We start from the raw sequence: 122,919 nt of genomic DNA on the forward strand, positions 1-122,919 counted from the left end.
ACGGGTGGAGAAAAAGAAAGATTGTCAAAAGACTCAAAACTAATTGTTTTATATATATACACACACGAGGAAACTTCCAACGAAAAACTTAAATTCAGCAAACTAACAGTGTAATAAGATCTAATCATCAAACACGTTATGATAAAAGAATAAACTTGAAATAAAAAGTTAAAGAGCAAAATTAAACTATAAAAAATTCGAGAACTAAAGCAAAACTTAAATTAAAAGTTAAATGACATAAATACTATTATTTTTTTAAGAGAAGTATATTAAGTCGGAATGGAAAATTTTCTTGAGAGGTAAAGTTCACTTCAATTATGCTCATTATATCTAACTGCTGGTTAGATATGCCTTTAGTAAAATACAATTAAAAAAAAAAAACTACAGTCATCTCAAATTAGTTGACTAGATTTTTTTTACTGCAATTAGTGGACTAGATACTACGTACAGTACGCCAATATTTATTTCTCAAGGCAGCATGCGAGCATATGTGACAAATGCAATCTTAGGTCGAAAAAAATCCCATTCGAGGTATATTGCCGAATATATTCTTTGAATTAAACGTTGAAGAATTAATGAAGAATCAAACCGGTTTCAATCCATATTCATTGATTCGGGCAGATTAATTCCGTCGGTTGATACCCTGTTAGGCTGAAAGTAATATTCATGTGCCAAATTCATGTTATATATATATATATATGCTCGTATTTTGTAACAAAAAAAAAATGAATATATGCTCCTATTTGGCTATTTCAAAGGCATGCATGGATGAGAATCAATGAAAGGCTACAATACAAGCTCCTGGCTTTTTCTGTGCTACTTGGACACCTAATTTAATATAAAAGGACTGTAGGTACTAGAAGGTCATATAAATGCAACGTTAAGGTTGAGGAATGTAAGGGAATTTAACCATGGTGTGCGACTTTAACAGATACATATACATATAATCAGATTGGAGAAATTGTCATATACCCGCGAGCATAGGGGGAAAAGAGAACCGAAAGGTGGAAGCAGATACTTCAGGGCTGAATCCTTTTTATTTTAACTTATTTTTCTCCACGTTCCCTTTCCCACTAATGATAGACACTCACGGCTCTGTAAAGTGGTTAGTGGAGGTTTGGTCCAGAAGCAGAACAAAAGCTTACCAAAGCTAATCATGTAACTTGTCCCTTACATGATCCATCACCACTAATTATTTTTCGTCTCATAAGCTTTTTAATCATAATTCTACTACACAACTTGAAGCATATATAACTATGTATATATGACAATGAACACTTCTTCATCCACTTTGAGGCCGAGCAAGCTGGAAACCTACCTTGCAATGAGTAACTGATACAATATAAACAATACATAAATACAACAATTTTTATTTTAAAAATCAATATACAGGTATAATTAACAGTATATGAAGTTAAATATAATTATATTTACATATTTCTTAAATTTTATTTTATTTTTTTCTTAATATACTTTTTATAGATAGATAGGTTTTCCATTATTATCATGTTATTACTAGTTTTTTTTTTCGAAATTTATTGAAAAAGCATTATCTAAGCAAAAATAAATAGAACCGTTATAATTTGTGATAATAAATCTATCTCAATCTAAAGAAAAATGTATATATAGAATCATAGATAGTTAGAATATATAAAATATCCAACTTTTGATATAGAGACAGACGACACTCGTAGGTGTGAAATAAATATGTCACTAATTTTAAAATATTTGTCTTTTTCAGCAATTTTAAAAATATGTGTATCAGATATGATAAGTACACATTATATGCTTGAATATAGGTGTAGAGAGGTTATAATGAAATTATATGCGAGAGATTGAACACAAGAATACATTCAACTTGGTAAAAGTAAATCTTAAAAGAATAATTAGCAATCAAATTATAGTTAAAAGAATAATGAGAGCAAATAGAAACATGTTAGTGCTTGTAGAGAATATGTGAGTGATCAGATATGTACCACTTGAAAATCATAAATTAATAATTAAGGAAGAAAAAAAAATTCTAATTGTTATGATGACAAGATAATTAAGTGACATGACAAAAGGGAAAGATAACAGGCCAAATATAAAGCGCATGTTTAGAAAGTTTAAATTATTGAGAGAAAAAGAGATGAGCCTGTCTTCGAGTACCTTTCATTAATATATAAAATTGTAGGAGTGGAAATTGAGGTGTACCTCTTTACTTTGTCAAGATGTGATAAAGGGGCAGATGTTATTGTATGATGGTGCAAGCTAATATGAAAAGATGGAAAGGTCATGTAAGCCTGTGCTGCTGCATTCATCACAGTATACCTCAGAAAAGGAACATGGTATGCAAAGCAAGGCGATTCCCACTATTATTTTGCTCATTAGGATATTGCTATGATCCTAAAAGATCCTTCCAATTATATATGTGATTCTTAATATCTTAATCATTGCACGATGATCATCTATTCTTGTCAAAAGATTTCTGGTTTCTTACCATTTGTATACATGGGGTCCTCGTACTGTTGTACATGCAACAAATAATAATAAGTGGTTTTAATGGGGCAAGAAATCTAGCCAAGACTTAAATTACAATACAAACACACTTACGTCCACTAGGGAAAGAAAAACACAATTATGAATATCTACATAGCAGTGTTTTCGTGATAATGACTTCATGGTCAGAAAAATTGTAGGATGATAAGCGCCAAGTGCAAAATAAAGGCACAAATGTGGCCAGGAATTAACAATAATAGTTTGTAGCTTACCAAAGTCAATCGTGGGATGAAGTTTATCCAAATAAAATACCTGATTATTCAAACTAGTAGTAAAAATGATAATCCAGACATTAGTTTTTTAATCCAGTAACTAGTCAGTCTCAACTAGTGCCACTCGTTTTTTTTTTCCTGGGTTCCAAAGCCACTTGTTGTTTGAACAAAAGTATTATTTTAATTATATCCTACTTTTAAAGATGAAACTATTAGACTAATAATTACTAGCAATGTTTCTCAACAAACAAACTTAAAAAAAAAGACTTTGCAATAGTATTGCAACATTAATAAATTAGGATTTTTAATTTCAACATTAAAAAACAAATCATTTAAGTAAAATTTGAAAATTGTATATTATTTTTTATTTTAAATTAAAATATTAAATACATGCAAGCATGAAATGGGTTGGATAATAATATACCTGAACCTATACCATATATATATTTTTTATAAACAAACAACTCATGCATGCACAAATTATGTATACGTTACTAATAAGTCATTCATTTGAGTGACATTAAACTCGATTTTCTTAAACAAAATCTTGTAGGGGAATAAAACATGATTGAGAGAAAAAATATTTCATTAAAGATATCTAACTAAATTTTTTAATAAAAATTAATCATCAACAAAATTGGTAGATGTTTCACACATTATGAAGAAAAAAAATTGTGTCCATGACTCAATAGAATACTGAGAAATGTTTACATTATGTGAAATATGATATGCATAATTATATACAAGAAATATTAAACCGTAAGGATGGGTTTATTAGACAAAGTTATTAAGTGATAAAAATACAAAAGTTTAACATTCAACTGTGTAACATTTTATATATATATATATATATATATATATATATATATATATATATATATATATATATATATATAATATGTCAAATTATGAGTTATTGGAATAATGACGAAAATAATATATGGTCATTGTTCAAAAGATATAACATTTTCTTTCCTAAAATATATATAATAGTGAAAAATAACATTAAATCCAAGAATAATGGGCTAGCGTACGATGGGAGATGGGTTAAACATATCTGTACCAGCCTATTTCATGGACGCACTCCGGCACACAATAAAATCTAAACCTCTTGTAAATGTGTTGTGATTAGTGATAACTAAATAATTGAATTAGAAGCATTAAAGAAACTGTGAGTCAAATTGGAATTCCTTTCATTTAGATTTTGAATTAAATTTGAAAGATTTGGTGTTGAAGGAATTCAAGTTAAAATTTAATATGTATTTTTTTTAAATGATATTTGAAAAGTACGTTAATAAGAATTAGTTTATTATGATAAGATAAAATTATTTTTAAAATGTAAGTAGAGGTAAATTTTTAAAAATTTAGTGGGTGCCTTAAAATTTAATCGTGAGCTAAGAGAACACAATTTTTTATTAGAGGCAAGAGAATCCTATTAAGCTAAGGAAAAAAGAAATCTCTGCACGAAAGTTTATTTCACGTATGAAAGATAAAATTATATGGGAGATAATATATATATATATATATATATATATATATATATATATATATATATATCTTAAAAGCTCACAAAACACAAAAGAAACAATCTGCTATATATTATCAATAAATAATATAAGAGTCTCCATGTACTACAAAGTGCTTGATCTCCCTCTCCAAATCGTAAATACGAGTGACGATAATGATAATTAATTTCACACATGATCATATATATATATATATATATATATATATATATATATAAAATATGAGTTTAGCTAATGCATTGTGTGTGTGGGGTGGTGGGATTTAGGTAAATTATACAAGGTTTTAAGTTTAAAGTTTATTGTCATGATTGTACACACAAAATAATAATATAATTAATATGTGGTTGATTTGAATAATATCATCTTAAATAGAATTTCTTATTCAAGTCTTATAAATGAATTTTTTTATTAAAAATAATTAATCAATTTTTTAAATAAAAATTAATTATCAATAAAATTAATAGATATTCTACAACTATATTATGATGATAAAATAAAGTGATATGACCACAAACAAACTTTTAATATTGATTATTCATGTATGGTGGTATAGGTAAGTTTCATTTCTCAAAATAAAGAGATTTCTCACTTCATTTATAACTTTTAATTTTGATTATTTATGTATATTTTTTACACCTACTTTTTATATTGATTTAAATGATTTTTTCTTGTCTATTTTTATCATTTGTATAAAATTTTGCATGATTCTTTTTCCACTAGTTTGAGACGTTGAGTTACTTTTTTTGTTTAATTTTTTTCAGCCATTTGCATGTTTTTCTCACTTATTTGAAGGATTTTGTCTTATGTACTAATTTTTAAGTGACTAATTAACATTAATATTTGCTCAGTATTCATTTACAGACAAACTGCATCCGGAGGGTTAAGGTAATTCAAGTGACGACTAAAACTGATTCAAATTAACAGCCGCCACTCACGTGTGTGGTGCATGAATTTGTCGGTTTTTTTAGAATTAATCTAATACAGTAACATTCAATTAATGCAAATACTGTACACCCTTAGACATAATTCAATTAATTGTCATGTGAAAGGTTTCTGTTGGTCTTCCATTGAGAATATTGTCTTCAATTAATGTAAATACTGTCTTTCATGGAGATGCAGTAATTAGTTTATAGGGAAATAGAGACCTATTTATGAATATATAGTATTTATATCTATAATTAATAAGAAAAATAAGGCATATTAAAATAATAAGAGATACAAATTATGAAATTAATATTAGAATTTAGTATATTCTATAAATTTAATGCTAAATAAAAATGCTAATGACGTGTGATAAAAACATAAATATGCTTTTTACAACACATTAATCACATTGATCCTCTTAAATCGATGTGGGATAATAAGCGGTGACAATTTGATAATTATAAAATTAGCAAACAAAGACGGTGATGTACAAACCCGTCTTTGAATTGCGGAAACATGACTTTGACGACCTTGGTTTCGTGAATACCGTCGTCGTTGGCGCAACGTTATAGTCACATGTCTCGAACAACACTCTTGTAACCTCTGAAGACTGAGTTGTGTGTCCTAGCCTTTGTCACTCTATTCGCATCATCACTTAGTTCTCCCTTTCTCAGTCATCGTGACTTCGACTTAAAGTGATCTTACTTAACTCACAATGTAGAATATTCATTTCGACCGATCTAGAATAACAGTTTTTTAATAGTGGTATCAAATATGTTTGAAAACTCATTTTAGTAGTTATATTTTGGTTTGATTATTTTGTATATAGTTTAATTAAAATAGATTTCTCTGGTATATAAACTAATTGTAATAACTTAAACTTTATTTTAGAAGTTACTTCAATTAGCTTTTAATTTCTCTACTTTTTTTTTTATTTTAACTAATTTATTTGAAATTCCTTTTATTTTTGTTTTCGTTTATTATTGCATTATTTATATTCAATTTTAATTAAAATATTGGTAATTAAACAAAAATTAATAAAAAATTAAAATTATAGAGAAAAATAATTATTCTTTTTGTTTTAAAATAATATTATTAGAAAATTATTAACGTATTAAAAAAATTAATTTCAAAAAAAGTTTATTTAACTAAATTATATAGGACCGTCTATTACTTTTAAAAGTATTAGATTAAAGTTCTACTTAAGAAAGGGTTAGTCAAGTAAAACAAGACATTGTCTTACTTATGAAGGAGTTAATCAAGCAGAACAAGACATTGTCTAATATGTGAAGTCACAAGTTTGAATTCTTATTTATCTTTTTGGGATTATGTAACTGTACATAATTAAATTTCCATGTAACTAGTCTTTGAATTTAGAGTTTTTTCTTAATTATTTGAAACACCATCGATCTTCTTCCTAAAATTTTTACCATATCATTTTTTAAATTACTATCCTAATTTTTAAGATAATAAATTATTAAAAATAAATTCAAATATTAAAAGACACGCATAAAACATCAATTACATTATAAGTTAATCTTACCAAATATTTTTAATTCAGTCAACTAATTTAAAAAGTTTTCGGTTTTCAATTCTCACTGAAACAAAATTAATCACAAAAAACAACGATTTCCAATATTGAAAAGGCGACACTGATGGATACTTTAGCTATTTAGATTATTTTAAACCCACAAAGTAACTTTGTATACAAGAAATACGAGGATCAAAACTTTTCCAACTTTCATTCATTTGAGCATTTGGCATTCAGGAATTATAAGGGTTTTCTTGAAATTTTTATTTTACATATTTTAACAAATAAATTGTTATGGTGCGATCACTAGAACGTGAGGAGAGTGTTCGTAATCATAAATGAGAGAATTTTGGAAGAGAAATAGAAAGAGAGAGGGAGAAGGAGAGTTACGAAAAGAATCAAAGTTATCTTATTCTTTATATAGATATAGCATTTATAGTTCGTAATCACGAATAAAAGAGAGTTTTGAAAGAGAAATAGAGAGAGAAAGAGTGAGGAAGAGTTATAAAAAGAATCAAAGTTATCTTATTCTTTATATAGATACAATATTTATAGACCGCTATTGATCCTTGGAGGACGAAAATGTTAATTATGTCACGCATTACTTATTATTTATATTTCAGATCCTACATTGATGGCTTCATTTGCCCCAACTTATTTGCTTACATCGGTCCTAGCATGTCTAATGTCAGAATAATCCTTATAACAATAGTCTCCAAGTCGGTATTACTTGATAGAAGTAATTCTGATTTAAGAGTATAGAAACAAATACCTTTCCCCTAACATGAATAAACAAAAATATATATATTTTTTTACCTTCATAATAAAGCAAAACCAAACTCTAATAACAAACCTACAGGAATGAATACGACTGGCCTGCGATCCATTCAGATAACCGGCGAGACAGAGAAATCAATGTTGCAAGGTCAATCTTAAATTAATATAAATATAATACAGTGGACAAAAAAATGGTCAAAGGTTTCCTGTGGGTAGCGTTTGCCTGACCCGTACATCTCGGATAGGGATAGGATGATTGAAGTTGTTCTTATCATTAATCCATCGATTATCTTATTCACATGGATGTACCCCACACGACATCCTCATTTGTCTGTCGATGTATCTGTTTATATATCTCATTCTGTTGATCTGCATTTTTAATTCGGAGTCAATATATGTAATTTGCAGTTTAGGGGTATCATGTTTATTCGCTAGCTATGAAGGTATGACTACGCTAGAAAAGGAGATGAAAACACTAACAACCCTTATTTTAATTGGTTCTTGGCTTGCGATCATATGATGATGGATTGATGGTAATTGAATTCAAGACCTTCGTCCTAATCAAATCTCATCCTCTCACTACGTGATTTATACTAATTGGCTCGTAATGCTGAACAGTCTTAATTATAAAGATTTTGGAGTCATTCGGATTAAATTAATTCATGTGATTGTCTGGTAAATAACGAACAAAAAATATGTAGAGAGAGACAAGAACAATAATTTATTTGGTTATTCACCCAATTATAAAATTTGACTATCTTACATGTTTATGTGCTTACGAGGAAAGATACTTATCAGATCATGACTATTATAATTGGGCGGTCCAAAAACATTGCCAAATTTACTATAATTGATAAATATGGATACAAGGGAGGTTTTCTGTTTTGGATAGAGAGAGAGAATCCTCATACATCTAATGAGTGGTCTATCTATTTTGCAATTATAATTAAAAAGAGAATTATAAATATAATAAAAACATCACATTGTATTTAAATGGTAAAATTATATATAGTCTTTGGGTAATCAAGTTAAAATGAGATGTATAGTAATACATGAATTTTGTTTTATGCTTGAGATATTTTTAAATGTTAAAACATATTTTCAGTGTTCATTTTATTTATTTCAGTTTGGTCTCTTAAATATTAAAAAATAATTTCAATTTTTCAAAGTGTTTTTATTTGCTTAAATTGGTCTTTTTCTCATTTTTTTCACTAACGAACGATTATAATTTTAATTGACGTGACAAACTATATGAGGTTGTAACAAAAAAAACTTATATGAGATGGCATTTTTTAATTTGTCATGTGTCATTGAGTTAATCAAGTTAGCAGGATGGATTGATATGAAAAATTCAACTTAATACACTTTTAAGATATTATGTTGAATTTTTTAAACTTAAGAGATGACACTGAAGCAAAAACAAGATAAGAAACCAAAATCTATATTTTTAACCTATTTTAAAATAGAAATCGAGACATGATAAAAAGTTAAGAAAGGTAATTATACATAGTTCAGGTACTTTAAAGTTTAAATAGGAATCACTCAGTTATAATACTTTTTTTTAAAAAAAAAAATCGACAAATGTTAGTTAACTAAAAATGCTAATTGAATAAATTTAAATTTGTGATTTTTCTTTCCTTCATTTACTTTTCTCTGAGATTAATCTTATATTTTCTTCAATCAATCAATATATATATATATATATATATATATATATATATATATATATATATATATATATATATATATATATATATATATATATATATATATATATGCATGCAAGTGTAGTTTTCCTGGAGGTTTGTTTATTTTCGTCACATACTTAAGCACGGTACTTTAAATATGAGTTAATTCTACCCCTAAAGAATGTGGGAACAACCATAGTATTATATTTTGAAACAATTAAATGAAAACCACCGAGATTCTGCAGAATTCGGTTGACAAGTCAGTGATAAAAATTTGACTACTGGAGAGCATGGGTATATTATGCAGAAAGCTTCACATGATGATTGTGATTTGAGAAATGGTTAGTGGATTAAACTTGGATTTGAAGAGGGCACGCGAGTAAGAATCTGACAGAGGGAGGGAGTGGGGGGTCCACCATGAACTTGGTTAAAGAAAGGTTCGACAAAGAGCATCTTTAGATGCATGGGTTTTCTATTTACGCAGGGCACGAGACGAGAGAGATGTTACTTACTTACACTTGTGAGCTGTGAATTGTGAGAGCAGTTACCTCATCTCAGCTGTGAATTGTGGCGTTTTCCATTTGTACGTCTTTTTCTCCAACTTAATTAACACTCTGGATTATGCGGTCAACACCCTTACACCCTGTACATGTACACTTTCTTTCATCGCCTAGCTCCATTATATGTTATGCATGTTACCTTCAAATGCACACTTTCATTTCCTCGCTAACTATATAGTATAAGCTATACACTACTCATCTTAAAATCTATATATTAAGTATCCCCTAATTAAGTTGCAGCAGTCAGTTATATCCTAGGTACTGTGATAATTACGAAGAATTAACGTACGGGTTTATTTGGATTCACTGGTATATAAAAAAATCATCTAAACATATGGTCACACACAAGTACATCATATAAAAAAACCGCACGCAATCAGTATAATATATATTGGATTAGACTATAGTCTTTATCTAATGAACATTAAACTACTATAGTAAATATAAATATTGACAGTTTATATTAATAATATTTTTATTATATAAAAGTTATAATGAAAATATTATGTTAGTAAATGACTTTATGTTTTATACATACATATATATATATATATATATATATATATATATATATATATATATATATATATATATATCATGCGTATACATAATAATTTCTCAAGGTACGTATTAGTGAGCGATCTTTGGTTACTGTTATTTTATATTGTTGTTGCATGATAAAAAAAAAAAAGTGAAAGGAGGTAGTACTCTTGGTCCATCTTTTTCAAGTTCGAGAACAGCCCACCTTGTTGCAACTGCAATTATCTACATTATCTTTCTTTTCGTAAGACTCATCATTTCCTGGTAGTGGCAGTGCACCCAATGTTTGATGTCTTGTTAATCTCGATTTTCAAGTGATTAAATTAAAACGATCGAGATTGACTCCACTCTCCTTAAAGGGCTTTAAGCCGCCGATTGTCCCAAAGTGTGGTGCATGTGGGTCACTACCTCTATCTGCCCCTTCCCACGAAACAACCCATATACATGTACCTTCCTTCCCATTCTCAATCTCATCGCATTTCCAACAACATGCAACTCTTTCCCATAACCTAAATCTTTCTATTGTTACCTCTCGCTCTAGCACTAGCTCGCAGATATATATCCTACTAGATAAATAAATCAATTTCCCAACTACATCAATTCAATTATGTTAGAACCTGCTCCAATATAAGTTAAAGCGTTTATCTTTTTGCTTTATATATATATATATATATATATATTAAAAGTCTTGCTTCAATTCTTGCTCTCAATATTTTAATCCAAATCCCTCAATGCTTAATAATTAAGAATTCTTGTAAGCCTTTTTATGTTTAAATCACTGGACTAAACTAGAGATATATGTAAATTGAAAATCACACGAGTCATGACATGACATGATTAGTACTTTGGCAAATCAAAGGTAAAATTAAACTAGAGGGGAAGAAAGGATGGAGTCCACAGGAATAGACCCGAGAAAAGCGGGGGAAGATACACCCGCCATGGTTGGAGCAGGTGGACCTAGCTAGCTCAACCTTAAGGTTAGACTTGGTTAATTAAGATATTCTATATAAAGATGGAATTTGCAGACGACCCAAGTGGTGCATGTGGTGATTCATAGAAAATTGAAGCACAAACAAACACCCTCAGACTCTGTGTGTGCATGACACTAGTCCAGTTAAGTTTTAATTGTGCCAGCTATGGTTTCATTAATATAATCAATTTTGCCACATATGATGTGACCGTAATTCCCGTTTGTGATGTGGATATTCTCCGCAAAACGACATGAAAGCTACTCAGAAACATAATAAAATTTAATTACATGAATTTATAATTATTGTGTTTTCTTCATAACATTACAAAAATTAACATGAGAAAGATCTCAATCTTTTGATCTTTCAATTTCCATTAGTTTAATTAATAACTTTGTGTCTGTGAACAACATGATATCGAATTCAGACCTTTTTAAACGGTCCTGATTACTAGGACCTTATGTAGTTGACAGTTGATAAATGTCCGTTCGGATGCATTTTGTAGTTTTTTTTTTCAAGTGGCATTTTATAATTTTTATTATTTTAATAATGGGATAACACAATTAAATCATGTTTGAAAACTTTTAAACTGACTAATTTAGAAATAATCTATCCACAAAATTTAATTTCATTTGTATATAGTAAATGTTCAATAATAAAATAAGATATAAACTGGCCGGTCTCAACTTTGCACATGAAAGAATTCTTCTATTGGTTGATGTACTAACTAATTGAGCATGATTTATGGTTGTTAGTTTTGTGCATATGTATGTCTTCACCAGATATATCTTCTTTTTAGATACGATAGAGTTTGATGTTGATTAGAGATAGAAAAAGGGGCCTTAACAATTTAGTTTGATCTTACTTACCGATTGTGTTATTGATTTTGGGGTGAACACAATATATTCTGGCCAAAGAGTCAAACGATTAATTTTCGAGATATTGAACTTTATTTGAGTAGTTTAGCTTTTATAATAGATGTTTTTTTTTATATATATATACATCAAGTTTAGAGATTAAATTTCTTACTATATACTTTTTTTTTCATTTACATCAAGGTATTTTTTAACTTATCAGAGAATATTTTTTTAAAAAAATTATAGAGATCAAAATAAACTAATAAAAGTTATTATTATCTCCTATTACATCATCAATAATTTTATATAAAATATGATTTTTATCAAATCAACTATTAAATCATAATTATATATTATTCACCTTGATAGTTTATGTTAAATTTTGTTAAAATTAAATAATGATAAAAAATTATTCATATATTCAAATATATATTGCATACATTAATTTTAATATATATAAATGAGATATTACATATAGTTTTATATTAATAAAAAAAAATTGTAAATATGATTTATATACAATTGGAACTTTTGACTTCACGATAGATTTTGAGATAAAATTATACAGTTAATAGATGCATGGTGTAATTTCATCTTCCCCTGATTAATGTAAACTGATACAACTATCTATTGAACCTAGTCAGTTTTTGTAGTTAACGTAATTTTGCCAGCTTGAATAATTACTAAAAAAAATTATAAATTTTGAAGACTTTTTTTCATCAAAGTAGATACAATTATCTCTTACATAGAAGTAATATATATAATAGAATTATCTCTTTTAATTAAAAAATGATACAAACAATTTGAATTGAAATTTTATTTAAAGAAAATAAAGCAAGCATCACTAAATCAACTTTCCATTCTGTAAAATAAATAAATCAACTGCCCTTTTGTTGAAAAATTGAATATAAGTAGGAAAAATAAGCAATGGATATCTGAACATTATTCAGATAAGAGAGAACGAAAGAAAAGAGAAAAAATACCAAATATAATATATAATACGATAAGAAATATAAAGAGATAAAAAAGAATTTAAATATTTTTTGTCTTTAAATTAAAATTTAATTTTTTGATCCCTTAAATTTGCAATATATTTTTGTAGTATTTTATTTTGTGATAAAAAATATCATAAATTACCTAAAAAATAAATTAGGAGGGGTTAAAAAATATTTTACGAACTTGAGAGAGACTAAAAGATATCACTTTTAATTTAGGATTTAAAGAAGATAGACTCAGTTTTGATGGACTAAAAATATGTTTATCTTAAAATAATGTGATGAAAATAATAAATTAAATATATGATTATAATTAAGGGCTCTAATAAAAAAAATTAAAAATAAGTGTAGTGCAGAGGTGGGGACCATGCACCGCCCATAAGCTTGAAGTCTTACCGAAACCTTAGATCTATTTTCTCAATCTAACCCTAACTCATCACACAACATCATATTCTACTTTGTTTTTCCTCCCAGGAACTTCAATTTTTACACCCTCCAATTCACCTCCCATGCGAATTTCAATCTCATATCTTCTCTTCCTTCCTTTCATCACTAGCTGTTAGTACTCTGCTTGCAAAGTCTCACTGCAGCTCCAATTACACATATATAGTGTCTCATCTATTGGAATTCGGCAATTGAATATATATAATTCACTTTGTCTACTTGTTGTATATTGCAAAGGAAAGAGAGAGCGAATCAGGTTGAGATATTCATAGATAGAAATAGAGAAGAAGAAATGGATCCTATTACAGCACACGGTCATTCTCTTCCCCCTCCTTTCCACGCAGGAAGAGATCTCCACCTCCACCAGCAACAACACCAGTTCCACTCCTTACAAGAAGACGAGCAGAGCGGAAGCAGCGGAGGCCTAAACCTCGCACACAAAAGGGAACACGAAGAAAACAACAACAACAACAGCAGCGATGGCAAAGAAGGTGGAGGTGCTGGCTCCGGCGAAACCGAAATTTCAAGAAGACCTCGCGGAAGACCCGCCGGATCCAAGAACAAGCCCAAACCCCCCATCATCATCACGCGCGACAGCGCCAACGCCCTCAAAACCCACGTCATGGAAGTCGCCGACGGCTGCGACATCGTCGATAGCGTCTCCGCCTTCGCCCGCCGCCGCCAGAGAGGGGTTTGCATCATGAGCGGCACCGGAACGGTCACCAACGTCACCCTGAGGCAACCGGCTTCTTCCGGCGCCGTCGTCACTCTCCACGGAAGGTTCGAGATCTTGTCCCTCGCCGGGTCCTTCCTGCCCCCTCCTGCGCCGCCTGCAGCCTCCGGTTTGACCATATACCTCGCCGGAGGACAAGGCCAAGTCGTCGGAGGAAGCGTGGTTGGCGCACTAATCGCTTCGGGGCCCGTGGTTATCATGTCAGCTTCGTTTAGCAACGCTGCGTATGAGAGGCTTCCTTTGGAAGATGAAGACCCTTCGATGGCGCTTCAGGGAGGTGGTTCGATTGGGTCACCGGGAGGTGGCGGTGGAGGTGGCGGTGGCGTTGGTCAACAGCAGCCATCTCAGCAGCTTATGGGGGATTCCACTGCGCCTCTTTTCCATGGTTTGAATCCCAATCTTCTGAATTCGGTTCAGATGCCGTCCGAGACTTTCTGGGCAACGGGTCGCTCTCCATACTGATGTAAAAGTAACACTGTGACTGTGGATCATTTCATTGGTGTAAGTGAAATGCTATCTATATCTATCTATCAATCGCTGTTGCCTGGTTAATTTCCTTTTGTTTTTAGCTTTTTGGGGTGGCTCGGGTACGTACTACTACATAGCAAGGGATTCACCAAACTCTCGTGTTGCGAAAAGGCTAGCTTGTAGGGAATGAATAGTAGTGTTCCATGTTAAGTTGAACCAACCAACGTGCTGCCATTCAGCTATTCTATTCGCTTCTTTAATTAGGAGTATCGGTATTTCTTTCTTTGTCGTTTTGGTTTCATTATTAGGTGAGTCAGTTGGCATATGTTTACGTGTATTTCAGACTGTAATTAAATTCATGGATGAATCCTTGCCGAGTTTTATTCTATTCATGAGTCAATCAATGCAGTAGTACGAGGACGAATGCAAAGGAAAATGAGGAGGAAGATTTAAGAGAACCACGTAATGTGTGTGTATATATATATATATATATATTATCGATCGACCACCAAGTTCTGTTTCTCTAGTACTACTGCATGTTGTGTCTTCGATCGAACACTTAATGTAAGTCTTTGAAAACTCGCATTTGCAGGTTGGTATTCGTTGCATTCCTTGTTCTCGTTCTTTTTTGTTCGTTGCTATTCGTGGGCGTCATCTATCAGGTTTAGAAACCGAAGAACAGCGTTTTGGGTTGCTCATATTTCTGAATTGAAAGGTAACTACGTCTTTTTTGTTGTTTCAGTTTGAGGTTATGGTTTAGCGACCCTAACAGGTAGATGTATTAATACATATGCCCGCATTGTGTGATGGATATTTAGTGAATAGTAATAGTGGTTTCTTGACGAATTGCACTTGATAAAGAGCATATGTATATATGATCTTAGTTAGGCTATTCAAGTTCGAATTAAAATATAAAGTATTTTAATATATTAAAATTAAAAAAATATATTGTAATTGCTTTCATTGAATAAAAGTATTAGGGTTTAATGTAAGATATTAAGTGATAATTAACTTCCATATATTCTTACAACATCTCATTCAGATTCTAAGGAAATTTATTTTTATCGATTCTTTTATGATTTATCTCATGCATGATATAAGTTGACAAGATAAAAATAGAATTTTTATCCATATAATTTCTTTGTAGTTTTTACGTAATAAATTATTTTTATAAAAAAAATATTTCTTTAACAACTTCTTAGCTTATGCACCTATGAAAAAGAAAAGGGTCATAAGTTCTTTAGGGCATTAGTGGATATTGGTTAAAAAATTTAGAAAAATTATTTATTATTTAAATTATATATATAAGAACGTAAAAAAAATTATAAATAATATAATTTTTCTTATCTCAATAAAACTATTTTTATTTAAAAAATTTTAACCTACACGGTCAGGATACTTGCAAACATTTTGACTAAAGAGAAAAAAACATTACTTTAGTGATATATATATTTTTTTTGTTAGAGTACATCGTACTCGTACACAGTAGAAGTAGAACTAGAAGATAAACATGAAAGTTTGGCAACTGGTTCACACATGCAGTGTCTGATCAGAGCTCTTTTTCGAGGCATTCACCCACACTTTGATTAAAAAGGCAACGATAACCAAGACAACAAGGTTCCCGAACGTTATATATAGCCTGTCTCCTTCACGCCCTCTCTGACGTTCATGTTGAAACCCTCTCACCTCATCTCAAGGCTCAAGTTGAAGCCAAACCCCGTTAAGAATAAGATTCCATTCCATGCACCTAAACTCACTTCAACTCTGGCCCTAAAAAAGGCTGGCTTGTCTAATCTAAGCCAATTATTTGTCCTTGTTGCGCCTCTATTCTCTACCCACTGCTTCCAGATCTCTATCCAAACTATGCTGGAACCCTCTCTTTGTTCTGATCTAATTACTTTTTTTCTCTTTAAGGAAAGGAAAACATATCTTCTCTTTTGGTCCGGTTATCTTAATTGTTTAAAGAAAAATAATTTTTTTACACCCAATTCTAGTTTACTTACAACTTAAGAGAGAAAGAGTGAAGTATAAGTATGATATGTGATATAATTTGGTAGGAAAAGAAAAATAAAGAAAAAATAAAAATGTCAACTAAGTGTTTGAAATTTATGAGTGCCAAAAAATCAAAATTCTTATTTAAATTAGTTGCCGAGTGACTTATTATCTCTATTTGTGGAGAAATGGAATGAGAGAAAATAAAAATATATAAATAAAATATTAAGTTTCCGTCATTTGTTTAATTAAAACAAAAGAAGGAAGTAAGTTATTTTATAAGACCTACGACCAAATATTTTTCTAACTTGATATGTAAGGGAAATAATATCTTTATTTTTAATTGTTTTTGTTTTAATTTCTTAAAAATAATAAATAATTTTACATTAAGAAAAAAACAACAGATTAAAAAATATTTTTAATTATTATAATTTTTCATATTTTTAAAATTATTTATACTTATATAAGTGAAGAGAGATTTCTCCATTTTTTCCATTTTCTCCATTTATAATCATTAACATTGACTTTTCAAAAAAAAATTAATTATTATAATTTTTTAAATTATTTATACTTATGTAAGTGAAGAGAAATTTCTCCACTTTTTCCTTTTAAATTTTATTTATCTCAACAACATATCTTTTACGTATTTCTCTTATATTTTTATCTTTCTAACTACTTTCCTCCATCTCTATTTCACTCCTAATTCAAAAGGCATTAGAGAATTAATGGATAATATTAGTGTATATTTAAATGAATTGTAAGAGAAATTAATTTGTATATTCAACTACAAATAAAATTTTATTTGTAGTAATTAATTTTATACTTAAACTAATCAATTATTAGAAACAAAAAAAGGAAAATAAAAGTGAATTAAAAATGTATTATTATTTTTAATTATAAAATATAAAAATTTATTTATTATTAAAATTATCTCCTTTAATAAGATTATAATTTTCTTTATTAAAACCAAATTATCAAATAAATTTAAATCGTAGTAAGATCAATATTTTGTTTTCAGTTAAATGATAATCTTAAAAAATAATCTAAACCCTGATGTTACAGTAAATAGATTAATAGTAGCATTTAACAGTGCGTCAGTGCCCGGGTATCACAATTCATCTATAGGGATCTATTAATTATTGCATCCCTAATTACTAACTAGTTGTTGGTAACCACATTGAGGGGCCAATTAACTAGTTTTAATGGAGACAAAAAAGATATGAAAAGAAACTGCCTCTGACTTTGATTTTTTTATCATTCACTATTTTAAAACTTGTAATAAAATACGCAGCCCGCGAAATAAATAAATAATAACTACGTGAAATCTGGCTGACTTCCCGCACTAGATTGACCAAATGTATATCACGGGCCTTGCGTTTTCCCCCGTTCTTTTCAATACATAGGGATAGAGCCACAGAAGGATGCACATATGCCTAAATCCTGCGCATGAACTAACATGCATGATTTTAATGTAAAACTATTATGTAAAGACAAAATAATTAACAAGAATCAATTTTTGTAAACCATAAGCTATTATAACAAGTGATTAATTTGAAAACGATGTTTCCTTTTAAAAAGGGATGTATTTTGTTCTGATTGATTATTTTTTTCCCTCCATTGATCGTATTATAATTATACTAAACCTACCAGCTGTCAGATGAGACATATCTCAGCTCCTGTTAGTCTATCATACCATTTAATAGACTAACAATAAATTAATGCGCTCAGGTTGAGGATCATCAACGTCTGCCTTAAATCTATGCCCATTTGACAACAATAGTATTATTATGTACACATATTTTCCTTGTTATCTCAACATCCATTGGACCAAATTTGATTTTGGCAATGACCAATCAAATTCAGATGCAAACCCTTATGTAGTGTGAACAAATATCATGTTCAGACAACAATCTGATGAAGGCAGGCACGGTCCCAAGCCAGATATCATTATCCACTAACATGACAAATTATATTCATATTTCATGAGATTTAAAGAAATTATATTTGATATTCTTTTTACTTATGAGAAAAGAAATATTTGATATCCTTTTTTTTTAATTTTTATATTATTATGACCTCTCAATCTATATAACTACACAAGAAATCAGGCAGTCTATATTAATGAAAAGGGATATACGAGTTTACCACATTATATTGCTGTATAAATTAAGGAAAATTTTGTCAGATTATAGTAGAAGATAAGAGTATTAATGAAATTTTATTAAATCTCAAAAAGTATGAGGGTAATTTACCCATAATAGTATATTACCGTTTTTTAACTGAATAGTATATTACCTAAAAGACTACTTTTTTCATTATCTTTTGTTAGACCAAAATACGTTCGAGGCGCATATGCCTTTATTGTCATACCAACTCAAGTCATCCCAAATTATCAAAGGCATTAAATAGTATAATAATACATTGAATTTCGCAACTCGTTATGAAAAAATAAATGCTCACGGGGTCCACACTTTTTAACAAACAGAATTATGTTAAAACAATTCAAATAATATCACTAATCAACAAATCAACAATTGTCCCTATGAATGGCAACAAGCTATTGCATGGAAGAAATTCAAAACTTTCACTACCCTTACCTCTATTTATTTAATATACAAATCAATTTACATCCCAGTTGCTGGACACTAGCAAGCGGAAAGAAAGACACCACTTTGACTTGATTAAGTTATGGCCATTCATTGATGGATCAACCACATACAAGAACTCACTTACGCAGTTACGCTCGTTTAGAATTTCAGCTAGAACACTGAACAAAGCCTTCCTGCTTGAATACTTATAGAGTATACATATTGAAAAGTCTTGTTTGTCTTCGGATCTTTCAGCCCACTTTAGTTTACTCTACAGAATTCTTCAGTAATTTACCCGCAAACGCCTCATTTCAGCTTGGAAAGTGGGGCTGGAGACTAGTGTTCGATGTGCAAGAGTCTTTATGTCTTCTCTTGAACAATCTCGGGAGATACGAACTAGCTCCCACAATGCACCCCCACTAATCATGTCTCTTGCATTTATTTCTGGAATGCATCAATCAGAGGCTCTTACGGCCATACCCCAGTGAAAGTTTAGTTTCTAGTTCACAGGTAGAGTTTACTTAGTACTTACCATGTTGTGCCAAGTGACAGAGTGCAAGTTCAATATGACGCCTAACTGATGCAGCTTCGTTGTTTGCATTTTGAACAATCCATGGAAGGGCACCATCCTCAATAAGGAAAGACCTTCCACTCTTTGTCCCTATACAATGTGGCAAAACTTTAACTCCGGCAATATAGATACTCGATGGAGCATGATTTTGCAAGGCCAAAATATGCCAAGGTGCAACAATGAAAAGTGAAATGCGGAAGTAATGGACGAATGAGAGGGGATGAATCTGTATCATTTTAGTTGCAGCATGTATATTATAATTTGGACAAATTCCCTTATTTCTTGTAATGGGCCAGATTTGTGGCCCGTAATTCCAAAGTTAGAACAGTTTCCCTAACATGTATATATTGTGATCAGCCTTGTAAAATTTGGTCATCTGAGATAATATTGTTTTTTCATATTTCTAGTTGGTTCAGAACAACTAATGTGGGAAAATCTGCTTCGACATCTAAACCCAGCCTAAACAGCCTTCATTGCGGTTAAATGCAAAAGTCTCATTTCAATGAACCTATTAACGTTATCATAATGAAAATATGTGACTTAGCAAGCTGCTTACATAGGTTACCTTGACTAGATGCTCTTGACTCGCACTTCGCAAAATTTGCTATTCCACGAGCAACTTGTGCATGTACATCAGGATGTCTGCATCTGACCATTCCCAGCAGTGCCTTCATACCACCTTCGGACCTTAGTTTTGTTTGTAGTTTATCTACGTGCAGGGACACCAAACTTTTAGTGGCAGCAGGTTATTCTGTTTCAAGTAAATGGTGCCTAAACTAGAATTACTCCCAGCCTCCATAGATCAATATACTTAACTATATCCAGCACGGCCTAATGAGATCCTTCACAAAGCAACTGTATGACATTTTCAAAATAGGCAACCTACCATATATTTATTTTTCCTTTACTCTTCAACATGAAAGTTTTCAGAGCATTCACCAGGCATAACTAGGGGAAAAAATATTATAGAAGACAAGCGGCTGGATTTTAAAAAATATGGCTTATTCATGTAACATTCAAAGATTTAGTTTGACAGTGATTCTAATTATTGAAATATATTTGTTCAACAGAGGGCTCCATAAATTCATACTCCTTTCAAAAACAGGAATATCAACCAAGGAAAGTTTTACTAGAAGATACCAACAATGAAGTATGGTTGTATAATCTAAAGGTAGAATGAAGTAAATGATTCATTCTATATTTGGTCGTATTACTTGTTCAAAATAGAAAAGATGGAAACGTGCAGTGAAGCAGGTGGCTCAACAAATATGTTGTCCATGATTCTTATCCTACACCTCACCAGACCAGAAGGATCTTTCATAATTAATGAGTCTCTGAGATTGATTGCAATCTAAAAATAATTTAAAAATAGAATAAGATCAGCAGCTTACCATTGCCGCAAAGATTAGCAATGGCTCCTGCAACCATTCGAAGGGTTTGAGGATCTTCGGCATTGGCTGCAGTCAATGACAGCAAACTAATGCCCCCTTGGGCCATAATGAGTTCTTGGTTGGTTTCTGTTAAGACAGAATAAAGGTGCAGAGGTCGGGAAAAAGATAACTAAGTAATAAATATTTTTATTTCATAAAATTACTAGTTGAAAAGAAAAGGAAACACAAGTTTACCATTCATTGCCAAGTTTGCAATTGCACCTGCAGCAACTCTATGTATGGTCTCATCTTGTGAGCTCTTAAGCAGGTTAAGCAAGGATGTGAGCCCTCCGGCTTCCACAATTTTCCCTTGATTTGTTTCTGTAATAAGTTGGATAGATGTTAGGGCCAATGAGTCTTATAACTCCAAGTTCTGTAAATTAAACATAGTTGAGAAGGAGGTGCTTTCCTTCTTTGAATAAGTGCATTAATAAACCAAGCCGAATATATGATATGTATCAAAGGAGGAACAAGGAAAAAAAGATTTAATATGATTTTGTGCTGATATTTGTTTTTAACAAATATTCACGGATTCATTAACTCCAAATCAAATAATTTACAGGTCATTATTTTTCACTTTTTTTTCCATTCATTTGCATGATGAGGAATTTCAAAAAAAGCAGGTAAAACAACCTTCAGCAGCTAGATTTGCTACAACTTTCACAGCATGGATTCGCACATCAGCATCTTCTGCTTCAAGCAAAGACAAAATTTTCTGCAATCCCACTGTAAAAATATTTATTTTATCAGGAAGAAATAAGTCCAAAATAGACACAATAATCTATTAAGTATTAGCAAAGGAGGAATGCTAGTGACATTCTCTAACACTTTCTTTGATTGGCTTAAATTTATTAAAAATCACAAATTTTGGTGGGTCCCACTTCTAAATCAAAAGAGAAAATCATTCAATGAGAAGTGGGATTCACCAAAATTGGTGATTTCCAATAAATTTCAGTCAGTCAAAGAGAGTGTCAGAAAGAGTATCATTATCATTCCTCGTTAACAAAATATAAGTCGTGTCAACACAAATGATATATTCTAATTAAGTACTACCTTGCTCAAAGAGCTTGGCTATTGAGGGTTTCTCTCCATTTCCTGAAGCTTGCTGTTGATGCTTAACTTGAGAAGTGAGAGAATTAAGACCACCCATTTCTTTTTCAAACCCACCTCTGTCAAGTTGTTGTCTTGTCTACAGGATCAATTTCAGTTAGATCAGCCAAAACATAATTCCAGCACAGGATCATACATGAAAATTCACAAGAAGTGCACATAATGATAAAAAAAATGGCAAAGAACAACAACGTTGGTTTGCTTTCATTTACATGGTCTCAATACAATTTTATTTAAGCTGGTCAATTTTCCAATTCCGCCATCAAAGAAAGAAACGAAACCCGCTGGTGAAAAACGGGTGTGGGGGTGGTGGACGGGTAAACTATGCTAAAGTTTTTCACCTAGTTACATTCACATTCTGCAGTATCAACTTCTGCAATATCAATGTACATGTTACCAGTAGATAGCTATCATAAGGACACAAACAGTTCATTCATGGCCTCTTTATTGGTCCATAAACCATCGAATAGTCTTCCCACAGATGAAAATGGACATAAATCATGACTTATGACAGATAAGGAAACCAACATGTTAGCCCTCTAAAAATATAGCCCAAAGTCAAGCGCCTGAAGTTGCCATTACCTCCCATAATCCCAATGGCAAAAATATGATTTCCAAGCAAAAATAGACCTAAAAAAGGAGATAGACACTTGTTTGACATAGTCATATCTAGCCCAAGCTGAATTCAAGATATTAAATAGTACTGTAATTTAATAATTTCAGTTGCTGGATTTCAAAGAAAAACTTGTAAACTAATTTCTTCCTCTTAAAAATTGGCTTAATTTCTCATTTAGAAAGTAAAGAGGACAAAAATATTAGTCATTTTTTGTTACAAAAAAAAAATTAAAACTTTGGGAATGAGATCAGATATTTTTTTTGTGAATCAAAATGAATATGCATGGCAAATGAATGCATAATTGACAAACTAGTTAAATTCAAAAATTTCAAAAGTTCTCCACATTGAAAACCATGAGAAGGAAGAAAAATGATAATGCAAAAAGTGCTAATCTTTTTATGAAACATCTGCTAGATAAAAGCCAAGTAACTAAGGCATTTGTACACTTTTGATACAGCTTACCTCATCAGCTTCAAGACTTAACTGCAACAATTGACTTTGTAATATTGCTATTTCTCCTTCAAGTTTCTCTTTTTGGCGTTCCTTATCTTCCAACATGGTATGAAGTTTTAAGATCTCTGACTTTCTTGATGCCTATTACAATAAGCATTTCAGTGTAAAATTAATCCAGATACCAACAAGGAGAGAAGAGGACATGCAAATGAAAATTATAAACATTGGAGGCACGGAAACAAACCTCTGACTTTTTTAGTTCAGCCACTTGAATCTTCAGATTGTTTACTTCCCCTTCAGCAGCTTTTCTTAGATGAGTCTCTTTCCGAAGCATTTTTTTCAAATCAGCCAGTTCCTCAGCAGACACTCTGGGAATCTAGGAAAAGATAATTCCAGTGAACCACAATGCTCAATTGAAGAAAATCCCGAATAACTAAATGGGAAAACTTTACTATTTCATATGGAGATAATATCAGTTGTTTTCAAATTCACAAATTGCAGTTTAGTTAGGCTTCATTGGAATATTTTAAGTCCTTAAATCTATGAGGGAAAAAAATCCCCCAAGCATAACTCAAGTGACAAATTCATATCATAAACTCACTGGGAAAAAATCATTAAATTAACAAGTTAGGCTACAAAGGTCCTTATCCTGATTTAACTTTACATGATACTTTTTCCCCAAGTCTTATCTGTCCTCCTTCTATGTTTTCCAGAGAAATTGTCCTCTACTCAGCAGTTCTTAGTAATTTTTATCTATTGCAATAAGCTTGAGACAAATATAGTATAGTAAAAACCACTACCTCTCCACTCAATTTCATATGAGATTCCTCATTCTTTTGTTGATTCATCACAAACTGCTCTTCAAGCTTTTTAATTGACTCCATATAGTCTTTCTGATATTTTGATCTCTCCTTCTGAGAAAGGAAAATGAGTATCAGAACATTTTCCCCAGGAAATCATCAGCATCAAATCAATAACATATTTTGTCAATATGGGCAATATAATCTCAAAAGACCAAGTGCGTGTTTGGTTTGGTGTTGGGAAATTGACTTTTAGTCCAAAATTGATTTTGGATACATTTTCACATGTATTTGGTTTCACGTTGCAGAAGAATTCAGAATTGATTTTGAGTTGAAGCAACTTTGAGTAGCTTCTATGTCGGATCCAAAATTTTGTACTGAATTTTACTCCTAAGTTGATTTTATATATAACATCCAAACATAAACCACATCACTTCAAAATCAATTTTAACCAAAATCAATTCCATTCAAAATCAATTTTGCCAACATCCATCCAAACACACACTAATTAAATCAGATACTATGGATTCACTGTAGCAGAAACTATGTAATTGGATACTGTGTTAGAGAAAATCTTTCATACAAACCGCAATACAAGTAACATAGATATATAAAATTGATATGAAACCGACCTCCAATGAATCTACATAGTTTCTTTCAGCCTCAGATATCCGATGTTGTGCTTCAGTGGATAACCTTTCAATCTCATCCTCAAATGCCTTCTGCTGCCTTTCATGCTCCACAATGAGTTTATCTAATTCTATGTCTAACCTCCTAGATAAGCTTTTGTAATCAAATTCCTCCTTTAGCTTTACCATGTTTTCCACCTTCATAGCCTACAAGAGGCACAAATGTTCAGCATTTTCATAATGGTTACAAGGCACCCAGTCATTTATTATTCTATGCAATATTCTCACAAGTCATGAATATAAATTGCCTGGGAGGGCTTAAAATTTAATTGCAGAACAGGAGATCAAGCCAACCAACAAAAGGAAAATAGGGCATTTCAGCAGCTACAATAATCTTAAAAGTAGGGGGGAGAAACAAGAAAATACTACTGAATTCGGAACCTACCCTCTGTCCAAACATTATAGTACTGGCAGTCTCTCCCCTATGCCGTGGAGATGGCCCAATAGTGATTACTAGTGAAGTTCTCGCTGTACCTGTTAAAACTTTTAGATGTCAAGAAACATACACCACACAGATGTGATTCATAAAATTTAAAGATGATTGACAACTTTAACAAAATATGTATTTCGTAGTAATATCTCTAATCTAGAAAGGAATGATTTATCTATGAATTTTCTAACCCAAGATTTCCCTCTAATATCAAGACATTAAGCACAAACCCTTTTTAAAGCTTTATCTGCAAGTATATATACAAGCATTAACTCTGAGTCAGGAATTTATTCTTAAATGTCAGATTACTACACCCAAAGTGTCCCAAGCTTCACCATGTGTTCCCTATGTACAAATTGAATGTCTCCTGGAATAATTCTTTATTTATTGGGGCATCTTTTTATTCCTCCAGGCAGAAAAATGTGACTGATCCAGGTTACCAGAGTGTTTTGCCTGTCAGCATCCACTACATAGCATGCCATAATTGAGAATCTTACTGCTTTATATAAATGAACAAAGATAAAATATGAATTATTATACTCACTGAATCTTACCTCCAAATGAATCACGTAGCAATCTAGTAAGCTTTGAGTCACGAAATGGCACATGTGCACTATTCTCTGCAAGTGCGTTAATACACTTCCCCAATGCACTCAAGGACAGATTGATAGATTTGGCTTCCTCTAATGTATGTCCTTCACTTCCTATTAAGACACAAATAATGTAATGGTCTCATTAAGTAGCATAGATGTTGTACCAAGCAAAACAAGCCTGATCGCCTAACTAATAGGTTACTGGCAACTGGTGATTTTACCAGACTTAGTTCATAAGTATGCCATTCAAGTTTTACTTTGACAAGATTTCATATTTGCTTTCCAAATTCCAAGCATTCAACCCCGATAACCTTTTGTCATTTTTATAACAATAAAACAAGAAAATAGCAGAACCAGAACTGTATAGCTTTCCATCTTAGATAATCAATATTTACCTTGAGCATGGAAGTTTGAATTATATCAATCAGCAATTTGAAAGATTTCATGTTGCCTCAAAGCATTTGTATATCAAGATGTATAAAATGTAAAGGAAAAAGATGGAGAGAAATATGGATTGTTTCCTGAAAGTAAAGCCTCTGATGATTTAAAGCCACTAAAAACAGATGAATATGGAGAGATCACAAAATTCACTTTATTAAATCAATGTACTTACCTGACTTGTCAATTCGCTCTGAACCAGCAAGATCTACAACAACCAACTTGCCTTTCCGAACAAGAGGTGGCTTTATTGATTTAACCATGTGTGGATGATTGCCATTTTCACTTGAAAGAGCAGCATCTATTCCTTTCACGGATCTCTTTACATGCACCTATATCAAGGTTATATTCAATCCTCCAACAACATAAAAAATAGGAATATTGAACAGTGAACAATAACTCCTAAGACAGTAACATGAGCCCCATAAGCAAGATATGCAAATCGATTTACCATCAGAATAGCATGACTTCGAGAAGATTCTGTATTCAGTTTTGTATTTGCAGCAAAGCGGTGAGCCTCTCCTAATCTTAATAGTTCTACAAAACTCTGCTTGTCCCTAATGTCAACTAGGCTAGCTCCAGGTAATGAAACATCACCAGTTTTGGGATCTTCTACGATGGTTATGTTATCATTGGCAGGGTCAAGCAGATCTTGTATAGTCTCCATATAAAGCTGAACAATGAAATTAAGAAACATCATACATCATAGACATTGAAACTAAATTAGAAAGATATACCAAAATCTTTTTCATTGCAAAGTACCTGCAAATAAGAGACTGAGACTGAATCAGTTTCCAAAGAAACATCTGCAAGAATATCCTCCATGGCCCGCACCATTATTCCACGTGCAGCATTGTCTTCCTCTCCAAGTCGTCCAAGAGTATAAGTCTTACCAGTACCAGTCTGCCCATATGCCATAATTGTTCCATTGTAGCCATCCAGTACACTCTGCAGAAGGTCAAAGTCAGTCATCATGAAATAAAAGGAAGTTCCACAGTAAGAGCATAGTTTCCCAAATTCGCATTTGTTTTAATATGAATACTCTTCCAAATTTTCCGGTGATAAAATACATGCACCAAAATAGATGTAAAGCCTTAGGATTGATTCTTGAGGAAATCTATAATGATGAGCTCGAAAAAGTAGGGAAACCCAAGCAAGAAGTTATACGGTTAGCCCACATCACTAAAACTAGCTTTTAATTGCTGAACATGAAAGCATATTTGATCAATTTGATAAAAAAAAAAAAAAAACGCAATTAATTTTCTACCAGAGATCCTGGAACCACTTGCTCATGCACCCTCACACATCAATGGACCTGATTAACAAATAACTAGAGCTTGAACCCAAACCACTGGTGGATGAATACCCACCTCCACAACAGGCCTGGCCACAACTTCATAAACACGTTTTTGTGATGAAAATTCGGTGAGAACCTCATCAAATTCATAAGTATCAGCATCCCAATTGTTTTTCCGAAGTTTCAACCTCTTGAGCTGCAATAGAGCCAGACAAATGAGTGCGATTAACAATCCAACAACCGCATAAAGATACAGACAGCAGCCAGAAGATAGTTCTCAAACAAACAAGATGTTAAGTTACAGGATATATTTACCATACCTCTGGCTGCAGTTCAACACAGTCAGCAAAGTCAGCATCCGCCACTGATTCCTCTGCATTCCGTGGCCGCAATCTAACAGCCACTCTAACTCTTCCGGGAACTTCACCCAAACATAATAAGCACGTGGATGTTAGGACCAAACCAAAGTGAGACAACAACATTACTTTTAATTAAGCTTCAATAAACACCAATCGCGCGTCTGTTCATGCATTTATTTACGGATTTCTCTTACCAAATTAACGGATCCTGAAAGATTTTTTTTCCTCCAGAAGAAGAAAACAATTCATTCCTAACTAGGAACAATTATCGATCACCGAACAGAAAATGCATACAAATAATAAAAAAAAAAGGGAAAATAGGAAACGAAGATCTCAAAGAGAGAGAGAGAGAGAGAGAGAGAGAGAGAGAGAGAGAGAGGATGCAAAAGCTTCACCAGCAGCGTGTTCCTTGCCGTTGACGGAGCCGGTGCTATTACGGCGTTGTTGCGTAGGCTTTGACTTGACGTGAGGTTTGAGAGAGGTTCTGGCATTTCTGTAACTGTTAGCACCCTGAGAGGTGGCCATTGTTTTCAAGATAAGAGGGTTTGATCTATGTTATGATGTTGGTCATTATGCTGTTTGTTGCATTGCACTTGTTGAATCACATAAATTCTGCTTCCACCGTATTTTTGACTTGATATTTCCTCATACGTAGTTGCGTTTCGGGCATCAAAATTAGCAATTGCAACCTGAGACTGGGCCTAATAATGGACCATCTCGCGGGTCCCATTTCTATATTCTTCAGATGAATTGTCTAAGGTACCAACACGCCCTTCCTTATTTCAAATTAAAGGTCCTTAAGGATGGGCAAAATCGGAACCAAGTTTAATTTGCTTTTCTTTTTTCCACAGAAAAGGAGGTCTCACCTCGCACCCGCAATGAATCGTAGGCCGGCAGCATTCAATTTCTTTCAACTCCCCCAACCGCTCTATTCACTTTCTAATCACGGATTACTGCTATTTTTTATGTAAAAATTATTAATATTCTGCAACTGCTTCAGTTAAATAAACTCATGAAAACGATAATTACGAGTGATTAAGGTTAATATAAAAGAATAAAGGTCAAATGTAGCGCATGGAAGGTCTGGGTGTTTTTATTTATTGCATTTTATTTTTCGAAAGCATAGCTTTGTTACAAGTAAACTGTCTGTTGTGCCGTTTTTTGGATGTGTTTTTTTGTCCATTTCGCATGCTGATTTGCGAACACGTTTCAGACTCAGAGGAGCCATTACCACTTACCAATGTCATATACGTCCAAAATCCAACAACATTCAAGTTTCCTAAAATTTAATACTAGTGCTTGAGGGTTCAAATTCAACTAAGCTAATCATAAATTCAATGCTCGTTCAATTCAGGTACCGCATAATCCTTCAAACTGTTATGTACACATACTTTTTTTTTTCTTTCTAAAAGCAATTTACACCCTTTCTGCCTTTATCTCAAGTCACTATACATGTATTTTTACAAAAATACTACTGTACAAAAAACGTTTATTTTTTTACTAATTACTTAAAATTATTTATTCGAATGAAATTATTGATATCCATTGAAAAGTGATATCAAATTTACTGTTTGTAATACTTTTTATAAAGTAAGATGAAATCAATAATAGTTAGTAAAACATCACAATATGCGGCAAAAGAGGGACTGCAGACTATGCAAAAGTAAAACATAAAAATCTTTAAAGAATATATATTTGAAAATTTAGAATTAAATGTAAATTTATCAAATTATTTTTTAAGTGGTAACAACAAAACATGATAAAAAAAAAAAAAAACTATTGAGGAACAAATGCAAGGATTTGACAAATTCCTAAAGAATGCCATGGAGAGGCAAAGAGGGACTGCAGACTATGCAGTTGTCACAAAAAGGGGTAACAAGTGAATAAAGATGAATCGCTTTAAATCTATACATGTGTATATAGATATTCAAATTAAATAAACTATGGAGGGAAGAAGCATCGACCACCATTAACCTTTGAAATATAATATGCAACTTTTTGTCCTACACTTTTTTCGTTTTCCCCCCTTCTGATCGGTCCAACGCTGTGTTCTGCAGTTGTCATGATGTTTTTGATTACAAACTTATGAATTCATTCGATCAAGTGTGATTGTTGGAAACTTTGCGCCAAGAGCCTACAATAAAACTTAAATTAGGGGTTTCCAGTATTTTCAGCGAATAAAATAATTTTCTTAACAAACAATCGTGAACTTATTTATTAACGCTCCTTCCAAAAGGAAGTGGGAAATTTCAGAATTATATCCACCTTTCAAATATATATTTAATAGAGCATTAAGATTTTTCTTTTAAAAAAAAAGATTATACAACATTAATCGTTTAAATTAATTTATTCATTAATCTTTTAAAATAATTTGTAAATTAAAAGATTCATATGTCTAAATCATGATTTGATAATTAAAAATGCCATTACGTTTCATCTTTATGAAAACTAAAATAGCACAAACAAAATTATTTAATAACTATTTTGTACAGTATATTTAAAGAATTAATTGGATATCAAAATGTTTTAAAGGATCAATGTAATAAGATATGATATTTGAAAGATTATTTTAGTGATTTTTTTTAAAAGCGATATAATGACACATTAATTTTGAGTGACCACTTAAATAAAAAATCTTTACTTTTAAGTAATAAATATATAAACTCTAAAATTTGAAAAGTTATTATAAGCTTTTAATTGAATTGAATGCGTTTGATTAAGGTTATAAATGGTAAAGTCACAAGTTTTCAAGCTACTTGAAAGTGGAAAACGTGATTATAAGCTTTGATTGAATTGAATGTGTATGATAAAAGTTAAATATATGGAAAAGCTAAAAGACTAACCGGAGTTGGTAAAGGCTATTAAGTTCACTTATTAAAGAAAAATATTAATTAATACTTATAGGACATTGGTTAAAATAAATAAAAATACAAAAAAGTAATATATAATTGCTTGAAACTACAAATAATTATCAAATTCCAAGTTATAGTCAAATACATAATTAAATGTATTTTTATGTCATTTTGTACTTATTTGATAGGTTAACCACTTATTTTACTAAATGTTTTTATTGTGTGTTTAGATAAGGAGTTTTGAGAGAAAAATATTATTTTTTAAGTGAATTTAAAATATCATGGATTAATTAAAATAACTTGTTTAAATATTAAATTCCAATCATTTTTAAAGAAAGAAAATCTTAGAGATTTTTTTTCAAATAAAATAAATAAATTTTAAATAATACCTGAAATAAGAATTTTTTTCCTCTTTCATAGTTTTTCTTAACTCTCTCACACCAAAACTTTAGTGTCCTCTCTCTCTCTCTCTCTCTCTCTCTCTCTATATATATATATATATATATATATATATATATATATTTTTTTTTTTTTTTTCTTTTTCCTCCCTCTATTGTATATCTTGGTCTCAGCTTCCTCAATTTTTCTTTTTTCTCCCTTTGTCTTCTTATTTTTGTTAACTCGTTGGTATGTATATTAATTTGTCACAAATAATAAAGTTAAAACGAAAATTCGAGTGTCAAATTTACATGAACTTTATTTGTACTTGAGTTGATGAATATCCAAATTTGTAAGCAAGAGATAAAGAATTACAATAGAAAAAAGAAAAAAAGAAATTGAAATTAAAAGGCAAGAACAATAAAATAAACAAGATTAAATCCAAATGATAACTTCAAAATTTAATATGTTGGGGTCTAACATGTCTAACTACCTTTGATGTAATATTAATATTTTTCTCTATTTAATGTTATCCTATTTTCCACTCATATCTACTAAGACACTTAATCTTGATCCCTCAAGAACCTAATTTATCTATTCTCTCTTCAAGACCCCTTTATAAGAATAGAATAGAAAATTGATTGAAGTATAGAAATGTATGCAAAGACAAAACAAAAAACAAAGTCACTCTATTCCTAGCAATGAGTTGTTTAGATGTCATTTTCCAGTTTTTTAGAAATTACAATTTTCCAATGTATAACTCCTAAAACAAATGCATAGATGATCAAATAATACAATCAAATGAAGAGAAGAAAAGAAACAATAAAAACAAAAATTGTATGTAATAGATAGTAAAAGAGTTACATTACAAGGATGTTAGCTATTAGTCTCCCAACAAAGGAGGTTTAGTCTCTCAAAGCTATATAAAAAAAAGAATAGATAAAAGAAGAGAAGGGGGAATGGCTAAAGAGAGAGAGTTTCCCCTATGAGAGATGTTCAGGTTTTGAATGTATTCAATAGAGAGCTTTGAGTCTTGTGTGTCTTTCTCCTTTGCTTCCTACTCCTTTTATAGTAGCTTAAAATTCACACGATCTCGCGCTAAGCGTGCCCCTTTAAGGCTTAGCGGGGTGATCACGCGTTGAGCGCGGCACATCTGGGCTTAGCGAGGCAGTCACGCGTTTAGCGTGGGATTTTGCGCTAAGCGTACCTTTGAGTTTTTTCGTGGGTCTTCTTCACATTAAGTTTGAGCTTGCCCGCTAAGCGAGGATGTGCGCTGAGCATAGTTTGTGCGCTAAGCGAATTGCCCCCTTTTTTTAAACTTTTTTCTTTAAATTTTTGCATCAATTTCCCTTCATAGCACTTGAAATTTCCTTCTTTTGAATTTTGCTTGTTAAAAATTATAATGATATTAAATTTTTCATTATTTCATTAAAAATAACTATAAGATAAAGAAATTCTAATCATTTTTAACCAAAATTGACTATCAATTAAACTTAAATTTCAAAGTTATCAATTTTGCACCTATTTTACTACTTATCATCCTTCTCCCTCTTTTCCTTGATCTGATTTGATTCATCTAAAGTCATGAATGACTCATTCTAGAGAGTATAATAACAATTTTCAATTATAGATAAAAAAAAAATCAACTTTAATACTATATATATGTACATAAGAGATCATGTATTAGTTTCAACAATTGATTTTCTCACTAACAACTAAGATTTGCTACTCTCTTTAAAAGTGAGTTACTCATTTATTACTTTCTTCTAAAGGAGAGTCAAATCCCTTAATTTCTAGCTCTTTCTCATTTTCTTCTTCTCTTTTTTTGTACCTCTCTCCCACCAACTCACTCTTATGAATCCATATCTTCTCCAACATACTTTTCTCTCCATCCCTCTCCAGCAGAATATATTCAGTTCGAATGACCTTACAGTCACTTCATACAATTAAGCGGAAAAACAAAGACTAAATAAAAACAAGATTTATGCAGCAGTGTAATTTGACTTGTATTAATCTCCTACTTTGTGTCAAAAAAATCTCTTACTTTTTTAGTACGTTAAACTCACTAATATTTAAATAATTTATTAAACTTCTATTATCTGATAATATTAACAGCTATTTTTAGTAGGTATCATATATAACAAGTGAGAAACTCCTATACAGAGACATGATTGCAGCACTATAATTTGACTTGTATTAAGTTCCTACTTTGTGTAAAAAAATCTCTTACTTTTTTTAGTACTTTAAACTCACAAATATTTAAATAATTTATTAATCTTTTATTACCTAATAATATTAATAACTATTGAGAGAGTCTAACTTAATTTATTAAATAAGGTGCGTTATTGTAAATTTTATTTTGATATTTTTATCCTTGTCTTTGACTCTAAAAAAATATATTAAGAACTATTTTTAGTATATGATATATACCTTTACGCGTATCATATATAACAAGTGAGAAACTTCTATACAGAAACATGATTGCAATTGTAATGATAAATTTACTCTTTCTTAATATTTAAATACAACACAACCATAATGTATATATGTATTAATTAAAGTAAAAATAGCAACAACTGTCAACATCCAAATCATCTGTACATCTTTGTTACATGCATGCCTAAGTTGCAATGCTAGCTAGCTGTAGTAACGTATCAAAAAGAAAAACCTCGTAAGTTATATACATGGTCTAGCTTACTGAATTGTTACCTTGCATGAACGTGCAGGACTATATTAAGATGATCAATTTGCTGTACATAAATAGAAAGAATACGAAAAGATGGTGATATGCATTTTGGCAGTTTGTCGGCGGTTGCATCATATATTCTCACCTACCAAAGTTTTTTCTTTTTAATTTTTTTAGCGAAGGACAAGTATATATTCAACATACAAGCAACCAATAACATTCTAGTTATCATGTCAATTACAACTGGGGCTAAGCTAGGGCCATCATATTCGATCGATGAGGTTACTCAACATAAAATCCAACATTGTTGAAGCCAGCAACAACGAAACCAATTATTACAAATGTCTTCCTTCAACCAGATGATAGGTGGTGACAAGTGCTGACCTTGGACAATAATTTAACAAACAATCTAAAGCCCTAGTATGTATATGGTCCTAATCAATTTTCATGCAAATGTAACTAAATTTTTTAATTGTACAATGTGAAAATTGATTGAGTCTATAATAATAATAATTTGGGATCATATAATAATTTCTCGTTGTTCAGCTCTTCTAGCTCTACATTAATTCTTCTATTGGCTATTTGCCCTCCAAATTAATTCAAATGTTATTGTCTCATTAGGATCCCCACTAATGTCTTTATTTTATTAAATAAATATTATAGAATCTTTCAACCCGGTCTGAACAATCACTTTAGCAAGAAAGACATAACACACACGAAGAGATGGCCCTAGCTAGCTAGTTTCGGCAGTGGGATATGTCTAAGCTAAAGGCATAAAGTGGACCTTATCTTTTTCATTCTTAGTTCGGAAGGCTAAAAAGTTTAGTGACGGAGATTTCAAGATCGAGTTGGAGGAGGGTGTGCTCCACCAATGCAGGCCTTATGACTATGGGTGAGGCTCATCCACCTTGGATTCATCACGATGAAGACTCATCAATAATGCTAGAGTTTCAAAAGTTCAACGTTGAGAGTGAAGTCTGTGGTCCCCACTTAATCATGCCCGAAGTGAATGTGCATGTTATACTTATTTCCCAGCCTAGCTTGCCCTATCCCTCATTATTTCTGACGAACCAAACTTCAATAGCACTCCCAAACTCCAAGCATCTCTAAGCCAACTCACGTGACAGCCACTGAATAATTGAAACACACAACTTCTTCATAATACACTTTGTCCGCTTCCACATCTAATTCTTAATGTCTATCTCATTTCTTCCTCCGCTTATCACGTTCTATTTCTGCTTTTTCTTTCATACTTCAATTTTTTTCTCCCTTTTAACTTTTTACTTTTTACTTTTGTTTTTTCTGTTTAATTATTTTCCTTTCCGTAGACTTTCTTTATTTCTTTTCTATTTGTGTAAGTGTCTTCTTCTTTTTTCGGAAAGGGGGTGGCGGTGGAATCTAATTAGTGGAGAATTGGGAAATTTGGGACGTGGGGTGGTGAAATTAATAACCCCACACCTTAAACACTTTTCCTATAGCATATGTATCATTAAATCCTTCATCTTCAAATTTGGAACATTATTAGATTTATGTGAGCATTCACAGCGCCAACTCGTTCAATTTCCAAGCTAGAATGCAAAATTCCAACAAAGGAGAAGCCAAGAAGATATTAGAAGAATAAATGACACGTTTGAGATTCAATAGCATGACTCACACATGCAAGGCATAGGCATGATCACCAAATAATATCGAGCATGTTATACATGAATAAGAGTCCACACAGTCGGTGGCATCATGAAGAACAAATAGCTTTGTTCAGGAAAAAAGCCGGTGGTTAGAGCAACTTTAGATTTAGAGTGGTGACACAAGCCGTGAAGTCTCTTATCATCGATATGGATGGCAAAGACTTTCCGTAGAGATAAGATGGAACAGCTTTTGTTAACTTGAAAAGAAGTAGGACATGTGAAGAATCGCATCGCTAATTATGGAATGGACCACAGCTTGAAATGATTTGTAGTACTGAACTATTGTGCATGTGGTTGAATTTCCGGATTACATCGGTGATTAAAAGAAAAGAAAAAAAGATTGGTCAATTCCTATATATATATAGCATCGCTAAATATTATGGAGGACTCTTCAAAGTTGGATCTCAGCAGCTATGATTTTTAATTTTGATAAAAACCACATCCATTACCTAATAAATTGGGATCATCCTTTGAATCTGAGTTTCAATTCATATACAAACTAGCCCTAACATCCAGTGTTTTCCATGGTTTACGTAGCTACCAAGAAAGTGCTCCAGTTGATCATATTATATTCATTTGCGTTATCAGATTATTATATTCACATCGATCGATCTTCAATTCAGTGATGGTAACAACTTTTTGGTCATACCATTTATTTTTTAACTAAATCATCACACAGGATAGTTACACTGCCCTATAATTAAGCAGTAAACGTATGGCTACAACTACGTACTGCAGGAGTCTTGACATCTTAATACGTTATACGTACCAGCCATTCTAGTCACAAATCCTTCTAATGAATGCCTTTTGTCTATAAAAATAAAATAAAATAAATATAGGCACAAATCCTAATTAAAGGTATAAGGTCAATCTTAGATTGTTACGTAAACTGTCCAATACTGATGATGTCATTATAATTTATGGCTCTTTGAGAAGAACTATACAAATGAGCTTCCAAGAAAAGCAGAATTACACAGAATCTTAATTGTTGATTGAAGGATGTTTTTAGATGATATTGTTAAATAAAATAAAAGTAATTAAAATTTATTTATATTTAAGTCTATCAAACATTTTTTTTCTTTTTATAATCGAGTCCTTTCCAATTTAACTCCTCAAAGTGAGTAGTTTGCTTGACAAAAAAGTAAAGAAAACGAGAGGCATTCTGTACCTACATTAATTCGTTTTTATATAAATAAAATATAAACTTAAAGAGAGAGGAAAGTTGCTAAATAAAAAAACATTACTCTGTAATATACAGTTGAGGAGTAAAACTTCAATTATGATATGGAGAAAGTGAGATCAATTATCACGTTTTGTAATTATTCTGTTTATTATAAGCACTAGATGTACACCAGGTTTCGTAATTAATTTATTACATTGGATTTAAATTTAGTTATATATTTTGTTTGTTATCTTTATAATTAAAATATAAAATAATATTACTAATGGGTGGTTAATTAATGTTATGCATGTCTAATTTCCTTAAACAAAATATCATATGTTAACCTTATATAAAAGTACTAAAAATCTTATTGGAAGGTTAATTGCACCATGATGCATATGTCCACGATGCAAACAAGGTTGTTTCCTAGGTAGAAGATACTTGCAAGTAGTCCAAAGCCCAAAAAATTTATAAAATAATATTTTTATTTAAGTGTAAGAAGTCCAAAGCTCAATTTCAGGTAAAGCTACCTTACATAAAATCAAAGAACCAACTGTGAATAAAATTCAGAAAGAATGAACATCTCCTAGCATGCTTATCCTGTCACAAGAAAATTAAAGACAATAGGAAACAGAAATCAGGACACATGAATTCCATCTTCGTCACTAAAATATTTTGGTATGCCAGCAGACACTTCTCACATTCATGCAGCCCATGAAGGATAATTTTTACCAATCAGCAAAAGCCTTTGATTTTCATTGAGGCGTATATACATGCTTCCAGATTCTCACATCCATGCAATTCAGAAGTTCTAGGAGTCTTGGGATGATTTGTATATCCGATATGCAGCTATGCACATTGTGGCATTACCTATAATAGTCAGTGCCGCCTGAAGAGCCACCAATACCTACAGCCCATTAGAGAACCCCAATCGCTTCATATCTTCAGCATAATTCACAGTCAAACATTTTTTTATTACAAGACGGAATGACCGAATGTCTACTATTGTAATCCAACAAGACAATTTTCTAAACAGTGTCACACTAACATAGATGACAATATGTAATGGATGAGAATGGATCTCACAGTGCAACTTGGTAATCCAAAAATTAAACTTTGTTGTATTCTGAGAAGTATGGATAGTAATGGTAGTGGATTAGTGGTAACTTGGTACACGAGTTCAGTTTCTATGAGGGAAAATAGAAAATTTTAAGTGTTCAGATTGAAGTAACTAGTAAATTAGTAATATCTAATTATACAATTTACACCATGACAGGAAGGGATTCTCCTACTTCGTCTCTAATTCTTACTTTTTTCAACAAGCTAGTATTTTGTTTTAACAAACTAAAAGTAGAGAAAATTGACATTGCAAATTAACCATAGAAGTCCACCACTAACACTCACTTCCTACTTTCCTGAGACTTCTTTTCAAATTGTAATTTTTTAATATGTTTCAATTGAAAGCAGGTTTTATTCAGGTTCTGGATTTTAAAAAGAGAAAACTGATTCGATGCTGTTGTAATGAATGAAATGAAATTAGATTTCAGTTTATAAAACAGAAGCGGGCAGAGTTTTGCTGGACTAGAGAAAGGGTTGGCAACCTTTACCCCAGCTCTCACTCTGTCCAAATTCAATCCCCCCCACCCCAACACACACACACACACACGAGGAACATATTTAATGTTTTGCTAGTTTGTTTTCAAGGATCGGTGCCAAGCCAATGTTGAGTTTTGAAATTATTAAATTTTATAGTGCAGCCAAGGCATCCGAAAGGTCCCCTTAGAAACCGGTTCATAAGGGGGTGGTCTACCCAGCTATATAAGCACTTATCATGTTCATGAATTATCCGATGTGGGACTATTCTTAACAGAAATGTTCTTAAATTATACTTTAAACTCTGGGTTCCAAAGATAAGTTTAGATATCTAATGGTGAGTGGAATGTAATGAAATGAGATAAAACTAAATGGAATGAAATGGGACAAAATTATCATTTCATTATTTGGATATTTTTTTTATGGAAGGAAAGAAAAAAAGAAGACTGATTCCACAATTCAATTTGAAGGGAAGAAATGGAGGTGTATGGTATGGAATGCATTCCATCATATTCCATAACATTCGAAACCATCCAAACAAAGGAACAGAGTTTCAGTCTTTTCTATGAATCCAAACATAGCTAGGATGCAAAGGCATGGTTAAGAGTCTTGCCTCGAGGGAGTCGGAGTTATAAAAGAAATGCCATGTACACGCACAAAAAGCTCCACCAAGTAGAGGTACCTAGAAGAATCAGAAAATGAGAGATGGAGGAACAAAAAATGGAGTGAAGAAAGTGAAGTGACTGACCATTCCCCAAGAAAGGCCCTTCCAAGCTGGGTATCCAGATTTTTCTCCGTATTGCCACACCAAAGCCATAGCTATAATCCATTCAGCGACACTGGACACGTGAATGGCCCATGTGGGCAAAGAGAGGGCATTGGGGGGTTCGTGGAATTGCAGTTGGAGACATGAACCGGGTTCGACGAAGTTGAGGAAGTGGAACAGACCCAGTCCCAGGATACCCGCTTTCGCTTTCACTTTGGTTTTAACAGTTCCAATTCCACTGTCCCTCACTCTTGGCAACGACGGAATTTTGGGAGTATAAGACCAAGATGGTTTTGCCAAGTACAACGTTGCCGCTGCCATCGCTTCGGATAACCCTTTCTCCTTCCTTCATTTCATTTCCACGCCTATTTTGATGTTCTAAAAATGTACATTATTATACATTGGTCATTTGTACTGTAATTTTAAGAATTACAATAATCATTATTGATCATTTTAAAAATTAAAATTTTATCTTTATAATTTAAAATTAAATTAATTGATGTTCATAATTTCAAACACTAATTTAATATAGATAAGAAACAACAATTTTATCTGGCGAGCATAAAATATATTTTTTAATTTATTTCAAATCATTTTTCATTTTTTTAAATTATTAATTCTTTTATTTTAATTTTATTATGTCTAATAAAATAAATAATGTAAAAAAAATTACACTATAATCATTTTTCTCTTAAATTAAATAATGCAAAACAGGGCTCATGGGCTAAAATATAAGAGAAAGTCCGAAGTTACTCAAGTCCAAACATCAAAATGCATTAGTACCACAAAGAGACAAAAAAAAAAACAATTACGAAAGTATATGGAATATAATAAGAGTCCTGGGCTTCTGAGCGTGTGTCCATGTAGGTAAAGGGCTCGTTCGTTTAAATTAAAAAAAAAAGTGCTTCTGAAAAAACTGTTTTTTTAAAGGATGATTATATTTTGACAATCAAAAATTTAAAACACTCAATCAATAATTCTTTTTTTTTTTCTCTATCTCTCTTCCCAGTACATCATCAATTACTTATCTCTCCTCTTTTATTTTCTCTCTCAAGTTATAGACAACTTAAAGTTGTTCAAGAAACATTTTTCTTTTTTAAAAAGGCTGATAGGATTTACTTTTTAAAAAAGCTGAAAACTATTTTTTAAAGCAAATTTTTTTAAATAGACTCCAAAAAATAAAAAAATTTACTTATTTTATTAAAAGAAACTTTTTTTAACAAATAAGTTTAAACAAATGCATCTTAAATATAGATTGAGATTTTGCGGTTAAGTTTAACTTTTAGAAGAGATTAAGGGGACGTTGGTGCAAGAAATTTTGTCAGTTTTCCATAAATTTTAAGTTGGCAATGTTTATTTCTCATGTTTTAAAAATATTAGCTTCACCTAGATGATCTAATTTAAAAAGTATATTTTCTTTATCAAAACAAATAAATGGTTCACATTATACTTTAGAAAACCAGAAAAATCCGATTATAATTAGGGACTTTCTTTATTTTGATATTTTCTTTTCATGTTTTCTTTTGAAGGTATTTGGTACAAGAAAAGTTTTTTAATGTCCTGAAATTATGATTTATTTGAATGACTAAATATGTTTGGTTGATCATGCATATTATTGAGATATTTATATAATGATTTAATATGTTTGGTTGACTAAAAGTTTTTTTTATCATTTAAATATAAAAAACTAATTAAAAAAATTAAAATCAGCAAAATTTATATCTTCAAACAGTTTTCTTTTAAAGCTTATCTAGACACAATATATTTCACCTTAAATAATTGTTATCTAAACTTTTTTCTACGTAATGCGGAATAAGTCAAAAACTCGGTGGATTAACAACAAATTATTGCTTTGTGTTTGAAATTATTAAGATGTAACAATGTGATGAAGAAACTAAACTCAACAAACTTTTTGCTTGTAGGGTCTACCTATTATGCAAACTTTAACCCTCAAGTCTCAACCATGAAATAAACAGTAGAGGTGACAGAAAGGTTGGGATGGCTTGGATGCAAAAGGTACCCAAATCCAAAGACCAAGCAGGCAACCTATATGGACACACGCTGACAAGCCCAGGACTCTTTTTTATTCCATATACATCCGAAATTGTTTTTTTTTTTTTTTCTTTCTCTTTGGGTGCTAATGTATTTTGATGTGCATGTTCAGCATCAATTAAAAACCAGCTTTTAGTTGTAGGTCCAATTGTTAATTTGTCATGTACCTTTCGAGGGAATTAGTCCACTCCATACGGATGCCCTTGCTGGAAATATTATTTGTTAAGATTTTAGCATTTATTATTTCCTGCTACTCTTTCTACTAAAATCTCTTCCTTTGAAAGCTGCCTATCACCGAATCCACTAAGTTGCAGGTAACAAACCTCAGCCTTCAATAAAACATTTATTAAATCTAACGACAACTAACACTTGAGGATCTGGCGTACGTTAGATACCACTTTGGTTTGAGCATTAAAAAAATAAAAATTAAAACACAGAAGTTACTGATGATCTGGATTTTATTGATCACAACAAACTTGCTTATTTGAGGTTTCTAAAATCTAAAAGGGGCAGGCTAATAGTCATGAATTGATAATGTGATATTAATACATTATCACTACGACTGCCATCGGTCCCTCCTAGTAAGCAGAACCGATGCTCACTAGAATACAAGATGGACCAATTTGTAGTAATATGTATCCCTATATCCATACCTTTCAAGAGCTGTGTTTTATGTCTCTCTTTCCTCTTCTGGTCCAAATCAAGACAAGAACAAATCCCATCAAAGACATGATTGAAGTCTGCAAGCAAATTTGGCAACTTACATTGCAATAGCATAAAAAATATTAAACAGCACTACACCCTACTTCTCTCGGTAGATTAGTCATGCAATAATATATGTTAGCCTCGAGAATTACACACACAAACTAGGTAGTTTTGTTTATATATCTTTTGAATTAAACCAGAAAAGCGGTAGCAACAGATTTCAAAGAGTAAAAAAACACGACAAGGTCCCTCACAGAGTAACATCTTTAAATACACAATAACAGGCCTAAGCCCCAAGAGCAAATCCTCCTCTCTGGATCACACTCAAAATACAATCCCCACACTGAATGCAGAAACTAACATGCCATATACAGAGGGGGAAAAAAAGCACGCATACATAACTATAAAATGGTTACTAAGCACAAAACTGCCCGATAGTTACTAAATGCATAAAAAATTACCATGCTGTTTACACTTCACATAAGTGTCCCATCACTATCGATATTTAGATACTTCAGTGCCTTCTATTTTGTTGACCAAAAACAAAAGCTTTGCATTTTCCAAAACATCGAACAATCAGCTGTGTTGCTATAAGTATGCAGTGAAGGAATTTAAATCATATACCATTCTATCCCTTTTTTTTAGATTTAAAATCATATATCAAGCAGAACATATGTACACAGCGTCACACATGCATGTGACAGAAAAGAGACAGCGGATTCATATTGCCAAACAAATGACTGAAATTGAAGTCTAAGTGGAGGGGGAACTTACAGAAATTGCTGGAGGAATAGCCACTTTTGGATCTTCAAAGAACTTATTAGCAAGAGCCAAGGCAAGCAGGCTACTTTGCATTCCTGGTATTAGATAAATGAAGTTATTGAAACAACATGCTATTACAGGCATTTGATGTATGAAAATGGAGAAACTTTGTACCTGTCTCAAAGGAAATTGTTCGTTGCAGTGCCTTCACATCAAGAGAATCACGGAAGACAAATCCACTGAGGATATAACCAGCTATAAAAGATGACAAATGAAAAGCAACAACAAGCAACAAGATAGCAACTCCCAGAGGGGATTTCATAGTCTCAACATTAAAGGCGAGTGGTGCTCCAGCACAGATAGATGCCACCAGTACTGATAGTGGAGGCAAAAATGGTCGAATAACATTGCAAATACGAGGATAGAATCTGTAAAAATGAATGGGTAAGAAGATGAAGCCTTAAAAAAAAACACTAATATTAGCATTTATCTGTGACCATGGTATTACCGATTTAGAAGCAGGCCAGCTGCGATAGGTACTACCACAATCTGTGTAATGCTGTACACCATTCCTCTTACATCTATAGGCAATTTCTTCCCTATGAGCAACAGTAATAAGAGTGGTGTGACAAACACTGCAGAAGCAGTGGACAGTGATGTCATAACTATGCTTAAAGGTGCCATTTGTGGATCCGTCAGGAAAGTAGCATAACTTGAAAGCTGGGCACCACTAACACAAGCCACCAATACAATTCCTGCGCCTGATTCATTTTACTGCCAAAAATTAGAAAATGCATCTGAGCAGCAATTTTTAATATTAGCATGAACCACCCTCACCTACTGTTGTTGGTAGGCTTAAAACAGTTACTGCAATCATGCAAAACAGATATCCAAGAAGAGGCTTCACAGCAAACTGGCCAAAATAACCAGTGACAATTTCTGCTGGCCTCTTAAATGCCTCGAGGAAGTCATTTTCATTTGAATTAACCCCAACAGCAAACATCAAAAAACCTAGTGCAGGTGCATAGTATCTGCAAGTATATCACTTAATAATAATAATACAATTATGGCTGTAAATATTTAAAAAAAAAAGTTATTTGTCTGTTTTTCATTCTGGATTTCAGATATCACTAGTTTGCAGCATTACATTCCATTTTTGCATTTGCAGTTTAAACTTCAAAGAGATACAGCATGAAATTCTACAGCAGAGCTAATCGTTGTTCCTTCATTAACTGCAAATCATCTCACTAGTTGTGTTCACAAAATTGCAAATAATTGTAAAACAATCTTGTCATCTATCAATTCATCAGAAAATCCACAGACCTGCTGGTGAACCACGTTAAAGAAGGTGGGTAGATTAGAGCTAGCAGTATACTAGCAATGAGTACATGAGGCAGGTATGAATTTGATTGCTTCAGAATCTCCAGAATTGACATGGAATTTTGCTCCGTCTGAGGAAAGAAACAAAATAACCAAGAACGAAAATGCCCTACGTTATTCTGTTTTGATTTTGTCATTTTTGTGCATGGCAGGCATTTCAGCAGTCAAACTTGATTACATGAAAGAAACCTACATGCTCTGAATCTTGATGGAAAAGGTGAAAAGAAAAAACTGCAAAATCTACTGCTGATACTAATATTTAAGCAGATTTTCCATCATGTGCAAACATATAGAAATGTCTACAAAAATTTTTATTGTTGGGAAAATTTTATGTGAGTATCATAAAATAGGAAGTGGAACCTAAATGATTTAGTAGGTTGCACTTGCACACGAATTTCACTCAATTGCCAAAAAAATCTGATTAAGTAAAAGTCTAGACTTGAGGGGAACAAAAAATACCTGGGTCGGGGCATCGGAAAGATCAGGTGGCAGAGAATCTGAAGAGTGGAGCGGTGCACATTTTAGGGGAACTTTGGTGCTCCGGTCTATGAAAACAGAACACACATAGAAATTAAGTTAAGATGGGTGGAAGTGCAAAATGAGAGAGAGAGAGAGAGAGTAGATTACATGGGAAATGCGAATTGAAACGAATGGAGAATGGAGAAGAGATGGTTGGGCAGCATGGGAGTAAAATTGGGGGTTTGGATTTGGGAAAATGGAAGAGCGAATCAACATTGCGGAAGTGCTTCAGTTTCAGACCACTTGAAATCATAGTGACTGAAGAACTGCACAGCAACAGCTACTATTGTCTATTGCGATGGGACTCCCACCTGATTCTGATTTATCAAATCACCCAATTATCTTTCTTCTTCAAAACACTCATACTTATTATTCTTTAATTAAAAAAACCCGGCAATGCCCAATGAAATCGGGTTGACTTTCTACTCATCTCTTTTAATTTATTTAATAGCATTAAGTGTTTTGTGGAATAATAACATTAAATATGTTAATAAATATGAATAAATCAAATTTACTAGGGGAAGAATAGGGTATAATTGATAAAGGAGTAATTAATATAATGTTAAACTTTCTCAACCATAGATAAATAGAAATATTTTTTTTTCAAGAACATAACAATTAAAAAGGAATGGAGAGAAGAATAAATAAAAGTAAAATAAAAAAAAATGTTTTATTTAGATACATAAAAGGGAAGAAGTGAAAAAAATATCTTCATTTATTTGAATAAATGAAAAAAGAAGAAATAAATAAATTAAAAAATTCATAATATTTAAATTAAATAAAATATTTTTTTGCTTTTACTAATATTTCTCAATATGAATTATTTACTTTTTTTATGTCACAAAGCAACTAAAATAAAAAATCTTTTTATCTATATTCTTTTCAAATAAATAATAAAACTTTAATAGTTTGACTTTTTCTATTTATGATTTCTTTCCTCTCAAATTCGTTAATCTTGTTTGTTTTTTATATTTTAGAAAACTGGTATTAATCTAGATCAAAAACTCCAGTTAAAATTGTATTAATATTTTTTAATTCATAAAAATTAAATAACTCATTCATCTCATTCAACCAATTAAACTCTCTTAGTTAAAAATATGCTAGTATTAAATTATAGAATAACCGTGTTTACATATATTGCAGGATATGTATGCACATTAATCTGTCAAAAAACAAAGTATGCACATTATTACATGAATTATGAAATACACATTTGCATTACATGTCAACATTTTTTTAATAAACACATTTGTATATAAAAAATCCTTTTATTATATGGTAAATAAAAAAACATGTAAAAAATATTAATATATAAATTACAAAATACACATTTACATTATAAGTCAACATTTTTTTCAATAAACATATTAGTACATAAATCATATAAATAAATGTTTCTGTTATATGGTAGATGAAAAAATATAAAAATATTATTATCTACATGATTAAAAAAATAGTCATGGTTATATCTTGTATGAATTATATTTAAATATATCATTTACTATAAATTAAATGTTATAAAAATAAGTATATAAGACATAGTGACATGCATTATTACACTACACCAGTTAAATAAGAGACAAACATATAAATAGTAATCAACAAAAGAAGCCAAATGCTGAAATACAAATTAATTGTATTATTATTGTGGAAAACAACAAAAGAAAAGAAATATCTAAAAAAAGAAAAACAGAGAGGTGAGGTCCACATAGCCGAAACGACAGCGTTCAATAAATTGGAAGTAAGCAAAGGAATTTGATTTGACTAGTATCTTTCCGCATCTACCTTCATTCCTTTGACGGGTGTTAGCGGTTGCGGTTTCCGTTGTGCTGAATCTTAACCGTTATTTTGGGGCCCTCAAATCGCCGATACTGTGTTCACTTTCATTGCCGGTGGCGGCGAAGCCACCGTACCAGCCACCGACACCGTCCAATCCATTTCAGCCTTTCGAATTACGATGACGTATTTCGAGGAGGACGCCATTAACGATGACGGTGATCGCGTGAGGGACGTCGAGCGCAATCACGACGGCGGAGGAGAATACGTCAAATTGGTTTGGGATCCACAACCGGAGGCCGCGCCCACTCACCGGGGAGGATCATCGCGCCTCTGGTATTGGGTTAAATTGGTGCTCTGTTTCTTATGTCTGGGCCTCTTGGCTCTCGTTGCTTTTGAATGGGTTGCCCCACTCTTCATAGAAAAGGTTTCCTCTTTTTCTTCATATCAAATGCCTCATGCATTTTAATTTGTATATGATCTTAAATTTTATTTTCTTTTTCTTTTCATGCAATGTCTCTTCATTTGTAAATTGGACATCTAGTTTATTAGGTGCTTTTGGTAATGATCTCCCATCAGAATTAGAGTTTCACTTCGATAATCAATATAATAATAAAAGTCTGTATTAAAGGTCAATATAGGTTACTGAGGGAAAATTTCAATTCTGATTGGAGAACAGCTACCAGAATACTTACAAATTGCACTTGAGTTTTTGTATTTATAAATTACAATTTTAAATGTTGAAACATCTATCTTATGAATGACATTACTTTTTTATTTTTATTTTCAGGTGATTATTCCTATAATAAAATGGGAGACGAACACGTTCAGTTCTCCGGTGTTAGCTGTTCTGTTGTTTGCTTCTATAGCGCTATTCCCTACCCTAATTTTGCCGTCCTCGCCTTCTATGTGGGTGGCTGGGTTGAAATTTGGTTATGGCTTTGGATTCTTGCTAATCATTTCTGCCGCAGCAGTGGGAGTATCACTTCCTTTCTTGATCGGTTCAATCTTCCATAGTAAAATTGAAGTACATGCCTCGTGACTTTAGTATAAGTTGTTATCTGTCTTTCATGTGTTTGCCTCACATTTGCTAATTAATTAGGACCCGGCATTTCATGATTCTTTGCAGGGGTGGTTAGAAAAGTATCCAAAGAGAGCTTCTGTTCTAAGATCTGCTGGTGGGGGAAATTGGTTTCATCAATTTCGGGCAGTTGCTTTAATCAGGGTTTCTCCATTCCCATACATAATCTTCAACTATTGTGCTGTCGCAACAAATGTTAAGTATTGGCCTTACTTGCTCGGATCCTTGGTAGGAATGGTGCCAGAAATATTTGTTTCAATTTACACGTAGGGTCCTCTTCTCTCTCTCTCTTTCTCTCTCTCTCTCTCTCTAATGCACACTTTATTGGCTATACTAGGAGTTTGCTTTTGTTATGCCTGGCCATTTACATACTTTTTTACTTCTTGAATACCTAATAAGTGTGTATAGATGCAGAAGATGTGGTGTACATCAGAAAATATAGAAGGTGACCTGTTTTTGCTCAATTTTGGGTGCCCATACCATACTTTGGATTTAGGTTGTGTAATTGGTTCAGCTTGCTTTGCCTCCTCCAGCATGAGTATGTTTCACCATAGTATGGTTATTTCAGAAAAAAGACAGTTGCTTACATCATGACTCATGTCATTTAGTGATAATTGCTTCAATTAGATGTTTTAAGATCTGATATAATTGAGATTCTTGCAGACTCTCCAACTTGCTTTACAACATCCCTTTGTTGTACATTGTAATATGTTACTGCTCATGATTAGTTAAGTCAAATAAATATATCTAGAAATGATTTGGTGGATTAATTAATCTTAACAACTCACTAGGATCAGCCCAGCCTAGTAGTAGTGGAAAGAGATTTTGGAGTTTGCATGAGGTCATAAGTTGCAACCTCATTGCTGCCTATGTAAGCCCAAAAATAATATAATGGTAAAGTTGGCATAGCTTTTTGATTTTTTTTTTAATTTCATATATGCCAAGATTTTCCTTACCTCTAGTTTTTTCAGTTCATGGTTGTCTTTAATCATAAAATTTCTTTATCTGTATTTCAGACCAAACTCAAACATTGTTTGTGGTTGGTCATCAAAGTTTGTTCATTTAACAGATCAATACTTGCTGATCCATTTCCCTTCATAAATTTTACACTTACATCTTAGAAACAAGTGTATCTTTTATTGTGTATTTCACTCTGTCCTCACTATTTGCTACTCCACGAAGTTGCCCATGGAAAATATATTGGGCAGGTAAATTGATATTTCACCCATGAAGTAAATGACTGTTTTTCTTAGAGCAGTGATATCTTTCTATTCTTATTTAGATATTCACTTGGAATATGCATTACCATCTATTCTATGACTTTGTCTATATGTAAGCAAATGATCTGTTTTCATGCATGATATGCGATGTGAATGGTGATGACTGTGGTAACCTATGGAACCTCTTTTTCTCATAATCCCCCCCATCCCCACCCCCTAAGCTAAAAATTGAAAATAAAATTTTATCTGATTGTTCTTTCTCTTCTTAGATTGTTTGCCACATTTTATTATTTAAATAAATTTAGTATGCCTTGTTATTAATGAATGTTGTTGAGTATTTTCTTTTTGTCTTCCTATTTTTGAACAGGTGTTGGAAAACAAATACAACTACCTAGGATAGATGGGTTGTTTGATTCTCATCAGCAAGATACAATACTATCTGAATCCTTTTCTGAAAATGCATATTTACTTGACAGCCATAAACATCATTACCGTGTCAATTCTATGTCGAGCCTTTTCTTTCTCCTCTTATTCCCTTCCCTCTCCTAGGCCGTTTTCAAAAACTCACATTCACTTGATCTGCCATTTCTTCTTGGTTTCATCTATCTCCACTAAAATCTTTTTATCAGCTAAATAGAAGTGATGGTAGCCCTTAACTGATACTGCTATAGTTGTTTTTTGAATGTATTAATGTTAGCCATTTCAAATGTTGATTTGTTTATACTGCTTATAAAGATAGGAATTAGGAACTAATGGTGCCAAATATCCTCTTGAATTCATTGTTTCCTGGTCTTCCACTGCAGGGGAATTTTGATAGAAGCATTGGCTAATGCTTCACATCAAAATCACACTCTATCCACTCCACAAATTGTCCTCAATGTAGTTGGTTTCTGCGTAACTGTAGCCACAATAATCTTTTTCACAGCTTATTCTAAGAGGCAGCTAAAGGAGTTACAACAGAAAGAGAATGATCTGGTCTTTCAATAATCCAGTAGGTGTAGTCTGGGTTTATTTGCTGGCAGCATGAGGCAGTTACTACTATCTTATACTGGCACATCAAATTGATGCACACTGCACAGTCGAGTGAGGTTTTATTTATTAAGTAACCTCATATATGGGAGGATTGAACGTCACATGTTGGCTTACCACAGAACAAGCTAACGCGGCTAACATCAGCATTCCTATCTTTTTTTCCATATGTTGCTTACAGCAACTGTTTTCTTTGATGGTGCTTCCATCTCATTTCACTACTAGCATGTTTGGTGGTACATTTTGGATGTGATTTTAAGAAGCTAATAGTTATAGCTTCTACATCCTAAATGTAATTTTTTTCATTCTGAACAAATTTCCAAATACGCTATATGTGTATTAAATTAAATGAAATTCCCGCTTTTAGAGTAATTGTTTTCAACTTACCAAGATTCGTCTGTGTAAATCAAGTATATCGTCGTCATTGATTTGTCATATGATTGATTCAATGTTCTAGTCCACTTGGTTTTGGCATTTTTCTTTTAACCTTTTGTTATGAAGGAAAGCACAAGAACCAATAATACAGAAATGATGGAAATGACACTGTGACTTGTTCATCTCCACCCTGCCCCCACTGCACCCAACGAATCTGAATTATTTTTGACTTGTTGGTTATGAAAAATGTTTGTCTCACATTATTTTCATTTACACTTTATATTTCTTGTAAAATTTTAAATCACTGAACAGAGAGAGGAAAGAGAACCAAAGTAGTTCTTTTTCGTTAGGTGTAAATATAAGATAAATATACAAATAAATGACGTGAAATATGAGGCCTACCTTAAAACTTTCTATCTGAGATTAAAACTATGACCGGGAGGGCAGGGAATGAGTTCGTGTGAGCCATGAGTTTCTTTTAATACCCCTTAATGCGCGACTATTTATTTCAAATTCTTCTGTATAAAATATCTTAGGTTTAATGAACTGGATTCAGTTAAATTTTAACTGAATCTATTATTTACTTTCTGCGTACGATTCACATGAAATTTGTTGATTTCCCTGAGTTTGACAAGTTATATTTATGTTTCCTGTCTTTTTCCAGCTACATGCTTGTCCACTAATGATCTGATATCTTCATTGGTTTGTCGTATAGGTATAGCTATCACATTCATACCTTTTTCTGTTTAGTTGTAAATTGTGAATATACTCCACTAAAAGAAATTGTGCGTTAAAAATAGGACAAGAAAAGAGTAGTGAAAGCTCGACGGGGAAATGGTAATCTGTATGACATGCTTAACTACATAAATGTCATGTAAATTATAGGAAATATAAGGAACTAATCATGAATTACAGAATTAGAGATGGGTTTTCTAAGGGTAAAGATTGTCTCCACCCTATTGATGCTACAGCTCTCATTAGTATCTCTCAGTTACCCATTTTTTATTTTGATTTATCGTGCTCTGGGGAATTTCCTTTTTAAAATGTTCCTTTTTTTTTTTAGTAAACATTGGATAATGATTGATGAAAAATATCTCACTTGTATCAATGTTCGAATGAATATTTATGCAGTATGAACTTGATAATAAGATCTCACTTGTTATGAACCCTGTATTGTTGTAGAATGCAATGGGTTTGGTCTGTAACGATTATTCGGAAGTATAGTAAGGGTTCAATAATGTCACAATGGGTAAGGTTGATTCTCTTGCACCATGACGAGTGATATAACCGAATTATCTTGATTTTATTGGCTTTTTTTAAAATTGGCGGAGAGAGTCTCAGTGTTGTTTGCACCCCTGGGGCATATTAGCAACTGGGTACTTGTTTATAATATATTTATATTATTTTTTATGTGTGTATAATGTGTATATATGCATATGTATTCTCGCACATATATAGTGAGTGGGTTATGTATATAATTGAGTTTGGTACATGGAGGTCTGAAATAGCATATGTATACACTTTGTAGTGTTGTGGAGTGAGCTATCAGCTATGTTTTGTCCTCCGTCGACTCAGATTCAGTGCGGCACAGCTCAGTAGAGCATTTTTGTGTTGGTTATCCTTGGTTGTATTCACCGTTCATACAAACGTTAGACGTTGTTAGAATTTAGAATGACGCGTATTGAATGTATGTATTACATTACGTGCTTAAAGCTACACGTCTTTAACAATTGTCTCAATGTGTTGAAGACTCTCATCTACTGTTTCACAGTGACATAAACACACAGGTACAGACTCGAATTTGATTACAAATGTAATGGGTATATGACGTGGACTCCATAAATGACATTGAACTGTTGGTGTCAGTTGGCCCTCTCATTTGTTTTCTTTTTGGGGGACATGGGTCAATATTGGTGCGTACTCTTTCGTGGGAGGGAGGGCATACCTGGTAGCTCATCCATAACAGAGGCACCAACCAAGGATGAAAATAAACCAACCTATTAGATAGTTTCTCTCTTCTATGGTTTAAGTACTTAATTTGTAGAATGTTGAATTGAACATGATATCATCAGAGGTGTATAAATATAATTATTCTAAACAAAAGAGATAAGGACATTGGACAAGGCTTACTTAGAAGGACCCCCCGGTGACCCCAACTATGCCAGCCATGACTTTTATTGGTATTAGTATTATTATTACCTATTAGATAGAAAAGGCATTGAATTAAATGCATTTTCAAACCGTGGCACGAGGGAAACCTACCTTTTGAAGACGTTGATTTATGCTTACATTGTAATGTGTCATTTGCAAAAGTTGAGCTTTTTAGCCGTTGATTAAGTAAGAAAATCTCCCTTTACGTAAAAGGAAAAGAAAGAAATTTTCGTAACAGAAGTGAAGAGGATTCTGGTCCCTCTTTACTAGTCAAATGCTAAAAGACAAATTTGAACAAAAGGGAATAACGTTTAAGAGAAGGACTTTTCAGACAATTGAAAAATCAAAAAAATAAAAATCAAACGTCTAGAAGAAGTAATGGGGAGGGAAGGACCAATCTTTTTCAATTTAATCGGACGGCCAAAATCACCTAACTTAAGAAGTGAACGCTGCGTGTCAAGAATCGGATCACCTACGTATTTTTCTACTTTGCCTTTCACTGTCTCATTGTGGTCGCATCGCAGTGGCTGCGTTAACTGTTAGAATATTCTCGTTATTTTTTTAATAATTTAGTTACTTAAAAAAATAATAATATGTTTTCTACAATATTTAAGACATCAAGTAAAACAAACAGATGAAATAATATTTGTTAACAAAATATAATACTACTACTTTAACCACTAACTTGATGCTACCTACATCTCTTCTTTTATTATAACTGTAAGTTTTGTGACATTTGGTACACTAAAAGCTTTTTCAAAAAAATTTATTTCCTAATCCTTTAGAAAATGAAAACAATTAGGCTAATTAATTACACCAACATATCAAATGCAAGTATAAATACTTTGACGTGACCATTTTTCTCTTTTCTTGGCACTGTAGATGATTAAGTAATGAGCTGCTAATTAGGACGAATTCCAACGAAAAGTGTCGCGAACGAAACGGATAGATAGAATAAAAGCAAGGAAGCGGTACAACAGACAAACAAACACACTCTCCTTAACACTTTTTTCTTTTCCACTCTCTCTTCTTTCTTTCTTTCCCCAATATTCCTAACCCATGCCATTACCTATCTCCTCTTGCATATTAATTGGGATGGCGTTGGTGATAGCGACGGGGGTGGTAGTGGCTTGGTTGGTAGGGAAGAATAAATGCCGGGTAAGAGAAACAGGCCCTACATAACAACACAAGACATGGTGGTGAGATTAGTACCAGTAACTCCTCATCAAGCTCGTAGTCACAGACACAGATTGGGTTCTCATAGTTAAAGGGTATCATTGGTTTAGAAAGTCTATAGAGAGAGAAAAGTGTCTAGTCTACTACTCACTCTCTCATGCACGTGGTTCAGCCTTCAGTTGGTGGCAATCTCTGAATTTATATATCACAGCCTATTAAAAGAAGTTTATTTAATTCCCTCGCACTGTGTCACCTGCTTCCTTTCCAGCAAAGGTACAGCCACCATTTTCACCTTCTTCATTTCATCACATTTAACTCTCTCTTCTCTTCCCCCATTCCACCCTGCCCTCCATTTCCTCTCTCTCTTCCGCTACAAAAGCTCTCATTTTTATGCCACCCCACTAAACCCAAACCATTAAAATACACAAAACACAACATGGGCATTAACGAATCTTTGTTCTTCATTCCTAGGCAGAGAACCCAGAAGGAAAAGGTAGAGAGAGATTAAACGGGTAGTACAACTCTATTTTATTTTATTTGTTTGGGTTTTGTTTCTCTCTCCTTCGATTCCTGTATTCTTAATGAGAATGTTCCCAGTCGGTGATGATCGTGATGTTTTGTTTCTTATCGGACCAACGTTTACGAGACCTGAAACGTTGTAGCTGAGGAAGCAACACTCAGAATCGAATCCAGTTCGGTTGTGACAGCTATGATGTCAAAGGGGTGATCACATTGTTTCGAGCATGAGAAGACACCGTGAAATCCATCTCTCTCATGCTCTGTTGTCCACCGTTTTCTGTTTGTTTGTGACAGCTTCTGCAGCAACTGAGAAGGAAATTTTGCTTGAATTCAAGGGTAACATCACGGACGATCCACGCGCCAGCTTGAGTTCGTGGGTTTCAAGTGGAAACCCGTGCAATGATTACAACGGTGTTTCTTGTAACTCCGAAGGGTTTGTGGAGAGAATTGTGCTTTGGAACACTAGCTTGGGGGGGGTGTTGTCCTCGTCACTTTCGGGGTTGAAGAGGTTGAGGATATTGGCGTTGTTCGGGAACCGTTTTTCGGGTGGTATTCCAGAAGGGTATGGTGAACTTCACTCGTTGTGGAAGATCAATTTGAGTTCCAATGCTTTGTCTGGTTCGATCCCTGAGTTCATTGGTGATTTTCCTAGCATTCGGTTTCTAGATTTGTCCAAGAATGGCTTCACTGGGGAGATACCTTCGGCTTTGTTTAGGTACTGCTACAAAACCAAGTTCGTTTCTCTTTCTCATAACAACCTTGCTGGTTCAATTCCTGCCTCCTTGGTGAATTGTTCCAACCTTGAAGGGTTTGATTTTTCCTTCAACAACCTTAGCGGGGTTGTCCCTCCGCGGCTTTGTGGCATTCCAAGGTTGTCATATGTGTCTCTGAGAAACAATGCCTTGTCAGGGAGCGTGCAGGAACTCATTTCCACATGCCAAAGTTTGGTACATTTGGATTTTGGTAGTAATAGGTTCACTGATTTTGCTCCATTCCGCGTCCTTGAAATGCAAAATCTTACCTATCTCAATCTATCGTATAACGGGTTTGGAGGACACATTCCTGAGATCAGTGCCTGTAGTGGCAGATTGGAAATCTTTGATGCTTCAGGGAATTCTTTGGATGGGGAGATTCCCCCCAGCATAACTAAATGCAAGAGCCTAAAGCTCTTGGCATTGGAGTTGAATAGGTTGGAGGGGAATATCCCAGTGGATATTCAGGAATTGCGTGGACTAATAGTTATCAAATTGGGTAATAATTTCATTGGTGGAATGATTCCCAGTGGCTTTGGCAACGTTGAGCTTCTTGAGTTGCTGGATTTGCACAATCTAAACCTCGTTGGCCAAATTCCTGATGACATAAGCAATTGCAAGTTTCTTCTTGGGTTGTGAGTTTTGTAACTTTCTTAAATTGCTCTACATTATCTTAAACCCTCTGAATAAAATCTGAGTTCATTCTTTTATGTTGTTGCAGGGATTTTTCGGGTAATAAATTGGAAGGTGAAATTCCTCAGACCCTTTACAACTTGACAAACCTGGAATCCCTTAACCTACACCATAACCAGCTTAATGGAAGCATTCCCCCAAGCCTAGGAAACCTATCAAGGATCCAGTATCTAGATCTGTCACATAATTCACTTTCTGGCCCAATCCCTCCTTCCCTTGGAAATTTAAATAACTTGACACATTTTGATCTCTCATTCAATAATCTCTCTGGCCGCATTCCTGATGTTGCAACCATACAGCATTTTGGTGCATCTGCATTTTCCAATAATCCTTTTCTCTGTGGTCCTCCTTTGGATACCCCTTGCAACAGAGCTAGATCGTCTTCAGCTCCTGGGAAGGCTAAAGTTCTAAGCACCTCAGCAATTGTTGCAATTGTTGCTGCAGCTGTAATTCTCACTGGGGTTTGTTTGGTGACCATCATGAATATGAGGGCGCGTGGTAGAAGAAGAAAAGATGATGATCAGATTATGATTGTTGAGAGCACACCTCTTGGATCAACAGAATCAAATGTTATAATTGGAAAGCTGGTTCTCTTCAGCAAAAGTTTACCATCAAAATATGAAGATTGGGAGGCAGGTACCAAAGCATTGCTTGACAAAGAGTCTTTGATAGGTGGTGGATCAATTGGTACAGTCTACCGAACTGATTTTGAAGGTGGCGTCTCAATTGCAGTGAAGAAGCTTGAGACTTTGGGAAGGATCAGAAACCAGGAGGAATTTGAGCATGAACTTGGGCGACTTGGCAACCTTCAACACCCTCATTTAGTTGCTTTTCAAGGTTACTATTGGTCCTCTTCAATGCAGTTGATTCTATCAGAGTTTATCCCAAATGGAAATCTGTATGACAATCTACATGGGTTTGGCTTTCCTGGAACCAGCACTAGTACAGGCAACAGGGAATTATATTGGTCTAGAAGGTTCCAAATTGCAGTGGGAACTGCAAGAGCCCTTGCTTATCTCCACCATGACTGTAGACCTCCAATTCTTCATCTCAACATTAAATCCTCTAACATTCTCCTAGATGACAAGTATGAAGCTAAGTTGTCTGATTATGGATTAGGAAAGTTACTTCCCATTTTGGATAATTATGGTCTGACCAAATTCCACAATTCTGTGGGATATGTTGCACCAGAGTTGGCTCAAGGCCTGAGGCAGAGTGAGAAGTGTGATGTTTACAGTTTTGGAGTCATTCTTTTGGAGCTGGTTACAGGGAGGAAGCCTGTGGAAAGTCCAACCACAAATGAGGTAGTGGTTCTGTGTGAATATGTAAGAGGTTTGTTGGAGACTGGCTCAGCTTCAGATTGCTTTGATAGAAATATACTTGGCTTTGCTGAGAACGAATTGATTCAGGTTATGAGATTGGGGCTAATTTGTACTTCGGAGGATCCTTTAAGGAGACCAAGCATGGCTGAGGTTGTCCAGGTCCTTGAGTCCATTAGAAATGGATTGGAGTCCCAATCCCATTAACCAGTAAGAGCTTTTCCATGCAGTACAGTTCAGAATTGAAGTGATTGCTTATTTTGTTAAATTCTCCATGGAACGGATGTATCAGATTTAGGCATTCAAGCATACATGGAAGGAGATTTGGATCGGGATGGACTGTGTATACAAGCGGGCATGGGGAAGGATGTTACTTGGCATTCACATCGTAAAAAAAGATGAAGGATAAAATTCTTTTGTATTCATTCTTATATTGCCATTTTTTTCCATAAAATTTGTAACATCTGCAAATAAAGGCATTTGTTTATTCCATTACTTCACGTGTTTTCAGGGGGAATACAAAAGATGCCTTTGATTCATTTCCAAGTTTTTCTCTTTTGACTTTCCATAAATGTCATGAGGTACAAACAAAGATACGAGAAAATGTTGAGAAAGCATGATGCCATACTCTGTTTCTAATCTTTATCCTTTTCTTCTTTCTTTACCTTTTTCCCCCCAAAAGCAAATGGACGCCTGTTATTACCCATATTCTTACAAAGTGTTGTTTAGGAAAGTTGCTATCAACATTAAATTTGATCCATCCTCGTGAAGGAGGAGCACCCCTAATAAAGGGACTTCAGGAATTCCTTAGAAGGAGTTTGTCATCCAAAAGCTCATTAAACTTCAGCTGAGCAAGCAAGAACACTTATCAAATTCTTCCCCCAGGTTTGTTAATTATCACACCAAATATTACAGTATATAATACAATAGGACCTTCCTGCTGAAATATACAAAGCTTGAAGGATATGTGATTCTCTAATCTCTAATATAAGTTTATGAAATAAAAGCAAGTGTAAAAAGTGAAGGTGAAGAATAAAAAATAAAAACTGCCATCATGCCTATAACCAAATTGAGTTCTTGCAAGGAGTTTTTTCTTTTTATATTTCCTTTCTTTTCATACACTTTTCTCATTGTAAGCGGCTTAACTTGATAGCATCAGTGGTGCCACCTCTTCTTCAGGTCATTAGTATTTCACTGTTTTTCAAATGATTGCACCTGAAGCCATTTCAGTACTAATTTGAAGAAAGTAGAAATCATCTACCAGGTTCCGACTACACATTGAAAATTTTAAGTCTTGATGCGTAGGTTTTAAAATTAAAATTCACCACCAATCATTTTGAAGCCACTCCATTGCATAACACCATGTCCATGTCTTCCAACTACCCCTTGGTGATTGATTATTCCTCCTAGGATGATGCTGGCTTCTCCAAAAGAATAAAGAATCAATAAACCAACTAAATTTGCATAACTAATTGACCCCACCCACATCAACCATGTCCATTTGTGGCATCAACAGTTCTCCGAATCCGTTCCATTACTACAGAAACATCCTTTTCAGTGGATGTAGCAAAGCAAAAACGAAACCATCCAGGTTCAATACAGTGACAAGAGGAACCCGGGGTAACATTGATCTTAGCAACATTCAACAATCTATCCCAGAGCTCAAGCTCTCCCTTTTCACTGTAAGAGCCAATCAACCTGCTCATGTCAGCCCAGCAGCAAAAACCACCACTGCTCCTAGTGCACTCAATCCCCAACTGCTTCAGCCCCGCAACAAATGTATTATACATTTTCCGCAGCCTCAACCTGTTAACCTCAATAAATTTTTGCACAAAACTTGTATCTGAAAGCATGGAGATGAGCAATCTTTGGGTTGGGGCAGAAACAGTGGAGAACCTTGCCAATTTGCTAGAAGCAGCCACGACATTGTCATTATAAGAGTAGATAACACCCACCTTCAAACCTGGAACAGAGAGCTCATTCGACAAACCAAACACTATATGAACTCTGTCCCGGTCATGATCTTCTGCCTCCATGATTTCTGCCATGCTCACAAACTCTTCGTTTCCATAAGAAGAGCCAGCAAACATTTCATTAGAGATTATGTGAATGTTCTTCTCTCTAGCAAAGTCCAAAAGATCCAACAGTGTTTCCCTATCAAACAATTTGCCAGCAGGATTTGAGGGATTGTTTATTATAATTCCACGAACTTTTTGACCACGCATCTTTGCTTGCTTGAAGGTTCTCTCAAGTGAAGTTATACTTAAATTGAAGTCATCAGTGCTGCGGCAGGGAACAGGTACTATCTCCACGCCAGTGCGCCATTTTACAACCCCGTCAAAGCTGCACAATGTATTCAAAACTGTCAAAGCAGGCAAAGGTTTAAAGAAACAGTCTGTAACCTCAATTGTGATTGCAGCATCAAGTTTTTAGAATCTTTTAATTGTAATTATAGTCACATCAGTTGTGACAAAATGTGATTACAACCCCAAATTAAAATCTGCAAAACTTTTGAACTGCAACTGCAATTTTGACCGCAACTTGAAGATTTTCGGAGTGTTTGCGGCCACAACTGTAGTCACATGGGTGCAGTTTAAAAACATGTCTGCAACATAAAATGAATAGTTGGGAGATGGGAAAGTGATTGTTACCCAGGGCTAAGAGGCGTGGGAACAAGGAATGCGTTTCCATTATCTGCTAGACAGAAGCTTAGAATCTCAATGGCAGAAGTGGCACCTGCAGTTAGTACCATTCGGGAGGTGTTGAAGAAAATAAGGTTTTCCAAAACTTGATACATGAAACCAGCCACAGCCTGCAGGATAAGAGAATCAAAACAGAGCATTCATCTAGCAAGGATCACTTCATAATAAGAAAAAACAGAGCACAGAGAAGGGAAATGATAAGAATTACCACTTTGAGGTCCATCAATCCATGGAGAGGTTGGTAAGGAACAATCCTAGAAATGCCGAGTGGTGTCCCCAACACAGCAGCGCTGCCGTTGAGGTGAATCCAATCTTGAATCAAGTCAAGAGATAGCTACAGACAGCAAAGAAGAGAGTCAATTATGGTTTAGTTGTGAAGAGAAGAGTGAAGAGAGAAGAAACTCAACTCACGGTGTTTTGGTGCAAAGCAAGCTGAATAACGCCGTGAGGATTATGAGTTTGGTGATAGGGATCAACGGCAACCTTGTGCAAGCCTAGATAATAAGGAGAGTTAGCAGCAGTGAGGGAATTGGCACGAGGGGACACGTAAGCAGAGGCGGAGGAAGTGGAGTGCCTGTGGTTGGAAGAGAGGGAGCGGTGGAAGCTGGTGGAATCCTGGTCCTGGTCCTTGTGGGAAGGTGGAGGCTGAGGGTGGTGGCATGGCTTGGTTCTCAAGTAGAGCTGAAGAAAGTACAAGAGAGCACAAGGAATGACAGAACCCCAGAAAAGACCCCCTGTGCCTTGGACCAGGCCTTGCAGAGGCACTATCACTCTCATCTCATCAAAGAATGCAAAACAACTCTAATCTCTTTCTTCAGGATATTCTCATCCCTCCAACTCCATCCACACTCTTCTATGCTCTTCTTCTAACCCACTTTTGTTTCTTACTATACACACCTAAAACTTGTACAATTTCTTATTTACTAGCATTTGCCTTTAACTTATAAGTAAAAACATTAATGTTTAATATAATATAAAAAATAATGCTTTATTGTTTTTCTAGGATAATTTCTACAGTAAATGTAAATAATAATTGAAGAGATAATACAAGTGATATAATAAAATAGTTTATAAAATTTTGAAAATGTGATATTATATTACGCATACTTTATGCTAAATTAATAAAATAAAGTTATACATGTGGCTTCCCATCGTTGCTGCGACATGCCGTATGCACAGTTCTCATGCAGCGGCCAAATGGTTTGTGCACCGTTCAATTGAACGTTTATAGATGCGACAATGTATGTCAACGAGTTTATCATGAGAACAATTAGCGAAATGAACGGTAAATATGAAGCACAAATGGAAACAAAAAACAAGCAATGAGAGTCTCTGGGCCACAAGCTGACATTTGGACCCAGACTAAGGTTGTTCTCGCGCATAATCAATGTATGGGAGAGAGAGAGAGACAAAACACGATTCAGCGGAGAAAAGAACTCTACAAATCATCAAACTTAGAATCTCAGGTACTCCCTCATTTCAATTTGAGTGATGATACTTTTATATCAACTTTTACAATAATTTTCATATGACAAGACTAAGACAGATTAAAAAAAAAAGAAATATAAAATAAAATATGTCAAGTACTAAAATAGAGATTAAAAAATATTATATGTATGATTTTTTTTTAAAAGGACTTTATATGTATGATTATTCTTTCCATTTGTTAGTATGAAGCAATTTTTCCATACATTAGAAAGTTTAAAAATAAACTTTCATATTAAGAGTCCCAGATTGAGGTCAATATTCAATCATGCATAAGATCTTTTATTTATATTTTATTATATATAAAAACAGGGACGTGGACGTTTGAGGTTGAGGCTTGGATGAGAATCCTGTTGCGTGTAAAGTTAATGCTAGCAAACAAACCATGTACCATTACCAATTTCATGACAGAAATTTTAAATTTTCTTACACCACACAAATAAAATTTTTAATAGAAAATATTAAATTAATTTTAAAAAAATTTAAATGACAGTTATATCAGTTTTGAATTATTCAATATATTCTTTGGGAATTTGAATATGATATTAAATTAAATCTAATCTCAATCAAATTAAAAGAGATCCAAGATTTTTAGAGTGAGTGAAATAACTAATCCTTTTTTACAAGAAAACATCAAATTTTAATTACGCTGAGAAAGTTAACTACCAATATAAGTGCACATACATAATAGATCGTAAATGTGTATATAAGTTTGATTTAAATTAGATTTAATTCATTTTTAAGAAAATAGACTATATATTGATTTTGATTTGGATTAATAGATTATATATTGATAGTGTAAAGTATTTTATATTTTTATTTAATTATAGTAATTATATATTTATAATAAGTTTCTTGATTTTTATAATAATTATCATGAAAGTTATATCAATAATGATTTATTAATTTTAAAATTTAACACATTTGATAGGCATGAAAATAATGTATCTTTGATTCAAATAATTTATTTTTATAGTTTCCAAGACAATTTCATAAGCTTTCTCAAAAATTATTTCTATATTTAATAAAATAGCATCCTTATTTTTATAAAGGATTATCTCCTTTTGTATTTTTCTTGTGTTTTTTAAGATAGATAATTACAATAATAGTATGTTTGTCTCTTATGTGTTTTTACTTAAATGAAAATAAGCACGTGAAATCCACGAAATACTTAATAGTATACTAGTACTTAATAAATAAACTCCTTCAAAACTTAATATAACGAGATACGTAATTGATATTGACAGTTACATAGTGGTAGTTGATAACTTGATACTACTTCTAGTTCTTGATGTCAATCATTCAATCTTTCCCTCTAACACTTTGAATATTTTATGTTTTTTATTTGTGGAGGAAAATATAAACAGAAAACAAGGACGGGATGAATTCTTGAAAGAATCATGAATGTAAGAACAAATTAATAGTGGATAAGGATGAGTACTTTTTTCCTATATGGAAAAGGAGCAGGATCTCAATTCATCTCACTCTTAAGCCAGTAGATAATAAAAATATTTATTAATTTTGTCCTTCATTCCCGATAAGTCTTAGCTCCAATCGTGAACATTTGTTTTTGTTTTCCTGATTATTTGCACGCGTATATCAATTGAAATAAATGTGATTTGTATAACAACTGATACAGTACTCTTTCTTTCCAAAATTATAGATACTTTAATAGTTTAGTTTTTTTTCTAAAACTATATATATTTTACAAATTTAAGATTGAATGTACAACTTTTTTTAACTATACTCTTGTTTACAATTTTTAGTGCATGGAATATTTTTTGCTATCCAGGTAACAATAACTAATCATTCATCAATGAAAATATCGATTTAGCATTGTCTCTAAATTCTTCATTATCTAAATATTTATGATTAATCGTGATTCCAACAGCATGATTAAATAAATAGAAGTATTTTATTCTTGAATTTTATCAATAATTTAATGGATGCAGAGTAACCTTAAACATCTACAGTTTTATAACGGAGGAAATACTGATATGTAATCGTTTGTTGCACAACAAACTAATGGAGTTTTTTCTTTATCTTTTTCCTGCACATTAATGATACAATATGATCTGAACAATAGTATAATTAATGTCAAATCCTTTTGAAGGGGATTGTTTAATTTTAGAGTACAGTTGTTAATAAGCACATAAAAAAATGAGAATTTAGAAGCACAGTAAGAAAAATATGCATCACATGTTTGGAAAATATTTTTAGAAAATTGCCTAGATTTGATGTTTTTTGTGATAGAATCCTATACTTTTTTTTTTAGTAAAATAAACTCTTATGATATATTGTAATGAGTTTTGAAATATCTTTTTATTGTATTAAACTTGTACTTTTTTATTATAGACTTCAATCATGAGGTTGTAACTTGTGAATATATTACCTGTTAAAAAGTTATATTCAATGTATTAATACAAAGCATGACAAATTTTATCACCCATGTCTAAAGTGTTAGAAAAATGATTATTTTACATAAATATTAAAAGGTGAATTTTTTTATTAAAAAAAACGGTCATGGGATAACTCTGCAACTAAAGAGATGATCTTTTATAGAGGAAAAGATGATTTGGGTTAAATTAACCCAATACAATTCTGCCTAAACACACGTGGTGGGATGTAATGAGTCGACCCGAATAACAATTATACATAAATTTAGTTAATATCAATTTAAATTTTAAATTTCAACACACCATATGAATTTAAAAGACATAGAAGTCATATGTCTCAATTCAAAGAATTTATTTTCATCAATGCCTGAAAAACGCGATAGTATTGCATATTATTTAAATTCATTTATTGTAAATAAAAAACACATCCAAAACTTAATAATTATATCAGTAAGTTTTATTATAATATTTGTGAGTATATATATATATATATATATATCATTTCATATTCAGCAAAAAAGTTTATCAATTAATGCAGTAAAAAAAAGTTAATAGTTTATTTTTCATATATTATTAGTATAAAAATTTGTACACTATTAACTACGTATATATTTTAGATATAAAATTTTAAATTAGGTATCACAAAAGTTATTATTTTTTAATAAAATATGACAATTTATAATTAGTTAAGAATATGCAAAATGTTGACATTGTCAGTGTATTTTAATCAAAAGTTTTAATCAATAATTTAGTATTTTCGTGTGGATCATTTAAATAAAGTTAAGAATATATAAATAAATAGCTTGATAGTATAAAGAAATTTTATATTGTAATTCAATTACAAATATAATATATTTGTTGATTCTTAAACAATTTTTTATTTTTTTTGTTAACATCAAGGCCTACCTCAATGCAGCTTCCATCATGTTACCTCATAAATAGTTAGCACATCTTCATCCTCACAATTGATTGACCGTATATCCTTCTGCATCATCATCAAACTAAAAATATGATTGTAATGTAATCCCTCTTATTATACTAATATTATTTATGTCATGAAATGTTATATAGTTTTTACTCTTTATATTTATATTTTGTGAAGAGATTTAATTAACTAAAATTATATTTATTTTTTTATATTTTATACAAAACTTTTTTTTAATTAAGGACCACTCATAATACGTATAAATTATTTTATATTAATATGGTTGTCATTTTTTTATGCAATGAATATTTAAGATTACAGAGTATCTTCAAATATGTTCAAAGCAATAATTAATAACTGATATTGTCATTTTTTTTAAAACGAAACTGATATTGTCATTAAACTTTGTCAAGTCAATTAATTTATAAATATAGATAGATAGACAGATTGAACTCAATTTTTTTTTTTGGAACACGCGGAAATAAAAGACAAGAACTAAAGAAGACTGGCTAACACTCCTGGAGTCCTCCAACACAATTAGAGATGACCATGAAACACAATTATTAATTGGTAACAATTTTTCAAAAGTGATAAAATATAAAAATCACATTAAATTTTCTTTAAGTGAGTGCAAAATCTTGAAATCATTAGGACAGAACAAATATTTTTATTTTATGTTTGATTTAAAAAAATAGAAACGATATAAATCAAGCAAATGAGGATTTGACAGCATCATTAACAACTTTTGTCCTAAGTAAAAAATATTTAAAAAAAATATGTATCTCTATTTATATATTTTTAACAACTGAAAAAATAATAATAAATCAACATAACCATTTTAAAAATGAAACACTAGATTTTATTATTCTAATTTATTTCTTTTTAATTCAGTAAATCTATTAAATTTGATATCAATATTATTAAGATAATTATATTAAATATTATAATAAATTTTATATTATTTTACTTGTATTATTTATTATTCGTCAAATGATGTAAGGATATAAAAAATTGTCATGTAACTTATTTATTTTTTATCCTGTCATGTTCTTAATGTTTTATCGAGTATCATACTTATAACGAATCAAATTGGTTCTTAGATCACAATCATCTCTTATATCGAAATCATTTTTTCAATTGGGAATCATCAGAAGTATTTTATTTACTTAAAAATATTTGTGAAAACTCTAAAAAAATATTTAATCGTTGTACCACTTTTGAGTCTTAGGAGATGAATTGAATTATGATTTTAAAATATTATTTTAACATAAGAAAGTCTTGTGTATTTTAAAGATTATCTAAAAATATTATGACTTACCATATTTTTTGACCAAAATTGTATGATAATTTGGATTTTAATAGATTTATATCATAATAATTTAAAGGATTTGAATGAACTTTATATATTTATAAGATTTAAAAATATTTTACGAATTCTTAAAAACACTTTCAAAATTACAAGAGTTAGTGAAAAAAAAATGATGAAGTTTGGATAAAAAAAAGTAAAACCAATATAATTTTTTTAATAGTTATATTTATTCTAGCTTTATATCCTGGTATACTAATTTTTCTTGCAATAGAATCTTCTCATTCTTACTTTTGGATTTGAATAATAGATTTAAAATTACACTTTATTTTTTGATTTTTTTTAATTACTACAATTATTTCATGATAAATCTAATGTCATGTTTAAATGGTGTGCAATAATAAGCATATACTAGAAGGAAGTAGTGAGGGTGAAAAATTGATAGGAGAATTATTGAATTATGTAGATAACAAAATTAAGAGTGATGATCAGGAAAACATTGTGTCAAACAAGTAATAGACATGATTAATATGCATGACTAGTCTTAGCACATTAAACAAAACATTAATTAAATTTAGAAAACAAAGGAAAAAGTACATAGGAGAGAAGTATATTTAACATTTTTTATCCCAGATGAATAGGAAAAAAATATATGACACACATATCTTGAAAAATATTAAAGATATAAAAGAGCAAGTGTTATGAAAGAAAATAAAGTCTAGTAATCAATAAAAGAAAATAAAAAAGTCAAAAAAAATCTCAAGAGTTTGAATTAAATTATTTGATAGATATTTTATACTAAAAAGTATAATGAAATTCATCAAAATTTATATATTTTTAAATGTCAAAAGACTTTTTATAAATTATAAAAATATTAATTAAATACCATCAAATTTTATTATCTTCCTTAAAAAACTTTCAAAGTATTAAATAAATACTGAAAGATTTATTTATATTATTTAAAAATTCTAATTAAATATTATAAAAAAATATTTTAAAATTCTTTAAAAATGCTCTTGCTCGGGTAAGTGGACTTTACTTTGGACTGCATATCAGTGTTACCCGGCCCATCTAATCCGAGCCCAGCCCAGGAGCACAGAAAGAGAGCCGTTACGTAAAAAATGATGGATAGCGAAAGGTAAACGAGGAGGCGCCGAAATCGCAGAGTCTGAGTCTGAGCAGTGACCACACATAACATAACATAACGCAGTCCAAAGCACCACTTCCCTTCAAATTGTAGCACTCTCTCATATCCAATCCAAAATCGAAGGGTGAATCCGTCCAAACACACTGTCCCATACAATTCAAATTTTGGATCGTTGGTCGTTACTCACTTACTCCTCACGGGTCCCACCGCAACCAGACAAACAAAATTACAAAATCGATGGCAGGGTAAGCCTACTATTAGATGACTAATTTTGTATTTTTCTCATCGTAATTCATAATTACTCATTAATTATTATATTAGATTTCTATTTCTATTCCGTCTAATTGCAAAACCTCAACACTACTTCAAGCGAGGGTGGCACTGCCAAGAGTTTGAACGCACACAAAATACTTGTTTACATTAAATAATACTAATAATGATAGTGCATTTGAATTGAAACCTATCTTAGTGAGGAAGAAGAGATGATGATGATGGAAGAGTCAGAAATGGAAATAGAGTCACAGGTGTTCGTTGCTCACGAGATTGACTTGGATTACGAGTTCGACGCAGTTCGATTCTTCGATTTCGGTGCACAAGAAACTCCCGCTCAAGCTCGCCAAGCCGAACTCTGGTTTCATTCCGCCGGCAGCTATCCTCCTTCTCGTCTGTTTAACCCTCTTTTTCTTCTATTCTTTCCTTCTTTTCCATAAATGTTCATTGTTTTGTAATCACTGTGTTTTTTTTTTTTTTTTTGGTTTCAGCTTTTGTGGCGAAGTTAGTGGCGAGAGAGGACGACGTTAGGGAATGCGCAACCACCGTTCACGCTGCCAATTCTAATGTTCCGTCCGGGATTGGATTTTCTCGCACCGTTTTTCACCATGACGGTATGCAATCTTCTTCCCCTGTTCTCTTGATTTTACTCTCGCGCTGCTAAACACACAGTCTGAACTCAATCCTTAGATTTAGGCTCATCATAATCCTGATTTTACAAAACGCCATTTACTTTAATCTAATTTTTTATGCTAAAGATTAGGGGACTGATATGAGAATTTTGTAAAGGACTAAAATGACCTACACTTGCAATCTCGGAACTAGAATGAGAGTTTACTCCGATTTTCTATTATGTGTTATGTTGGAAGGGTCATGGCTCGTGGCTTACTTTACTGATGCTTTCGTCTTGGCAGGTTCAAAAGGAGGGGGTGGGAGTGGGAACATTTCTGCCTTGCTGAGTGGTGTTTCGCGGGATGTTAATATGCAACTGTTACACGTAACCTCAGGTAACCAATCTTACAGTAAGTCTTTAATGAATTTTTTTGCTTATACATCTTGTGATCCTTCCCCACACATCAACTGATTAATTGCACAGCTCAACTTTGACTTCATAAACATTTCTCTTTAAACCCTATCTATATAGTCTGAGGCACTCATACTGTTGTTTGAATTGTGAACCTAATGTATGTTGAATTTAATCTCTTGTGCCACAGCATTTTTGTTCTGAACTGTAGTATTTTCGTAATTTATAACTCATTACAGTTTGCTTCTATAACTTATAACATTATGTTTTTGCATTTTTCTTTATGTATTTTTCCTTTTACCTTCTGTCTAAACCTTTTTTTTCCTAAGCTTGATATGTAATTATGTCTTTTCAGGAATGACCTTTAGCAGTAAGACAATTGGCGGCAATTTGAATTCTAAGGTTAAATCTGCTGTGATGAAGGGTTCAACACTAATGAAACCTACTGCTAGTCTGTTGGCTAAGCAAAATCGGCCCCATCCAATTGTTAGCTCAAGGTGATCATCGGAGAAACTTGTCCTTTGTCATGGTTCAAGGCATGAATTATTATTGAAAATCAAACAGTCTTGCAACACTTGATTAGTTGGCAAACATTTTTTGAATTGAATCATGTCACTGCATTCTACCATAAGATATCTGTTTGCTCGGCATGGTGCATTGATTTAAATGCTTTCTTTCTTGGATGGTTACTTTGTTCTTTATGAAATCGTGAATTCTTATTAAGTAGGATTGCCGGAGTATTACTGCATTTATTCCCTACTTTTTCTCTTTGGTGCTATGATGTTTTATGGTTGTATCTAAGTTTCTAATCCTTGGATGCCAAGAAAACTGTTTTTCCTTGTATATCTACAACTCAACTATTCCATTGTCCTCAGGTTTCAGAAACTACAAGATCATAACAAAAAAATGAATTCATCTACCTCTTCCGGGATAGAGTGTCAAGCTGCCAAACGGCAGAAATTAGAAGGCGGTAGCTTGCACAAGGTCTGTAAATTTGACTATTCTACTTCTTCCTGTGATTATCTAATAACTGAAGAAGTGACTGTTATGTTTGTCTCTGAACATTAGTGCCTTAAAATTTTGTGCAGCTCTTAATAAGTTGCTAATGATACATTTGCCATTAAAATTGTGTGCCACTTTTTTGTATCAGAAATGCTTTAAGGTAGTTATGAGAGCTTAAGTTGATTTTTTTCATGGTTAACAATTTAATGGATTATAGATTATAGGTTATTAGAAGTAAATTTGCCCCCATGTTTGGCTGGTAGCATGGAAGTACTTGAAACCATGAACTGAGAATTTAAATGTGTATTTACTATTGATGGCATTCCATTTATTTTTAGACTGGGTAATTGGATTGCTTACTGTATCTTCTCTATGATAGGTTGGTGATGTGAAGCAGCAAGTTAATTTTGTCCACAAGGCACCTAAGAAGGTAAGGGTTGTAATGCAGACTGCTTGAGTAGATTGTACTTGCCATTTGCCAAATATATTCTTCATATGACTTGTATGATGCTCATATTCTGTACCATATATATTTTTGCCCACCTTTGTTGTTCATTATTGCTTTCCCTAATTGATTTTTGTAAACGAATGAACAGAAATTTCATCCTTATTGTTTTCATGATACAAAACTGTTGTTATGAGTGGAAATATATCAAATAATGGCCAAGGAGGGTACTCTTGATAAGTATTTAATTACAAATTTGAATAGCAATATAAAAAAAAATAGTTAAATTCCTTTGGGCAAAGGGTCATATTTAATTAGGGATAGGGAATAGGTTCACATGATGGTGTGCTATAAATTTGCATATTCTTGCAGGTTGCAACTGTTGATCAAAATTCTGGACATTCCAAGCTGAAGATTACTATCCCTAGAGAGCCTGACCTAGAAACGGCTCACAGAGCACAAAGGATTAGGTTTGTTATTCTAGTGTAGTAAAACCTTAACGAAGGTGACTTTTCTTCAAACATGATTCTTCTTCCTCACAATTGAAGTCAACATATTATACTTGTGCTTTCCAGACCTAAAATTGCTGCAGAGGCAGAAGTTGTGACAGTGGCTGCCCCCATATTCAGAGCACGCCCGTTAAACAGAAAAGTCAGTACTTTCTGTTTTTAGAATTTGTTTTGTTAGGTTAATCTTATCGTTATCTTTTACATCCTTTCCCCTTACTAATTATGCTCATAACCTAGATTCTAAATGCTCCTTCGTTGCCACTTCCCAAGAGGAGCACTCCACGATTGCCAGAATTTCAAGTAAGCTCGAGTCTTGACACTTGCTTTCATAAGAATTGAACCACAATGATTAACCAGACAAAGAATTAGTTATCTTGAAGCTCATGTTCTTTTATGTCGTCTTAGGAATTTCATCTCAAGACACAAGAGAGGGCCATGCAGCATACATCTGCGACTTCTACGTCCTCACTTCATTGCAATGATTCTGATAAGGTTAATTAAATTCACACAATTTTAAGTAGTAATATTAATGTCTCTTCACATAGCTTTATTCTGTCAATGCCATTCATTTTTCTTGTACCGATATATGAATTACATTGGTTATGAAATTTCTGAAGCTGTACTGCTTTTGACCTGCATTTTCTTGCTTTAATTTGTTGTTACAAGATATATATGATTAGTGATCTCCGGGGAACTGAAGTTTGCTGGTTGCAGGATTTGGACAAACATAGAGCTGTTTCTGCTCAAGAAAATAGAATCAGGGATTTGAGAAGGTAGCAGATGCGATGATAAATGTTTAGAATTAACATTCTATTTCCATAAATCATGAAACAATGGTACTAACTTCAAAATACTCCCTTTGCATAGGCCATCTGCCATGGGTGCTCCAAAGCATGATGGATTGGATTTTGCACATAGTTTTAAAGCTCGTCCTCTTAATAAGAAGGTAACGAGATATTGGCAATAATTTGATATGAAGATACCTGGACTACAGTTTTATGAAGAAACAAAACAATTAACTTTAAATTATATTCTAGTTGTATGAGTTAAAAATTTCAAATTTCTTAATTTTAACCAACCATCTATCTCCAATTAAAATTTGAATAGTTTGTACTGTACAATTTGTATGACTTTAATGAATACATTTAAGCAAATTGCACAACTAATGAGGTTTTCTTTTCAAAGTTTTCTTCATGAAAACTAATTGCTTTTTTGAAAGTTTCTTTTCTTAAAATTTTGTTTGGCAACAAGTTATGCCAGACACTACGACATCATACCCTTTTGGGAGGTTTGGTCGACATTGTATTAAACATTCACTGGCCAGTTTTTCAATTATGATGAAGTTGCATCTTAAAATTGCTGCTTTTGTATACTAGTTTTCAGACTCTTATTTTCATTTTCACTTGTTTTTTTTTTCTTTTATGACCCAGTCTTAGGATTAACGTAAGATTATTTCTGAAACTGTTTGTCAAGAGAATTTCCTGTAAAACTCAAGTTATTATGCTAAATCTCAAAGTCAATATAAATAATGCAAATGAAAGTATGGTAACTCTAATTTGTTTATAAAATTTTCTTTTGCTTATGGTTTTTCTGTATTTAAGTATTTTGATCTTTGAAAGATGCAATGAAAAGGTGGATTTCTATTACAATACTTCATTTTCATTCTGTTATCTGTATAAAGTATGTTCTACCTTTCTTTCCACTGTTATTTTTTTTATTTGCTGCACTACCAACTGTAAAGTGCCGGTGCAGATTCTTTCAAGTAAAGGAGATATTGGTGTTTTCCGGAACAGAAAGCAGGAAACCACAGTGCCAATGGTGAGTTGGTTTGCTTGTTTTTTCACCCCTTAATAACATCGAGAGTCTGGATAAAAAAATATGACGATATCACATCTTGCTTCAATTCGTACAGGAATTCAATTTCCATACGGAAAAGAGGGTTCAGCATAACCCACCAATCGAACTCTTTAGCAAGGTGAATTCATGCTGATCTTTTTCTTGCTCCTTACATATTTTTTTCTTAACTGCAATTTCCTTTAATTTAATCCAAAGCCATTTTGGATTGAAGGTTTCTTCACTTAATCGGTAGTATTGTTACTGTTGATAAAAGATATTTAATTCTACTATTCTCATTCATTCTCCTATCGTAAAATGTTGGCAGATGTCCCTAACATCCGAAGTCCAGTCAAATAATGGATCTCAGTTGAAACTGCTTCGGCATTCCAGAGTGTTCAGAGAGGTTTTCCTTCTATAATTTTGAATTAAATGTGACTATCGTGTATTATTTTTTATTGGTCTCTTTGGTATCATACTGAGTTATTTGTTTCTGGGTGCAAGGATTCAAAAGAAAATATAAGAAGTTCTTTTCATCTGGATGTGAAGGTAATAGATAGCACTGCCTGAAGAGAATGCATTTAGCCTATGATTTTCTTTTACTGATTCATCATAGTCGTTAAATATTCATCTTCTTGCTGACACAAATAGTGTATAGGAAACACCTTTCGTATTTGGGGGAAGGCAAATTCACAGTGGGAGGGAAGGTTGCGACAGTGAAGCTGGTACTGTGTTGACAGCAAGGAGGTATGCATAATTGGCACTACTACTATTGTTAGTGTTTGCCTGTTTGGTACATTTCATTGGCTGTATTATCTGCTTTCAACTGAAATGGTGCAGGAGCTTGGGAATTCGATGATCGCAATACAGACAAGGGCCAATGTGCAACATAGCTGAGAAAGTATTTTCTCTGCCAGAGTTGAACTTCCATGGCAACATAGCTGAATCTAACAGGCGCCTAACAACTTTTCTCAGATTTTTTTTTATTGGTACACAGAATCTTAGAAAATTACTGTTAGGACAGAAGTTAGCCTTCTAAATTCTGCATCACTTGTATCTTGTACAACTCCCCCCGATCATAATCCAATAATAAAATCCTTAATAGGCAAGTGTATTATACTTAACCTCCATGCCTATTTTCTGCATTTGATTAGTGTCACTATAATTTGTATAAATCAAAATATAGGGTTTAGTATTCTGTGCTACTGTCTATTCTAATATTTTGAATAAATATCATAAAAAATATATTATAATTTATGTTTTACATATTATCAATAGTTTAGAATACTAAACCGAATATTTTGATTTATACAAATTTTTGTGAGCACACCTATGGTACTTAACAATCTTACCCAAAGAAATTATAAATTTATTCAAAATAATTATCTACTTGTAAAATATTATTTTATTATATCCTATTTTATCATATTTGAGATGTGATATAGTTTTGAAGAATGAATTGGATAATTCCAATAAGACTAACGTTTGTACTACAAAAAATGGATACGTTCTATATATGTAATTGAAGCCTCCTAAAAAAATTTACGAAATTTATCGAGTTGTTAATTAAAGTGCTAATTGTTAATGAAATTCTATGTTTTTGATCTCTATGTAAAATACTCGTTTGTGCAAGAGATTCCGAATAATTGTAAGCTTGACTTATGCTAACACATTTCCCACCTGCAATGAATAGGAAGGACATAATAATTAAGCTAGATCTGTTAATATTCCCAACATTCCTGTCGCAATATGATGAGAAATTATTCTTAAATAAATCATGAAAGGTATAAACAGAAGGCATGATTAGTGTGAAACTAATAAAGTGTTAATTAATGTGAAACTAAAAACTTATAAAGTGTCACAAATATATGCGTGATATTTTTGAACTTGTGACACAATAATATATACAACATTAATTTAAGAAAATTTTAATTAGTGTGTTACTTCAATTCATAGGTATGATTTTTATTTTCAAAATAAATTATTAATAAATGTTAAAATAGATATAAAAGTGACAATAAACTAATTGAGTTTTTGTAAAACTATCAATTTAACTTCATTATTTTAAAAGTGAATTTTCAAAATCTAAAAAAGCGTTCAAACATTAGTGGAAATAAATGAGTAAAATGTATTTGACATAAATATTTCGGTCTTTATCATTTTTACTAATTTTATTTTTCATGTATTTTTTTAATCATATTATTGATACTAATTTTATTTTTCATGTATTTTTTTAACCATATTATTGATATGAATGAAGTATCATTCAAACTAATAACTTATTGATTTATCCTTATAATTTTCTTTTATTAAGATTCCAATTTTTTATATTTTCTTTTATTTTGATTTTAATCTCTCATTCATGCAAGAACTATTATCTTATAAAGAATGATGTGTTAACTACAAAGACTAAAACCTTAATGAATAAAAATATATATGATAAAAAATATCTAAAAATAATAGCAATAATTAATGCTAAAATCTTATTTATACTGAAGAGATGGCATGCTTCTCCTAGTTCAAAAATAGTTAGAACATTGAATTTTATATATAAACTTGTCCTTTTGCGTACGTCTAACTCATCAGTACGGAGAGGAACATATGGAAATGTTCGGGCGATGCCTTATAGAATACAGCTGTACGTAGAATGACTCTCCGCCTATTGGCGACGGACCTCGTCCAGAACAATCAACACACACAAGAATTAGGGCGGGCATTACCATGTGAGTGGCTTAATTTATGTACTATAGTTATCTTAATATTTTGTTAAACACTAACAAGTTGGTATATTAGATTTGATTTTTTTAAATAAGATTTCATATTAGTTTTATAAATAAAAAAATATGATTGAAAAAGAAAAATTCTATTAAAACAATCAATCATTTTTTTTTAAAAAGATTAATTATTAATAAAATCAATAAATACTTTGTATCAATAACATCATTAAAAAAAATATTTTGATAGCACTAAATATCAGGCTGTACATATACAATATAAACCGTCCTGGGCCAGCAAATTTTTGTGAGGAATTACATTGGTATATTATTTTATACAAAATATTGTACAAGAAGGAAGCTGAGATAAAATAATTAATATCAAAGACAAAGGTAAAAGAATAATGCTATAAAAAAAATCTTTATACCAATAACGTTGCTCAATTATTGCAGGCCATTTCCTTGTTTGCCAAGTAGTAAAACTATGACCAAAGAAATATATTTTGTAGAGGAATTTTTTATAAATCTAACTTTATCAACACAATTGCCATCGTTAATCACACGGATTTTGTTTTCCACTAAATGTATATATACATGCATATGGCACTAGGCCAACCCCAACCCAAGTAACTTTACCAAATTAAATTCCAACGATGGAGAAAAGCAAGTACGTGATGGAGCTTGCTTTGCTTCTGGGTCTTATTTTCATGCTTAGTGCCAACCCAACTTCAATGGCCGAAGAGCATGGCAATAACAACTTGAAAACTTATATTGTTCACGTCAAAAAGCCCGAAACTATACCTTTTCTTCAATCAGAAGAGTTATATAATTGGTACAGCTCGTTCCTGCCAGAAACCACTCACAAGAACCTGGTTTTCTCTTACCGCAACGTGGCATCTGGATTTGCCGTGAAGCTAACCCCAGAAGAAGCCGAAGCTCTTGAAGAGAAAGATGAGATTGTGTCAGCTCGTCCTGAAAGGACCCTTTCATTGCACACAACACACACTCCATCTTTCTTGGGGCTGCAACAAGGTGTTGGATTGTGGAATAGCTCCAACCTTGGCGAAGGTGTCATAATTGGAGTGATAGACACAGGTATATACCCTTTCCACCCATCTTTTAACGATGAAGGAATGCCACCTCCACCAGCAAAATGGAACGGACACTGCGAGTTCACGGGGCAAAGGACATGCAACAACAAACTCATCGGTGCAAGGAACTTGCTCAAAAGAGCTATTGAAGAACCTCCTTTTGAAAACTTCTTCCACGGAACCCACACTGCTGCAGAAGCCACTGGAAGATTTGTAGAGAACGCTAGCGTTTTTGGCATGGCTCGGGGCACTGCATCTGGCATCGCACCTAATGCTCACGTGGCAATGTACAAAGTGTGCAATGATAAAGTTGGGTGCACCGAAAGTGCCATCTTAGCCGCAATGGACATAGCCATTGATGATGGTGTCGATGTTCTTTCTCTTTCCCTCGGTTTAGGCTCTCTTCCATTCTTCGAAGACCCTATTGCTATTGGCGCATTTGCGGCTATTCAGAGTGGGGTTTTCGTTAGTTGCTCAGCTGCAAACTCTGGCCCTAACTACAGCACTCTATCCAACGAAGCACCGTGGATTCTGACCGTTGGTGCAAGCACCATTGACAGAAAAATAGCAGCATCAGCAGTGCTTGGAAACGGTGCAGAATATGAAGGGGAATCTTTGTTCCAACCCCAAGACTATTCCCCTAGTTTGTTGCCACTTGTGTATCCTGGTGCAAACGGAAACAACAACTCCGAGTTCTGTCTCCCAGGATCCTTAAACAATGTTGATGTCAAGGGAAAGGTGGTGGTGTGCGACATAGGTGGAGGCCTTCCAAGCGTTGAAAAAGGACAAGAAGTTCTGAAAGCAGGTGGTGCAGCCATGATCCTCGCCAACCCAGAGTCCTTTGGCTTCAGTACTTTCGCTGTTGCTTATGTTTTGCCCACAGTGGAATTGAGTTACGTTGCTGGGTTGGCCATAAAGTCTTACATAAACTCAACTTACTCACCAACTGCAACAATCTCCTTCAAAGGAACCGTGATTGGTGATGCACTTGCTCCCACGGTTGTTTCTTTTTCTTCAAGGGGTCCAAGCCAGGCAAGTCCCGGGATTCTAAAACCCGACATCATTGGACCCGGAGTGAACATTCTAGCTGCATGGGCTGTGTCCGTAGACAACAAAATCCCAGCGTATAACATTGTTTCAGGAACATCAATGTCGTGCCCTCACCTTAGTGGTGTTGCTGCTTTGCTCAAAAGTGCACACCCTGATTGGTCCCCTGCGGCTATAAAGTCAGCGATTATGACCACTGCTAACACGGTTAACCTCGGAGGCACACCCATAGTTGACCAAAGGAATTTACCTGCTGACATTTTTGCCACTGGTGCAGGCCATGTTAACCCTAATAAAGCAAATGATCCAGGGCTTGTTTATGATATTCAGCCAGAGGATTACGTTCCTTATTTGTGTGGTTTGGGTTATGACGATAAAGAGATTGCAATTCTTGTGCAAAGTAGAGTGAGATGCTCTAGCGTGAAAGCCATACCAGAAGCACAACTCAATTACCCTTCGTTTTCTATTTTGATGGGGTCTAGTTCACAATACTACAGCAGAACGTTGACCAATGTTGGACCTGCACAATCAACTTACACCGTGGAACTTGACGTGCCTTTGGCCTTGGGGATAAGTGTGAACCCTAGTCAGATAACCTTCACGGAGGTGAACCAGAAGGTTACATTCTCTGTGGAGTTTATTCCACAGAGAAAAGAAAATAGAGGCAACCATACTTTTGCTCAGGGTTCTCTCACTTGGGTTAGGGTATCTGACAAACACACTGTTAGGATCCCCATCTCTGTTATTTTCAAGTGATGCATACATACATGTATGCATGACACCAGAGTCTGGGGTATAATGCTCAAGAAATAAATGAAGAAGGGAATGAATTGTCTTCGAGCCAAGATTCAAGAGCTGCTACTATGTGTTAAGTCCCTTAGTAGAAGTTCATTAATTCATTAACAAATAATTTGTTGTGTTAAGATCATCTCTGATGGTTTGAAATGCACTAGCATTTCTGCTTCTTTTTTTTAATTGAATGGTTTTCGAATTAAATATATAGTGTTTGCTCCAAATTAACGTCGTCTACCCTCGTTAGATCGATATAATATACAAGCGCTTGTCTTAATCTTCTTAAGCCGTACTGGCTGGAGTTCATATAAGTCAAATATATATACCACTTTGAAATCACCGAATATAATAGTATTTGTTTAGAATTGTGACTTTCCCAATGGTATTGGATCGAATACATCCATAAAGGTCGTCTCTAAGTAGGGAAAAATTATATTTTCTTCTAGAAGCACAAGTTTAGATATTCTTAATTAGGTTTTCTTGACCATTAAGTAACTGTCCAAAATCACATTTGCTTTGACAGAAGTACATGCATGAAATTCAATTATAATATAAAGAAAATTAGTGACGAAAAAACCGTGACTATACAAGAAGATCGACGTGTTGCTCGTATATTTCTCATCATTTCCATTTTGAGAAGGCAGATTTATGTGGTTAGTGACAAAGGCAACGGTTAAAAAAGTCCAAAAGACAGTCGTATCGTGAGGCCTTCTTCATGTTAATTCTAATGAGATTAAAGTGTTCTAAACCTCTAATTAAAGAGAGCAAGAAAGATAGACGAGTATGAAAGTTGATATCAAATAATTAGTTAGAGATTCTTAGCCAGCGAACTTTTGAAGAATGAATAATTAGCCATAGAAAGTATAGGTAATATTGTTGTTGATAATCAATACTCTCATAAATAAAATTACTCATACACACACAAAGGATTGTGAGAACATAACAAAGATTATACCGTATAAAAATAATAACAAACACAAGAATGAATTTAACGTTCGACACATCTTGTCTAAGTTCACGGAACCGTTTAAAAAAATATTTCACTATCACATGATTACAATATTGTAACTCATCCAAAATAGTATATTACTCTACAAAATCGAGTACCTCACTCAATGATTACAAAAAATAATAACATTCTCACACAAAGACATTTTTCTTTCAAGAAAATGATTTTGTTTCGTAATCTCTCTTCTCACACACTCTCTTCATTTGTTTTGTTTATTCTTCATTTGTTTTGTTTATTTACTAAATTTATTCTCTATTTACCGTGAAGATTGTCATTAATTATAATAAATAAGTTTTCTTGAAAGTTGAAACAAAAAATAACTTTCAATACATCCATTCAACCGAAGTTCATATAATAAAATAGAATCTTTCACTTTGCATTTAAACTACCTAAATCTTAATGATAAAAAAAATCAATTCCTAATATACATACACCTTATCTTTTGATACACATTATATTTTGACTTGAAACTCTACCATTCTCACGCATAGATTCAAGTTAATTAATGTTGAATATGCCATCAGAAACTTCCACAATTTTCCTTTATCTATAGCCTATTGATTCCAATAACCTACAAAAATTAGTTGCAGAAAATTAAATGGAATCAACTAAAAAAAACATTTAGAGTTCAATAACTCCAAATTTTATGCAACAAAGTTTTCAAAAATAAAAAAATTATAGAACAATTTTTTTTAAAAAAAATATTATAGAGTTTAACAGGAAAAATTATTGGTGTTGATCCACCACCTGTCTATGGCGACAATCTTTACGTGACATGTATTTAAATTTTTTTAATTTACAAATAAAAAATTAATAACATTTTATTACATGTCAAATATGAATTGAAATCATGGATTAAGTGACATTCAGTATCATTTAATAATTTCCCATTTAATAAACACATATATCATTAATGTAAAATATTTTAGGCAAAAATAAAATTTGGTTCCTTCTATATATAATTAAATGATAGAATAGAACTAGTTTACACAGCCTACACACATAATCTCTATTTAAAGATCTCTGTTTAATTGAAAATTAATAAATTAATGAATGATCGATGATTTCCTATTAACGGCAACCTTTAGTGAGGGTGTATATAATTTGGAAACTCATTTATCTATATTTTTTAATGCATAAATTTAGAAGCAAAGTGAGGGTTGGATTGACGTTAAACGTGGGTTTAGTTGAAACCTAACTCATATCTAAAGTCTAGACATACACTCAATTGTAATCAAATTTGGGTTGTTATTCTGTCCGAATATGACCAAAACAATATTGTGACTTTCCTTTTTTTCTATTTTTAATAGTTTGAAATTCTTTCTGTCAGATTGAACCGCCCTAACTTCTAATTCTAAATAAAGTTAATACATGCAGTTAAAAAATGATCTGCCCTATAAGCAGGAAGGAAAAGTAGCAGGTAATTGACATGAAACTTATAATTTCATTGTACGTAATTAGATTTTTTTTTTTGTCGAACCATTTTGATTGCATTGAACGTAATTAGTAACAGGTGAAATGCCAATAACACATTAGTTGTTTTATTTCTCTTTGAATATTCATTTTTTTATTTGGTGAAATACTATGCTAACGAAAATCTCTTCTCTTGTATCATCTAATTTTCCTTTCTATTTTAAAAAGATTTAACTCACTTATTTTGAATTTTATCTCAATTTTTTTCAAGAATATAAAATTTTAGAGTATTAAAATAGAAAAAGAAATATCTATTTTATTTTCTGTTAGATTTAATTTCAAATTTTATTTATTTTCTTCTATTTTAATATTTAAATTTTAGATTCTAAAGAAGGGAAATTGTTGAAAGCCTATGCTGGCTAGCCTTAATTAATAATAATAATAATAATAATAAATTAAAGAAAAATAGAATGTTGAGAAGAAAATGTCAAATGTGTAAGATGGATGTTTCTATAGACAGTCCCAGCTGGTTTCTCAATACAAATAATCACCGGCAGTTCTCAGATGCTAATCACATCTGGTTGTAAAATAGAGCGTGACCTGATACCATTTTTCACAATGTTCTTGACCTTCTCTGAGTTGTGTCTAATGTAACTAAATTATCGACCAAACCAACAACGGGTAGCGGGCATTTTGGGTTAATTGTTATACCATTGTCTGGAGAGGAGTACTGTTTCCACGACATCTACTTCCAAACTTTTTACAACTACAAGAGGAGAGGTTAAAGAAAAGGATAAAAAAAGTGTGGGATGAAATTAATGACACAATGAGGAGATAAAGAGAAAAATTAAGACTTATAAAAAAAAGTGTTATTATAAGAAAATTCAGAACCATAAAATTGATGTTACTTGAATATAATTGTAAGTTGTAACCAAAACAGGCTTTTTTTCTATTTTAATTTCTTTGGTATAGTTTCTGATAAATGTCTTTGAACGCTTTTGTCTATTTGGTGAAATCCTATGTTAGTCTTGTTGACAAGAAAGTGTGAAATGTGTAGACTCTGATTTCTCAATGCAAATAGTTAATTGCTGTGGTGAGCTTTTCTGAAGCTAAGCACCTCTGGTAGAATAAAGCATAACGTAATAGCAATATTTTTAAACCAAGTCCATTGACTTAATTTGTGTCTAATATCATCAACATTAGCTAGATCACAATAACCAATAGTCAATAGCGGGCATCACCATGCAACTGCATTAATTTACGTGAAAATTTCTCACCTTGATAATATTTTCTACCCAGCTAGCCACTAGGTGCATATATATATATATATATATACCTTGATATAGTCGAGGATAATTAATATTTTTTTAGTCATCGTTAACACCCTTGTACTCCACAGTACTATGTAACCATATGGATATAGCCTAGTTACTAGCAATCTAAGAACCTTCAATTTTCTGTTTCTTAATTCCCAAACATGACAATAACCAAACAAGTGTTATCCACCAAGTTGGAACCTGCATTGCCTCTTGCTCTTGCTCTTATTTAGTATATGTCCAACTTCAGCACACCAAAATACAAAATTCGTGAATGGAAAAGAGAAACCCGATGTTCCAAGCAGCTTATTGACTTACATTGTTCGGGTTAAGAAGCTTCAGGATGATAATTCTCTTCAGGCTAAGGACTTGCACGGTTGGTACCATTCACTTTTGCCAGATAGTACAAAAACTGATCAGAACCAGCAACGCATTACTTTCTCATACCGCAACGTGGTGGATGAATTTGCCGTGAAATTGACCCCGGAAGAAGCCAAAGCTCTTCAAGAGAAGGAGGAGGTTGTATCAGCCCGTCCCGAAAGGACATTTTCTTTGCACACAACTCACACTCCAAGCTTCTTGGGGTTGCAACAGGGACTAGGACTATGGACCAATTCCAATTTTGGCAAAGGCATCATAATTGGAATTCTGGACACCGGCATAACCCCTGACCACCTTTCGTTCAATGATGAAGGAATGCCACTCCCACCGGCAAAATGGAATGGCCGCTGTGAATTCACTGGGGAGAAGACTTGCAACAACAAGCTCATTGGTGCAAGAAATTTTGTCAAAAACCCAAACTCAACCCTTCCACTGGATGATGTTGGTCATGGGACCCACACAGCCAGCACAGCTGCAGGAAGACTTGTGCAGGGTGCTAGTGTCTTTGGCAATGCTAAGGGTTCAGCAGTTGGTATGGCACCAGATGCACACTTAGCAATTTACAAGGTTTGTGACCTCTTTGGTTGTTCCGAAAGTGCAATACTAGCTGGAATGGGCACTGCAATACCTCACTTGGAGGACCATCTGTTCCTTTCTTTGACGATCCAATTGCACTTGGTGCATTCAGTGCAATTCAGAAGGGAATTTTCGTTAGTGTTCAGCTGCCAACGCTGGCCCTTTTTATAACTCTTTGTCTAATGAGGCTCCATGGATTATCACCGTTGGTGCTAGCACCATCAGAAGAATAGTAGCAATACCAAAACTTGGCAACGGGGAAACATTTAACGGGGAATCGATTTTCCAACCCAACAACTTCACGTCCACGTTACTACCACTTGTGTATGCAGGTGCAAATGGAAATGATTCATCTACCATTTGTGCCCCGGGTTCCTTAAAAAATGTGGATGTGAAGGGAAAGGTAGTGTTGTGTGACATAGGTGGATTCGTTAGAAGAGTAGACAAAGGACAAGAAGTTAAGAACGCTGGTGGTGCAGCCATGATCCTCATGAACTCACATATTGAAGACTTCAATCCCTTTGCTGACGTTCACGTTCTTCCTGCTACACACGTGAGTTACAAAGCTGGGTTAGCCATCAAAAATTACATAAACTCAACCTCAACGCCAACGGCTACAATCTTGTTCGAAGGAACCGTCATTGGAAACCCACATGCACCCGCAGTTACTTCCTTTTCCTCAAGAGGTCCAAGTTTTGCAAACCCGGGAATTCTGAAGCCAGACATCATTGGACCAGGGCAGAACATTCTAGCTGCATGGCCAGTGTCTTTGGACAAGAATCTTCCTCCATTCAACATCATTTCTGGCACCTCAATGTCTTGTCTTCATCTCAGTGGCATTGCTGCTTTGCTGAAAAACTCTCATCCAGATTGGTCTCCTGCTGCAATAAAATCAGCAATCATGACTAGTGCTAACACAGTGAATCTTGGAGGGAAACCTATATTGGACCAAAGGCTTCTACCAGCTGATGTGTTTGCCACTGGTGCTGGACATGTTAACCCTTTGAAGGCCAATGATCCAGGACTTGTTTATGATCTTCAACCTACTGATTACATTCCTTATTTGTGTGGTTTGAACTACACTGACAAAAAAAGTCGGACTCATCTTGAACCAAAAAGTGAAGTGCTCCGAGGTGAAAAGCATAGCGGAAGCACAACTCAATTATCCCTCGTTTTCTATTCGGTTGGGGTCTAGTTCACAGTTCTACACCGGGATTATATATAAGTACTTCGTTAGTTATTTTCTGTTAGAGTTTGTTAGTTATTTTCTGTAAGACATCTTGCTTGTATATAAACCTCCATAGGGTCATTTTTGTAGAGTTAAGTCTTTTACTCATTTTCAATAATAGATTTCTTTCTCCTAATATTCTCCTTTCATCATAAGTTTCAATATAGAACGCTCACCAATGTTGGACCCGCCAACATAAACTACTCTGTGGAAGTTGATGTGCCTCTGGCAGTAGGCATAAGCATAAACCCTGCTGAGATAGAATTCACGGAGGTGAAGCAGAAGGTTTCATACTCGGTTGGATTTTATCCTGAAGGCAAAAACAATAGAAGGAAACACCCGCTTGCTCCGGGATGTATCAAGTGGGTATCTAGCAACGGCAAGTACTCTGTTAGCATCCCTATAGCTGTCGTCTTCCTGTGAAAATTTTAGAGCATCATGTTGTTTGGTATTAAAGGAATAAGATATTTGGAACCGGAACTCTCCCAACGTGCCGTGCAATGGCATCTGGGAGCTTGTTTTACTTTCTTAAATGTTGATCTCAATGGTAACTCTCTTAATAATGTCAATGTCAAACTATTGTTATTAAATAACATATTGTATGCCGGACCCATAATCATGTCCCTTAACCATGAATTAATTATTCCATCTCATATTTGTGTGTTTGGAATAAAATCTGAGACGCAGTATGTCTTGAGACATTTATTTGTTTGTGCATTTATAATTTATATTATATATATATATTACATAATTAATTTTTTAAAACTTTTAAATACTTACTTGTCTATTTTTTCTATTTGTTGAAAACTAAAACGGTATGACAAACATAAGTCATAAGAAATTATAGTCTCTTTCTTAAATCTTATGTTTCGGGATAATTTTTAAGTAATAAGAATATAATTTTCAAAAAAAATTTTAATGTGATAAAATTTTATATTGAGTTACAACAAGTTGATTGTCTAAGAATGACTCCTTAAACAAATAATATATTCAGTTTTGTTTAAAAAAATTTAAAATTATTTTTTATGATTTTTTGCAATTATTTTAATTATTGGGTTGGGACGTGTATATCTAATTCCTAATAGGGATAAAAAAAAATTCATACCCGCCAAGGATGGGGACTCAACCAGATACCCATCCCCACCCCATTAGTCTAGCAAAAATAATTAATTTCACACTAATTAAGAAACTTAGTTGACATCATTTAATTTTTCTAATCTCAAGTAAAAAATAAAATTATTTTTAAAATATTCTTCGTTGAAACTTGCTATCATGAATAAAAAAGAATCATTGAAAATAAAATTAGAATTAAATAAAAAATATTTTAAGAATCATAACATTAAATATCAAAAAATTAAATTTATTTATATTTAAATTCAACATATAAAATTACAATTTTGCTTATATGAGTCCAGAGTTAATTACTTTGTTACCTGTTTCTAACAAGAGGAGCCCTGGTTCGGTTCATTTTGGGTAACCATAAACTGTTAGACATGGAGAGGTTAACAAATGTTGTTTAAGAGTAAGGAACTAAGGATCCTCTCCTGATGTAGAAGCAAGTGTCCATCTGATGTAGGGAAACTTAAACTTTGTGTGTTGGGACTTTGAACCGGTTTAGAGGACAGATGCGCGTCTATTCATTAGCTACACCAGTTCATAAAAATATGAAATGAAGATTTCAATATCATCTAGGCCCCAACAATCTTAAAACATTAATAAAATTGAAGACATTTGAAATTCTTACTCTCATTACCAATATCAGCATCTTTGCCGACAATTTTCCAGAGGGGAAAAATGCTAGGGGCATATTATATACACACCACAAGTATGTTTTGGTCAATCTAACTCCAATCTAAATCTAAATTTTGTACAATTGGTAAACAAGCCTCAAATTAACTGCAATTGAATCGCATTAATATGAGGTTCAATATCAAGTACTGATTTTAGACAATTACAATTAACTTCCACTTCGTCTTTGCTATACGAAAACAGGAAAAGGGCCTCCTTGCAGATGATGACACCACAAGGCAAGTGCAAAATTTAGCTGACGAAAAGTTAACATGTTCACATATTGGAGGAGCAGTTATATCCATGGCAAAGATGACTGATGTATCCTCCCATGAGAGTTGCTCCTGTCTCTATCAACCCCATCTTCTGTATTCCTGCAAAATACATCCCAGCTATGAAATCACTGAAGTGATTGAACTAACTACTTACGATTTGGAATTTGGTAAAAGGAATCACCTATCATCATCATGGGAATTACTTCTCAACAATTCCAGTTGTTTCCAAGATGGTTTAGTTGCCTGAAAGAATTTTGATGGCTTGATTATGGTTACCCGTGACTGATAGATATGTCTAAATAAATAAAAAATTGCGAAATGATATTGATCTAAATACTGACACTGGTGCGTAACTGTTTCTTGCATCTGCTATGGACCTCCAGGTATTCTTCATAGGACTGCAACCAACACAACATACACACAATCAGAGTTAGCAGAAGAAAAAAAAATACAGCTATACCAATTATATATGTGTGCAGAACTCGAACAATAAAAATCCTTTCTATGGTAAGCCTCAGGCAACAAATTTTGATCAATAGCTCCAAGACCTAAATCTTTCCATAAAAATAATGTTGAGGTTGAAAAACACCCAAATTAAATTGAATGACTTGTACTATTTTTCTTTCCTCAATGTATGCCCATAAAAAGTACGTTGAATCTTTTTGGAATAGGAATTTGATATCCAGTAAAGGCACAGCAGGAGGCTTCCATGTCTTCATTGAGATATAGGAACAAGGGGAGGAAGAATTTGAAGGGCCCAACAGAGAAGAGATTCCTATAAGAAATTAAAACTTGGAAATTCTCACTTCTAGAACATCAATTTAACAAAAGAACTCAAATACACCAAAATTCAAATAAGCAAGTATAATAATGAGGGTTGCAGCAGGAAAGGTAAAATGTGGAGGAATTGCTTGTTCCGCCTTCACATGCTTTTCAGCTGTCCAATGATCCAATCCAAATGACAAATTGATCCAATCTATATAGGATCAGTGTCCTCAAAAACCAGTATTAAGAAATACTCATTTGTTGTGATTATAAATTTATAATTACAAACCAAAGCCATATTTAATATTATTATTTTTGTAAAAATTCTTCACAAATCAGGAGGCTGCCTAAATGGCAATTCTATATTTCATTTTAATAGCATAAATAGACATTCGTAATAGTTTCTTCCAGGTTAAGACCATGTGAAAAATAGCACCTCTTTTCAGGAGAAAACCTCAAATATTGGCTTTGACTTTGTTAAATCCATATGATTGTCGGCAATCCCTAAAGAAGATTCTCAAGGGCAACAAAACAACATCCAGAAATAAAATAAAAAAGGACAAAACAAAATAATTGATTAGAGGAGGAAAGATAAATTCCCAGTACCATGTCAAGAAAATCATCCTCAGTTAGGGTACTAGCTAAAGGGCTTTCAGAAGATAGACCCCAAAAATCAGATTGAGAAGCCACATCCTTAGAACGTTTAATCCCTGACACTTGTGATGACTCAGAAGTGGTTGGCAATATTTCAGTGAACATTGTCCCACTGATTCTCTGGTTTGTTGAATGATAGTTATTTACTTCTGGTTGATTTTGGTAAAACAAGGCAGAATAAGGCAAGGGCATTGACCACGATGTATGCAGTGGAGGAAAGTTACAGTCTTCATCTCCCATTGAACTTGGAGTATTCGCATAAAGCCCTTTCAAAGAAAATTCATCCCTTGATAAACTGCAAAAGCAAAAACTGATACACAGCAAGCCTCCTCTAAATGCAGCTGAAAACACAATATTTTACCTCTACAAAGTTTACCTGGTCGGCAGGCAATCTGTATAATTCTTACCATCAAGAAGTTCACAAAGAGCTAGACCAATGTCTGGAGATAACTCCTAGAAAAGGCACTCAACTCAGAGTCACATTATATATGCACAAATTTCAAAGATCAAAGAGGAAAAATAAGATAAAACCTGGCAATCTCTGCTAATTTTGACAGGCTTATAGTCATTCAACGGATTCTTGAGATGCAGTGTCTTGTGGAAAGGCAAATCATTCAAACACATCCATTTGACCTTAAAACTGCGACCCCAAGGATTACTTTTACCAGTTCCCTCACTCCAAACATTGTCTCTCCCCCTTCCAATGGAGGACATCATTTGTGCATACCCTTGGAAGGAACCACTCATGTTGACACTAAATATAAGGATTACACTGCCTGAATTCTGCAAATATGCAAATAATTCTCAAGAATTTTTTTTTTATCTTATTGTTATTCATTTCCTAATTCTGGGCAGACACTAAAGTATAGAACAATTTCAAGAATATATAATATAATTTGAGATCAGAAAGCGAGGTTTCTTACATGAAAAGCTTCTTCTAGAATCGGTTCATTCATGATTTGAGTAGCCCAAATTCCTTTCTCAATTGACAAATGGATGTTTTGATGGTTCAAACTCTTAATGATAAAGTATTTTATATTTTGCCATTTTTCCACTCCAATTCCTGTAGGATGCCCTATCTGACCATGAGAATGTCCCCCTTTATCTGCCCTAGTTGTATTAATGTTTTCATTAAACTTGTAACCTGAGCTCTCTAACAAAAAGTTTAAAACTAAGTCAGAAACTAAAATGGGAAAAAAACTACATCTTAATGCAAAAGAAAAAAGCTCACATCCATGTATTTATGTTAATAGAGATGTACATGCATCTATGAAATGCTTGAGTATATGATCAACACACTATTCCATGCTCCACTACCATTGCCAAAGTCAGTGATCATCAGGACACACTACAATAAAATTTTGCTAATTAAGGGTATGTTTTGCCGTTTTAGATTTCTGTGATTTGATGGATTGGGAAGTTGGTTCACCATTTGGAAGTAGTGTACAACTAAACAGAAGAAGGGAGGGAGTGGGCTGGAGGGGGGTGCATTACCCCTCCTCCATACATGCCCAGCAAATATGTTTTGATTAGAAAATTGTGACTTTACTTTTATTTTTCCATCACTTTATTTTATATGAAATGTTCTGTAATTCTGCCTTTATAACTTTTCTAATTCCATTTCTTGCCCCCACAATTTAAGCTCCTTAATTCACATGATATGCATGTGACAAGAGAAATATTATCAAAACCTGGATCATCTGAATTTCCAATGTCATTCCTCCCTTCAGTGACTGATGAATCAACTACTGATGCATTTTCCTTTGCACTATCAGAAGACATATCCGAATTGACCTGTCAATGAAATTATGAAAGTTAATATCAGAGTGCACAGTAGACATTAAAACCACCCAATACCAAAGAAAAGGAAGAGAACTGTAAAACAACTATGCAGAGAACATGTATCGCAACAACAATTTAGATAAATAACTGCTTTGCTAAACTTAGTAAGATAGTTTCAAAAAAATAAAACAGATAGCACACATGTGTTCCTTTCATAGGAAATATTAAACTATCACTCTGCTTCTGCCCGTGTCATGGCAAAATCAGCATCTTAACAACCACTAGGATTATGTTTGTCGTTGTTGCCCCATCAAAATTAGGGGCGAAAATTTTATGGATAAAATTTACCATGAAACCTATTCTTAAACCTAAGTTGCCAAAACAACCACACACCTGTTCTTAGGTATTTATATGTATTAAAATTAAAATAATTAATTAAAGGTAGGATAGAGAACCTAGCTGAATAATCTAGCTATCTCTCTCGCCATAGTTAATTAATTACAATTCCTAAAGTCGAAGCAAAGATATTAATTAATTACAGCATGGATTAGAAAAGTCGAAGCAAAGATAAACAGCATACCCCGGAGTTCTAAGTGCGGCACGATTGGTGATGAAGTAACGCGCAGTGTGAAGTAAACGAAGAATAAAAGGTAACAGTTAACATAACCTAGCAACAGTCGAGAAGGTAATGAATCGTGATTCAACGCATTCCATTTCGGTATAAAGACTAAAGAGGAAGAGATTTGGAATCGAGACTCACAAAACAAAAGAGAAGAGTGCCGCGTTATCCTTATCTATCGCTAATGAGTAGTAATGCCCGTACTGGACTGCCTTTCGTTTCTTTTCTGTAAGTCTTGATGTCCATGCTTACTTTTCATGTTTTTTTTTTATCCATTTATTCCAAATTAAATTATTGTATTATATTTGTAATCTATTATTATGATTGCTTTTATATTTTAAATCTCTAAGCAATATTTATACTAATAAATAATAAATGTGATAAATAATTTGTAATCAATTACATGTGTTTTTTATTTTTTGAAAGAAAAACAGAATGTAATTCTTATATATATATATATATTAGTTTTAATCATTATTTAATATTAAATAATTTAAAATATAAATGTTTTAGAAAAATAAACTCAAACATAGATAGAGATCAAGTTACTTCAGCTACAAATTTTGGTTTAGGGGATATTTGAATTCACACTGATCAACTTTAATGGGTTTGAGTTTGTTTGTTTTAATTTTTTTTCTTCAATCGAGCCAAATCTATCTAATCATATTTAAATCTATTAGTTAAATAATAAATCACATGTAAAAATAGAATGAAAAAAAATATAGGGGAAAGTATGAAATTATAGTAAAATAAAATAATAAATGATTTCAAAAGTCAAAATTATTTCATTACACGACATAAAAAATTAAAGAATTATACAACAAAAAAATTAAAATTTTTCTAAAATAGTATAGATTTGAATTTCGTGTACTTAGATCTAATACTTGAAATCATATTATTGAATTATGTTATTTAACTATATAATTTTGGCTTTTGAAACTATTCATTAACTTTCTATTATTTTATTATCATTATACAACATTTTTTTAAAATAGTATATATTGGAGTTTCTTGTGCTCAAATCTGATACTCAGATCAATATCATTAAATTTAGATGGATCATATCGTCAGACTAATCCAAACCCATGTATACTATAACGACCCGTCTCATCGCTATGATATCATCACTCTACACCGCGAGAATTTCAATTTTTAAATAAAAGCTCTGTTAATTTGTTTATGAAAAATTAAAGTAAATTTTTTCACAATATACAATCTCAAACAACTCACCATTACTTAAATGAATACATATATAGGCATAGTAACTCAGTACACATCATTCACATAATGAAAAGTAATTTTGTTCATACATATACCTAAATCTGTGATTTACATCCTCAATTTTTTTAAAAAAAAATTATGTAACCAGCTACAAAGGAGTTGATTAACAAAATACAACTCTTTCCAAAAATAATCTTAACATCATCACGTCGGCTCCACAAAATAATCTCACTTCTCGTACTCTAGTATTGTCATGCTGCTCCCACAAACAAAGGTTTGTGATCATCACAGGTATCAACCACACGATACAAAAATTGCGAAGGGTGAGTTTATTATAAAAGAAGTTAATACAAAAATCAAATAATCATAAATAGTAAGAAAGCATTATCAGATACCATAAACATACACAAACATCTATTAGTCCAACATACACTTAACAAGTAGTCATCATCCATCCATAGTTCCAATTAATCATGTTCAGTATGATGCATGCACCTGACCTCAACTCTCAAATGCAATGTGGTATCATCCCTAAGGAAATAGCCTAAGTGTGTCCACACAACACTCTTACTTAGAAAAACTAGGCAGCAAGTGTCAAGGTCACCCTTTCGTACACAGGCAACTCCCTCCCACGGTGATCAACCTGAGTCTCAAGGGAGTTTCAAACCGAGTAACATGCCCCCAAATACAAGTATCTATACTTATGAGAAACTACAAGTACTTACTGACAAAGTTTATACTATTTTCATGTCATGTGAAGTATGAAACATGGAGACCATCAATGCACTGATCGTGGATAATTAAATATTCTAAGTCATCCCCCTCCAGAAATGCTTAAAACTTTTTAACCACTCTATTTCCCCCACTAGGGATATCCAACAAGGTCACTACACCCCCATGTACATACACAGCATACATACAACGTATGAAACATGGACACCATCAATGCATTGACCGTAAATAATTAAAGATTCTAAGTCATCCCCCTCCAGAGATGCTTAAAATTCTTTAACCACTTTTTTCTCCCACTAGGGATATCCAACAAGGTCACTACACCCCCATGTACATACACAACATACAACATATGAAACATGGACACCATCAATACATTGACCATGGATAATTAAAGATTCTAAGCCATCCCCCTTTAGAGATACTTAGAACTTTTTAACCACTCTATTTCTCCCACCAGGGATATCCAACAAGGTCACTGCATCTCCCATATACATACACAACATACATCATCACAATGACATTTTCAACATCTCACCTCAATATCATTATCTACATCAACATTGCCTCATCTCATTTTAATGACATTATCAACAACAACAACATCATATCATATTAACATAATCATCAATAACAACATCAACTCATATCAACACAATTATCAATGACAACATCATCTCACATCCATTAATATCCTCAATAATAGTATCATTAGTAAGTCGCATTCCACATATACATACATGTATAGTTCATGCCTAAGATTCACTCTTTCCGGGTCTTCAGACCATAGAAGTCTAATAGAAACAATAATGTTATTCATCAATAATAGATATATCGCATTCTATTAGTCAAAAATATTGTTTTCTTGAAAACCAGCATGCAACAAGAACATGCATACATCCCCATAGTTAGGTTCCCTGACCCCCAACTATGGTATTAAAAACTGTAAATGACAATAAACTTCCCTCACCTATCGTGAGCTCTCCATCAATTCCTCTTTGCGTCGCTCAGAGATCTCTCTCGTTCACGCTCGTTAGTCCAAACGCAAGGTTCTATATACCAAATTGAAGGAAATTTAGTATAGATTTTAGAAACAAGGTTAATGACAACATTCAGAGTCAAATATCCTTGTCAAAACATAAAGGGCAAAAGGGTGTTTCGGATTCTACTAAAAGAAGACGTCATTTTGAAATCCCGCTCACGTCAATGTGACTGGGATTCAGTGAAGGTCACGAAAATAACATCAATGTTATAAGAAGATAACTTTTAAAATCTCATTTATAAGGGTTTTTCAATGGAAGTGTAAAAACATCCTATTACAGTACCCAAAACACGAGAAATACTAAGAGAAACTCAAACTAACTAGGAGAAAGACTTAGAAGTCAAGATTACCTCATAGAAGTTATGAAATGAAGGTTTGGGAGAATTATCTCCACCGAATCCTTGAGGAGGATTTTGAGGATTCCGCTCCGATTACAACGTTCTTCTTGGTGTGGAGGTTTGGCGGTAAACAACGGCGGCTCGTGGTGGCCACTAATGGTCGTGGGTGGTGGAGAAGGATGTGTTAGGGTTTGGGTGGCGTTTGGAGAGGAGGAGAGGGGGAAAATCGTGTTTTCATGCTAAAAAACATATTTATAATATGCAAATCTCGCTTAGCGAGCGGGAGTCCACTTTTCACACTGAGAGCAACTCCCTTTGCACTAATTATCGCTTAGCGTGCTAATTCTCGCTCAGCGCAATTTCCTCTCGGGTTGGAATTGCGCTTAGCGCGCCCTTCACGCTTAGCGAGAAATCAAAAGTTGTCATTTTCAAAATCCCAATGGTCAGACTATGGAGAATTGTCTTAGGAACCTCCAGACAAAATTTGAAGACGATCAAACGATTAACGAATCCAGGATCGCGATTTTACTGAAATAGGTTTAGGTAAAATTTGAAATCTCATAATTTCAACTTAGCTCAACAAAACTCTACATAACTCAACATTCACATCAAGAAATTCACACATGACTAATTCAAGTCATACATCAACTCATTTAAGTCAATCATATAGTTAAATAACACGATAAATACAATTAAATATCAATTTATAATTAGTAATATTTCAAGGTGTTACATATACCTATACTCACTTCATTTGACTTAATTATACAATTGATCCTTTTGATTATCATCAAAAGTTTAATTGAGATAACCAATTAAATCCTCTAATTAAAAGGTTCAGTTAGATCTTTCAATTATTAAACAGTTCAATTGAATCATCTAATTATTTATATCACTTAATTTGATTGATGAAAATTTACAAATATACATTTTTACATCAATTATCAATATAATCAACATAAAACATGATATTTTTATATCGGTTGTTAGGTATAATTAATGTAAACATGACATTCTTATTAAGATATGTATATATCATTGACAATTGATATAAAAATATTTATTTATCTGCACTAATTTAATTTTTTAATTATCGAGAAACTAATTAAACTTTTAATATTAATTTATGTACCAATTGTATAATTAAGTTTAGTTCATATTGGGTTATTTTGATATTACATAATGACCGCACATGTAATCTTAGAGTTGATATTTATTTATTTTTTAATTTATTGGAATCAATTCCAAATACCAAAAAATTTGCAACAACAAATGTGCTATTTTAACAAATGGAACATCGGATTCAAATCATACTCTAGCTATCTCGGAAGTCACTCCTGATTTTATTTGTATGCCTATGCATACTGATGTATCAAGCATTTTTGCTTGAACCTTAACTTTTGTTGTCTTGGGTTGTAGCCCTTTTGTCCATCAAAATATAAAAAATCCATGCACTATTTAATTAACTAAACCTGATCTTAGAGTCAATATTTACTTACGTCTTTAAAAAAATGTATGATAAATTGAATTTATTTAATAAAATGTCAAATGGTTGTAAAATTTTATAAAAAATTGCAGAGTTAATATTTTCAATAAGAAATTTTATTCTAATGCTCGATCCTCACTCAAAATCCGCTATTATTAAGTTAATTTATATAGCAATAAATGAGAAAAATAAAATATATTGTAAAATAGAAAGTTAAAGCTTTGGTTATGTGCCTGTGAAAAATATATTGTGCTGATAATCGATTATGTGCCTGTGAAAAGCTTTGGTTATTCACATCAGAGTCACGTGTGCATGCATGGAAGTGCTCTTTAGAATATTAACAAGCAAACAAAGGGAGTTGTATCATTTAACTTATTTGCACCTCATTTTTTTGGTGAAAGTTTCACGACTGATATCCATATTTCTTGTTAAAAAAAAATAATTCATCACACTTTAAGTCGGTGGTGGATTCAAAAAATCTTTGTAGTTTAATTTTTAGTTCTTTATTTTTTTTTTAACAATTTTTAATATTTTATTAATTTTTCATTAGTGTTTTTAGTCTCTTTAAATTTTTTTTATTCACTTTCAGTCGTTTGTTTATTTTTATTACCTGAAATTAATTATTATTTTATCCATCGTTAGTCCTTCATTTATTTTATATTTTGAACTAATTTTGAATAATAAAAATAATTGAGGGATAATTTTTTTGAAAGAAAATAAAAATAATGAAAAAAATCAATGAAGGACTAAAAGTTGTAAAAAAAATTGAGGAACTACAAAATTGGAAGTTGAAAAAACTTGAGAAACTAAAAACTTAATTAATCTAAAAAAATATTCTATAATATTTCCACTAAAGAATTTTTTTAATATTTTTTTTACAAAATACATAAATTTATGATAATTTTTATTAAAATACCCAAGTTCCTACAAATTACAATTATTTTCTATACACTTTCATATTAAAAATATTATTAACGTAAAAAGGAATCATATCAAAATCATTTAATGATTTTACTTATTACATCGATTATCTTTTCAATTAATATAAAAAAATAATTTTTATATCGGTTGAAAATATAATTAATGTGAAAAAGTGATTTTTTAGATTATTCATGTTTATAATTGATGTAATAATATTTTTTACATGGATTATAACTATAATCAATGTGAAAAAAAATAAAATTAAATATGTCATGTAAATAGTTTTCATTGTAAATAGTTTTTATTTATAAAAAAAATCGTTCATCTTCCGCATTCCATTTTTTAGACATTTAGAGGAGTGAGAACAGTAAAAAAAAAGAATAATAATAAAATGGTAAAATCAATGCTAATTTATTTTTTCTTTTATTTCTTATAATTTTTTATCTTCACTTTTTTTAATTTGTCTGAAGGCAACACTTATTTTTGCACGGGAAAAAAACTTTAATACTAAATATATTTGAATAATTTTTTTTTACTAAGCTTTCGGTAGATACAAACATTTGAGCTTAAAGTGAATTTTTTGAACAATATAGTTACTATAAAAAATACAGATTCTGAAATCAACACTATAATTAAGACGTTGTTTCTTTCTAATATTAGTTTTTAGTTCCAACCAACAATGGTATATCAGCTTAACCTTCATGCGAAACAAACAGTGTAAATCAATTTTTTTTAATAGATAAATAATCAAACTAAGCCTAAATAAAAAGATAAAAAAACTAAAAATGTAAATTAAATTTTATAAAATGTTAGGTTATTAAAGGAACCGATTTTAAAAAAGTTATTAAAGAGAAAAATCAAGAAAACAATCACAAATATATCTTTATATTGATAATTAGAGAAGGTGACATTATTAATTATATGACAAAAAATTTGTCTATGATGAAAGCAAATGAGAGGCATTGTAATTTTTACACTTTCAATTATTAAATTTATATTTTTATATTTTAGAGACGCAATGATTTACACAGAAACAAAAATCTCTATTGATACAAAGTTATATTTTTTCATTTCATTCAAACCTAGCGAACTATGCATCGGTTCCAAAGTTCACATTGGCCCCGACGCAGGCACGCAGCTCAGTTAGCAACAGCGTTTTTTTTTTTTTTTATCACTTCATTCCCAACCCTAGCGAACTATCAATCGCTCCCAAAGTTCACATTGGCGCCCGACGCAGTCTCAGTCCGTACCAGCGTTAGTGCCAGCTCCACTGTCGCGTAGGGCTCGGAAAGCTCCGCATTTGGCCATTCGCGCTCTGTAAGTTTCCCTTTCTCTAATTCTCTCTCTCTCTTTCATCAAGCTTTGTTTTGCTTTGGACGTTTTCTCTTTGACCTAAGATCCAAAATTGTACTTTGATTCTGATATTTTGTTGGGTGAATTAGAGAATTAACATGAATCCATTTTTGGGGTTGAATACCTGCCTGGAGGGTAGGTTCTTTGGCCTTGCTAGGAAGAAAATCAATTTCACTCAGAGCAGAAAAATCTTGACTAGGGTTTATAGATAGCCTTTATTGTCTTTAAAATTTCTGAGGTGCACAATAATTTACAACATTGCAGAATTCAGTTAGATATTAGCTATAACATTAACTGCCCCAAAACTCTCAAGCTATATAGTTTTCTTTCTTAAGGCCATGTGTGGAGCATGTCTCTTGGTGGTAGGATTAAGAATAATTGATACAGAACTTGGGTTACGTGGTAATTCCAGTATGCTTCTTAGAAAAGTCTAATTGGCAGCCATGATCTTTGGAAATTTTGGAGAAGTCACAGTGCACAGGCATTACAAAACTCTCGTAAACAGAATATGCTTTAAAAACTTGTGATCATAGGAAAGCGTTTAGATGTACCGATTTGCAAGTTGGGTAGATTAGATGTATTTTCTATTATCAACTGCTTGGTCCTCCTTGGCCTTGGTGGTTTTAAAAAAATGATATATGTTCTGTGAAAGAAAGATAGATAAAAGATAATGAAATAAAAAAGGGATTACATATTGTACAAGTATATGAAAAGAATTATTGAATTTATTTTCCCCTCGCATCTCAAGTCTAGCTTAACATGCAAAACCTTGGAAATTGCAATAAAGCCAGTTACCAACTTTTAGAAACAATGTATATAGGAGTGCAGTTTTTGCTATAACTTGTGGCTGAATAGCCTATTCATAACCCCACATTTTCTTTGCTGGAATCAAATTACATTTCCTCTACTACCAAAATAAATATTACCTGTTCTCTTTGTTTATTTTCTTTGCCCCTCAATTAAAAAAAAACACATTAGTAGAAATAATTTATAAAAAACGAGTGGCATCTTTCCCTCATGTTATGTTCATGTTAATTTTTGTAAATTATGTTTGTTATTTATCCATTATTTAAATGGGATATTAACCTGTAATTAATCATTTTTGTCTAATCAAGTACACATGGATGATTCATTAGACATCACTCCTTCACAAGGTGAGTCAAATCCTCAGTCAACAAAAAAAAGGGGTAGAGGTCCCACACGGTTAAAGAAGTTAAGACTCAAACGTGTTAGAGATCAGAAGATATCAATTGAGTTTGATCAATCGACTGGCAATGCTAAAGGGCCAAACAGGACTGAATTCAACAATTATGTGTCTTTCCTTGCTCGAAGCAAGGTTAGTATTCTACATGAGGATTGGGATCATGTAGAGGAGAGTGTGAAGAATATGATTTGGCAAACTATCATGGTACTTCACTTACCATCTACTTTTGTATCATTGTTTGTATTTAACCATGAAATTATGAAACACCAACTCCTCAATTTTGTTGTGTAATTTAGCTCAATTATGACATTCCGAATTCAGAGTTCCTAAAGAAGAAATTAATTTCATATGCTGGTACACGTTGGAGGGGATTTAAGACACAACTCTCTAGCCTTTACATATATGGGAAGTACCAAGACAAATCTCCTTGTGATAAGTATGCATTCCTCGAGGAGGAGACGTGGCAGAGGTTTGTTCAGAGTCGATTGGACCCTGCCTTTCAGGTTAATTGCTTGGACTTGTAGTTTTCTACTTAGCCAACAAAATTTATTTATTTTTACTGAATTTAGTGGTTTGTTATTATTTATAACAGGAGAAAAGAAAAAAGGCACAAGAGGCTCAGGCAAATAATCTCTACCCTCACACATTGTCTTGTGGGGGCTATCAAAAGCTTGAGGAGAACATGATGCAAGAAAAGGTGAAACAAATTCAAGAAGCATCCCAATTAGATCCTTCATTAGCTGTTGTTGAACCTCCATCTCCTCTCAAACGCCATGAAAAATGGAAGAGAGCCCGACAAAAGAAATCTGGAGATTATATTAACGAAGACGCACGTATTATTGCTGAAAAGATTGTAAGTAAATATTCAATTCTACATGTAATTAAGCTGATGTTTGCACAATCATACACATGCTTTTGAAGTATATGTTGTAGGATTCCCTCGTTGAACAAAGCACGCAAGGATCTTTTGTTCCACTTGGACGTGAAGATATTTTGACTACTGCCATTGGACAACCAGAGCATCCTGGTCGTGTTCGTGGTGCTGGTCGAGGTGTGGGCATTAGGCAATACTTCGGACCACCTTCCCGCAATCCTCTTAGCATGGAAGATTTGGAGGTCATTACACAACGGATACAAGAGCAGGTTACCAAGAAGCTCAGTGAGCAGCTAGAGCACAAGCTCAAAGCAGATCTTTCACAACAGTTCCAAGAACAAGTGAGGCAAGAGTTGGCATCTCTAGGTCTTCTTCAACAAAATACAAATATTGAGCCAACACCTAGTTCTCCTATAAATGTGAGCACAAAGGGAAATTATGCTACTCCTGATCCATCGGTGGAGGACAATCACACTAATATCCGTGATCAGTGTGAGTTGTATGTTGATGTTGATCCCCCTCATTTAGTGGCAATTGGCAAAGTGTACAATTTGGGGTCAACCATACACCACAAGACAATAGAGGATGACAATGTGAGGGTGGTGGTTGAAGAGGTTCGAGATGCAGAGGCTCGAGTTCCTCTTCCCACTAATGAGGTTCAAACAGTGGGGCAAGCCCCCAATCAATTCATTCAGTGGCCGAGAAGACTTGTGAAGTCTATTTCAGTTAAGGTATTCATAATCAATTGTTTACTTATGGCTTTCTTTATTTACAATTGCAATGACTTAACCATGTTTACTAATATTGTTTTATCTTTGATGTTTAGACTATTGTCGAATCTAGCAAAGATGTTCGACACAAAAGGTTGGAACCTCAACTTGGTCCGCTTGAACGCTTGTTGATAATAGTTAGCAAAATTAGGAAGGATCATGTACAGCTACCTTGGGATCCTGATGTACTAAGCAAGCCCTCTACCATGTCATTTCATATCTATCGGAGGGATATTTTTGAATTATGTATGGGTAGCGAGATGCTAAACATCTCAGTTATACAATTGTGGCTGATGTAAGTACATTTAATTTGTAAATCAGTTAACTAATTACGTATCAAACTATTGCAATTAATATTTATTTCAATATCTTAGGTATCTGCATAGCTTATGTACTGATAAGGGGAATGCACATATCTATGGATTTATGGACCCGCAATCCATTCAAAGTGTTGGGAATAATGCAACAGAAGTTCAGGGCTACTTGCAAAGTAGGCTACATGAAAGGAAAAAACAATGTTACCTAGCACCTTATTTGCATTCGTAAGTATAAGTTTAAGGGTTGTTTCAAATAATGTCTCACAAGTCACTAATTGTTCTCCAATGCAGGGACCACTGGCAATTGCTTATTATTTGTCCTAAGCAAAATGTTGTGGTGTTGTTGTGTTCATTGCACAAGAAAACGATCAACAAAGAAATGAAAACTATAGTTAATTTGTAAGCTTTTATTTCTAATACATTTGTTTTCTGATATGTATTTTAACTCTGAAACATAAAATGTAATTTAAATTATTATTTTTTTATGATAGAGCTATGGACGAGTATCAAAGGTTGGTGGGTTCGCAATCAAGATCTAGAAGGAAGAAGCCTACGTGGATTTTGCCCCGTGTAAGTAATTTATAAACCAACAATCAATTACAAATTATAATACTTTATTAGTTGCTAATTATATTAAAATTCAATATTCATTTGTAGTGTCAAACACAATCCAAGGGTTATGAGTGTGGGTATTATGTCATGAAGCAAATGTTCACTGTTGTCACTGTAGATATTGTTGATTCGTGGAAGCAGGTAATACAATTATCAATAAGTTAACTTAATTATGTTTTGTTTTAGTTCATGAGGTAATATTCTATCGTATGTTATTTGAACTTGCAGCTCTTCAACAATTCGGGTCCATTCCCTGAGGAGGATATTGCAGACATTCAACAACGTTGGGCAGCATTTTTACTTCAAATTAGTAATTTGTAAAGTTATTTGTTTAGAATGTTAGTTATAGGTTTTGTAAACCTGTTTGTTTAGAATGTTTACACTATAGATTCAAATAGAACATTTGTCTTTATACCATGTTAAGAAAATATATTATGCTGTGATCAACTTGTTTATGTTGTGTGTGTGGTTGTTGCGTCTATTTTTCAAATTACAGGGAGGGAAATAGATAAAACTTATCATATATTTTTAAAACACGAATTTTTTACATTGGTTATTTTTATGATTGATGCAGAAAGCTAAGTCTTTACATCTGCTATTTATTGACTGATGTAGAAAGTTTAAGGGCTATTTTTACATCTGTTAGTGTTTGATGTAGGAAGTTGTCACATTTTATATGCCCTGTATTTATAACAATTTAACAACAAATATAAAAAGTCATTTTAATTGATGTAAAAAGTCCTTTCCTCACTGATGTAACTTAGTCTGTATTTATTTTGTATAGAGTAAACCATCAATGGATCTTTGAATTATTATTACTCTCTCTTAAATGATCTTTGAAGTAAGAAAAACAACTTAAGTAGTCCAAGAAGAAATAATGCTAAATAGTCTAATAGAAAAAAAATCCTTCAAATATTGTGATATACATTTGATTGATACAGTTGAATTAGCTCAATACAAAAAATGGTTTAAATAAAGTAAAAAAAATGAATTTACAAAAACGAGACATGAAGGAGTAAAGGACTTCAACTTGATTTGGATAATAATCATGAACGCCCATGTTAATCAAATCGAGAAACAAACTCAAACAAGAATAATATCAATAGTATTTAATAAAGGATAAAACAAACTTAGCATGATGATTGATGAGGCCACACCGACATGCAAGGCCTAGTTTATTAGTACAACCCATAAGAACTAAGAAGTAATTCATAAGACAAGCAAACAAATACAAATGTGATGCCTGCAGTGATCAATTTGGGAGACCTTCCTGATCCTTTCTGAATAGTTTGTGGTGAATATGCTGAGCAAAAGTGCGAGGTGGAAAGCGTGCTGGCTCTGTCTCAGTGACAAGCTCGGCAAGTGGCTGCAGGATGATCTTCTCCTTGGGGGGTTCACAGAACACTGCCCACGATATTCTAACCTTTTCCTTGTTCACCAACCCCCTATGAAGAATGCTCTTGTACTTGCCGTTGCTCAGGATCTCAATGGTGTCACCAATGTGCATGAGAATGGAATCGGGGACACATTTTGCTGTGACCCATTGGCCTTCGTAGAATAGCTGCAGACCTGGCACCATGTTGTGAAGGAGGAAAGTGAGTGAACTCACATCAGTGTGGGCTTCAACTCCCAGAGCAAGTTCTGGCTGGGGACAAATAGGGTAGTAGTTGATCTTCAATTGAAGTAGAAGCTCTTCCATCCCACCAACTTCCTTCTCCAACCTCCATCCTTCCAACCCCAATCCAATAGAGAGTGCCTCCAATATCTTGGTCGCAAGCCCCCTCAGTCGCTTTGCATACTCGCTTGTGACCTCACTGCATGCATGTACCAACATTGTTAAAGCTACACATATTTAATCAAGGTTAAACTACTATCTATAATCAAGTTGTCAGTTAAGTTCTCTATTGGCTTTATATTAATTATGTAAAATTTGGAAATTAACACTACAATTTTTAATAAGTACTACATGAGGCATTAAAATTGCCACCATGAATATAGTCTTTATAAAAAAGAACTTAAATTATTAATAAAAAACTAGATGTCCATGTCAATCATACAATGCATTATATCTAAGAGTTTCTTGTTCATATATACCTTCCTTTAGACTCAATTCTATAATTTGCTGGAAAAAAACAGTTTGCGACGGTAATTTTAACTGCAACATCAAGGTTTTTCAAGTTTCAATAACAATAATGTGATTGTAATTAGAGTTGCATCGGTAGCATTTGTCTATATCATTAAACATAATAAAATTGTGACAATCACTGGTATTTAAAATCTTGAGAAAGAGATAATAAAACTCAATTAGAGAGATTAGATAGAACCATTTAATAATTTCTCTTGTTGAAAGTACTATTAGACACTAATTATAGAAGAATTTCTTATCAAGAATTCAAAATATCTTTCTACTAAATCTAACCTGTCTATAGAATTCTATTAGAATTAGAATATACTAATTATATGCATAGATTTATTATATTGAGATTGACATGCATGTGTGATATGGGAAGAGTAAGGTTTTGTATATATACAAGTTGTAGTTAGGAAAGAAATGATGATAAGAAGAGAAGTGAGTACACTGACATATAATCAGCGGGTTTCTTTGGCCAGAAGGAGAGGTCACGCTTGTCCTCAGGGAAAGCAAGGTGGAAGAAGTAATCTTCCCACTCGAGTTGGCCACTGGCATTGTTGGCCAGCTTGCTTCCATAGCCTTGAATCTTGCCAGACTCCAAATCATTCGCGTACTTCTCCTTTTCCTCAACCGCCAGACCAAAGAACGTTTCCCCTGCTTTCTTCACCCGCTCTATCAGCTCATCGGGGATCCCATGGTTCACCAAGTGCATCACACCCCACTCCTCCGCCGCTTTCTTCAGCTTCTCACGACATTTCCCTCGAACAACCTCGTCCTCCGAATCTATCTCTCTCAAGTCAATTGTCGGAACCTGTAGCCCTTCCTTCTTTTCCTCCTCAAACACGTTCCCTATGCTCTTGAGCTCTTCTTGAGGCCTCACGTATTCCTTCGGGATACACTTTATCCCGCTGCTCGCCAAGCTTTCAACTCTTGGAGCCACCGTACCCATGTCTTTCAACTCTCAAGTGAAGACCACATCCCACTTCTTAGGGTATATATAATAGTAATGGTAAGCAAATGTGAATGTGTTGGTTATCACGTGCTAGCTTCTCAATCAGAAACTCAACAGTGAGTTGACTGGAGGTTAGGCTCATGGACTCTGCCTAACCGTCTCATTCTTTCACTTCCCACTTCTTGTGGCTCATTGCGAGAGTTTATACTTGCTTCGATCAAATATATAAATTCTACATTCAACCAATTTTGCCTCGTTGAATCAGAGAGGGGAGAGGGAGGATTATGTTATTACTTATTAGCAGTATTCTTTTTCATAAATTTTAAGCTCAAATATATGTTTAAGGTTTCCCATAAATTATCACATTTGATTTTGGGTTTTAAATATTTTTATTATTATTTTGAGTTTCTTATATATTGAAAATTTTATTTCAAGTTTTTGCTTTCAGTTAAATGGTAGATATTTCCAATATTATCAACGGTTATGATGTTATCAGAGACTTTAAATAAAAAATTCAATATATTGAAAATTTATAATAAAATTTGATCATTTATCATGTAAGTTAAATATTTAAGCCTAAATTTTAACAAATATTCTAATAAATTGAGTGTGTTTGGATTTCTTTCTTAATTTCACAAAATTGAAGTAAAGTAACTTGTTTCTGACCTTATAATTATCTAGAATTAGTGCTCTTCCTGCGTAACTAACTTTACACCAATAGTGAATTACATCGTCAATGTTTTTTGAATTAATTTCTTATTAACTTTAAGTATGTTATATCTTATAAATATATTATTTTTTCTTATAACAATATTTTAAATATGTAATTGTTAAAGATAAATTATTTTAAAAAAATATATTCAATTTTTTGACCAAGTTTTATTAATTTTTGTTACACATTGGGCTTAAGTTCAATCCATATAATGATATTTGCAAGTCCAATAAAAAAAAAACTAAATAACTAACTCAAAATCACAAGTATATAATTGTCTATGGGAAGCCTTAGGCTAGTGATAGAAAATTCATCCCACCTCTCACTCCTATATATACTATTAATGTCATTGTGACATGTAATTATTTAATACATGTTACTTTTGGTGGAATTTCTACTAGCTTATGAGTTAGAGTGCTTTTTATTGTACAATTATTACTATTTTATAGTATTATTTTGTGAGAGTTAAAAGTAGTCGAGGGTCAACAACGGAAAAGAATGTAAAGAAAATATACTGTAATTGGAATTGGGCAATGGGCGAAAACAAAGGGAAGTGCAACGTGTGAGGAATTGATGTGATATTATTCTGTTGTTTTATAATATAAATGTTATAATTTGCATAATTCCATCCATGTTTTAAATATGAAATAAACTTTTCTGGACCTGACCAAGTGATTGTTGACAACACTGGGCCAATAGAGTCATCTCAGCCCAAGATGGACAGGCCTCGTCGCATGAGAAGGAGCCCAGCTAGGATGACTGATACAAGTTTACAACAGACTTCAATTTCCTATGATTTTCATTACTTGAGTTTAAAATCAATTAAATTTACAGATATCAAACACACGCTCTTCCAAAAACACACTTAAACTGGTGTCAAAATAAAATAGGAATCATTTTATTTCATTTGATATTCATCTATGAGTTTCAGTTGACTTGGTGTACAAACGTGTGAAATTCCTAACCGCAGGAAATTAGCTACCTCTGGCCACGTGATAACCCATGGCAAACAGAAGAGATCCACGTGGGCACACACTTGATGCAGTTCACAAGACATGTGAGAAACCTACGGGAAACGAAACAAAGTACTTGTACCTGGCTAAGAACACGATGTGAAGGCAAGAAAAGAAAAAGAAGGAAAGGCCTCCACACATTCATTGTTGCCTTATCTTTATCTCTCCTCCAACCAAACAAATTAAAAACGACCCTCAATTAATGCACAAGATAAAACCATTACTAAACAGCGCCACCACCATTATACTCTCTGTTGCTAATCATGGCTAGCAAATTGGCCTTCACACTGACATACCCGCTTCCACTTACACCAATCTCTTCCTTGTCCTCCTCTTCTGCTTCTCGACTCCACCTTCTTCAATTCAATGGCCGCCACATATGCCTTCGCCCTCGGCTATTTCTGTTTTCTCCCATGGCCACAGCCGATCAAGGTCTTATATATGTCTATCATCGATTAGCTAGCTAAATCATATATATTAGTTTCTCATTTACCTTTTCTAAAAGCTGAAATTAATGCATATAATTTGAAGTTTATCAGAACATGCATGTTAACATCTTTTTATTTCATACATTGGTCTGGCACTATTTCCTCTCTCTGCTTACTTTGTTCTTTAATTCTCTTTTTTCAGACAAGGTTGAGGAAGATGCTGCCGTTGTTGATAGTAAAATCCTACAATATTGTAGCATAGACAAAAAAGAGAAGAAATCAGTTGGTGAAATGGAGCAAGAATTTCTACAGGCACTGCAAGTACGTACGGGAAGAGATATATCGATCCTTGCTTGTTCTATTTTAATTAGCTGAATTTGATCTACAGAAGTGAGTGTTTTGTTTAACTTGAAGTGGGGCTTTGTTTTCGTTGATGAACAGGCATTCTATTATGAGGGGAAGGCTATTATGTCAAATGAGGAATTTGATAATCTTAAGGAAGAACTCATGTGGGAAGGGAGCACCGTTGTGATGCTAAGTATATTATTATTATATATGTGGCTAGCAATTTCATTCACTGACAGTTGCTAGCATGCATGAATTCCTGCTAACTTTGTAAATTGATTTTATTTTTGAGTCATTATAATTGGTTCGCTGTGTAGGTTCTGATGAGCAAAAATTTCTGGAAGCGTCTATGGCTTATGTGTCTGGAAAACCAATCTTGAGCGACAAAGAGTTTGATGAGTTGAAACTCAGGCTAAAGGTTTGCTATTAATTCTCTCATCTCATGTGAAATGGGTGGTGCAAACATGGTGTGAATTGTTCAGTATCTCACTATTAATTGAGAAAAATAATAATAAAAGGAATGTGGATGCTGACAACCAAAATGGTTTAGAATGAACCTGTAATTGTTTGTAATTATTGAATAATAATGGAAACCATTCTCACTATTAATAGACATTATAAATCAATAGTCACTTAAAGCAAGACAAATTCAGGGGCGACAGGACCTGCCCTCCTTTCTAGCTTAATTAACACACTTACACTTGTTTAATTTTTAAAATCGTTTTTTAGATTTCTCCCTACCTTAAAGTAATTATTTATTTTTGTAACAAAAAAGTAATTATCTATTTACCACTGAAAATTGGAAATGAATTAGAAATTGATTAACGGGTTATGTTAAAATATTTAATGTTTTAGAAATTAAACAATATTTTATTAACAAAATTAATGAAATTATAAGTATTATATTTTGTTTCCATGCTTGTCACATAATTATCGAGATATTAATATAAAGTTATAAATTAATTGAAAATTAAAATTAGTGAGAAAATAAATATTTTTTTATATAATGTACAAAACTACGGTGCATAACACAAAACGACATAAAAAATATTGATTTCTATTACAGTTAATATTACAAAAATTATCTAATATAAATTAAGAAGTTTTAAAAAACTACACAATCATATTATATATATATATATATATATATAAACTACACAATCATATTATATATATAAGCCATTTAAATTTTAAAAAGTAAGGGTATATAATTGACTTCATGTGAAAAATAAAATATGTTTCATTACTTAAAGAAATTAATATATTCCTATAAACTTAAAAAATTAATTAAATCCTTTTAATGTTTAATGACACGTACTGTATTTTCTAGATGGAAGGGAGTGAAATTGTGGCTGAAGGTCCACGGTGTAGTCTTCGTAGTAGAAAGGTATGTGTTAGTATGTTCATTCTTATGCTATTATCAAGTTGACAGTAAATCAAGTTTTACAGGTTTGTTCTTGACTTTGACAGTAAGTCACCGAGAGTATGTACTGTACTTTGTTATTGCTTTCTAATTGACATTCTTTTTATAGGTTTACAGTGACCTGTCTGTTGACTATTTAAAGATGTTCTTGCTGAATGTCCCAGCAACTGTGGTTGCACTAGGATTGTAAGTAACTTTCTTTTCTGTGTATGCATGCATGACTTCAAGTAATATGCAAGGTACTGTTTGCATATATTAAATCTCGATTTATTTTGCCTTTTCCATTTCCCCCCTATAATCTGTTAGGTTCTTCTTCCTTGATGATGTGACTGGATTTGAGATCTCATATCTGATAAAGGTATGCTCTCTCGTTTTTCCTTGTTCTGACATTTTTAACTGGCTACTTAGATTTAGTTTGATTTGAATGGCATAGTATCAGACAGGCAATAGTTTCATTCTTACATTTCCGTCTAATGTCCCTTTCCCCTCTTCATATATCAGGAAGCAGTTTATCTGTATTGTGCATATCAGTATATCTTCTAGTCAGAAAAAGAACCTCTGGAGTGCATAGTTCACTTTAGAGTTTAGAGAGTAAAATGCAAGTGGATCACCATTTGATAACAAAATCATAAGCACACTATAACGTGTTGTCTAGATGTTGTTGTAGTACATGATGACCAATTGACCATATTCCTCTTTTTTAAGAACCTTGAGGCTAGCTAGGTTGTAAATCCAAAAGAAGTAAGCAACCTTAGTATAGAATTTCTGTTATTTATCAGACAAGATTTTTCTATGAGATGTTCGATCTGAGGGTGAGCAGAAACCTTAGCTAGGACAATGAGATTGATTTACCTCCTAGACCAGAAATCATTTCTTTGAAATTTGAAAATAGTATATTACGCCTTTAATTTTTTTTAACTAATGTCGTGAATTGTTAAATGCAGATTCCAGAGCCTTTTAGTTTCATCTTAACTTGGTTTGCCGCTATTCCCTTTATTTTGTGGCTGGCTCAATCGATCACTAGGGCAATTGTACAAGATTTTCTGATTTTAAAGGTAAAATTTTTGTTACACTGTCTTTTATATATCAAACCAATACATATACTAACATAGTTTTATCTTTAAAGGGCCCTTGTCCCAACTGTGGTACTGAAAATACCTCTTTCTTTGGGACTATACTGTCGGTTTCAAGTGGCGATTCCACCAACAAAGTCAAATGTGAAAAGTAAGTATAAAACTAGTTAGCCCTGCATTATCCGCACCCTGTCTCTCCATATTATTCATTTTCATATCATTAAACTAATATGATTTATTAATTATGATTGATCATTAGTTTAACCATCCAAAGTTATATTTTGCCTCAGCTGTGAAACTAAAATGGTGTATGATTCAAAAACAAGATTGATTACATTACCAGAAGGAAGTAATGCTTAAATGGAGGTACATTCATTTTATACCCTGGAATATCACTGCTAAGTAGCATACTATACTAGCATATATTTTTGGCATATGATCACCTTCGAGTTTGTTTTGTGTCCAGTTAAGAATTTGCAAGTGAATTTTTTTCATAGTTTGTTTTATTTTGGGCATTTTCTGCAAAGACATCCTAATCTACATATTATACATATTCTTATACCTACAGGCACGCTTGATACTATTGTTTCCTGTAATGAGATGAGATCGTCATAGGTAGAAGCTACTGAAATCATTGTTCTCTATGGGCCATGAAATCATTGTTCTCAATGTCGCACACCATATATGCTAGTGAGTTGTAATGGTATGAACTTTGTATAGCATACGTAGGATCGTCTACCAGAAGAGATGAATTATATGAGGATATTCTTAACATCAAGATTTTTAATTTGTAGGCACACTTTGGGCCTTTTGCAAAAATACTGTGCGGCCCCATTTTTTACTAATGGAGCGGTAAAAAAAAAAAAAAAGAAAGAAAGACGAATGATTAAAACTTGATTACAAATTTGATTCAGCTGTGCTACTTTTCACAATGAGTATAAGCACAATGTATTGGAAGCAAATGTAAGAAAGAAGGGTTAGAATCTCTCTTCATTCAATTTTAGCTTTCCCCAAATTAGGAAGTAGTACAAAATTTACTAAATTATTCTTAATTTTATAAGGGGTGGTCTAACATACCCTAAGTAGAAATGGAATTAAATAAACCAATCTAGATGGCCTAATAAAATTAGAACAAATGTATTATGGATTGAGCCCATTTTTTAAGTTCTTTTTATACACAAATTTTTGACTAATTTTATACTCTTCCTATTATTTTTTACAAATTACATATTTAATTTGGAATTGCACTCTTGCATTTCCAAACACATGTACATCATCGTCACTACCGAATTTCACCCTTTCACCACCGCATTCGTCGTCTTTTTCAAGGACTGTTAGTAACAAGATTCATTCCGAAGGGGTACATATACAATTAAACTAAGATTCTGATTAAGGGCTTTTACTGGGAAGGAGTTCTCGATTTTGATGGGAGGTTATTTATGTTTCAGGGTTTGTGTGCTGAGTTATGATTGAGATAGGAAATATTGTGCTTTTCTTTCTCTTTCGGTGACTTGGAGGGACGCTTTGGTTTGTTCCTTTTTTTAGTATTCCTGGTAACACTAATTTTAAACCCTAAACCACTGGTACCTTTGTGAATAAAATTTTAATTTGGTTGATAAAAAAACATTCATCCTCTTCGATTGAATAAAATTTTAATTTGGTGGTGGGAGGGTTTCATAGACTTCATTAATTAGTTCAAAGAGTGGAGTAAGTGGTTATATTAAGCAAATTAAATACGAATTACAAAAGTAAGCTATATTGAAAATTTTATTGACTAATTAACAAACTTAAAGAATTATTACAATGACTAATTTGAATGGATTTTCTAATGGCTGCTCGGTGGATGAAATACAACACGCGGACCTATATATGAAACTTGTCCGCACGTTCACTCAAAATATATATATACTTTTTTTTTCTTTTTCTGCTCGCTGTGGATTGTGGTCTGTGGATCAAACATATTAATTTTTCTTAAGGAAAAAATAAACTATAATAAAATAAAATATTAGTATATTTATCGTGAGGGATCGGGATTCGTCTTGTCGACTATAGACATATATATATATATACCTTTGTCTAACCAGATTGCTGCGGGGAAAAAAAAAAACAAAAGAATAATATTAATTAATTGTTGACTTTGGAGTCGTGGGGATCACTAAGGCAAGACGTGCATATTGTACTTCATATATAAAAGATACATGCACTTGTCAACTATCAGCATCGGATTGCATTAATTCCTTCTCCTCTAGAATTAAACATAGCTATCAGCTACTCAAAACTTAAGCATGGCCTCCATTCTTCAATTGCTGATGTTTGCTTTTACAATGATGTTCACGTTCATGGGAGAGCGAGCAGTAGCTGGGGGAATATTTCGACCCAGTCAATGGGCTCTTGCCCATGCCACCTTTTATGGTGATGAGACTGCTTCTGCCACTATGGGTATATATGTTGTCTCAATTCCTTAATTAGAACCACTAGTCATTAATTGAGTCATTTCAACATTAGTGTCGTTATTATTCAATGTCAATCTTACTGCTTTAAACGAGTTACTAGCTAGTGTTATACCTAGCATTAGTTAAAGTGAACTTCAATTTATTTTTTCCATATTATGAAAATTGGATGGATATGGACTTGTAGGAGGAGCATGCGGATACGGGAATTTGTTTCAAAATGGTTACGGAACAGATACAGTGGCTTTAAGTTCGACCTTGTTCAACAATGGTTACACGTGTGGGACTTGTTATCAGATAAAATGCTACCAATCCAGTGCATGTTACAAAAATGTGGCCTTCACCACAGTAACTGCCACCAATCTTTGCCCTCCTAATTGGTCTCAACCCTCCAACAATGGTGGCTGGTGCAATCCTCCACGAGTGCATTTTGACATGTCCAAACCCGCCTTCATGAAAATCGCGCAGTGGAAAGCCGGAATCGTCCCAGTTATGTACCGCAGGCACGTAGCTCTTCCTTTAAAATTTAATTAAATTATTAAAAGTAAATTAATGATACAACTGAAAATGCAAGGCCTGAAGTCTTTTTTTTTTTCTTATCAACAAATATTAGTAATTAAATTATGTTATTAAAAAATATTCAGATTCATCGTCTTTTCTTTTTTTCTCTTCGACCACAAGTCAGTTTTATAACACTCCAAGGTACGAAGTTGATATACTATATACTGTTCAATTTAATTATATCTATCACCCCAATTCTAATAAAGGCTTATCATAAATTTTTTATATGAATAGGATTTCTCATAACTTAATATAGCTATGTGATGATCACGTGATATATTATAGGTTTGTTGATAATTAATTTATACGTGCAGAGTGCCATGCATGAGGAGGGGAGGGCTTCGATTCTCTTTCCAAGGAAATGGGTACTGGCTGTTGGTATACGTGATGAACGTGGGAGGTGGAGGAGACATATCAAGCATGTGGGTGAAAGGAAGCAGAAGTGGATGGATTAGCATGAGCCACAACTGGGGGGCTTCTTATCAAGCATTTGCAACTCTAGGTGGCCAAGCTCTTTCTTTCCGAATTACTTCATACACCACCAGGGAGACTATTATTGCTTGGAATGTTGCTCCTTCCAATTGGAACGTTGGACTAACGTATTCCACCAACGTTAACTTCCGCTAAACAATTCGAATTAATGCGCAACCTTTGTGGTGGTCACTCCTTCTCAGTGTCTTTCAAAAACTACTTCGTACACTTCTTTTTAATATGATACTAAGTGATTGTGAATGCTGCAAAATGAGTTTTCCTCGTGCTAGAGCAGCAGTTTCTGTAGCTAAATGTAAAGAAATTGTCACTTTTTGTTGGTTTGGCAAGCTTAAACGTATCCAATGAATTAAGTTCATCTTTCTACAAAGTTGTCACTTTGCAATAAAACCTAGTTACAATAATGCTTAATCGATCTTTGCACGCTTAATTAATTAACACGAGTACTTATTATATAATCATGAGCTAGTTTTTTTTGTTTGATCTTAACCAATACCAATACAGAGCTTCAAGCAATCTACCATGGTGTGAGTATTGCGTGGCTCGAAGGAATTGTGATCTTGTTTGTGAATCGGATTCTAAATCTGCACTTCACTTCATCACTCAAGGTGTGGTTTCTCCACATTCCTTCTACCCAAATGTTCAAAAGATTCGAAGCTTCCTAGATCTAGACTGGCATCTGCAATTTCAACATACACTAAGAGAGGCCAATAGCTGTGCGGATATTCTTGCAAAGCAGGGACCATTGGAGGACCATCGACTGATTATCCTTGATACTTCTCCTTTGAGTCTTAGTTCTAAGCTAATAGTTGACGCCCTAGGTGTGATTTTCACCAGGAACAACTTGTTTGGTTCTTTTTTCTCTCTTTTTTAATTATCTCTTCTACATCAATTTTTTTTAAGAAACATAATTTAATAAATTATACCTCTTTGTAAAGTTTAATAAAGTAGACTTAATATCTTCAACACTTTTTTTATTTTTTGTAATAAAACTTATAATGATCTTCAAGCCGTCATACAGCCCACCCCAACTCTAACCTAACATAGGAATGGACCATCATATGGTTCATCTTTTAATACACATTAAAGACATATTGGGTTTATGAACTAGTTTTTAAGAAAACCTTTCCGATGTTTTTATTGTACTTTAACATAGTATCAGAGTTAGGTTCTGTCCGATAATGTGGTAGATAGTGTCGTTAGTCCTCACTTTAACATTTCATGTTTGTTAATTAGACGTGTGAATTATGACAAAATTAAATTTGTATATAACAAATACTAAAATTAAATTCACTAAGCGAGGCTTAGTGATGAGAGATTCGAGTTTCTTAATGTCCTAGATTTTATCTTGTTACAATATTATTGTAAAAAATAAATCTAAAATTAATTACAATATCAATCATTAATTTTTCATTTAATATTAGAGTTTGATATTTCTATAACAGTTTTATATTATATTGTTATCTAATCATAAATTATTTTTTGAATTATTTTGAAATAAGTATTTTAAAAATTAATAAATTCATTCTACACCATGAATTATAATTGTTTAACAATCAAAATAGACAAAAAGAACAAAAAATATTGGAAAAATAAAGTTTAAGAATATTAATCAATCATGAAACATTTATATACCAAAACTATAAACATAAAAATAAATTGAGGACTTAAAACATAGTTAACTCTTTTTTTATTTCATGAAAATTTTCATCTTAGATTTTAGCAAACTTTTAATAACCATTCATATCTTGCGACATATTTTAAAAATTATATAACCATCACCATAATTCAATTACTGACACATTTTACAAATAATAGTATCACATAAAATATAAAGCTTTAAATCGCACCATGACGTAATAGAAGAAAGAATAATTTTAAATCTTCCCAAAACATATTTGTATTAATCATGTTATTTCTCTTTTATAGTAAACATTTAAAACGTTTTATTTTTATCTTTTCTGTGTCAAAGAAAAAGTATTTTATCTTTTTATTTAATAGTAGTACTTTGTAATATAAGAGAGCAAAAACATAAGTTAAAAGATGTAATATGTCCTAAAATAATCTATTTTCAACTGTCATGAATAACGCATTAATGAAAGGAATCAAAAGGAAAAGTGATAAATTGAGTTACTATCCCTAATCATGTGTGTGGTTCGTTGCAAGAGATGCGGAAGAGAATAGAGACAGAGGGGTCCAGTATATATATAGCGTAGGCGCCATTGCTAGGTTTTCCCGCTAAAACGTGTGTTTTTCCCGGCAAAATTCCGAGAGCTTTCGATTTCATAAATAATAAAAAAAAAGTCCCAAGAGAAAGGAATTTGGTTTGGTTATCATGGACGAATCATTCACTCCAGCACCACCACCTCCTCCAATGTCCTTTTCTCGGCACGATCACGTCCAACGAATGATAAACTCGAAGCGCTACAAGTCACCTTCGAAAACAATATACTCCGACAGGTTCATTCCGAGCAGATCCGGTTCCAATTTCGATCTCTTCAATCTACCTTCGCCGTCGTCGTCAGAGGACAGTTGCAGTTGCAGCCCCTACAGCACCGCGCTGCGGAAGGCCTTGTTCGGACCAGACACTCCCGATAAATTTGAAAGCCCTAATATATTCCGTTACAAAACGGAGACTCGAAAGTCTATGTATTCTCTCTCACCCACCCCTTTTACTTCCCAGGATGATCTTCTCCCTGGTTATGACAACAATCATAAACCTCCCAAGCGTCCTCGCAAGATTCCTCCCTCCTCTTTTAAGGTTTTTTTTTCTTCCTATTTTGGGATATATTGTTTTGGGTTTGTGGATATCATGTCTAATTGCTGTGTTGTGGTGTTAGGTTTTGGACGCCCCTGCGCTGCAAGACGATTTTTATCTGAATCTCGTGGATTGGTCATCCAACAATATCTTGGCTGTGGCTCTGGAGAACTCTGTTTATTTGTGGAATGCTTCTAGCAGCAAGGTTTATAACTTCTTCTTTTTTAAAAAAATGTTTTTATTCTATGAAAATCTCGTAGATTTCACATTGACTATTGATATGGTCAAAATACTGTATATAAGAAGGGGAAACCCTTGCCCATGTACTAGCTTTTCGAGTTAACTTAAGTGTAAACCCAAATTCTAAGATGACATTAGAGTTATCGCAATGATTGTTCATTATTGGATTACCCTCAAATGTCTACCTACTGATTGAATGGTCCAGTGAAGTGTTCGGATTATGGTGACATGGGCGGTTCACTGCCCTCAACGTTGTGAGAAGTCCACTGTCTAGTCTTGCAAATTTTATACTCAATAATTCTTGCATATTTTACTCTCTCTCTGTCTCTCTCGTCATTGATATCATTTGGGGTGTTCTGTTTCATTGATTGAATTGTTTATTTATTTTTTGTGGGTTATATGTTATTTGATGATATGCTCGTGATGTAGCTGCAAATTGAAAAATTATCTCTTGTGAGTCATTCTGTTTTAATATGTGACATATGTTGCAGGTAACTAAATTATGCGATTTGGGGATTGATGATTCAGTTTGTTCAGTTGGCTGGGCTCCACTTGGTACCTACCTGTCTGTTGGATCAAACAGTGGTAAAGTCCAGGTAAGAGTTTATGTGCCAAACCAATCTCATGCAATTGTAACTACAGTTAGTTATCACTTTTGAGGATGTTTTTCTGGTATCTTTTCCTCTTTTGTGACAGTACTTGTGCCCTTTGCAGTGAGTTTTCGATACTTGGCCATGTACTATAATTCTCAAAGAAGCAAAGGCATGCATTTTCCCCCTTAGGGATTAGGGAAGGTCTCTGTATAGGAATCACATTATATAGCATACACCTAAGACAAACACCAAAACCATTAAGAATTCTAGATGTGATTGGTTTTCCTAATAGCAATGTATTTTGGTAAGCATGCAAGTAGCAAAGGAGATGAAAATTGGTGGATTGTAGGAACCATTTTTTAATTTTAAACAATGAAATTCTGTATCTTATTGGGTCTTGGAGAAAATATTTCAAGGAATTAATATGAACTTGCTAGAGTGGATGGGAAGCCATGGGAAATAGCCATGAAGGTGGCCAATTAGTTGATAAACATCTTGTAGGTCAACTAAGCTTTGTCAGGGAGCTATATTGGTGTACAAACGCATTCATGGGGAGCATCTCACTCCATTTATCTGTTTCCAACATGTATCACACTCTTTGCTTGTGTTGGGCACTTAACTTTCACGACACGTATTAACACTTGCACCACCTTAATCTGCTTGTTTGTTAGCGTCTAAATGTGTTTTGTAACTTTGTCGCATACTAGGCCAATTGTAGGCATGTTTTTAATATATTTATGGTGTTTTAGCGTCTAAATGTGTTTTGTGACTTTGTCGCATACTTGGCCAATTGTAGGCAGACTTTTAATATATTTATGGTGTTTTCATGTGTGTGTGCGTTTCAAATATCCCTGTATCTATAATTTTTAACGTATATGCCTATGCCATGTTGTATGTTGTGTTTGTTGCATGTATCTATGGCTCAGCTGTCTGTACATTCTTGATTGTTACACATCCAAACAGCGATAAAACGCATCCTTAACTTTTGCAACACGTGTTAATACTGACACCTTCATACAGTACTCTTATTAACAAAATGTTAATTTTAATGTTTTCTGCTTGTTTGTTAGCTTCTAAATGTGTTTTGTTTTGTTTTCACACTAGGCTAATTTAGGCATATTTTAATATATTTATGGTGTTTTCATGTGTGTGCTTCAATTATCCCAGTACATAATTTTGTATTTTGTATTTTTTGTCTATATCTATAGCTCAGCTGTCTGTACATTCTTGATTATTACACATCCAAACACACGATAAGATGGGTCCCTTTCTTTATTTGCCATTTTATTGGCTGAAGCACCCAATTAACTGGGTGCAAAGCTCAAATTAATGAAATTATGATGAGGTCAAATTGTTACTATTTGTTGACAAAGGGATTGCTTTGAAATATGTCATGTAATTCATATTTCAAGTTGGGTTTTTATTACACTGATATTAGATGCTACAATTCATGGAATAAACCAATTGTTGAATACAATTAATGCAATTAAAATTAAATAACATGAGTAGAATCCTCTCGCAAAGCTAGGTTGGTAAGAAGGGACTATAATTGTGAGTCTCATGTTTTGCACTTGTATAATATAGGACTCATGCTCAATTTTAGACTCCATTGGTTGAAAAGAGCAGGCCTGCCTTTTCGTAGGAAGGCAGCCAGTGCATCACTATTACTTTGAAAAATCTAGTCTTTTGACCAGCTTAATGGTGTGAAATGTGATCTTTTACGTTGTTGTTTTGTGCTGTTGAGTATTTTTTTTGCATCACATCCTTGCTAAATTCCTTTTAATATTTCTTAGACAATTGATAATGCTTTGGTTGTTGCTGACCAGCACAATTTGACCCATGCCTCTTAATCATTCTTCATGTAGATTTGGGATGTATCTCAAGGCAAGTCAATAAGAACTATGGAGGGTCATCGTTTACGTGTTGGGGCCTTGGCTTGGAGTTCCTCTCTTTTGTCTTCTGGTGGCCGGGATAAAAGCATTTATCAACGAGATATACGTGCGCAGGAGGATTTTGTCAGTAAACTGTCTGGGCACAAGTCAGAGGTTAGTTTTTATTTGCGTCAGCCTTGTCAGCCTTTACCGTACATGGAATTCAGCATATTTCTTTATTAATTTATTTCACCCTCTTTTGCTTCTTCATAGGTTTGTGGACTGAAGTGGTCTTATGACAACCGTGAGCTAGCATCTGGAGGAAATGACAACAGGGTATGCAATTGCAACTGGTGTTATCCTCTTGAACTGCCCCACTAACTGTTACTTCTTTAGTCTTTACTTCTTGGCATGAGTGACTAATAATTTTTTTTGTTTGTTTGCAGTTGCTTGTTTGGAATCAAAAGTCAACCCAGCCCGTTCTGAAGTTCTGTGAGCATACAGCAGCTGTTAAAGCTATTGCATGGTCTCCTCATGTAAATGGACTTCTTGCATCTGGAGGAGGAACTGTGGACCGAAACATTCGCTTTTGGAATACAACCACAAACTCACAGTTAAACTGTATCGACACTGGTAGTCAGGTATTCACCTGGGTTTAATTCTTTTGATCTAATACAAGAATGGTTATTTGATGGCTCTATTAAAAAATTGAATTTCTTTGTCACAATTCATGTTCCTTGTTGAAGGGTAATATGTTAAGTCAGATAAAGCATGATAGTACAACAAACTGCCAATCATACTTTATGGAAAATGAGATGAATAAATTATCAAAATTAAATTTAAGAATAATGAGTCATTATACAGAAAAAAAATATCAATTTAGTGTTCCATGAAATCATGAATTATTATCACTAAATTTAAATGTTACTTCTAGTGGTCAATTGACATCCATACCAACGATTTTTAGATTATTCAAGCTTCTTTTGGTTTTATAAATTGCTTTTAGAATCCGTGGATTTGTCTTTAAGGACTTCTATCTCTCTCTACTCTTTTTGATGACAAATAAAATGATTTTTTTTCCCTATGTTTGACAGGTTTGTAACCTTGTTTGGTCTAAAAATGTGAATGAACTCGTAAGCACACATGGTTACTCCCAGAACCAGATAATAGTTTGGAAATATCCCACCATGTCAAAGGTACACGCAAAATGTTATTATAAAATAGATGTATAATTTTTTTAGAATTAATTTTAACTTGTTTCACCATTTATTTTATTCTTTTGATGCAGCTAGCAACACTTACAGGCCATACTTACAGAGTTCTTTATCTTGCCATATCTCCTGACGGGCAGGTGTTTGAATTGTTATTTTGGCTGTTACTCTTTTAAGTTTTATGTGATTAGTAGTTTATTACGAAAATTTTCTAGTCTAATCTTACATTATTTTCCTTATTTTGATGACTTCTACTCACTGTTTTAGACTATCGTCACTGGAGCTGGAGATGAAACTCTTAGGTTCTGGAATGTATTCCCTTCGCGGAAATCACAGGTAGTAATTATTCATTAAACTCAAAGTTTGTTGCCACGAGATATATTATCTAAAGATATATTTTGAAGGGATTATGATTTTATTCGTTTCATTATTTATTTATATATTGAAGATTGATATATGGCTGTGGTGCAGAATACTGAGAGTGAAATTGGAGCTTCATCTTTTGGCAGAACTATCATCAGATGACTCTAGCCAATATTTTTTTGACCCCCACATATGTGGCTGAAAGAAATTTCAGAACAAGAAACTGTGGGGAAAATTTTGTATATGCAAAAGTCATTACCATGTTTCTTTATAATTGAGGACGTCTTACGGGTGCTATGAATGTACAATATAGCTGCCGGGGAAATCCATGTCCTTCACTTGTTATTTCGTCGAGCTTTGATATGTACATGTCGAGGGAGTTGAAGTCAACTTTGGTTTTCTTCCATTGTTCTTTTCAGTAATGCGCCTTGCATTATATTTAGGTGAATTTAAGATTGCATAGAAACATCTTTTACATGTAATGAAATAGCATTTGTATATAAATACTTTATCGGGATGGTGTTAATTTATAAGTGCAAGTTTGGTGTCCCCTAAAAACGGTGTGAAAATTTTATAGATAAGTTCTATATATAACGTAAAATTTCACTCCATTTTAAAGGATATTAGCAATGTATCCATTTCTAACGTGAGTCATCTATTGAAGTCAGAATTTACAGTACCTAAGGCGCTGGTCGTTTATTGATTTCAATTTTTTCTTTTCTTTCTAAATTTGTTTTAAGCATTTGAATAAAGTACTTGAACAAATTAGAGAGGGATGAAAAAAATGTCATCTAGATTCTACTTTTTTTGGTTTTTAACACGTTCATTTTAAAATAGTTTTCAAAACTTAGTAAGTGATTAATAATTAAGGTGAAATTGTTTTAGAAAATAGTATTTAAAAAATAAAATCAAAATCTTGAATGTTCATAAAGCTTGAAACTCTAGATCTGCAGATATGGTGGTAATCGTAAGGTTAAATCTCATGAGTGATACGTGATAAGGTTGATAAATCCACAACTGATCTAGATTTATAAAACAATTTTACATGAATTTTGCATTAGCTCTAGGAAATTAATGAAAAAACAACAAATACAAGCAATCTTGTATGATTCATATTCTTTATCTTTTAACTGAAAATTGCATGATTTCACTTGCTCATTTGGTTTTGTCAATGAGCAAAAAAAGAAGGTAACATTTGACAGTGATTTTTCAGCTGCAAGAACACAACCTAAAGGAAGCACTGGGAAAGTGAAGCAAAGTCCAGAAATGTCGTAGGGAAGAGTTGCCAGTTTGACGTCCAGTTCATAAAATTGGCGCCTTGGTACTCAATGCCAGGCTGTTTACAGCTTCGAGATTTAGGATTATTTCTCAGCCCCAATGTTTTTTTAGTGACCCGGTAAGCTCCAAACTAGGCATGACAAAGAATCCCAAACACGTTCATCTTGGATCCTTATACCACCTCTTACAAAAATTTCAAGGATGAATTCTTTAGATTCGCCCAGTCCAGAAGGAATACCAAATTTCTTTGGCAAAGATGGGGCCAAAATTTCCCTTTTACTAAACTCGGAATATCAACTTTAAGATATATAAGATTTTATAGTCATAACTTTATTTTTATATTTTTTAAAAGTATAAATTAATTAGGTTCATAGTTAAATAATTTAAATTAGAATAACAACAAACTCAAAACTATACATGATTCTAAAAATATAATTTAATTATTAATTTTTTTCTTTAATTTTAACAAACTTAAAATTACTGTTTTAAGTTGAAACAGATAGATCCTAAAGGATTTAATACCCAAAGAACTAGGATTAAACTAAATTAGAGAAATTAGAAGAGAATTATACGACAAGGAGAGGTTTAGCAGGAAAATAAATTATTTTAAAAAAAGGTATTCTAATACTTAACTGCTATGATTCATAACATCTTTTAAATATCTTTTAATTGTATTCCTCGTTCTTTGTTTAAATTATAGACAAAAAATCCAAAATTTTACAACTTTTCTTTTATTCTTAAATCAACGAGTAATTAATTAGTAGTGTTGTTATCAATAGATTAATTAATTAGTTGTCGTCACATGAACAATAATTGAAGCTTTACTATTTTTTTTTTCACTTTTTACACTTTCTCTTTTTTGTTAATAAATGTGCAAATATGCATTTGCATGGGCCCATGATCTAGTTAGACTATAATTCTTGTGAAGATGATGTTTTACTCTTACTTCATTACTTATATAATACTTATACAGGGAGAGATATATTTGTGGCCTAGGCTATTTTTCTCATAAGACACTCGACCACTTAATGATTTTTATCAATAACATATTGGCTTCATGTTAAAACTTCCATTCAGAGCAAAAGCCATGGGGATCCAAGGTTCGTTGCTTATTGACCAGCCGGTAAAGTGTGGTAGTCACCTGTTAGTATGTAACTCCTTAATCCCAATGCAGATATCATCCCTTTGATTGGATTGAGGGGGAATTAATTGAAGTGTATACATAATATGCTAACCCCAACAATTTACAAGGAACAAAATGCCGCTCTCTATACTGAAATCTGAATTCTCTGAAGCAGACGCAATGAAACAAACAAACTGAAATTCATGTGCTGGCTTGGTGTACAAGTCCAATGGTAATAATAAAATTTGAACTTAAAATCTCATATATCTGTCATTAGACCAATCCTAATAGGTTAAAACACTCTTCTAATATTACACTTTTGTGAAACGATTAGGTAAAACTAAATTTTGACACGGTTAATTAGTAGCCCCTCACTCAACTCAAGTGTCAAGTGTCTTATGTGAACCATTGTTGGTCTTGACTCTTGATTGCTACAAGGAATCAGACTTTTGCTAATGTCACAGCATCTTTAGTAGCATCATATAGCCTGTGATTCAATGGTTTCACTGTGACGGCACAACTAAAACGTGCTGTTTAATGCTTATCATGTGTGTTACTTACCACAACACACACGAAAAACTAACTAGATAGTGAGTCCAGTGGTTTGGTGTTGAGCCCGTAATTCTGTCTCTCCCAGAATGCAACAAACACGTTTTTTACGCTAATTAAAAGAATAGAGAAGCAAACAAGCTGATTCGTCAGCTAACATGATCGACCACGTGTCCATGCGTCATGTAAACGTGGTTCTTTTAGTTGGAATTGGAATCACACCACATATGCACCGATTGAAACGATAATATCTATACATTTAAGTTTAACAATAACCAATAATATGCTATCAATTTGTGGTAAGCAACAAGTGTTTACACTGCAAGACTGCACATTTCAATTCATTGCCCAGTGGGGAGTGCCAATTCAAGTCTCTCGACCGACCCAAAAATTTATCGATCCTTCACCATGATGCCATACCAATTTTAAAATAACATGTCTATTCGAATTAGCTTATTTAGTATTTCAAATATTTTTATAATCAAATTTTATTGAGAAAAAAACTGTCATTTTCTTAAAAAAATAATCATAACTAAACTTATAGTACATATTTTTTTTTTATTTTCTTTAATTAGCATATTCTCAAGGTTGAGTATATAAATTTGTTCCTAACTAAACAACTTAAGTACTAATTTAATAAGAACTTATTTATTCTAAAAAAGAACTTGAGAGTTTATGTCAAAATTATTTAATTCCATAAATTTATTTTCATCAGATTCATCATAAACCTTATTAAAATAAAGTAAAAAAACCTTATAAAAAAAGTTATAAATTATTTTAACGAAGTTAATTAAATAGCTTCAAATTTCAACTTTCTTGTTTAATGATAAAATAAAATATAATGGTTTTTTTATAAGTTTTTTCTAAACGTCCTTACTTAATAGAAAATATTACAGTTATTTACAATTTTTCTTAAAAAATATTTCAGTCGCCTTTTCTTGGTCAAGTTAGGAACTAATAAATAATAACTCTGAATGCGAGGCAGTGACGGATTTATGTAAGGCATAGTTGTAATAATAATAATTGAATTTTATTTAATTTTCTTATTTTTTATGAAAAAAATATTTTCTTGTATAAACATTGTGAAGGCAATGATATTTTCCCCTCTTTTTTTATTTATAAATATCATATTTTTAATAACATTCATTATAGAGATAATTGTAATCTTTCTTTTTCAAAACAAAATAATCAAGTGTAATTATTTTCTTTTTAACATTTTTCTCTTATATTTTAT

General features: G+C 32.8%; 15 protein-coding genes and 1 pseudogene across 31 annotated transcripts; 10 read left to right on the forward strand and 6 right to left on the reverse strand.

The window, feature by feature from the left end:
- The first annotated feature begins 13,532 nt into the window (after nt 1-13,532).
- On the forward strand, nt 13,533-15,621 carry LOC114424075 (AT-hook motif nuclear-localized protein 26-like). The gene is made up of 2 exons (XM_028390944.1): nt 13,533-14,794; nt 15,354-15,621. Exon 1 carries the CDS (start codon nt 13,853-13,855, stop codon nt 14,753-14,755), a length of 903 nt encoding a protein of 300 aa, XP_028246745.1. The 5' UTR covers nt 13,533-13,852; the 3' UTR covers nt 14,756-14,794; nt 15,354-15,621.
- A 3,585-nt stretch (nt 15,622-19,206) lies between these two features.
- Nucleotides 19,207-28,851, reverse strand: LOC114424082 (kinesin-like protein KIN-UA). Of its 3 annotated transcripts, none has more exons than XM_028390952.1 (19): nt 28,523-28,851; nt 28,089-28,189; nt 27,842-27,964; nt 27,234-27,419; nt 26,923-27,144; nt 26,647-26,803; nt 25,995-26,144; nt 25,396-25,484; nt 24,954-25,157; nt 24,322-24,435; nt 23,766-23,897; nt 23,531-23,662; nt 22,396-22,531; nt 21,976-22,068; nt 21,538-21,663; nt 21,304-21,429; nt 20,469-20,621; nt 19,874-20,002; nt 19,207-19,785 (listed from the first exon to the last, which is right to left on the reverse strand). In XM_028390952.1, exons 1-19 carry the CDS (start codon nt 28,650-28,652, stop codon nt 19,625-19,627), a joined length of 2,664 nt encoding a protein of 887 aa, XP_028246753.1. In that variant the 5' UTR covers nt 28,653-28,851; the 3' UTR covers nt 19,207-19,624. The 3 variants fall into 3 exon arrangements, 2 of the variants coding, with proteins under 2 accessions (XP_028246753.1, XP_028246758.1); XM_028390957.1 differs by having other exon boundaries at nt 20,478-20,621; nt 28,523-28,849; XR_003668961.1 differs by having other exon boundaries at nt 19,225-19,785; nt 20,478-20,663.
- Nucleotides 28,852-37,357: 8,506 nt separating this feature from the next.
- On the reverse strand, nt 37,358-39,636 carry LOC114424099 (ycf49-like protein). Of its 3 annotated transcripts, none has more exons than XM_028390968.1 (3): nt 39,232-39,636; nt 39,097-39,165; nt 37,358-37,779 (listed from the first exon to the last, which is right to left on the reverse strand). In XM_028390968.1, exons 1-3 carry the CDS (start codon nt 39,568-39,570, stop codon nt 37,702-37,704), a joined length of 486 nt encoding a protein of 161 aa, XP_028246769.1. In that variant the 5' UTR covers nt 39,571-39,636; the 3' UTR covers nt 37,358-37,701. The 3 variants fall into 3 exon arrangements, with proteins under 3 accessions (XP_028246769.1, XP_028246768.1, XP_028246775.1); XM_028390967.1 differs by having other exon boundaries at nt 37,362-37,797; XM_028390974.1 differs by having other exon boundaries at nt 37,700-37,832.
- A 2,048-nt stretch (nt 39,637-41,684) lies between these two features.
- LOC114424093 (probable sodium/metabolite cotransporter BASS5, chloroplastic) lies at nt 41,685-45,015 on the reverse strand. Its single transcript, XM_028390961.1, has 8 exons — nt 44,776-45,015; nt 44,608-44,693; nt 44,092-44,219; nt 43,606-43,799; nt 43,277-43,529; nt 42,943-43,196; nt 42,781-42,863; nt 41,685-42,041 (listed from the first exon to the last, which is right to left on the reverse strand). Exons 1-8 carry the CDS (start codon nt 44,918-44,920, stop codon nt 41,958-41,960), a joined length of 1,227 nt encoding a protein of 408 aa, XP_028246762.1. The 5' UTR covers nt 44,921-45,015; the 3' UTR covers nt 41,685-41,957.
- Nucleotides 45,016-46,424: 1,409 nt separating this feature from the next.
- On the forward strand, nt 46,425-50,163 carry LOC114424114 (transmembrane protein 64-like). Its single transcript, XM_028390981.1, has 4 exons — nt 46,425-46,870; nt 47,234-47,470; nt 47,573-47,790; nt 49,548-50,163. The coding sequence occupies exons 1-4, from the start codon at nt 46,625-46,627 to the stop codon at nt 49,729-49,731; spliced, it is 885 nt and encodes a 294-aa protein (XP_028246782.1). The 5' UTR covers nt 46,425-46,624; the 3' UTR covers nt 49,732-50,163.
- Nucleotides 50,164-53,283: 3,120 nt separating this feature from the next.
- LOC114424122 (probable LRR receptor-like serine/threonine-protein kinase At1g12460) lies at nt 53,284-57,372 on the forward strand. Of its 2 annotated transcripts, none has more exons than XM_028390992.1 (2): nt 53,284-55,378; nt 55,468-57,372. In XM_028390992.1, the coding sequence occupies exons 1-2, from the start codon at nt 54,219-54,221 to the stop codon at nt 56,963-56,965; spliced, it is 2,658 nt and encodes an 885-aa protein (XP_028246793.1). In that variant the 5' UTR covers nt 53,284-54,218; the 3' UTR covers nt 56,966-57,372. The 2 variants fall into 2 exon arrangements, with proteins under 2 accessions (XP_028246793.1, XP_028246788.1); XM_028390987.1 differs by having other exon boundaries at nt 53,285-55,381.
- Nucleotides 57,373-57,606: 234 nt separating this feature from the next.
- LOC114424138 (probable aminotransferase ACS10) lies at nt 57,607-60,487 on the reverse strand. Its single transcript, XM_028390998.1, has 4 exons — nt 59,872-60,487; nt 59,669-59,794; nt 59,410-59,570; nt 57,607-59,101 (listed from the first exon to the last, which is right to left on the reverse strand). The coding sequence occupies exons 1-4, from the start codon at nt 60,235-60,237 to the stop codon at nt 58,246-58,248; spliced, it is 1,509 nt and encodes a 502-aa protein (XP_028246799.1). The 5' UTR covers nt 60,238-60,487; the 3' UTR covers nt 57,607-58,245.
- A 6,266-nt stretch (nt 60,488-66,753) lies between these two features.
- On the forward strand, nt 66,754-72,947 carry LOC114424148 (protein TPX2-like). Of its 2 annotated transcripts, none has more exons than XM_028391009.1 (19): nt 66,754-66,964; nt 67,189-67,382; nt 67,481-67,603; nt 67,904-67,996; nt 68,369-68,510; nt 68,889-68,997; nt 69,395-69,445; nt 69,833-69,930; nt 70,036-70,111; nt 70,207-70,269; nt 70,375-70,461; nt 70,684-70,742; nt 70,837-70,915; nt 71,722-71,787; nt 71,882-71,944; nt 72,131-72,208; nt 72,307-72,351; nt 72,454-72,549; nt 72,643-72,947. In XM_028391009.1, exons 1-18 carry the CDS (start codon nt 66,957-66,959, stop codon nt 72,520-72,522), a joined length of 1,503 nt encoding a protein of 500 aa, XP_028246810.1. In that variant the 5' UTR covers nt 66,754-66,956; the 3' UTR covers nt 72,523-72,549; nt 72,643-72,947. The 2 variants fall into 2 exon arrangements, with proteins under 2 accessions (XP_028246810.1, XP_028246807.1); XM_028391006.1 differs by having other exon boundaries at nt 66,755-66,964; nt 72,461-72,549.
- Nucleotides 72,948-75,152: 2,205 nt separating this feature from the next.
- LOC114424160 (subtilisin-like protease SBT1.4) lies at nt 75,153-77,723 on the forward strand. The gene has a single exon (XM_028391015.1). It carries the CDS (start codon nt 75,170-75,172, stop codon nt 77,408-77,410), a length of 2,241 nt encoding a protein of 746 aa, XP_028246816.1. The 5' UTR covers nt 75,153-75,169; the 3' UTR covers nt 77,411-77,723.
- Nucleotides 77,724-80,368: 2,645 nt separating this feature from the next.
- On the forward strand, nt 80,369-83,792 carry LOC114397552 (annotated as a pseudogene).
- A 1,268-nt stretch (nt 83,793-85,060) lies between these two features.
- On the reverse strand, nt 85,061-89,505 carry LOC114424167 (30-kDa cleavage and polyadenylation specificity factor 30-like). 8 transcript variants are annotated; one of them, XM_028391045.1, is made up of 10 exons: nt 89,394-89,505; nt 89,214-89,300; nt 88,543-88,645; nt 87,775-88,004; nt 87,383-87,634; nt 87,228-87,304; nt 86,804-87,146; nt 85,787-85,830; nt 85,614-85,675; nt 85,061-85,531 (listed from the first exon to the last, which is right to left on the reverse strand). In XM_028391045.1, the coding sequence occupies exons 3-9, from the start codon at nt 88,631-88,633 to the stop codon at nt 85,639-85,641; spliced, it is 1,074 nt and encodes a 357-aa protein (XP_028246846.1). In that variant the 5' UTR covers nt 88,634-88,645; nt 89,214-89,300; nt 89,394-89,505; the 3' UTR covers nt 85,061-85,531; nt 85,614-85,638. The 8 variants fall into 8 exon arrangements, with proteins under 8 accessions (XP_028246846.1, XP_028246833.1, XP_028246848.1 ...); XM_028391032.1 differs by having other exon boundaries at nt 85,071-85,531; nt 85,774-85,830; nt 87,775-87,995; XM_028391047.1 differs by having other exon boundaries at nt 85,071-85,523.
- A 6,558-nt stretch (nt 89,506-96,063) lies between these two features.
- Nucleotides 96,064-100,577, forward strand: LOC114424207. Of its 3 annotated transcripts, none has more exons than XM_028391058.1 (11): nt 96,065-96,309; nt 97,461-97,753; nt 97,846-98,052; nt 98,142-98,402; nt 98,483-99,154; nt 99,250-99,488; nt 99,568-99,735; nt 99,802-99,909; nt 100,002-100,080; nt 100,168-100,263; nt 100,351-100,577. In XM_028391058.1, exons 2-11 carry the CDS (start codon nt 97,466-97,468, stop codon nt 100,441-100,443), a joined length of 2,211 nt encoding a protein of 736 aa, XP_028246859.1. In that variant the 5' UTR covers nt 96,065-96,309; nt 97,461-97,465; the 3' UTR covers nt 100,444-100,577. The 3 variants fall into 3 exon arrangements, with proteins under 3 accessions (XP_028246870.1, XP_028246859.1, XP_028246865.1); XM_028391064.1 differs by having other exon boundaries at nt 97,482-97,753; XM_028391069.1 differs by lacking the exons at nt 100,168-100,263; nt 100,351-100,577 and having other exon boundaries at nt 96,064-96,309; nt 99,568-99,683; nt 100,002-100,035.
- Nucleotides 100,578-101,152: 575 nt separating this feature from the next.
- On the reverse strand, nt 101,153-103,232 carry LOC114424222 (leucoanthocyanidin dioxygenase-like). Its single transcript, XM_028391075.1, has 2 exons — nt 102,706-103,232; nt 101,153-101,936 (listed from the first exon to the last, which is right to left on the reverse strand). The coding sequence occupies exons 1-2, from the start codon at nt 103,200-103,202 to the stop codon at nt 101,375-101,377; spliced, it is 1,059 nt and encodes a 352-aa protein (XP_028246876.1). The 5' UTR covers nt 103,203-103,232; the 3' UTR covers nt 101,153-101,374.
- Nucleotides 103,233-105,071: 1,839 nt separating this feature from the next.
- On the forward strand, nt 105,072-109,108 carry LOC114424230 (PGR5-like protein 1A, chloroplastic). Of its 2 annotated transcripts, none has more exons than XR_003668962.1 (11): nt 105,072-105,362; nt 105,561-105,679; nt 105,800-105,896; nt 106,021-106,121; nt 107,034-107,090; nt 107,236-107,312; nt 107,433-107,484; nt 108,071-108,181; nt 108,253-108,350; nt 108,474-108,565; nt 108,768-109,108. XR_003668962.1 is itself a non-coding variant. In XM_028391081.1 (11 exons), the coding sequence occupies exons 1-10, from the start codon at nt 105,194-105,196 to the stop codon at nt 108,557-108,559; spliced, it is 951 nt and encodes a 316-aa protein (XP_028246882.1). In that variant the 5' UTR covers nt 105,077-105,193; the 3' UTR covers nt 108,560-108,565; nt 108,768-109,108. The 2 variants fall into 2 exon arrangements, 1 of the variants encoding a protein (XP_028246882.1); XM_028391081.1 differs by having other exon boundaries at nt 105,077-105,362; nt 108,490-108,565.
- A 1,212-nt stretch (nt 109,109-110,320) lies between these two features.
- On the forward strand, nt 110,321-112,028 carry LOC114424245 (expansin-A7-like). The gene is made up of 3 exons (XM_028391092.1): nt 110,321-110,638; nt 110,837-111,152; nt 111,525-112,028. The coding sequence occupies exons 1-3, from the start codon at nt 110,485-110,487 to the stop codon at nt 111,835-111,837; spliced, it is 783 nt and encodes a 260-aa protein (XP_028246893.1). The 5' UTR covers nt 110,321-110,484; the 3' UTR covers nt 111,838-112,028.
- A 1,816-nt stretch (nt 112,029-113,844) lies between these two features.
- On the forward strand, nt 113,845-119,293 carry LOC114424255 (protein FIZZY-RELATED 2-like). The gene is made up of 10 exons (XM_028391100.1): nt 113,845-114,460; nt 114,540-114,662; nt 115,189-115,293; nt 117,156-117,335; nt 117,435-117,497; nt 117,608-117,802; nt 118,256-118,357; nt 118,450-118,512; nt 118,640-118,708; nt 118,844-119,293. Exons 1-10 carry the CDS (start codon nt 114,035-114,037, stop codon nt 118,895-118,897), a joined length of 1,380 nt encoding a protein of 459 aa, XP_028246901.1. The 5' UTR covers nt 113,845-114,034; the 3' UTR covers nt 118,898-119,293.
- The last annotated feature ends 3,626 nt before the right edge of the window (nt 119,294-122,919 follow it).

Source organism: Glycine soja, chromosome 1 (assembly GCF_004193775.1).
Source record: "Glycine soja cultivar W05 chromosome 1, ASM419377v2, whole genome shotgun sequence".
Lineage (NCBI taxonomy): Eukaryota > Viridiplantae > Streptophyta > Magnoliopsida > Fabales > Fabaceae > Glycine > Glycine soja.

What these genes read in the sequence shown, in the direction of transcription:
- LOC114424075 (XM_028390944.1), top strand. Translation starts at nt 13,853, where the DNA reads ATGGATCCTATTACAGCACACGGTCATTCTCTTCCCCCTCCTTTCCAC.
- LOC114424082 (XM_028390952.1), bottom strand. Translation starts at nt 28,652, where the DNA reads ATGGCCACCTCTCAGGGTGCTAACAGTTACAGAAATGCCAGAACCTCT. An exon ending in ACTATGTAGATTCATTGGAG is followed by an intron (nt 24,436 to 24,953) that starts GTCGGTTTCATA and finishes TTCCTTTCTCAG; the next exon opens with AAGGAGAGATCAAAATATCA. An exon ending in AGCCAAGCTCTTTGAGCAAG is followed by an intron (nt 22,069 to 22,395) that starts GTAGTACTTAAT and finishes ATATTTTTACAG; the next exon opens with TGGGATTGCAGAAAATTTTG.
- LOC114424099 (XM_028390967.1), bottom strand. Translation starts at nt 39,570, where the DNA reads ATGGCAGCGGCAACGTTGTACTTGGCAAAACCATCTTGGTCTTATACT. An exon ending in AGGGCCTTTCTTGGGGAATG is followed by an intron (nt 39,166 to 39,231) that starts GTCAGTCACTTC and finishes TGATTCTTCTAG; the next exon opens with GTACCTCTACTTGGTGGAGC. An exon ending in ATAACTCCGACTCCCTCGAG is followed by an intron (nt 37,798 to 39,096) that starts GCAAGACTCTTA and finishes AATGGGCTGTAG; the next exon opens with GTATTGGTGGCTCTTCAGGC.
- LOC114424093 (XM_028390961.1), bottom strand. Translation starts at nt 44,920, where the DNA reads ATGATTTCAAGTGGTCTGAAACTGAAGCACTTCCGCAATGTTGATTCG. An exon ending in TTTCCGATGCCCCGACCCAG is followed by an intron (nt 44,220 to 44,607) that starts GTATTTTTTGTT and finishes TTCTTTCCTCAG; the next exon opens with ACGGAGCAAAATTCCATGTC. An exon ending in AAGCCTACCAACAACAGTAG is followed by an intron (nt 43,530 to 43,605) that starts GTGAGGGTGGTT and finishes AAAATGAATCAG; the next exon opens with GCGCAGGAATTGTATTGGTG.
- LOC114424114 (XM_028390981.1), top strand. Translation starts at nt 46,625, where the DNA reads ATGACGTATTTCGAGGAGGACGCCATTAACGATGACGGTGATCGCGTG. An exon ending in CCCCACTCTTCATAGAAAAG is followed by an intron (nt 46,871 to 47,233) that starts GTTTCCTCTTTT and finishes TTTTATTTTCAG; the next exon opens with GTGATTATTCCTATAATAAA. An exon ending in TCTTCCATAGTAAAATTGAA is followed by an intron (nt 47,471 to 47,572) that starts GTACATGCCTCG and finishes GATTCTTTGCAG; the next exon opens with GGGTGGTTAGAAAAGTATCC.
- LOC114424122 (XM_028390987.1), top strand. Translation starts at nt 54,219, where the DNA reads ATGAGAAGACACCGTGAAATCCATCTCTCTCATGCTCTGTTGTCCACC. An exon ending in TGCAAGTTTCTTCTTGGGTT is followed by an intron (nt 55,382 to 55,467) that starts GTGAGTTTTGTA and finishes ATGTTGTTGCAG; the next exon opens with GGATTTTTCGGGTAATAAAT.
- LOC114424138 (XM_028390998.1), bottom strand. Translation starts at nt 60,237, where the DNA reads ATGAGAGTGATAGTGCCTCTGCAAGGCCTGGTCCAAGGCACAGGGGGT. An exon ending in TTGCTTTGCACCAAAACACC is followed by an intron (nt 59,795 to 59,871) that starts GTGAGTTGAGTT and finishes TGCTGTCTGTAG; the next exon opens with CTATCTCTTGACTTGATTCA. An exon ending in GATTGATGGACCTCAAAGTG is followed by an intron (nt 59,571 to 59,668) that starts GTAATTCTTATC and finishes CTTATCCTGCAG; the next exon opens with GCTGTGGCTGGTTTCATGTA.
- LOC114424148 (XM_028391006.1), top strand. An exon ending in ATTCCAGAGTGTTCAGAGAG is followed by an intron (nt 72,209 to 72,306) that starts GTTTTCCTTCTA and finishes TCTGGGTGCAAG; the next exon opens with GATTCAAAAGAAAATATAAG. An exon ending in CTTTTCATCTGGATGTGAAG is followed by an intron (nt 72,352 to 72,460) that starts GTAATAGATAGC and finishes AATAGTGTATAG; the next exon opens with GAAACACCTTTCGTATTTGG.
- LOC114424160 (XM_028391015.1), top strand. Translation starts at nt 75,170, where the DNA reads ATGGAGAAAAGCAAGTACGTGATGGAGCTTGCTTTGCTTCTGGGTCTT.
- LOC114424167 (XM_028391022.1), bottom strand. Translation starts at nt 88,633, where the DNA reads ATGTCTTCTGATAGTGCAAAGGAAAATGCATCAGTAGTTGATTCATCA. An exon ending in TGGAAATTCAGATGATCCAG is followed by an intron (nt 88,005 to 88,542) that starts GTTTTGATAATA and finishes ACTTTTTGTTAG; the next exon opens with AGAGCTCAGGTTACAAGTTT. An exon ending in TTCTAGAAGAAGCTTTTCAT is followed by an intron (nt 87,635 to 87,774) that starts GTAAGAAACCTC and finishes GCATATTTGCAG; the next exon opens with AATTCAGGCAGTGTAATCCT.
- LOC114424207 (XM_028391058.1), top strand. Translation starts at nt 97,466, where the DNA reads ATGGATGATTCATTAGACATCACTCCTTCACAAGGTGAGTCAAATCCT. An exon ending in GATTGGACCCTGCCTTTCAG is followed by an intron (nt 98,053 to 98,141) that starts GTTAATTGCTTG and finishes TATTTATAACAG; the next exon opens with GAGAAAAGAAAAAAGGCACA. An exon ending in TGAAGTCTATTTCAGTTAAG is followed by an intron (nt 99,155 to 99,249) that starts GTATTCATAATC and finishes TTTGATGTTTAG; the next exon opens with ACTATTGTCGAATCTAGCAA.
- LOC114424222 (XM_028391075.1), bottom strand. Translation starts at nt 103,202, where the DNA reads ATGGGTACGGTGGCTCCAAGAGTTGAAAGCTTGGCGAGCAGCGGGATA. An exon ending in AAGAAACCCGCTGATTATAT is followed by an intron (nt 101,937 to 102,705) that starts GTCAGTGTACTC and finishes ACATGCATGCAG; the next exon opens with TGAGGTCACAAGCGAGTATG.
- LOC114424230 (XM_028391081.1), top strand. Translation starts at nt 105,194, where the DNA reads ATGGCTAGCAAATTGGCCTTCACACTGACATACCCGCTTCCACTTACA. An exon ending in GAGCACCGTTGTGATGCTAA is followed by an intron (nt 105,897 to 106,020) that starts GTATATTATTAT and finishes TTCGCTGTGTAG; the next exon opens with GTTCTGATGAGCAAAAATTT. An exon ending in AAGATTTTCTGATTTTAAAG is followed by an intron (nt 108,182 to 108,252) that starts GTAAAATTTTTG and finishes TTATCTTTAAAG; the next exon opens with GGCCCTTGTCCCAACTGTGG.
- LOC114424245 (XM_028391092.1), top strand. Translation starts at nt 110,485, where the DNA reads ATGGCCTCCATTCTTCAATTGCTGATGTTTGCTTTTACAATGATGTTC. An exon ending in GACTGCTTCTGCCACTATGG is followed by an intron (nt 110,639 to 110,836) that starts GTATATATGTTG and finishes ATGGACTTGTAG; the next exon opens with GAGGAGCATGCGGATACGGG. An exon ending in GTCCCAGTTATGTACCGCAG is followed by an intron (nt 111,153 to 111,524) that starts GCACGTAGCTCT and finishes TTATACGTGCAG; the next exon opens with AGTGCCATGCATGAGGAGGG.
- LOC114424255 (XM_028391100.1), top strand. Translation starts at nt 114,035, where the DNA reads ATGGACGAATCATTCACTCCAGCACCACCACCTCCTCCAATGTCCTTT. An exon ending in CAAACAGTGGTAAAGTCCAG is followed by an intron (nt 115,294 to 117,155) that starts GTAAGAGTTTAT and finishes TTCTTCATGTAG; the next exon opens with ATTTGGGATGTATCTCAAGG. An exon ending in AATATCCCACCATGTCAAAG is followed by an intron (nt 118,358 to 118,449) that starts GTACACGCAAAA and finishes CTTTTGATGCAG; the next exon opens with CTAGCAACACTTACAGGCCA.